At 37.9% G+C, this 115,971-nt stretch overlaps 2 protein-coding genes across 8 annotated transcripts; both read right to left on the reverse strand.

Moving 5' to 3' along the window:
- Window positions 1-803: 803 nt before the first annotated feature.
- SRP19 (signal recognition particle 19) lies at window positions 804-6,767 on the reverse strand. The gene is made up of 5 exons (XM_042823074.1): window positions 6,678-6,767; window positions 4,873-4,948; window positions 3,823-3,894; window positions 2,506-2,617; window positions 804-1,453 (listed from the first exon to the last, which is right to left on the reverse strand). The coding sequence occupies exons 1-5, from the start codon at window positions 6,716-6,718 to the stop codon at window positions 1,320-1,322; spliced, it is 435 nt and encodes a 144-aa protein (XP_042679008.1). The 5' UTR covers window positions 6,719-6,767; the 3' UTR covers window positions 804-1,319.
- A 6,268-nt stretch (window positions 6,768-13,035) lies between these two features.
- Window positions 13,036-106,616, reverse strand: APC (APC regulator of WNT signaling pathway). Of its 7 annotated transcripts, XM_042822805.1 has the most exons (18): window positions 106,558-106,616; window positions 73,533-73,685; window positions 73,193-73,234; window positions 58,044-58,128; window positions 56,021-56,222; window positions 49,821-49,929; window positions 46,757-46,870; window positions 41,585-41,668; window positions 37,856-37,960; window positions 34,034-34,156; window positions 31,094-31,472; window positions 29,996-30,091; window positions 29,063-29,202; window positions 28,182-28,259; window positions 26,858-26,974; window positions 25,626-25,840; window positions 19,259-25,122; window positions 18,783-18,905 (listed from the first exon to the last, which is right to left on the reverse strand). In XM_042822805.1, the coding sequence occupies exons 2-18, from the start codon at window positions 73,665-73,667 to the stop codon at window positions 18,877-18,879; spliced, it is 7,917 nt and encodes a 2,638-aa protein (XP_042678739.1). In that variant the 5' UTR covers window positions 73,668-73,685; window positions 106,558-106,616; the 3' UTR covers window positions 18,783-18,876. The 7 variants fall into 7 exon arrangements, with proteins under 7 accessions (XP_042678735.1, XP_042678732.1, XP_042678734.1 ...); XM_042822801.1 differs by having other exon boundaries at window positions 13,036-25,122; window positions 34,058-34,156; XM_042822798.1 differs by having other exon boundaries at window positions 13,036-25,122.
- Window positions 106,617-115,971: the final 9,355 nt, after the last annotated feature.

Here is a 115,971-nt window from a genome sequence, read left to right on the forward strand (position 1 = left end):
AAAAAAAAAAAAAAAAAAAAAAAAAAAAAAGGGTAAACTACCAGCTATTAAAGCATTTGAATAGAACAAAAAATGAAAAACATAAAATACCTCAAAATACAAGCATGACTAAGTTGAGCAAACATATCATCAATAATAACTTCATGAAATTTCATTACTTTAGACTAGTCAGATATCCAGATGAATTCTGAATGCTGCTTATCTGTAAAATATGAAAAGAAAAATCAGCTTACCTGCAGACAGATGAAAACAGAATATTGCAACATGAAAATTTTATCAGAATAATCTGATGACTTGTTACCAGTACTCATCTATGAAGCAGTGAAATAACTGTTCTCAAATACTAAGAAAGAGAGAAGCCCATGAGGGATTTTTTTTTTTAAACTTGAAAGAGGTAGCACTGTGTCTTTTTCATTCTCCTTACATTAAACTATCCCTCATTCAACTTGTTCAGTAATTTCTTCAGTTTCTTCTAGTGACAATTGTTCTGATCAATTAATCTCCAAATAACATCATATCCCTGCCTGCGGACTACATAAATATTTTAAGTTCCCAAACACTGCATGGCCTACACATCTGAAATAAAGCTAGAAAGTGTATTTCATGAACTCTCAAACGACAACCTGAAACAGGATAATACAGTATTCAAAGAAAAAAAAAGGAAAAAAGTTAAATTGTTCAGTTATCTTAAGCAGTTAAAATACAAATCCTACAGTATGCCTCTGACTTCTTGAAATAAGCTGCAGAGGAAAGGTTAAGAAAAAAAATAAAAGTCATCTTTTGACAAAAGGATTCAAGAAAAGTTTTTCAAAATTACTATGCCACCTTTATTAGTACATTGACAATCATAAAAGATGATTAGGAAGTAAAGTTTACAAAGTCATAATTTTACTGATTTGCGTTTTTTATTGGTGATACAGACCCTCCAGATTCAAGACAATCAGTCAACTAGCACAGATAAATGGTTAACCAACCTGAAAACTGTTTGTTTATCTAGTCTGCATAAGACTTTTTATTATTTTTAAAAAGCTGCATATTAATTTTGGAAAAAATGATTCTCCCATTTACTTATGTTGTTCCACTTTCAAAACTGGATGTTAGCTTCAGACTTGCAGAGTGTGTGTGACGGTAGGTTTATCGTTACACAGACACAAAGCAGTTACATGCATTCCAGCTCCAAAGGAAGCACGCAGTTCTATTTGTCTTGACCTGTTTATTTCATTCCTGTATCTTTCACCTCGAAGTTGCATTAAGTAATGTGTCCATCCATATCTGTTGTAGTACAGCCATTACATATTACACTTATTTCTGATGTGGAGTCATTTCTTTTTCTTCCCTTTACCTTTCTTGCCTCCTTCTCCTTGTTGAAGACTTTGATCACTACCTCCCATCTTTTGAGTTCTTGTTTTCAGTTTGGGAATGGTTTCTGCAGCGTACAGCATCACTGATTTACCTAAAAATACAGGGAGGGATCATTGCTGATGATTGCTGATGTTCTGTTAAGAACATCCGCACCATTTTCAAAGTTAAAAGCTTCATTTTCAGCTTTCTGTTACAATGAAAAAAAAAAAAAAAAAAAAAGCCAAGGAGTTATTTTTCATTTGCTGGATAGCTTAAAGTTCGGAAAAATACTTTTGCCTTTTTTTTTTTTTTTTTTTAAGTATTATTATTGAAGCACAGGAACAGCATCACAGCAGACCAGAACAGACATATCCCCTGACAACACTCAGTTACTCTCTTTCCTCAGGTCTTAATGGCCTAAAATACTGAGGACAGAATGACCACGCAAAAAGCTACAAGCACTGTTTACAAAGACCCCATCATCTTCCTACAGGAACATGGTTTGAATTTGTCTCCTGATTTGTCTCCAGATTCTTCAGCTACTCTCATATTGGTATTCTTCTTGTTCTTTCCCTTAGACATATCCTTCTTTGGATACTTGTTTGCTTCCCTATTATATACTGATTCCTTGACAAGAAAAAAGGAAAAGATGAACAGTTCATAATGAATGACAAGTAATTTTTACAGGGAGCTGCTCCAGGGCCTGCCCTTCATAACAATAAGCACAGCCTTTATAATAATAAATATGTGCTTCAATATGAAAATGCCAACATAAAACTGAACTGCAAACTCAGTGTTTTATTTTATCTGTTTGGTACCTGTACAAATGCCTAATGGATGCATACAGCCTACAAGTGGAATTTATCAATTTTAATATCAAGTATTCCATCGTGTCTGTCAAGACAACAGTAAGCTAAAACTGTATACTGAATATACCAATTATTGCTATCACACAACACTCTCCTAACTTCTTCTCAAATCAAGTACTGAAGAAAGAGCAGCATTTTTACAAACTCTGCTCACATAGACTTGATTTAGCTGACTTACAGAGGTAAAGAGATTTAATGCAATATTCTACAATTTTTGACAGTAAAATGAATTAATCAAGACAAAATGAAGTCTTTCTGGTTTAGTAACAGAGTTTCAGCAAGATATTCTACTTACGTGTTGGAAACTGAGGTAAACATGGATTGCCATCATCCTGTTTGAGCTGAATTCGTACTCTACCTCTGTACTGCACATCACGATTCCACTCTCTAGGATACATCTTATTTTTCTGTCATACAAAAGGAAAACTCATTTATGTATTAATTACTGGAACAATTTTCTGCAAAAACTGTCAAGGAGCATTTCATCTAAGTCACAGCATCATGGAATTCTTAGCAGATCCAAACAGCAACTGCAGCTCTCCATCAGCCTCATCCTCCAAACACTTTGCTACTGTAGTAGCTAGAGCCCAAAGCTCCACAGCGTTACATTTTCAGAAGCACTGCTGTAACTTGCTGTTCATTGCTGGTAGGTAACAATTCAGCGAGTAACCAGCTACAGGGACTGTTCTACATGCCCACCAGCCTGGAATGCACACGTAAGTTTCTGTCTCATCTCCATGGCCACAAACATTTCTGGACATGTAGAGACAATCTCTAGTTAAGTTGCAGTAGGTCACAGTCTGACATCCACAATTAATACTCACTGCCCTTATTTCTGCTACAGGCTGATTTCTGGTACTGGCTATTTCACAAGTGAGTGTGCACTGATAGGAAAGTATTTGTCTTTCAAAAAGCAAAGTGAATTTCTACAAGCTTTGGGATGCCAGTCACTTCTGAAAGAAAACATCTACAGTAAAGAACTGATAGAAAATTCCACAGTATTTTAAGTTATTAATCACTTCAGAAAACAAAGAGTGCTACAAACACAAGCTCATTCCATCAGGAGAAAATTAATCAAGAAACTGAAGACCAAGCAAGTATGGCAGTAAATAACCACTGCATACTGCAACTCTAGTTGAAACATAACTCCAAAGGACCATGAAGATTTTAAGCAACAAAATTCTGTTATTATCAGACACTAGTTCCAAAAGATAATACCTTTCAATACAAATGTGCTTTTTAAAATTTGCAGAGTTGCACCTTGCAAGATTTGCTTTTATTCTGACTGTTAGGAACTTTTAAGAAACTATGATAGTATTCTAAGAAGAGCAGTTAACAGAGTAATCTTTTTATAAGCATAAAAAGTGACACTGACTTAGAGATCCAAGCAATTCTTCCCTTGCATTCTGTTCTCAAACATTTCCTTCATCATTTTACTCAGTTAACACTCAAAGAAAGAAAATATCTTGGCTGTTAAAAAAGACTTCATTGCGATTTATTCTGCCGCAAGAAAAAATAAAATCATAGAAGCCGAGACACACACCCAGGTGTCTGTGTTTTTGTGGTTTCGGTTTGGCTGTCTGGGGGAGGGGAGGGGCCTGGTTTTTGTTACCTCTAATAGCACATTGAATCCAACTGCTGCACACACATCTTGGATTTCAGTAGATGTGGGATTTTCAACAGCCTGTTGAAACAACATGCTAAACATTAGTTAAACATTTTTGAGACAAGTTACCTATATAGAAATAGTGGCTTCTCTATATTGTAGAACTAGAAAAAGTGGATGGGAAAAGGAAAATACTTCAAATAGTGACAAATCCACTGCAAAAGTCACCTGGGAGCCCTTCTACAGTCCACAACACAAAAATAAGCAGACAAGGATATAGAGAAATCAGTGAAACAGAAAGCAGATGAGAGAATTATTTAGGACGGAGGAACAAAGAAGGTAACAGAATTGCCTAAGAAAAATAATTGAAATGGCATACAGTTACACAGAACTAAAAAAGATGGCTCAGTAAAGGACTGAAGGGAAATTTACAGCAACAAGTGCAGGAAACAGTGGAACTTTTTTTTTAGGCACAGGGCATCAGATCCATTCCACAGGTAGATCTTTCATTGGCAGTGTATAAGCTGTATAATTATTTTTACTTTTTAAACTACTATCAGGAAAACAGACAAAAAACTAACAGTGAGAAAAGCCCTTAACAAACTCAGCATTTGCTTGTTAAAAATATTATAAAGAGTGAGAATCAAAACTATTCTGGACAGACTGAAAGCAACAGAAACATCTGCATGCCATATACATTTTCAGTTCCATCTTTGACAGAGACCAGCAAAGGAGACAAAGCACAGAATATGGACATACTTAGGCAAGTCAGCCACCAAGCTCACAGTCATCAACTAATTATTCTTTCCTGCATCTCTTCCAAATTTGGCACATCAATTCTGTAGTAGATTGAACATGGCTGATTGTCATTACTTCAACATCTTGCCAAAGGTGCTGCTCAGATGAAAACAGAAACCCAGGGCTCTTCCATCAAACTAACTTGCCATGTGGGAATTTGGAAGATAACTTCGAAATTTAGTTTTATTTTCCAACTCTCTATAGAACTACTACAGAACAAAACAAAATATTCTTTTTTCCTGCCATCCTCAAACTTACTTTGTCTATAGGTATCCTTCTTCCTTCCGCTATTGTCTTCTTGTTGTTTAAATATGCTGGATAAATGCAGATAAATCTAAAAAAGAGAAAACAACCAGTTTAAGCTGTATAAATTCTTAAAATTGTTCACGTGTTCTCCTAGTAAAACAACAACAACAACAAAATGAGTATCACTGCCAAAGCACACAATCTTCCACAGCAGTTCAGAACAACCACTCATTTTCCCAATTTGGTAAGGTGTTACCAAATACAGTTATTCAGTACACAGCCTGACCGCTTGGCAGAAACCCCATTTGCATGACTGCACTCAAGAAGAGTGCACAGAGGACAGAGATACCGATTTGAGGGGAAAAAAAGAGGTGAAAAAAATTTTTCAAACCCAAACACTGAGAGAAGAAAGCATACTTCTTTGATTCAATTTCACCGAATCAAACATATTCTTTTCAGTGAAAAGAATGATTAAAAGTTTCCTTAAAATGAGGTAATACCTCTATTAGTGATTAAATACTTCATCATAGCAAGAAGTGCTTTTTTCTTGTGTATTTGAGTTTTTTTCTATCCATGTACAAGAAGAAGCTGGATTTCCTAAGTTACACAGCCTCTGAAAGAAAACATACTGAAAGGCTTGCTTAAGTTAAATTAGGAGTTTTCAAGATATTTAATCCCATCAAGCACATACAGGTACACAGAACCTCAATTATGCTTCCCATTAGAAAGAGAATAAAAAAAAAAGGCTGAGGTCTACAAGAAGGACTGCAATTATATGAGGAGTTATGGCAGTATAAGAAAATGGGGAAGAAGAGGTAAGCAAGTTATCTGGGGCAGTCTGAAGCCCACTTAGTTGGAGACAGACAAGGACCTCTGATCCTTTCTGCTCCAACCTCGTGGGCTGAGGGAAGAGAAGCACCGCACAGGCAAGAAAACTTGCGGATCACAATAAAAACTGCTTCATATGTGAAACTGAAGTGGAAGAAGAAAGAAAAGCAACAAAAGCAAACAGCAGGGGGAAGGCAGTTGCTCACCACCTCCCATGGGCAGACCAGTGCTCACACAGTTGCCAAAGAGAAGGTAGCTTACCTCCCTCTGATTACCCTCCCTTCACATCGCTGAGCACAGCATTTGGTGACTCTGGCTCTCTGCAAGCCAACTACCTGTATCTACATGGAACAGTTCTGCACAGGAAAACGTCAGTCTTGCAACTGGCATTCTCCAGCGTCAACACACTACACTGCCCACCAATTCTGTCCTCACTACCTTCTGCGAGCTTTAAAAATGACGTGCTGTTTTACAAGAGTGATAGCACAGTGCGGCACCGAGCCACAGAGACAAGAGAACGACACCTTTTAACAACTTCACTTCAACGGCACAAAATGAGCCTCGTTGACGTGGATCTCTGAGGAAGCAGGGGCGACGGCGCAGCTCCTTGCTTTCAGCAGGGCGCGAACGCCGCTGACCCGCGCCGCCGCTCGGGGCCGGCCCCGTTACATCCGCACAAACTGCGCGGAGCGGCCGTGCCACCTCAACACGTGGCCATGTTACGTCGCGCACAGAACGCCCCGAGAGAAAGGGCCCATCGAGTCCAGCTGCCGGCTCCACACACCACTACCCAAAATCCAAACCCACCGTCTGAAAGCGTTATCCAAACGCTGCTTCCACTTGAAGCCACCGTCCGGAAGCCTGTGCCACGGCCCGATCACCCTTCAGCCCCGCCCCACCCCGCCCCGCCAGCCCATCCCAGCACCACAGCCTCGCGCAGATACCGGCCGGTTGTGGCGGCCCATACATCGAGCCGCCCCTTGCCTCACCTCTCCTTGTCGGCCGGCGAAGCAGTAGCAGCCGCAGCCATTCTAACACCGCGGCCCTGACGGCCAGGCCGGCCCCCCTTCCCTCAACCCGGAAATCCCGCCCCCTCCTCCCACTTCCGGGGATTCGATTGGACAATGCCGCCATCTATAAAGCACAACGGCCTATCAGAAAGCGAGGCGTATCCGTCAGCGCCGGAAGTTTGAAGAGAGCCGGACCGTGCGTGGCAGCGGCATCCCGCAAGGGGCGGGGGGCAGTGCTGTGCTGCGCGTTGCCCTAGAGTTCCCTGCGGGGCCTCGGTTCTGTATCGGGGACGTTCTGTGCCGGGAGGTCAGAGTGTGACTTTCCGGCGCCTCGGGCCCGTGGCACAGCCCCGGGTCTGTTTGGCCCGTGCTCTCTCGGCGCTTACCCCGACGGGGTGCTCAGAGGGTGGCTGTAGGCCGGCCCCAGCGGTGTCCCTCAGGTTCACGGACGGCCCCGGGGCTTTGCGTCTCCTCCTGGAGATCTTTAGAACTGGTCACACTCGGGCTGCGCCTGCCGGAGGACGCGATGCCCCAGACGGCCTCCGGAAGTCCCCGCAACCTCAGCTGTGCTGTCGCTGCGAATCGCACGGGGCTGACTTCGTGTGCCGTTGCACTCGGCCGTGAATTTTCACGCAGCAGCTGTGTGCCAGGACACGCAAATAGGTGAAGGTGTTCCAATTCCCTGTTACATCGTTACTGAGTATCAGGGCATCCGGTTCTGCATGAAGTGCTGAAGAGGAGGATGCTGAGTCCCACTGCAGCATAGGTGTGCTTGCAGGGAAGATTTGTTCGTGATGTTACTTGTGATATGATTCCTGAAAACGGGAACAGCTGAGTTAAAACTTCAGAAAGAAGCCGGATGGCATTTGGCACCTTTTACTTGAGCTGTGTTACTTGTACTGTGTTACTTGAGCTGTTCAGTCCTCTGAATGATAGGCAAATTTATTGTCTTTCATCTTTGCTCTCGTGTCAGAAGTGAATATGCTGCACAAAGTACTGCAGAAAAGCAGTATTAGCAGTACAACTACGTGGTCTCTGCAGTAGCAGGTTTTGGAACTCTGCAGCTGTTCAGGAGCAAGGCAGGTCTACACAAGTATGACACAACATGCTCTGCGGTTCAAAGGTTACACAAGCAGAGGAGAGCCAAGTTACAAGAGAAGCTTTTGATCCATTGGTAGCTTAGTGCTAAGGATGAGCTGCTGGAGGGTGGTCTGATTGCCATCAAGATGGATAAAATGGAATGTAGCTGTCTAAGGTTATTATTGCAAGCAGTTATTTAGATAGCCATTTTCTGTTCTCATTTTGTTAGCTCTGGATTGATAATGGGTTCCCTATGTTCTTGCTTTGTACAGTCTTTGTTGTATACACATGCACACATGCATGTTACAGTTTAGATCTTCTATCTAAAGATCTAAACAGTTTAGATCTTTCTATCTAAAAAGTGTCAGTGCTACCAGGACCTTGAGAGCTGCTACACAGGATGTCAGCGCTTAATCCATCAAAGTGGCCACAGCTTGTTCTCTCAGCTGTTTTGTTTTGTTTTGTTTTCCTGGGGGGAAGGGGGAGGGAAGGGGAGCTGGCCTCCAGCATCTCTATCCCAAAGGTTTACACAAGAGATAAGTAATCATCAGTGTTTTTAACACCTTACACGCAAATTCCACGCTCCCATTACTTTATGTGCAATGTGAAGTGTGGACAGATGAGATTTCATTACATTCACAGAATCACAGAAACGCCAAGGTCAGAAAAGACCTACAAGATCATCCAGTCCAACCATCCGCCTGTCACCAATAGTTCTCACTAAACCATGTCCCTCAACACAAAATCCAAACGTTCCTTGAACAGGATCAGTTCTGGGACCTCACCAGTCAACAAGGAGTGCTGATAGATAATGGAAAGCGGCTCGGCTATCACCTCCGCCAGTTCCTTCAGCACTCTCGGGTGAATCTCATCTGGCTCCATGGACTTATGACAGTCCATTTAGAGTAGTAAGTCTCTGACTGCTACCTCCTGAATCGTGGGAGGTTTAGTCTGTTCCCCAGCCAAGACTTCCAGGTCAGAGAGCGGAGTACCCTGAGGACAACTGGTCTGACCTTTAAAGACAGACATAAAGAACACATTCAGAACCTCTGCCTTTTCCTTATCCTCAGTGGTCACATTCCCAGCCTCATCCAGTAAAGAAAGGAGATTCTCCTTAGTCCTCCTCTTACTGTTGATGTATTTGTAAAAGAGTTTCTTGTTCCTTTTTACCCCAGCGGCCAGGTTGAGTTCAAATTGGACTTTTGCCTTTCTCATTTTTTCTCTATACATCTTAATTTTTTTTTTCTCTGTGCAGACATGCATTACCTACTGCCTAATCTGTCATGAAACATGGTCATCACTGTAACACATTATCAGTCAGGCTTACTGCAGTTTGTTTTTGTCAAATAACTATACACACAACACTTTCAGGGACACACGTTTCAATACTTTAAAAATGTTTAGAGCTAAATCTCCATCTGCAGGATGATACTCTAGCAAAATTTAAAGAACTATTTAATTGTTTGAGGAAAAAAAAAAAAAAACTGAGTTGACTTCATTAAAAAAAAAAAATGCCTAGAACTTACAGAAGTTTTAAAAGTTACTTCTTCATCCTGTTTTTTCCCCCTTTTTCTTTCTGCAATATTTTAATTTCTATGTTACTTTTTAAAACAAATTGTGGTACATAATTTGACACCAGCTTGAGAAACACTGCTTTAACATTAAAGAAGGCACTGAATGTGGTTGCAATTTGTGAATGGCACAGTATTGCTACTGAACATTAACTTTGCTCTCAGTCAGCACACTTAGTTCAAGACAGTAATTTTGTGCATTTGCTTAATGCTGTTATATTTATCAGTTGCATGCAGCTTTTTAATACCAACATAGTGGGAGTAATGGCTTTTCTTCTAAAACAATGTTTAAATTTACCAAAACAAAGCAAACACTACGTAACCTATACTCTGGTAATAGCAAAAATGTTTATTTGAATCTTTTCCAGATGGAAAAGTCATGAAAAATCATTGGGATTTTCTGGAGTTATAGATTGTATCATATGGTGTATGTGACCGATCATGAGAGAGGTGAGTCTTTACTGTATATCCTATTATTACAAACCAACCTTATTTCTCGATGCATGATATTTTGATACTACCATTCCTAAAATGAAGCATTAGGTACAAACACGGCAATTTAATCATAGAATCATCATTATAGAATGGCTGTAGATGCCATTCAGTTGCTACATTTGTTCTTGGTTATAAGAAAAAACATTTCAGATTTGAGTTCTGTGCATTTCTTGCCTGAAGATTTCAGGGACAGAAGTAGGTCACAAAGCAGACTAGCTTAGACTCATTGCATCTGCTGTCCCTGATATCTGAAATTGAATGACAAAGCAAGGAGAACTTAAAGAGATTTTAAACACTAAAAAAAAAATAAGATGTAGTTGGTGGTGATGATAGGACTCATGTAAGTTTGTAGCAAAATTTCAAGACTGCAAACAATGTCTTTGCTTAGTTCCAGGGACCCTCGTCTCTGAAGCTGTGTAGACTCCTGAAGTTACTCCCTTTGTTGTATGTGCTCTAGAAAGGGAAGTGGCAGGGAGCAGTAACCATTGCATTGCATGCGTTCAGAAAATTCCCTCACTGCATATACTGTCAACAGCAAGTCGTGTACTTAGTCAGAGGCTGTTTTACTGTTAAGCACAGCTAGGGAAGAAAAATAAAATTAAAAGACCTCAAGAGCCCTATAAAATTAAGTAACAGAAGTTCAAAGTGGTTTTGATAGAGACAGTACATTTCACTTGGGGTAAATCCAAATGGTTTGCACAAAAGGGGCAGAACAAGCACAAGCAAATAGTTTGAGCTAAAACTGCTGTGTTTTACTGAAAATGTGTGGAGATGGCAGCTGATTCAGACATAGCTTACATGTTCAATTTTCTCTGACTACATGTTACCCTGCATAGTTATGCTAGAAATGTCTGTGTGATTGGGACTAGTGGATATCATTCAGAAGGCGTGTTTTCAGCTAAATTGGTGCAACAGATTTGTAGTGATCTGCAGAAAGTACAAAACAAAAAGGGGTTCAGAGTGAAATCTCAGTTGGTCCAACTGACACTGAAAGGAAGGAGCCAAGCTAAGAAGTTTTTATCTGCAATCCATGTAAGCAAAGATTCGAAAGTATACATAACAAAAAAATGGAAACGTGCTTCATGAAACACCACTTTAAAATACTGCGTATACCATTTACTTGAAATCCAGGGACTACTCTTAAGTTCCTTCTATGTTAGCAAGCCAAAATCTTGTCTTCTACCCTAGCATTTTGAGATGTACTACCCATGCTTATCCTGGAGCAACAACAGCTACAAAACTGTATTTTGTTATCAGCAGGAACACCAGTTTTGTTCATCTCAGTGGTAGAAGCACATGAACAGCTGATATCCTGTATATCATTAAAAAGCATAGCTATGCTCAAAATTTCCAAGTCCACACTAGGCTTGTTACAATTCAGCTGCCAAGAGCAGCTGACGTGGCATCAGATATTTGCCTAGAGACAGATCTCCTCAGCTGTACTCTGTTGAGAGCTCCAAGTTTTTTTGATTACATCACCAGAGCCCATCCCTTGATTTACATGGAGTAAATAAGTAAACACAGCAGACACTGCACACACAATTCCACTGAGGCACGCAGGTGACTTTCCGGCAACACATTGCCAATGGACTCTATCTATTTAGCTGGGAACAGCAGAACCAACAAAATACCAAGAGAAAAACAGTGATTTCTACACAGCTCTAATTCCCCAATAATTGCAGTCCTCAGTTTTACATCCTCTTACTCAGTGTCCTGCTCTCATCTTGTAGAACAACTGACAGCTACATAAAGTCAGTTCGTAGGACAAAAAGACACCATCAACCATCCACATATATATGACACAATAACACAGTATTTGCACTGAGCTCATAGATTTCACTTAAGCTAGGGGGTTTCTGTTAGTATGACTTCTAAATAAAATTAAACACTTGAGTGTCAAATAATCAGAAATGTAGGGACTGGAAGTGACCTCTGGAGAACATCTAGACCAACTCCAAATCTGATATGACTGTTTAACTGCACAATCATAGAAGGAACAGAAAGACACCAACCCCCTTTCATCATGCAATGGAATAAAAATAAATAAAAATCCCCCACATCCCATTTCCCTCCCAGAAATAAAAATGCCATGTTTCTAGACATTAATATTAGGCCTTTCTGTGATTCTGGGCAGCCTGCTTTAGTATTAAATGTGGAGGTTGGTGGCCCTACATGCAGCAGGGGGGTTGGAGATTCATGATCCCTGATGTCCCTTCCAACGCTGGCCATTCTGTGATTCTGTGATTCTGGGCTTAATCTTCTACCTTCCTGCCCTTCCTTACATCTGCCATCACAGACCTGAGTTAAAGGTCTAAGATTTCACAGGCAAACCCAAGTTCTGTTTATTGTATACGCAAGCTCCTTTTTCCTTTTTCCCTCACCATAAGCGATGTTATTTTGTACAGAATTGTTATGAAATGTAAGCACTCAAAATCCTGTAGTTTTCAAAATCTCTACTGACTTTAAGCTGCCTTTTCTACATTCTGACTATAAACTTCTCTTTCTGCATATAAATTAAGACCAATACGTGTATATTTCACTTCAAAAATAGGGTACCAACTAATCAGTCTAGAAATTAGAACTCACCTTCTGAAAGACAGAGTTACAAGTATTAGGAAAAAAAAAACCCAAAAAACAACAATGTAACTCGGCAATATAGCCTTTTTTTTCCTTAAATGCTTCCAGTTGTGTGTCAATCCTAGAGTAAACAGAAGAGTGCAGAATAAGCATATGTATGTAAGTTCATGTTTGTATGTGTGTGCTGGGAATCAGCAAATCTAGGTCCCCTAATAGTCTCCAGTCAGGGTTTAGATGCAGTAAGGAGGACTGAAATTAACTAAGCTGAAAGTCATAAATAGGCTTTCTTGTGAACTTCTGGTAAAATAAATGTTATGGAATTACACTGTGTGAGAAATAGATTTTGTGTAGTTTGTTTTGAAATGAAACATGGAAGAGAAGAGAGAGGCCTGTTGGTGAGATGTGCATCTCCCTAAGCTTTTATCCACTTTAAAATGTGACTACTACCAAAATAAAACTGCTTGGTTTCTTATACGGTTCTGACTGTTATGTGGTTCTGATATGCATTGTCATCATCTTAACAGCAACTTTCTTTTTAAATGAAAATGTATTTCCAGTACACCAGACACCTAAGATTTAGTTACAGCCAAGAAAAGAATTCCACTCTGACAAGGTGCAATCAGGAGGAAATTTTATATAACACCACCAGTAATAAGTTATGCATCGCAAGACTAAATTCAGAATTAGGATACCGTGAAGCAAAATACATCAGAATAATTGAAGAAATAATTAATTACAGAGATAAGAACAGTAATGCATCTCAGGCAGAAGCAAACAACAAAACTGAAGGAAAGATAATTGTGGGCTGAGTTCATCAAAGAGAAACAACATTCATAGGTGGGAAAAATGTATTTGGTATCAGAGGACAACAACTTATTTGCTTGCAGAGAGCCAGCTCAAGCTTTACACATTTAATTCCCACCAAGAAGTAGGGCCCAAGAGATGCTCAGTTTGTATGCATGTCTTGAGCTAATAACTTTGGATGGAAGTGCATTTCACTGAGTGAACAATTTCCCCCTACACCTTCATATCTTAATCGCAATTTCATGGCCATTCAAAAAAAAAGAATGCTTTCACCAACAACAAAATTAAATAATTTCCTTAACTCCTGGAAGTGGCAGAAATTTGTAAATACAAGAATCTCCAACTATATGGAAATCTCCTAAGGAACAGATGACTTGCAAAACGAGGCTAGGGAGGCATTACTCAGTCTCAGAATGGACAAACTGCACATCTGGTAAACTGAAAGTTGACAGCAGAAAACGCAGTTATTAAATACATACTTGGTATTGATCTGGCATCAAAAATTTACTGACACCTACATGACTGTTGTGAACTCTTAAGCTCTTCAGCACCACACCAAATCCCCTTGCACTTCCAATATGTAGCCAAATACAACACACAACCAACTTACATTCAGACTAAAAACTCAACCTTATCTACATCAACATTCTCTAAAACATGTTTACAGATAAAATCTGTTACTCTGCATATAGTAAACTATGAAGCAAGAATGACACTTCTATACGTGATTTAAAATAAAAAAAAGTGGGGACATCTCTTTTGGTGATACTTAAAAGTGCAAAGGAGATGGCTGTGGTAGCAGCGAGTGAACACATTTGCGTGATGAGGTTAATAAAGTCCTCAAAGGTCTAAGCATGGGAAGGAAGTCATGCTTCATATAAATGGACACCTCACTTTTGATTTGTCCAAATCACACATCCAGAACAAAGCTGTCACATAGGTGGATTGGGCTTTGCATGGTGTTACTGCAAGTAGGTGAAATTACGTTCAGGTCCAAGTCTACAAAGAAATGTTAGCAACATTTATGGTTCTGTGTACTATTTAATGGAAAGTGTGAAAAGACATTTGGGAGGCACCTAGCAACAAAAGACTGCAAGAGGATGTTAAAGTTCTCTTCAGCGTTCTTCTAGATCATCCCTATGGGTAATACTCTCTTCATTAGGGACAGGGTAATGTCTCTCCCCTTTTTGAGCCCCCTCTAGAAAACAGCTAACTACAGTAAATCATTCTATTGGAAGGATTTAATATTGCATTTAATATTGCAAATTTAAAAATTAGAATTTCACATATGGTAGAAAAAAATATTTCGTAGTTTGTGATGAAGAAAAAATTATTTTCTACAAACATCATACTTCTGATGTTAACTGTCAGAATTTCCAGGGTAAAGGACTTCCCTGGAACACAGCATGTTTAAAAAGCACTGTTAGGCCACTTAGCCAGAAATTTAAAATGAAGAAGAGTACAAAACTTTTATTTGCTTTTGCCATCTCAAGAAGGATTAACAGCTGTTCTTGAGCTTGGGTGTACTGGCTTACAATTGCAAGTGATGGTTTGATACAATCTCCTTCCATCAGCTCTAGCTGTTTTCTTCTTTTCTGCTTCCCTAGGCAGATTGTCTGATCTTGCACTGAGCAAATTCAGCATACTTAAGAGGCTTTAACCCAACTCCTTCCAACCAGTTCTGCTAGGTAAGAGCAGATCTGGACTACTGACGGGTCAGATGAGTGCTGTTGCTTACATTAATTGATGTTTATTGAAGAATAGCATAATTGATTACTTGCATTCAGAAGCCAACTCCCGCTTAAACAATATTCCAGTCTTGTCAGGAAATCATGGCAAGGCCATGGGCTTTCAATTTTCGAGCTACCAAATCTGACAGGTTTAAGAATTATCTATGAAGTTTCAAAGGAAAATATTCTGACAGAGAACTGTACGTGAAAAATACATATAGGTAAGTTCCCTTTTAAAGTTTGCAATATTTAGTCAGAAAAGCTTCCATAAAAATTACATTAACTGTGTTAATTACAATAACATTAACTATGGCATACAGCAAGAAACTAGAATAAACATTTTAAACATAAAAAACTGCAGAAAAGACATGTTCCCACTTTTCACATAAAGAACACAAAGCTTTATTAAACTAAATAAAGGACAACTGCAGGTCAGCATTCCAATCACTAAAGTTCTATCAAAATGTATATCCCCAAAAAACGGTAACATGAATCTTGGTTTCCTTAGCTCCTTGCTTTCCTTTGTTTTGCCTCAACACTGATGATGTTCTGGTTCATGCTGTGCCATGCTCATTATAATAAAACCAAGGAGCAAGAGAAAACTTTAGCAGCATAAACCAAATCTGGCAACCATTAATCTAGACATTGTTTAACAAAATACAAGACTAAATATACTTAATACAGCCATTTTCCATTTTTCTGATCTTATATTTCCAGGATTCATTTTTATAGTTAAGCGTAAAATCTACCTTTGTATCCTAATCACTAATATGAATCAAACATCATGTATGTCCTTAAATATTCTAGTAAGTCTCTTAATGGATACTAAGCATTTTAGATAAAGAATCAGAGAAATGCTTTGGTAAGGAATTTTAAAAGATCACTAAGCATCTCTCTGCACAAAGGCAATGTGAAATACACTGAAGTCCATCCCCTTATGTTTCCTAACCTTCTTCTTAAAACTTCTGTAATGGAAATTTAACAACTCCCATGGGAAGCATATTTTAGTGTTTCACTACCCTTATACTTGGAAAGTTTATCTCATCGGCCTTTGCTACAAACGTAGGTTAGTTATGAGGATATTAAGAGAAACTTCCCAATTAAAAAGAAGTACCTCCTAGACTATCTAAATAAGCCACTACAACTTTCAAATACATTCTGGTGTTTGATATGCATACAATTATTTATTTCACCTCATGTTTTCATGATCTTTAGATTACCTCAGTTACAAAACTGAAACTAGAACTTATCTATAAAGTTTACCTTTAAATTCTTAGATAAAGGAGATGCAAAGCTGGTATTAACTGACTATCCTGGGTAAAATGGTATACCTTCAGAATATTCTATTCTACGTTATCAGTTACAAAACATCACAAAAAAAAAAAAAAAGTATAACATACTTTGTAATAAAGATGGTCTTCTATTTTAAACGTAAGGATGGAGTATTCTACTCCAACAGAAAGTCCTGACTTCAAAACAAATCAGTCTGTCTCTATTTCATCTTGAAAAGTACAGTGAGGTTCATATTAAAAGTTTTGTGAAGATACCACGTGCAAAATATTATGAATGCTAACATGCTGTTTGTTAAGAGCTACACCAACCAGGTGGTGTGGAAATGTAGCATGTCTTGAAAAATTTGACAAGAGGCAAAGAATGAAACAAAATAAAATACCACTTGTTCAAAAAATCCGCATTTTTGGTATTGGCTTTGAATTTACTGCTGACAGTATCTCAATTCTGTTCGTAAACACTACAAGTCTTATTAGGAATTCAAGATAAAGTTGATTAATCTTAATAGCAGATGACGCACAAAAGCCACAGATGTGAAACACTGTAACAATGTTAAGCCTACCATAATGTTAAATTACTCTATTTCAGCGCTACTTAAAATTAGGGCATCTTGAATCCTGAATACCAACTATTTAGAATGCTAACTTAAGAACAGTCGAGCTGACACAGAACAAAACTGAAGCAATTTTGGGGTTTCTTCAATCATGCACAAATGGTTAATGTTCTATTATCTCATGTTTCTACTTTAAATGAAATCTTATTTAAATTCAATCTATTTATATATTTAAAGCACTAATCTATCTTTTCAGCATTATCCTAACACAAACCATATTTGCATCAAAAAGGCTTGAGGCAGCAAAGGTCCTGGTTTGCATACAAAATCATTTTTCCACTACAACAAACGTTCTGTGATGAAATTCTTGTGGTATTTTTCCCTTTATAATTTTTTAAAAAAATAAAATTGCATGAAGATTTCAAATAGAATTAAAATTTCATCTCACAGTAGTCACTATTTCACATTCTACATTATATCCCCAATTAAAAAAAAAAAAAAAGTTTCAATTTATAAATATCATTTTTATACATGTAATATTGTTTCGGTTTGCAGTGATGAAAGCAATTATCCCACTTGACTGCTTGCAATACCCTGCCTTTAGCCTTGTTATGCACCTGAGATGGGTGAAACTGTCTCCATTACAATTATATTACAGAAGACCTGAGGCCTGATCCTGCAACTGTTACAAACATCCTACAACAGCCATTTCAGTCACTAAGAATGAATATTGAGGGTGCAAGATTCTCCTGCATCAGGCCATAAGTGTAAGTGCATTATACATATTAAAAGGTGACATCTCAAAGTAAAATACTGTGTTTTTATGTAATGCAAAAGTAACACACACGATTTACATATAGTAATAATTTATTCTGAAATGTTCATTTTAGTCTCTGTTGAGACATCACCCATGTCTCATTAATAAAGAGCAGCCATCTCACCTCAAATACCAGAATATACAGCAAGTTACAGCATAGCAAAAATGAAGGAAAAAAAAAAAAATCTACCTACTTGGAGATGAAATCTAGTTCAGGTAAAATAATTTCGGTCAAGGTTTTACAGTTACACAGCTTTTCTTTTTTTTCTATATATTTTTTTCTTTTCCCCAGGGCATAAAGAAAGTGTAAATCGTTACACCATACCTATCTATGCACATTATGTGACCACAAATGTTATCGTTACTTCAGAAAATAACCGTCAGTTCCATTCATGCAGAAAAGCAAGCTGGGAATGCTTGTTCAGCAGAAACAATATTACTGTGAATTTCACAGCCACATGATTAATTACTGGGTTAGATGGACTCACAAATACTAAAACTGAGTATATTTTTTTTGCATAAATAATACCAGTTCTTCCCTGATGTAGTTTAGTCAGTCTGTAGTCTAGAAATGATTGATAAAGCAGTATGACTCCATCATCTCTATATGCAATGTTCAATGATTTCAAGACAAGCAATATTTAAAGGATTATGGGATGGGATGCTAATTAAATACATGTTAAACATACTGTACAAATATACTTGCATTAGCAATTTTATTTCAAACTGTCAATCACATTTTCCTCCAAAATATTACCAGTGAAGACAAAGTATACTATCAAATATGGCTTCCAGAACAAGGACTCTCTAACAAGAATCAAACCTATTTACAAAAACAAACAAACAAAAAAATCAATCCCCATCATTTGAAGTTTCATTTGAAATAAAACTTCTAAGTAGCTGCTGTGTTTAATACATCAGTTTTATTTTTTGATGTATTTAAACAGAAGTCACCAGGTAAGAGCCAGAATGACGTTTGGGACTCTGAGTTCCACTGGAGTCTGTATTTTCAGACTTTGAGTCACGTTTCTTTGTGCTGTTATTTACTGGTGTTGGTATCTGGGATGGCCGAGCTGAACTATTGTCCACACTACTCTTCCTACGGCTTGGATTGTAATTGAAAGGAGTTACTCTTGCTGCAACAGCACCAATCGGAGAGCTATGTTTGCTTGAACTACTGGAACTGAATGGTGTACGCTCGCTCACAGTACTTTCGTTGTTTTCTGGTGCAGGAACAGGATTGGTCTGCAGAGGTTTTGTTTCACTGCCTTTCTTGTCTGGACTGTCCATCTGAAAGAAAGAGTTCAGACGATTTTCTAAACCAATGGTACGAACAGGAACACTTCCATTCCCTGGATTTTGTTTTTCTTGAATCTCTTTAGAATCTTTGCCATTCACAACCCCCTTCTCTGAAACACTGTCAATAACAGGAGGAGTATTTCCAGTTGGGGACCTTCCAGATCGAGGATTATTAATTGGGCAGTCCTCAATCCTCACCCAAACATCCTCAGTCTTAGAGACAGCTGGTGCCATCTGATAAATTAGAGTTTTGGAATCAGAGCTACTTGTGGCACTCGAGGAAGGATGCTGAGGATCATTCATTATTTGGGGGATTTCATTTTCTTTTATTTTTCTCCAAGTACCTTTTGCTGGTGCTTGGCTTTCTTTACTTTGCTTCTGCCCAGAAAGAGAACTTCCATGTTGCTTTTCATCTTCACTTTTTGCCTTTTCGCTGGATTCTGAAGAAGCTGACAGAATTGAGGAAGAACTTCCAGTTCTTCTCCAAGTGCTTACACGAGGAAGTGATGAGGAATGCTTACTATGTTCACGTTTCCATGTTCCTGATCTGTTGATTGGCAATCTAGATGGACTCTCAGAATGAGAACGCGTTATATCATGACGTTTTGCTGGTCTCCCATCATATTCTACAGAAGGGCTCAGATTAGGGGGTAATTTTCGCCAGCCACTAGTTTGGGCAGTTGAATGAGTGGATAAAGACATATCAGGAAGTGAGGGACTTAAAACTGGAGTCTGTAGTTGGGATCTTGTGGGAGAATCTGGTCTGGAAGGAGACAGAGATTCAAATGAAGCAGACTCTTCCAATTTACGTCTTAGAGTTGGGCTTGGAGCTTCTTTAATAAAAGTTGACTGGCGAACAAGAACAGGCCTCTCAGACCTGTCAGATTCACTTCCGCTAGATTTTGCTGATGACATTCTGGATAAGTCAGTCTTTTTGTTTGATGCACCACTACCAAGAATTTGATTCAATCCTTTGGAAGCAGACTCACTTCTTGGAATGCTACTGGTATTCTTAGTTAAGGCAGTTTGCTTTGTAAGGTTTTGCTGGCTCATCTGCCTGCCTGGTGATGTATATGACATCCTACCTGAACTTGAAGATTTAGTTGAAGCAGTGCTAGGAGATGATGTTCTTGGCAACTGAGACAGTTTGTTGGGAGGACTTATACCATTTCTTCCTGGGGAAATTGAGTTTCTGCCTGGAGATTGCAGAGGCCTGCTCAATGGCTGCTGTTGAGGTCTAGAAGGAGTGGAGTCTCTAGATCCTGATCTAGAAGGTCCTTTACTTGATCCACTCTGGTTCAACCCTGACAGTTGCCTAGTTACAGGAGCTGGCTCAGGTTTTACTGATGACTTGACTCCTCTTGGGGAACTAGCTGAACTCTGGCCTTCACTGGGACTCTTGGAATTTGTGTTTTTGAATGGGGGGCCTTTTTTGGAAACAGGACTAGTACTTGAAGAACTATTTCGAACTCCCGGAATATGAATCATTGTCCTGCCACGTGAAATTGAAGGCACACTTGTTTGTTGTGGTTGCTTTAACTGACTTGAAACTTCTGAATTGGAGCGAGCTTTTCCTGTAATTATACTTTTATATACTCTTTTCCCTCCTTTGATTCCCTTACTTTCGGATTCTACTTTTTTAGATTCCAGTGTACTTTTCTCTCCTGGCTTAAGAATTCGTGGACCTTTATTACTAGTAAAAGGTTTCTCTTCTTGGTCCGGGGTAAGATGGAATGGTGATCCCAGAGAAATACCAGATTTTAGTGAAAGGATAGAATCAGAGTCTGATGAAGCTTGTCTAGATAGTGATGCAGCAGCTGCAGCTTGATGCAGGCTACTAACTATAGAATTTGCACCTTCCTGTATAGCTTTCCAATCAAAGTTCTCTGAATCGGGTGAAAAACCATGTTCTGAATCTGGCCTCTGTATCTCTCTCAAATCCAGTGTTAAATCTTCTGCCAGCATACCACCTATATTTCTGGAATTACTTTTTTCACTTTCACTCTTTATTCTTGATGGTTTTTTCTTTTTAGGCATGGCAGAACTAATGCATTCCTGCAAAAGATCATCTTCTGAGTCAATACTTAGAGAACTCAGAGAGCTATTTCTAGAGAAACATACTGGTGTGTCTTCAACATGAAATGATTTAGGTGCATAACCAGAAGTCTGTGGTCTGTTTGATTCTATCTGTGAATCAGGAGCCTCAGTTCGCTTTACTGGTTCTTCTTCTTTGTTGTTATTATTTTCTTGATCAATATCACTAAGGGAACTAAGAGATGAATTGCGAGAAAAACAAACAGGTGTGTTTTCGATAGCAAAATTCTGCATCTTCTCATCCGTAGCTGCCCCTCTGTCTGGAATATCTTTATTTGGCTGACAGAAAGTTTTAGACTGGCTTCTGCTTGTTGGGTGTTTTTGGCAAACTTGTGTCCTATTACTTGGTTGCTGACTTGAAGGCTGTTCCACGTTAGGGCAGTCTTTAGTTTCTATTTCCTTTGCTTCTTTTCCTTTTCTTAATTCTGCCTTTTCCCTTGAAAGGTCAACATCATCATCATCAAAATCCAAAGAACTTAAGGAATCATTGCGTGAAAAACAATACGGAGTTCCCTCAATAGGTGTGTAATGATGAGGGGAATCAAATGTAAAGCTTCCTCTTACACGCTCCTCATTATTTGAAAGTTTGTCATTAAAATCTCTAGAATTATTTTTAAGATTCTGTTTCTTTGTATCTCTGTTCTCTGGATAGCTTCTTTCATTACTAATTTGGCTTTTAGACTCTGTGCTTTTTCTTACACGTGCTCTATATTCACTATTTTGGGGAACAGGCTTTACTGGTGATGTTGGCTTCTTTTTCTCAATTTCTGATGGATTTTTGTTATTTAAAGATGTAGATGCTTGTTGGATTTGATCCATTATTTTCTTCACTCTAAAAGGTTTGTGACTTTTACCTTTTGGCATAGCTGAGTTAATGCACTCAGCCAGAATATCACCCTCTTCTGTTTTGTCATCATCCAGTCCTGGGCCACTCACACTTATGCTTTTTACTTTCTGAGCATCATCTGTACTTCTACCTTCTGTAGGAATAGTATCCCTCTTCTCAAATTCCCCTGACTCTGCCCCTGTACCCACACTGTCTACATTGGCCAACTCATTTGGTGGTGATTCTATTGTGAGATCACTCAAAGATGTAGCTGTTGAAAAATTTATTGGTGTACCCTCAACACAATATACTCGTGGCATATCATCTCCTGGTGTAAAACTCACATGCTTTTGGGATTGCAATCGGCTTTGGGAAGGCAGAAGTTTATAAACTGGCAGCTGGCTTGGCTTTCTGGCTACAGGAGGAGGTATTTTTGGAGCAGATGCTTGAGAAGGCTTTTTGGCTTTACGTGAAGACTTTGTAGGCATTGCAGAAATAATACATTCTTCCAGTATTTCTATATCATCATCATCAGAATCATCCAGAATGTCTTTTTCTGCTTCAGAAGGCTTCTCTGCTTTATCCTCTTGGTTATCCTTTGTATCATCTGACTGTTCAGGCTCTGCTTCATTTCCATGTTCATTTTCATGTACAGGAGGCATTATTCTTAACTCTACATCTTTCTGTATAAATGGCTCATCAAGACTCAGAGCACTCAGGCTAGAAGAGCAAGAAAACCCATCTGGTGTACTTTCTGTGGCAAAATGTAATAGCGTATCAGCCTCTGGCAGTACCTGAACTCTCTGAACTGCTGCATTTACAGCTGCTTGTCTAGGACCAGGCTCTCTCTTTTCTGCACTAGGTACTTTACCTTTAGCTACATCTCTTTTCACCTGAACTCCTTGAGCAGGGGGTGGTGTTTTACTTCTGCTTGGAGGCATTGTTTGTCCTGGGCTGTCTGGAAGATCACTTGGACTTATAATACCACTCACCATTCCACTGCAAGGCTCACTTTGAACCGAACTAGCAATTGAACGGCTTTCAAAACTATCCAGGGAACTTACAGAAGTACATCTACTGAACATGAGAGGAGTTTCCTGTACATAATGTTCCGGTGGGCTTTTAGGAGTCTGTGCACCACTCTTTGAGGGAGATTTGGCACCTGAAGAAAATTCAACAGCTTTATGTCTGGAGGAATCAGAAGGTGATAAACTGGAAGTTGGAAGTCTACTGGATTTTGTTCTGATATGTTGTGATGTTGATGTGATTTCACTTACTGCAGCTTCTGTAGATAGAGCCCCACTGTTTTCCTTCAGTTCTGCTATCTGTAGTGTATTATTAGTATCAGTCACACGTGTGGATTGATCACGCCCTATTTCATCTTCAGCTGATGACAAAGATGACAAAGAGCTACACCTTGAAAAACATATTGGTGTATCTTCCACACAATAAGTTTGTATAGTTTCCTGATTAATGGAAGGAGTCTTACAGGAGGCGGTCTTTTGAGCATGACTGCCTCTGCTCTGTGCAGAACTTGGATGAAGCTGATTCTGCCTCTTTGAACCTGCTGAAGGGGCTGATGTATTTCCACTGCTTGAGGAAATATGGTCAGTTTTAGTGCTCTGCACTGAAGAAGTCTTTGAAAAAGTAAAAGATGGCTTCTGAGAAGAGGGAGGAACTTCTGTTGAATACTTCAGACTATAATCAATGGGTTGATCAACATGATGTTCCTCTTCATTGTACTTTATACTGTAATTGGTTGGTCTGTCTTCTTCTTCATGCTGTTCCTCCTCAGAATAGCGTTCACTGTAGTTGGTTGGCTTATCATCATCATAATCATCGACCTGGCACAAGGACTGATTTACTTTCTGATTGATTCCAAGAGTTGACCCTACTCTGTTCTGATCTGAACCATTGGATCCTCTTGATCTAAATGAAGGAACACAGTCTTGTTGTCCAAAAGGTGATTGATATTTCATGTGTTTATCATCTCCACTTTCAGTGTACACAGGGTATGTTGTACTTTGGCTCCTTGACGGCCTTTGGTCATTTTGTTTCATTTCATCATCTATTATATGCTTAGGCCTTGCCCATCTTTCATTCTGAGAAGGACTCTGCCTTCCAGAATTTAACTGTTCATCTGAATATTTAAGACTATAGTTAATAGGAGTGTCTAGTTCTCCATCATTGTCATCCATGTGATTTGCACTATGTATCTTATGTGCCAAGTCAGCTGGATATTGCCCATAACTACAAAATTTACTTTCATCATCCTCAGAGTAAGATTCAATGGAAGGTTTCATTTGGCCTCTTTTACCATAGCCATCACTGCTGCTGACACTATTTAAGCTGTCATTTGATGCTCTCTTGTATTCCATTTTTGTGTAAGGCACAGGACATGGCCTGCTTGAATTCTCAGATTTTGGAAAGTATGTATTCGAGTGTGTATGGGCACTGGCTGCTCTCCTTGTGGTATTTCTGTCTTCTGTCAAACAGTGCATTTCAGAAGTGGAACTGGAACTTCTGTCGTCTTGTGGAATATGCATGCTTGTCACTTCTTCCATAACCTTGGCAATTTGAGCTGCAGCTGTAGAAATTTGCATTCCTATTCTCTTAGAGGAGTTTCCACTGTTCTCTGTAGCTGGATGATAGGCATTTAAACCTACTGCTCGATCTCTGTCAAGACTTCTGTCTTTCTCAGACAGACAATTTTCTATGTTTCCTCTACTAGAAGAAGAGGATCCAGGCAATACTGTAGAATTTAAATATGGAGAAAGTACAGTCATGTTACCAGCACTAAAACTCTCTGTTCTGCATACCCCATCATCATGACGATTAGAGTCCAAAACATACTCACTGTATATATTCTGCTTATGTCTCTGCTTATTACGGTGAGATGCTTTTGGGCTTAAATTATCAATATTGTCAAAAGTCTCTGATAAATGTTGTGCATCTAATTCTGCTTCCAGTGCCTTTTGTTTTCTAACATGAAGAGATGGTAAGCTTGATCCTGGAGACATAATGTTAGCATCCTTATACTTTGCTGGCCTGTTTGCCATGAGATTTCTTAGAGCTGCAGCACTGCCCATTGCTATCATTTTGTGTTTCGAGTGAATGAGATTTTTGAGCATGCTGACCGCTCCCATGTCCCAAAGTGCCTCCTGATCCTTTGCATTTCGTGCAGAAAGATTCCACAGGGTTCCACATGCGTTACTGACTATTGTCAAACTGTGTGACTTCAAGTGTTGTAACAAGGTTTGTAAGCAACTGTTCTCTCGCAAGATTTGCCTGATAATAAGTAATTGAAAACAAAAATCATTAAGTGACATTTGCAACAGATCAGAGACAAACAAACTAAAAACTTACTACACTGCAAGCAATTTAATCCTTTAAAAGGATAGTTACAATTATCCAGTGCAAATTTATCTTATTTTTTCTCTACTCCTGTGGAATCTATCTAAATGCTAATCAAATGCTACTATAAACACAAATTGTTACTCCCACCCTACCCTCTCGAAAATATTTCTCCTTCCAGATTGCTTCCTATGGCTGATAATGACTTACGAATCTTTTATTCCCATGAAAAGACTCTACTACTATTCATCATCTATAAGCAGCAGATATTTATCTGTTTGCTTATTTCTGTTACCTAAGTGGAATGCCTGCTAATTCGTTACAAATTATTGTATTTTATATTACTCTACCTGCATTCATATTAAGACTCAGCGTACAAACTGTGTTTTAAACATGCTTTTAGTATCACTACATTTTTTCAGAAGTAGCATACCCACCTGTGGTCCTCATTAGTAGCAATTAAGCTAGAAACATTTCTTAGTATTCCTCCTCCACTTTCTATGATGGCAAGTGTGTTTGTTTGGCTCCGGTACGTCAGTGTACCAACTAGAAATGCAAGAGCACCATCAACAGCACATATATCGGCTTTGTTCTCAGTACAGTGTGCTGACAGATTCCATAAGGCACTCAAGACACTTTTTAGGGTTGATTCCTAGGAAAATAACAAAGTGACAGGATTAGAAAAGTTTTTCAAGAATTGATCAAAAGACCTCAGAAATACTGACGTTAGCTACAAGGAGTTTGTCACAAATCTCTTTCTAATTCCCAATGATCCAAAGATGGACCAAGAATAAATCTGCATGAATATAGCCTATAGATTAGGAAAAAAAAAAAAAAAAAAAAAAAAGCCTCATTAATTCTAACATACATTTGCAAAGAAATAAAATTCATTAACAATGGAATTTGTTTTAGAATTTGTTTTTCCAGTTACCAGCACAATTTATTTTTGTTTGATTTTTGTTTGGACGAAATCTCACTTGTATGCTAATGCCTGATATTTTCTTTCTATTTTCCTATATCTTCCTCTCTTTATTTCTCTGGCTTTTCCTCACAGTACGAGTTACTTATGTTCCAATTTCTGTTTTCTGGGCTTATTAACTTATCAACCAAGGCATACAGCTGTGCAGGCAAACTTTTGTTTGCTTCCCTCCTTCCCTCAGCAATGGATTTATTGCTTGCCAGAAATTTTCTGAAGTATCAGCCACAGTACTTGCTAGCTGCCATAATGGTAAACTGGTTTGAAGATTAGCTAGCAGAGGACTTTGGAATAGAATATAATCTTGTCTGGATACCAAGAGTATATCTAGAAAATGACAGAAGTGGAAGTTATCTACTCACTAAAGTCAGAAGAGGTTTTATTGAATGGTAAAATTATAAGAAACAATGTAGCTGAAGATCAAAAACTGTCAACCATCAAAAAATAAAATTACAGAAATACCTTTAGTTTTGAGGTAACAGCATTATTTTATGATCTGATGTTTCATTAACTCAAAGCAATTCTATTTACCAATTCTAACAGAACTTTAGGTAACTTAAACTCTGAAGTTACTTGAAACATTCTAAACATTTGACATACTGCTTATGTCAAAAAAGACCACAATATATTTGTTTTGTGTAAATTAAATGTAATGCCTCAAAAATTTATCTCATAGGCATTTATACACAGTACCTTCTTAACTTCTAAAGCACATTCCATCAGTGCTTTCACACTCCCAACTTCTCGTAGTGTCTTTTTACTGTTTACATCTGCACGCCAGGACAAGTTCCTCAACACACTTGCAATGACCTGCAAAATATGAAAAAAAAAATGTTTTACTACATATGCTTACACACCTATCTGTATATTTCCTATATATATAAAAGCACATATAATGGTCTCAAGTTGTGTTGCAGGGGATTTAGACTGGACATCGGGAAGAATTTTTTCACAGGCAGGGCAGTCAAGCATTGGAATGGACTACGCAGGGAAGTGGTGGAGTCCCTGTCCTGACAGGTACCTAAGAGATGTGTGAAAGTGGCACTAAGGGATGTGGTTTAGTGATGATTATATAGTGTTACTTTGATTCTAAGATAATAGAATAGACAATATTGCTTACAATATTATATTAATTTCATATTTAATAATTTAAAACAAGCTTCATACAAACATACAGTTCTGTGTTCTCAAGTCTGTGTATCACGCTAGGCACTTACTACAGACTTTATTTCAGGATATTTTTCTCTACAAAGCAGGAGCCATTGGAAGAGACACTCAGGTGTCACACCACTTTGCCGAAACTCAGAAAGTTTCTCTAGGCACTGCTGTGGAGAACAGGTATGTATGTACTAAGAGAACATCCTTCTCTATGTATGTACTAAGAGAAGTCAAACGTACATTCTCTTTTGAAGTAAAGCTTCTTCTACTATTATTCTGCTATTATTTACTTTCTACTATTGCAGAAGGAATCTCAATATTGCACAAACCCTCAGTCCATTAGCATTGTCACTAGCAAACTAGAGAATCCAGGATTGTTTAAACTTGTCTTGAGATATGGACTTCCATCAACAGATCAGGGTCATAAAAGTTTTACAGCCCATGTGTTGGATATACTTTGATGAAAAAACAGTATGGCCAACAGGTGGGCATTTTACTACAAGAACTGTACTTCATAATTTGCAGAATGAATACAGGTGCTAAGTTTGTTGTGCAGATAAGACAACGCAAGAGCAACAATGAATGACGAAAAATCGGGCAACAATGAATGCAGCATATTTCAAAGAGAGAATCTAAGTGAGGAGAAAAAAACAAAGGCTGTCTGTGAACAGCACCCTTGTAACTTCATGACAAAGACAGAATTCCAGTACAAAAAGAAGTGACAGCAAGGCCAAATAGATAGAAGGAAAGTAAATACTAAGGAAAGAAATCAGAACCACTGTCTTTCAAATTACTGTAGTGAAATGGAAGTGCTGCAAATTAGTAGAAATAGACAAGAAGTATTTCGTCTCACTGTTACCTGCTGTAAGTCTTCACTTTCAGACTTCAGTTGGGCTACAAGAGCTCTCATGCAGCCCTTCATTGAACATAAAGTAGCCTGATAGGAATCAGAAGGAAATAGAAAAGATACAGTTTTATGACAATGTTAGATGGCTTACTGGTGCATAATACTTTGATATTTTAAGCTGATCATCTCTGAAGTTCAAAAAAGCTTAGTAATATTTGTTTGCAATAACAAGTATTTGGTCCACCACTACTGAAAACTAATTCAGTTTCTATTCTTGAAAATCCGAAGTGGCAGAATTGTGATAAATTTTATAATTTTTACAACAGGCCTAGGACCAGATCTGGAACATTACCAGTTAAGAAGCTTTCTTTACTATGCCTTGGATAATATAACGGACAATCACAACATTTATGATATCTAAAGAACAGCTTTTAAAGCATATATAAATTAGTGAAAAACTGTAAGGCTTACATTAGAAATTGCCTGTGACAAAGTACAATTAAAAATTCTTTACAAATGAATGATGTGTTAGAACTGTACTAGTTGTCAGCTGGGCAGAAAATGTGAGGGCTACTCCAGAAGCAATAGCTTCTTTTTTATTATGTTGGCTCAGACATTAGAGGAAGAAGTCAGTGGTGTGGCAGTAGAGGTTGAACATTCCCTCCAATATTCTGTTACACGTTGCTGATGTCTGACAGATGGCAGCAGAGGAACAGTCTGACAAAATGGGGTCTGATATGGCATTGTCTATGAAGCAAAACTACAGTTGTTTTTGTTTGAAATTTCTCCCTGGAGCCTAAATCCAATATCCTATCACAAAGATTTCTTTACCTGTCTGAGAGCTGCAATTCAAACACAGCTATCAACTGAAATTATTGTAAGTTTATTCTTACCTTGTTTGCTACATCTCCAAAAGTCAGGTTTGTCAGAGCCATTCCAGCATACCTCCTCAATGTGACACTATAATGATCATTTGTAAGCCCATACATTTCACAGTCCACTTGCAGCAGTTCAGCAATGGCTTGCAGACCTCCTTAGAAGCCAAGTAAACAAACAAAAAAAAGCCAACAAATTTAAATCCTGATATCAAGAATGCCGTAACATCTTAAACATCTGAAAAATGGAAGGCCCTGAAAATAAAATAAACTTGTAAACAGATGACTCTGTATCTCAAATTCCATGGTTTGTACAAGCTGAAAGTTTTGTTAACAAGATATTGAGATCTGGAGGAGAGGGAAACTGGGAACAGAAGTGTTTATGAAGAAGAAAAATACTTATCTTTTAATTTCAGCTAAAGTTGCAACTGATGATATCACACCAGTAACACAAAAGGTTATATAGTAAATCTGACAATTATCAATTAATCATTATTACTTAATGTTATTTTCTAAGGAAAAAGTACACAGAATATTTTCACATAGACATTGCAAAGGAAACCTCCATGCACAGAACTGACTGAGCATGGATAAAAAAATACAGGCTGCTGAACAGGAATCTACTTATAATACAGATACTTCAGAAAGTGGCTTCCACTGTAAAGACAGTGCTTCTAAAAGTCACGAGAACTTCCACGATAATAATATTCTTCCAATATTCAGAGTTAATGTCAAATAAAAGAGTAACTTGAAAGATAACCTGTCCACTGGGTGACGGACTAGTTAATGTAATCTGCATTAATCACTTTGAGGTCACAAATGAACGTATGATTTGCTTGAACCAATGGTAGAACAAAGTTACATATTCTCTGAAGTAATCCTTACAAGCAATGAATGTCAGCATTTCTAGCAAGCTTTTCAATGAAGTCAGATAAAAACATTTGGTCTTACCAAGCTCATTCATAGCATGCCTGTGTTCTTCATCAAATGAAAGTTTCATTAAAACACACACTGCAGGACAGATTTGATGATCAACTGGTGCAGGCACTGATCCAGAAATAAGTAGCAGTTAGTATTTTCTAAGTGTATAATTTGTCCAAATCATAAGATTTTCAAAAAGAATCAAAACTTAAAGAGAAATCAACAGCAATTTTGTTTGGATTTTGTTTTTTCCTTTTAACTCACAAATAGACAAATACTTATCAATATTGCTAACAAATGCGTATACATAAGATGCCTGAATATATCTATATACGACCAAGAAGACATACATGTACTAGAAATATAGTTGGTGCAGAAAAAAGAAGTTAGAGAGAATCAATGTATGCGTTACAGAATGTAACTTCTGGTAAAACAAACAAACAAACAAACAAACAGACAAAACACCAAAAAATAACAGTAACAACAACAAAAACCTTGTTAGTTTTGAGAAACAAAAAACTTACTGAAAATAAATCAGTAAGGTTAACTCTTCCAGCAGTATTAAATAAATAATCTAAAATGAATGTTTCTTCGGTTGTTAAGTCCTGAGAGAACTGCGACTACTGTGTTATTTTAATACTGAAATAGTTTCATGTACAGCATTAGAGATAATAATTCACATAATATTGCCTAGACTGAGACTTTTTAAAACTCTTCTAAATGAAATGTGTATCTCCTGAATACATCTGAATGAAGAACAATTCGGGATTATTTATTTATTTAGATAGACTGCATTATGCACTGACATGTAAAATAGCACTAAGTAGAAATTTACTGTTAATTCACAGATCATCAACGTAAAACACTGGGGTTATTACTCAGAATGCATCTGAAAGTCTTATAATTTAAAGAACAAGTTTATAAATAGAGTTTCATACCCATAATAGATGACACTTCCTAATGCTACCTCAACATAAAAAGCCTATCTATACATGCAGTCACACATACTATATATGCTGATAGCCAAATGTTTCACAAACCTTACGTACATTTACCAAGAAGCTAAAGTCAGCTGTATTCTTTATAAACTCGCTGTTTATCAAAATTTATAAAGCTGAAAGAACGTACTTGGGTTTTTATCTTGGTCCATGCCTTGTTCATGTGCTTCCTGCCATTCCCAACATGTTTCACAGTAAGCACGGATCTGCTCCAAAAGATGGAGCACGCGGATTTCCCGTCTGCCTCGCTTATCATCAGGCTGGGAGTGAATGATGTTATGCAGCGCTGCACTGGCTCTGGCACGGGCCTCCTTACTACCACGAGAGTTCCCTAACAAGACAGAGTCTTTATCGTTGCCATGTAAAAGCTGGATGAGAAGAGGAAGACATCCAGACTGACGCATAGCTATGCAGCTGTCTTGAGAGCTAGACATTGCTAGCAATGTTCTTGACATGTCATCTTTATCATGAGTACCAAGCATTGATAACAGTGAGTACACCATTTCCACCTGTAGGTCAAATGATTTCAAAAAACAGAGTTATATTTTAAAACTACATTGTAAAATAAGGTTAACTGAAATCTGAATGGTACACATGAGGAAAACAACCCACAACAAATAATTTAATGGTGTGAGAGCCTGTGCTATTTAGAAATAATTAAGTGCTATTACTACTTCACCATCTATTACCCTAATAAATCTCACTTCGTGGTTAAATAGCTAGAACAAGTTGGCGGTAACTGTAGGCAGCTGTTATTAGTCTGAAAGAATAATGGTGAAGACTTCTAACTTTCCATTGCGCAAAATGATTAAATAAACAATCATGAAAATATATTACTTTGAAAATGTGAAGTGTGTTTAAAATTAACTCTATCTTAAAAAAGTAAATTTTGTATGAATTGCACTTTCACGTAGAAATGCTCTTCAGTGAAAAATTATTTCTTATGTTAGCATTAAAAAAAGTATCAAGACAGGATAAGAGTGATTACATGAATTTCTGCTTTACAATGAAGTAAAATATCTTGCATCTGTATATCCTCAAGTTTTCACTTAAAACTGTTTCAAATTAACCAACTATTTTTTGTTGCAAGTGACTTACATATGGTTACTTACAGAAAAGCAAAACTGGAGAACTAAATTAAAACTTTCTTCAAGTTTACCAAAGTAAAATCAGAGAAGGAAACAAATGCTCATTTACTACATACTATCTGTGCACAAAGCAGTTATAGACTTAAATAAAGCCGTACAAACCAAACAGTACACATTTAACTCAAAACAACAAACTTTCACATTAAAAAACATGATTGATTCTTCAGGGATTCCTCTGTTGATCTGTGGTCAATGTATGGTTTGATTTGTCTTTCCCATTCTGTTTTCTTCATTAGTAGATTTACATTGAGAACTGCATTTGGTTCCTTCAGTGAGCTTTTAGTAGAATAACATAGTGTAGAAGATGGTAGAGATAATAACTCTAGAACTCCTGAACTCTATCTGAACTCCTACAGCCAAGAAAAACAGCAAAATTCAAAATCACAGCACAACATAAAGAAACTATCGAAGGGAATTGTGGGCATTTCTTTAGAATGTATTAACAAAGAAATTACACTCTGGAATTCTAAACCAAGTTTTCTACAAAAAGTCAGATTTTTGTACTTGCTAGTAGACGAATGAATGATTTTGTTTCTTCCCAAAAGATTCTAACGTATCTGGGATAAGTATAAATATGCAGTTATACAAAAATTATATGGCAGTGAATAGATTAAGCAGCAAATCTGCTAACGTGTGTCTCCTAAAATATCACAGGACTGCTGGAACAATGGAAGTCTTGATGTCTGTGAAACTGTATTGATCCCATGCAAAATCCACTGAGTCTTGGAGCCTATCTTCTAACAACCCAGTGTCCTGATTTGGAAATCCTTGGTCTGGAAAAGCTCATATGCAGTATTAAAACAAACTGCTTGAATTCATAAAAGACAGTGAATTTAATATGCTTTATGTATGCCTTTTGACAGGTATTTCAAGTGGCAGCTTTAATCCGCAGTAATTTAGATCTGAAAGATAATTCTTCTGTCAGAGAATAAAGCTGAAGAAGCCACCAAAATCTGACCTCTGAGTTGTGGCAAAGGCAGTTTATGGGAAAAAACATGAAATGTTTTTCTCTCTCTCCTTCCCTTTACACACACACTGCACATAAAGACATCTCTTTCTGCATCTGAAAATACACTGCTCCTATTTAGAATCTGTACCACATGTTCAAGTGTATCAGCACTAAGCTTTTCTTATCCTACAGTACACTAAGTTCAACCTATTTCTTTGCATGTATTTTTTTTTTACATCTTCCATGCATTCAGGGTTCTCCATCTGTCTACAGCTTCAGTAAACTCTAACATTTGCAGTGAAAACCTGTTAATAGACTAACCAAAATCACATCCATTTGTGGCATGCATAAAGTGCAAGACAGAAGTTCCAACATTATAGCAACATATTAAAGGCCCAAAATAATCAATACGATGTCAAGACAAATGGCTCATGGAAGACAGGGCTCAGTACCCTGCCCATACTATTGCTGAGTCCAGAGGCAATACAAGCTCCAGTGTTTCATGAACTGGTGTGCTACAAATCTGTGATTTTTTCCATCTCTTTTTCATGCTGCACATATACTTTTGAACACATTCTGTTGCAAATAGACACCACTGTGAATATTTTAAATAACTTCTTAAAATTTTTGGTCTGTTTAATTCCTTAACAATTGCTGTTTTGTGAATTTGGTCCCTGAAAAGTATTTCAAGAACTGATTTTAAAAGTTTCCGTTGTGGAATACAAATCAACATTGTGCAGTTTTTAAATACTCTAGGAACTTCCAGCAATTGCTTCTTCCATACTGTAGTAACTTTTAATTGTCAACAAGTTAAAAAAAAGTAATTCTGTGCATACATATCAAAGCTAGAAAAATATTGTTAAATTATATCTCCATAAAATTACTACATGTGAATAGATTATTCAGCTAATATTAGTACTACTGCCAGCAAACAATGAGGTTATTGTATTAGTAAAAATGTAGCATTAGCGACCTGTGGTTTGTAATCTTCGGTTACCTTGGTACCCAGATGACTTGTCAGTCTGCGAGGTACAGAGTAGTTATTACTAGAGCTCATAACACTGGCTGTCTCATGGTCCATTCGAGCAGCAGAACCCTACAAATTAAAACAATTCAATACAGTACAAAGTCTAACTGAATTAACAACTATTGTCTAATTGCATCCCATTTCAGCACTAGATCATGAAATCATAAAAATCAGTTATGAATTCTCAATATATTTTGGCTAAGTTAGGTCCTTGCCGCCTTGACACTGCATAGATGTCACTGTTAAGCTGGACTTCATTACAATTTCTCCCAAAACCCACTGTCAATGGGGTTCTATTTTCAATGGAATTCATGGAATCACAGAATGGCCTGGGTTGAAAAGGACCACAATGATCATCCAGTTCCAACCCCCTGGTGCAGGGTTGCCAACCAGCAGACCAGGCTGCCCAGAGCCACATCCACCCTGGCCCTGAATGCCTCCAGGAATGGGGCATCCACAGCCTCCTTGGGCAACCTGTTCCAGTACTTCACCATCCTCTGTGTAAAAAATTCCTCCTAATATCCAACCTAAACCTCCCCTGTCTCAGTTTAAAACCATTCCCCTTTGTCCTATCACTATCCACCCCTGTAAACAGCCGTTCCCCCTCCTGTTTATACGCTCCCTTCAAGTACTGGAAGGCCACAATGAGGTCTCCCCAAAGCCTTCTCTTCTCCAAGCTGAACAAGCCCAGTTCACTCAATCTTTCTCCACAGAGAGGTGCTCCAGCCCTCTGATCATCTTAGTTGCCCTCTTTTGGACTCATTCCAAGAGCTCTTTGTGTGCTGGGGGCCCCAGGCCTGGACGCAGTGCTGCAGATGGGGCCTCACAAGAGCTGAGTAGATGGGGACAATCACCTCCCTCTCCCTGCTGGCCACTCCTCTTTTAGTGCAGCCCAGAACACAGTTGGCCTTCTGGGCTGCAAGCACACTGCTGGCCCGTGTCCAGCTTCTCATCCACCACGAACCCCAAGTCCTCCTCCGCAGGGCTGCTCTCAAGGAGATCTTCGCCCAGTCTGTATGAACACCTGGGATTGCCCCAGCAATTCATTTATAATTCACTTATAATCTCTATTTTCATTGAAAAAAAGGAGGATTTTGCAACAAGCTGAATTAAGATTTTAATGAGTGAAAAAAGGTTGACTCTACATTTATGTCAGATTACATATTGCGTAAAACTGTATATACATCTCTATAATACAATCAGATAACCAAGAACTGACAAGATAAGAGATTCATCTGGACAAAGACTAACCATACTTAAATCTGTCTGTATCAAAAGCAAATTATAAATGGATTAAACTGTTTTATTTTTTAATAAAAAGCTATAAAATGATGATAAAATTTCCTGCAATTTTCCTGAAAATTATAATGAATAGCATGTCCCTACCTATGTTAGCAAGACCTCTTATTAGCATATTTGCCCTTTAAATCTATTATGTGTATTTACATTTTTTCTTTCTCACTGGTGTTATCTACTCACTCTTTATTTTTTGTCTTTGCTGTTGCTCTTTCTTTGTCTCTTCTTCCTACTTGTGAAGTTTCCTGATGCCACTCCTTCCTCATTCAGTTTGGGAAACTAAAATAAGTATCTGAGTAGCCAACACTTTAAGAGAATAGTGTTCTATTTACTTCACTTCTGTACAGGTGAAATTCATCTTCTATTGCAACTGAGAAGAATGCTTTACAAGATTTAAGTCTACTCAAGCGCAGATCTCTTCCCTGTACAGAAGGAATGTCATTTTCCCTCTAACATAAGGAAGAAAATTTTCTAAAAGTTCTCCACTTGTTCTGCATACTTAAGTGAATGTTACCCACCATGATGAAAACAGATGTTGATAAATATTTATTTGGAATCATGTTTGCTCTTTCAATGTTATATCTGCTCCACCCCTACATAAATTCCAAAAGTGGAGAAACCGTATTCTGTTTTTAAACACTAACTGTGAAGGAATCACAAAAGTTTCACAAGCATAAGAAATCATACATACAACCATGACATCTAAAAAGTCACGCAAAAAATAACAATTTTAAAGCATGTTTTAAAGTCATGTTTTAACATGACTGGATTGACAGAAAAAAAGTACCAAGCATTTTCTCTGCTTTGTGGTTATTCATGAAGTAGGCAATCTAGCTGATTTCCTTCATAAAGCTTGAAAAATAAAGGAAAGCAAAAATTTAACTTTAATGCCAAGACAGTATAATGGAAGACAGTTGGAAGAAGGTACAGAAAAGCACAACTGAATCCTGAAAAATCCTAGCTTCAATTGGTAGTATTTCAAGTGACACTGATTATATGATTACAAAATAATTAGATCTAAATAATTTGGTTGCGTTCTACTTGTAGTGACTGCTCAACAGAACAAAGTATATTGAGCTGGTTTATCAGAAATAAACATTATGCACAACCCATTAAGCCTCCTCTCTCTGGACTTGTACTGGAAGTAAATAATCCCCAGATGTCTTAGAATACAGATTCAGATTCTGTATCTATCATCCTCCAGAAGGAAAGGATATATGTTTTAAACATTTTTATGAAGCAAAGTTAAAAATTGCTAAAAACACAGGAGCTCAAAAGAAGAATGAATGAATCCTCCACTTGAAAAAGTCTGCCAGAATATGACAATCCATTCTTCCTTCCTTCCCTGTGAAGTGTTTGTTCCCCAAAATAACTCCAGATTCACACAATACAGATTGATGATGCACCCACAGTGCATCAATTATTTAAATACATTATGCTTTCAACCTTCAAGCTGTGCTGAACTATTTATTTTCTCCAAACAATAACACTGTCCTAAGATTGAGAGTCAAAGTCCCAAGCAATTGTTCAGAGATGGGTGACAGAAGTTAATTCCAAATGGTTATCAAATATATTTCAATATGCTTAACGTTTAATCAGATGAAATATTCTAGCCAAGGCAAAATTTATACTGTTTCTGGTAAATCTTCTTGTACAGAATACTCTCAGAAGGATTTAAGTAATTCTATTTCTCTAAAGTAGCAAAAATATTTTGCAAATGAATTCAACTATTAAACTTCAAGGGCAAAGTCTGAAAATCCAAATTACTATTGGGAATGTGTCACCTACAGTTAGAAATTATGAAGTGAATGAACATTACTGCATGGTAAATAAATATTTTTATCCACAGAAGGAAGCCATACATTTTGATGTTTCTTTTAAAAATATAAAAAGAATTTAACACAACCCTCCAAATAATTCTTGACATGTATTTCACTAATAAAAGGAACAGCAGTGACTGACCATTGAGAAGCATTTAAATAACTCTTCAGCACGCTTTCAGATTATTTCATGAATACTACTGCTTCAAAGCATTATCTAAAATAGTATTAAAGAACCACTAATGATCAGCTTGCCATTTAATTCTTCTATTTAAAATGACTGATGCTATAATGATCGCTTCTGATGTAAAAATTGAACCATTTCTCATAATTAAATCATACTGCTATTGTTAAATTTCAACTACAATAAAATAACATTCTCTGTAGTCACTTTTGTTACATTTTTTCTTAGCATTAGGTGAATTAATTATTTTAACCAAAGAAAACCATTTCCTGTATTACGAAACGCTTATATTTCACCTCATAAAAAACATTTCCTTCCACCAAATACAATGAATTACTTAATTCTAGATGCAATGAAGAAATTCATAAATCTTTTTAAAATATGCAGGCATGCAAACACTGTACAGTATATAAAAACACGTAACTGTGTATTTCCAGAATACATCAATAAACAGAACAATCAATTTACCTGACCAGTATTGCTAGTTGACATAGTGATTTCTGGTGCTCCTTGACCTTCGCTCTGCCTCTCTGTATCATGGGAACCTGCATCATGCTTGCCTTGAGGTGCTCTCTGTCAACGTAACAGTTTATGAAATCATATAGAGAAATTTAATATGCAACCGTTCAATGCCCTCTAGACTGTGAATCAACAATGCTGCATCTTCACAAAATCGCAAGACAGTATTTTGTATTTCATGTCACTTTGCTTCAATAATTAACAGCTGAGACTGTCTTAGAAAAACTGAAAGATAAAAGTAAAGCATGTCCTCTGAGGATTACAGCCCTGCAAGACAAAGGATTTGCAGTGAGACACGGAAACACCATTTTCCATCAGCTGTGCTCATGTTGCTATCAGAAATGTAACAGAATTGGAGCAAACAGCTGTCTTCCCTGCACTGTCACGTGATCCATGCATATACCAGAGACCACAGCGAGCACAGTTAAATTAAGCTTACACTGTAAGACAAACAATTTCTGCCTGAAAAGAAGGTCAACCTAAATTTTAACAGCAAACACTGCAGGAATAACTAGCTTGATACCAATGAAATTTATATAAATCTCCCACCAAGATGTATCAGCAAATCAACACCAAAATCAGGCCTTTAAATACAGTTCCTTTAAGAAGGAAATAGAATTAATTGAGCTTTGTTCAGTATGTGAAATATCCAACATCACCCACTAGCATGCTTAATGTGTTCTGGCTTTTCAAAACGGCACATAAGCCTGCCCTTACTGAAGTCTGGAGTTGAAAAGGTATTGCCTTACCTCAGAAACAAGATTCTTTTTATAAAATTAGTTTTGACAAATTTTATAAAATTTGCTTAGACGCTACTACCATACATATATCCCTTTCATTTGTTTAAATAAAATTTCTTACGTTCAGTTACTACAGCGTCCTAAAATGTTTTTGGGCAGTATAGTCTGCAGTCTGCCATGCTTTATGGAAACATCTCTTTAATTTTTAGCTAAAACGTACTTTTCTTAAATGTACACACATTAAAATTTTTTCAATTACCTAAAAAATGTTAGCTTCCTTAGGCATGTGATGATCAAACACAGTATCACCAGTATGCCCCCTGAATTTGTTCACATAGACACTAGTGTATGAAACCCAGAAAATATTTAACACTAAACGATATCAGAAACCGTAATTACAGTTCTGTACCATAAAAACAGTATTGTACTGTAAAAACAGTCATTAACTAACTAAATGTTTAAGACAAACATTAAAAAATGACATATACTTCCAATGAACTGATGGAAGAAGACTCATCAAAGAACACAAGGAAATTACATAACAAAACTGAAAATAATGACTGGTAATATTTTTCTTAAACTGTGTATTTAGTTATGGAAAATAAGTAGCCCATAAAGGAAAACTCACAATTTTGGAAACAGTGTTCCTGTTGTTTTAACCAAATTTTTCATTTAAAAAGTCAACAACTTTGCCAGTATACACAAAATTTTATGGCTATTTACGGTCACATAATGACTAAAGACATTTCAGTTCCTGATGCAAGAGTAAGAGCTCAATCAAGATCAGGCCTTGCTGTAAAATATACAGAGTACAGCGTATGACGACTATCTCTCTCACAGTATTTTCAATCTTGAGTGAAGTGTAAGGGTGAGTTTGACATAAAATTTGCACCCGAACTTCCTCTGTAAGTAAGGACAGAATTTTCCAGTCACTAGATAACAATAATTTTCAATCTCATGAATAAAGCAGTATTCAGTGTTCACAGAGGTCAAAAGCAGAAGTGTTCATTAGCAAGGCACAGGGTTACCCTAGGGAATAGTATTATTCTTCCAACAATAGCCCTGAATTAGGGGCACACTTTCTTTGAGAGCTGATGGTAGAGAGTTTATCAAAAAGCTTTGATGCACCTAGAGCACAAACAGGGAGACATTTCAATCTTTCCAACTTCAAGCAGAAGTCCCCTCAGTATTCTCTGTTTCTCTCTTCTCATTGATCTAAGTTGTTTACCACATGCTATTTATTAAAGAGGTGGCATCTCATTCCCCCTAAAAGACCTCAAGAATATGCCAGTATAAAAAGTAATCAATATAACATCCAATTTCATTCATAATTGTAAGATCATTCTTAACATTAGAAGCACAGCTGATCATATTTTAAATGCAGTGTGCACTCACAGCATGCACAGAGATACACACCCATGTTACTGTCACATGATTCAACTACGGGACTGAACGTCAAATCCGCAAATTCACACCAAAGATTTTTTACCTCTTTAGCTACAGAAGACTGGCATAGTGGAGTTAACAGTAACATGGGTAGGAGATAGCAGATATTTACTGAAAAATAATTCCTTCATATAAACATCTATCAAATGAAAGTATTATATTACATATATGTATTATATAAAAAGTGTATGCACATGTACAAACATGGATGATTAAAATAAATTCTGTATAGACACGGCATTACTGTAAGTCAAATAATATTAATCTCTGACAGACTAGGGCTCGTATATTAAGAACAGTACAACCCTAATAGCATAGCATAATATAATATGATTCTGTAATACATCTACAAGCACGTAAGTATATATTACACACATATATTTTGCATATATATATATATGCAATACAGTATATAATGCAGACAGTGCAGCAAGGATAATGTAACCACTGCAAGTATGCTGCCTCTGTGCATTACTTTTTACTGAAGATAGAACTGGTGGGTGAAAATATTTAAACCAATCACATCAACAAAGAATCAAAGAATGTATACAACAGCAGATCCTGTAATCTCTACACATGGTGGAGAATTACACAACAGTTACAGAATGAATAGTGCACAGACCCACAGTGTTAAATAGAACTTATTCTGGAACATGATTTTTGCGCTTACAGCCATCTGTCATTTCTGAATTCAGGCATCACACTACAAAAGTAATTATAAGCTTTGAAGTTATAAAGCATGCTTGTTTGCTTTTGTAGTAGCAAAATGATTAAATATGTGCCTATTTTACCAAGATGGGAGTAATCTCTAGATCTTGTCTCTATGCTTTCAATGTTTCTCAAGTCAACAACTATCACATCACATAATTTTGCAGTATGTACTAGCAGAAGAAAGGAAAAATCTCTGTATTTCAAGACATTTGCAAGTACAAAAGGACTAGATCATTTTTGCTAAAATAGCCAATCAAATACTTAAATACCTTCTAATTGTGAGTTGTAGTAGCCTCCTGTGTATTTATTAGGACTAAAGACTTTACTACACACTGAAGAATTTTTTTCAAAATATTCAATGACTATTATTTTCTGAACACGGAAAACTAATTTTTTCTTCTCTCTCAAACGATAAGCAAGCCCTGAAATTGTTTATCCGAAATTCCTCTTCAGAAAGGTATGCACAACTGATCGTTTTATTACTTGATGAAACCAAGCCACAGCCTTTATAACACACTGCATTTTTGTCTTTTAACTGAAAATGCTAGTAGAACTTTTAACTGACTTATCATTAGTGATTAATACTCAATAATAGCATGAAGAGTAATTCCAGTATTTCTTCCTCAGTTCATAGATGAGAGAACAAGTAACTGACTATGCAAATTGACTAGTTCAGTAACTGTGAAATAACTAGTTTCTGCAAATAATCCTACCCACCAGCTTATTAAAATGATTTTTTTTTAAACAGATACATACCAGAAACAAAAGAAAGCTCACTAACCTCTGCTTCTGCTGCTTGTGATTGCAGGAGCTGTCGTATACGAAGAATATCCTTCTCTATCTGCTGAATTCTTGCCACCCTCACCTGAAAGGAATGGTTTTATTCAAAAACACCTTTTACTTACTCTGTATAATGACAACATGGAAAGTTTATTGCAAATACGGCTAACTACAACAGCTTATACAAACAGAACTACTTCATTCACGCTGTAGTTCAAGTGTTCTTCACAAGAAAACACAGGCATGATTGCAACACTGAAAATACAGTGGTTAGTTAGGTCTCTAACAAAGCTAATACTTTTTAGCAAATTATTTCACTGCACTCTCCACATAGAAATTTGAAAGAATTTATAATGACCAAGCATCTTCAAAGTAGATAATACTGAATGACTTCTATTACGTTCAGTGATTACGACGATTTGGGTGCTCTGTTTACGTGAACAGTCTCTGAATATTTTCTGCCCCTACAAATCTCAAGGAATTTACAAGGCAAGTTTTAAAGCTACATAGTGCTTCTTTGGTCTGTCTGGGTTTACACAGACATTTCTGAATCAATCTGGCTTTCTTTATAGGAAGCTGTATTGCTACTCATTTCTCAGTGCAATCATTCTGTGGTTCATAAATGGAATGTTGAAAAACCAAATTTTACAGGATGCACATACAAGCTGTATTGTGAAGCACAGGATGAATTATGATTCTCTGAAACAGCAAGTGAATAAAGTAAGACTTAAATAATTGTGTGCGCTTGATAATATACAGTCGTTGACTCCAAAAGTGGGCAGAGAATAATTAGCCCAGTAACATCAGGATATGAACAGAAAACTGAACTGATTAAATACTGTTGTTTTATCTGATGGATAGATTAATAAAATCCTGATTGTTGTACCTAAATAATGGGTTCAGTGTTATAGCAAAAAAAAAAGAAAGGTTTTGTGCATCTAGTGGATGCTGAAAGGATCGTTATAACCAACCTTATTTAACATCTTTACAACCTGAAAATGAAAATAAGATGAACTTTTTAAAAAGATGTTTCCACCAAAAGATACCCATGGAATAGAAACACAATGTAATCTCAACATCTTAGAAATAAAGCATATAAATACAAAGTGGAGTGAATTCCTGAAACATACATCATCATAACCTGTGGGAAAAGCATCATGAACACCAACACTTATCAGAGGTGCACACCTACAAACAGAGAAGCAAAATTTTGAAAGCAGTACATAAAGAAGCTCCACAAGAGTTAAACAGATCACTCATTCGACAAAAAGGTATTACTGGAAATAACTGTACACTGGTGAAGTGATGACTGACAATATGCCATACGTCTGTAATTCAGAAGAATCCTACAGAGCTGCTGGAGTGAGTCCAGAGGAGGCCAAAAAGATTATCAGAGAGTTGGAACACCACACCTGTGAAGATGGGCTGAGGGCTTGTTTAGCCTGGAGAAGGGAAGGCTTTGGGGAGACCTCACTGTGGTTTTCCAGTATTTACAGTATTTATTAGGAGGGAGACAAGTTTCTTACTTGATGCGATAGCAATAGGACAAAGGGGAATGATTTTAAACTACAGAGTGGAGATTTAGGTTAGAAGGCAAGGTGAAGTTTTTCACTGAGAGGGTGGTTTGGCATTGGCACCAGCTGCCCAGAGAAGCTGTGGATGCCCCATTTCTGGAGATGTTCAAAGCCAGGCTCAGTTGGGCCTGAGCAGACTGATCTGGTGGGGAGCAACCATGCCCACGGCAGTGGGATTGAATTAGGTATTTTTAAAAAGGGATTATTAAGGTCCCTTCCAACCAACTCATTCTATAATTCTGTGACACAACACTTCTCTGTCTCTGAGAATGACTTTGGAGTTTCCCTTAAATTTCCCTTAAACTGAGTCTCCTTCTATGTCATCAGCAATTAATTGCATAAAGTACATCAAGGGAATCTGAATATGTATACACACACATCTGAGCATGGGAAAATATTTTTCAGCAGATGAAAAATATCCAATATTGCTATCTGTCAACTATCACTGACAAAGTTTTCAAAAGAGAAAAGATCTGAATCCACATTTACCACAATTTACTTGAAAAATGTAAACATTAGACAACTCTTTTTAATTGATAATTTGTGTTAAAGGGGACTTTAGAAGTACCATCAATCAGAAGCATGCTTTGCATCAAACACTGAACAAGCACAAAAAAGAAAATACTACTGTAAACAAAACTTTAAGAAATTTAATGTAATTTGTTCAGTAGTGAAACTGAAAACAAGCCTGAAGTCAGTATATCACTTAAGGAAGACAAATTATACTTCTTCGTATGTAAACACAACATATCAAAGCACCTCAGGATACTTATCAGTAGCAGTATATGGGCCTTAATTTGATGAAGATGGTAAGGGGAAGGCAAAAAAAATTCAAGAGAACATTCATTTTATTGCATAACTTACAAGAGTCCTCACAGTAGTAAGTCAAACAAGCTTGAAGATGAAAGACAAGATGAAAGAGGGTTCTAAATTTTGAGAAGAATCATTATTTAGTACTCTGCATCTCTGCACTGCATTCATGCACTGTCATGTTTACATTTTTAACCATACCATTGGATTATTAAGGCATCTGGGTGTCTAGGAATGAATTTTCAAGTGCCTGAATACACTCAGAAAATTGTTTAAATTTTAGAAGCTATGTAAGTAACATCATTTATCTCTATTCATAATATATTCCTACTCATTCTGTAATATTTATTTATCACTCTTATCAAAAGAATATTGTCGGATAAAGCACATTAACATTTAAAGATACAAATTACTTAGAAACCACTGCTCCAGTAGCACTTTCTAAAAAACATTTCTTCATTTTCTGAAAAATAAGGTCTCATATTTTCTTTTAAAACACTTTGCTTTCATAAAGGTTATACAACTAAGTATACGTGTTAAAATATTAACACTTAGAGATTAAATTTAAAACCTTTTAAAAATCTATCTTTTTCTCTCAAATGAGAAATATCATGTTATTAACATCAGGTAAGTGCTGGTGTAGACAGTTAAACAAGCTAAAAGAAAGTCCTCTCTTGCATCTTTCTGTGTTACCACTGGTCATGTGGTCATATACAATCCTCAAAAGGAGTAACAAAAAATGACTGCTGTGAGCTGACTTGTGTCAGAGGGAAAAATTCAGAGGAATCAATAACAAATGAGAGGGAGAGAAGATCATCATTTTAAGGTCCTCCAGAAAAAAAGGCTAGTACGTGAATTAACTGGCAATAGAAGCTACCAGCTCTCACACAGAATAAATCTCTGGGAATCTTAATGCAGAGAACTCTGCAGTGCTACCTTTTATATACGTCGTTTCCTTCCCTCAACTCAGATTTTGCATTGTATTCTGTATAACAAACAATTACAGCAGAAGGAAAATGCAGAACAGTAAAGAAGTTGGAAAACCAGCAAGTTCATGGCACATTTGAACATCATAGTTCAAATATACATAATACAGAATTTGCTTTTATGTGTCTGCACTCCAGAGTACATCTGAACAGCTCTGGCACCTATCCTTCGTATAATGAAACCAAGGGGAATTACCAGTCAAAGCCCACAAGAAGAAAACATGGATATAGTCACTGCTTATTTTATCATCTTTACATAATTAAAGTAGATGTCATTTTTCTTTTTTTTTTTTTTAAAGTAAACATGTTATAAAGAACAAAACATCTGTGATAAACCCACAGGGAAACACTAACTCAGAAAACATACAAAGATTTCAACATCCTCTTGATAGGATTTTTTCCCTCCTGAAATTCAGGAAGAACAAGTAGGGAAGCAGCTGCCTAAGGGAAATCTTACTTTCAGAGTGAGAGAACTACAGTCAAATAATTTGTTCTAACAATTTCAATTATACTGTCTGCATAAATAACTTGGCCAGTAGCATAGTGCCTGTATCCATTTTGCTTACTTTACTTTATTCTACATTAACCCGTTAGTAACAAAACTCTGAAGTTTGATGACACGCTGCTAGGTTATGCAACAGAGATAACCAGACATACTCAGGCTGAGCCTGTTCTGCCTTCACTCACAACCAATCGACAGAAGTTGCACAGCTGCATTCACACAGGACACTACTGTAGCTGCTAAACATTGATAGCACAGCCATACTGCTTCCAGATCAGAATAGGTTATTATCCAACCAGACTAGAACAGGGAAGAATGAACTTGGTTCTGTCTTGAGTACATCAGATGAACAGATCCTTACACATCCATTATGGATATACCTGACAGCATATTAGCTGTTTTATTTTATATTAGCACTATTACGGGACATGTATTTTGCAAAAAAATAAAGCCACATAGTTTTTCTGTGAAGTTTAACTCAATGTAGAAAACACTATAAACTCTGACTACAAACAGAACTAGAAATGCTCCATATGTAGCAAAATTTCTGTTCATGTAAACCTGGAGAAAATAGCATCTATTTATTGAAAAGATTTGTTCTTCAAAACATAAAACCAGATTATTTTACCTACTTATTACTTAACATCCATGGAAACAAGCAGTAATAAGTAGCTCAAATAAACAGCCATGGGAGAATAGTTTTTACAACCAGCGAGTAACTGATTATCCTACTTACAGGTTTCACAGTTACGTTTTGGGTAATACTTCCAAATGTGGCTAATATGATTTGCTTACAAAACTGTGCGTGTACTCATCATGAATGCAAAACAACTCTTGGTGAGAGTAAACAACTTCAAGTTACGCATATGAATTGAGGTATGGCCTCTGGTTAAGAAAACCTACCAGATCCTCACTGGATTTTATTCTGAACATAAAGAGGTCTCTGACGAGCATCTTGAGAACTCACTAAGAACTGCAACTGCTTCCATCATACCAGGTTTTGATACACTAGTTTTAGAAAACCAAGGTCAAATACCCGACTAGTGCTAGGTTTTTGTGGCCCTCTTTTTAATGTTTTAATAAAAATATATTTTTAAAAACAACTTTTGTTGTTTTTACATTAACTATATTATATATTTTATACACACCCCAATTTGTCTTTCTCAGTGCAGTCCAGGCAAGCCAAAAGGACACATGCTCTAAGCTATCACTGTGCTTACAAACTGTTTGAAGATACAACTATCAATAACTTGATAAAATCACAGAAAAACCTTTTCTGTTCTTTCTAATAAAAACTATACCTGTGCTCGCTTCTCCATATCCTGACAAGTACCCAATTGCTCTTCCATTGCAGCTCTGATTTGCCTTGCCTCATACTCCAGCTGCCTTCTGGTCATATCTGTTTGCAAGGAGAACTGAAATCGAATTACAGAGAAGGCATTTTAGTATCAAATTTATGTAAATGATGAATGTCTTTGAACAAAAGTGGAACTGTTTTTCCACAGCAAAATTCATAAACAAACAGATTATGAATAGTAGATTAGTAAAATATGGTTATGTTATTAAAAAGAAGAACACAAATTGTGTTTCAAACAACAAGCTACCTGCAAGTTTTGTCAAATGACTACATGCAATCTATAAAAATTGAGACATTATTACTCATTACAAGCCTGGAATATTTGGTTACTAACATACATCTGCATGTCAGTAAAACTGTTACACATTCCAGGAAAATCAGTATTTTTGAAAATATCCAGAGGTACAAAACTGATATTACGATACTATGGCCTCATTCTTACTTTTGTTATCTACCCTATTTTTCAATATCCAGTGAAAAAAACCCTAAATGTTCAATTTATAACAACCACATAACTGAAAGGCACTCCAACTAGTTTATGATTTTTATGTAGGTTTAAAACAACAGGTCTGCGCAACCAGTAAAAAAAAAAAAAAGCAAGAAAATCAAATTAAGTGCTAATTTTAAAGATGACAAAAAACAGGAAAAGAGGTGGCAGGAATTGCTATAGGACACCTGGTCCCACTTTCTGTCAAAAGCAGGGTCTTCAAGTTAGGTATCCAGGCTTAAGTCAAGCCAAGTTTTTAATACTTCCAGCAAGACTGGTTTCACCACTTCTACAAGCAACCAATTCCAATAGTCAGCTGTCCTCATAATAAAATCTTTTTTTCTTATATTCACACAGAATTTCCCATGAATAACTTGTGCCCTCTTGTTCTGTCACCACACATCCTTGTGAAGAGTACCTCTGTATTCTTGACAGCTACTTTTTAAGCATGAGAAGACATAATTAGACCTCTAGGTCCTTCTCTAGGCCCAACAAGGTGATTGCTTCAGCTGAAAGTTCAATTATGACCCGCATGTACATATGTCATATATTTATTTGAACGTGTCAGAAACAGAGAAAGATCCAGTAAACATGTCTGTACATGAAATGAACTAGTTAATATTTTCTGAAACACACCAATACCTTTCTGACAAGATGAATGTAAATTTACTGAACTTTTCAGAGGTCAGCAGTTCTGAAACTACATAGCAACAAGGGAGTGACAAGTAAAACAAAATGAATTCTATGGAGGATTAAAGTTCTTTCACTTAAAGATCAGTGAAAGTTGCCTTTCTGATGAGGACAGAACAAATTCTTTCAAAAAGGAGTAGTGATGAGCATCACATCTATTCTTAGTATATGGAGACACCTCTGTAACAGGAAGATACTAGAACAGAGCGCAAGTGAAAAACAATGACTGCACGAATGAGATAAACAAAACTGGAAGGCAGAAACTTTTGCATAATCTGTGTAGCACTATGTAATCAATAATTACTGACAGAAAACAGAAATGCTTCTCTGATCTAAAACTTCCTCTGGTACGGAAAAAGGAAATATCCAATCTAGTATATTCTACTAGCTATTTTTCCACCAATAATATGTAAAAATCATATGAAAGTAGAATTTATAAACCATTTTGATTTTGGGAAAGGAGCTTTTAAGAATGTCAGAAGGAAGCTTTCAGCTACTGACATACAGAAAGAAAGGTAAAGATTGAAGCACAATCATATAGCTCCATTACGGCAGCTGCACAGAAATGAGAAGGTTGTGGATTTCAGAGTGCATTTCATAGACAAAGCTATGGACTAAACTGAAGAAAAATCTGAAACACGATGAAAATTTTTCAAAGATTAAAGCTTTAATTATTCTTAGAAAATTTAAATAGAACTGCTGCACCTTTACATTGCTTCTAGAAGCCTACACTACACTGTTTTTGGATGATTATTCAGCTTGCAAGTAAGTCTTCAAGAGCAGTTCTCAGAAAATACTTCAATATTGATCACAGAGAAAGTCAAAACAGTCAAACATCTACAAATACATAAAACGCTACTAAAAAGACACCAAAAAAATACGGTCTGCACAGTGTAGAGACATTCACAATTCTATCCATTGCTGATGGATAAGCAGTAATGAATAAATTGCAACGAAACAGATTTTATGTAGATATTAAGACATCCTAGTAAAAAGTGTTAATTTAATTGATTACCTGTTGAAATTGAGAGATTTGTATCTTAAAACCTACAATACATTTACTGTGACACAGATACAACTGACAATGCCTTTGAGATCTTTTTCATGCTTTCTCTTACTCTGGTTTTCTGATTAAATTGGCCACAGTTGAATGTTATAAATGCTGATGTCCAGCTACTTCACTCCAGTTACTAAAGTGCTTCCATATTCTACTTCCATTTCCAGGAGGTGGAGTAATGCCTAATCAGATTTGACTCTGTCAAGATAGGCAACCAAACTGTACATGCAATTAATGCACTGCAAATAGATCCAAGTTTCTGAGGTCTAACAACCAGAAAACGTCAATTATCTTGGAAATCAGATATCTTCATCTATATGAATATTCATTCGTATCAGAGATCTTCATTATTCAAGATTTGACTACAAATTATTTGGAGATGCTAAGGCAAAAGATTGGAGCAAGAGTATTTACACACATTATAGCACCACTTGTCGTTTTAAAAGAAGAGCTCTTACATAAATTGTGTCTTAGGCTAATATTACTCTCAAAATTAAAACACTCTATTAAATAACAAAAAATTACAGAAAAAAAAGATCTCTGGAGGATACAGCTAACTGATGTGATTTATTTGTCATAATAACTTTCTGGTTTCCCTTTCTAGTGCTGGCATTCATAGTGGTAGGTATGAATTTTAAAATGAATTAGATGTGAAAACATTATTTAGACCAAGTAAGCTTTACATACTAGTTTAAAATGCTTTAAATGAAAATGACGTTAGAGAGAATTACCAAGTTCATAAGATATACAAAGCAGCATACTACAGTTACTCACATTTTCAGTAAGGGGGAGACTATCAATCCTTTTAGTAAGGTTCTGAAGCTGGGCATAATACCAGTCCTTTTCTTTCTCTTCCTTCTCAAGTTCCGCAAGCAAAAGAGATCTATTGAAAACAAGCAAGAAATGTCTCATCAACAAATATGAATGCAGAAATGAGCACTGATACAAACAAAAAAGGTTAAGAAACAAGGTTTGACGGAGAAAGCACTAACCAGGAGTTTAAGAAGGTTCCCTGGCCCCAAATAAAAACAAATTGCTATGCTGTGCTGAGGAAGACATTTTAATTTCATGTGCACCAGGCCCACAGTTATAGGCAAATATCGATATTTCTTCTATTATCACTTAGAAATCTACAGTTCAGCAGCACTTAGTGAAAGTTATGCAAAGTTACTAGTCACATGCTAACTCAAATCCTGCTTCTTTTAGACAATAAGCTTTTGTACGTTACACTGAAATACAGCTGCTATTTAAAAAAAGTATTGGAAATTTTACAAGTGAATACATCTCAATATCATTTTACTAAATAAGATTATTGTTACATCCATTGTAGTATCTCCTCATTAACTCTGTCACCCGTAAAAACAAAAAACACCAAGGTAAAGCATGCAATATCAAGTTGTTTCTCTGGTTATTAAAACAACTTAAAAGAGCATTTTCTACAAAATATTACAGTCAGGGTACATTTGTAGCCATTTAGAACATTTCAAACGGGTATTATAAGCATACTGTAGACCTGAACAATCAGGAGAAAGATAAGAAGTTGACTATGTGTGGAGTACCAAACAAAAAGTTTTACCTACTATTTTATCCATCCTTCATAAACTATACCAGTATAGTTCTAAAAGTTATCAATATGGTTACACATTATTTATTCTCATATCACTTTTCAAAACACGTAACATTTTCAGTCTTAGTCTGTATTACTCAGTATTACTGGCAAGCATTACTTCCTCTCCCTTAACTTTTACACCTGCCTCTCCTTAGTATTAGCTGTGGTCTGAACAAGAGCCATATGAACTTCTACAAAACACAAAAAAATTGTTATGGATAATTACTCTAAGTTTTTAAGGAACAAAGAGTGTACACAGCAGTTTTCCCTCAATTACTCTATTAATGCATCCAAAGCGCAACTTGGAAAGATGATAATCAAACCTCCTCATGAAAGAACACGCAGTAAAGATAATTTAAAAGTATGTATTTTAAAGAATCTGCTTGACTGACCTTCTTAAAAAATGCTTAAAACTATTTTGATAACATTAATACTCCCAAAAGCAAGTATGTGCCCTAAGGAATTCCTCAAGTCTTTTAGACAGATTGAATTAAATGTGAGTAGATTATGCTTTGAGAACGGCTGAGAAAGACATTCTTTTGGCCTTCCACTGCTCATTCTCTAACACACAGGACCTGCCCTGCCTGATCTCTGTGCACCTCTTTTCCTTGGTGCAAATATACTGTTGGGTGTTCAAGCACTAGTTGTGTCCTATCTGATAAATCAATTTTGCAGAAGTATAATTAATGCAATTCTTATTAAAAATATTTTTATTTCCACAAATGTTTTCTAACAGCCTGATCAGATTATTCCCACCTGCTGCTGTATCAAGACCACATAAAGACTTACAAATTAACTAGTTTTGCCTCTGGATTCAAAGACCTGCTTGTAGGAAAAATTACTTTCAGCTAAGTGAACATTGATTTTCTCCTGCAAAATGCAGGGTATTCAGTTCATGAGTGAGACTCATTTCGTTCAATCTGTTTTGACATGTATAATGGATGCTAGAAGCAAGAAATGAACTTAGGAACCAAAAAACAATTCAAGACCTGGGGGCAACTCTTTAAATTCAATAGCATCAATTTTTGCTTCTGAGCAATGCTTTATTTGGGCCTACTAGTTTGCTATTATTGCTCCAGGAGAATTTAGATTTTAATGACATCTTTAAGGTCTCTAAGTCCAATGTCTGAAGGAGTGCAGACTGCACTTCAAATTCCTTAAAAATAAGCAGTATGTCTCTGTAGATGTGTTTGATGAGTTGCTCCATTCATTTATGTTCCTATCAGAGGTTCCATCAACCAGAAGTAGAGCTCCTTCTGCAACCTTCCAGAATTTCATGAGGTTAATTAAGAGAGAGCAGAGTTACTACATCTTTGTGCACTCCAAAACCGCTTCTTTCAGCACTGTCATGATAACAGAGAATATTCTGTCTATCATACGCTGTTAGAATCAGTAAAAATGCAACAAGGCAAAAATAGTAAACTTTTGAAACATCACAGTTTTTATGAGTTAACAGAAAGATTCTAATTTGAACCACTTTTTTAATGGGGAAATATTTAGAAAAAAGTTTGTAATGACTTTTTCTGAATTGACAAAAAATAAACGAAGCTGAGTCAAAAGGTTCCTTCTTTTATAGATCTTTTCTGGATGTTTATGTCAATGTTATTGCACGTCAAGAGAGAGAAGAGCAACAAAATATGTGTTATGCTACTTGCATTACATAATTAATACTTTCACTTCCATTGGTAGTTGATACAACAACAAAATCTTGAAAACCAAACACTTTCTAAGAGATGCTGTAAAGACATAGTTAAGTCATACAGTTAGCCATGAAGAGATAAGAAAAGAGTCACAAGATGAGAAAATGCTAAAAATCAACAAATTAAGAAAAAAAAATACAACAAACTGGAATAAAACAAGAAGAATAATCAAAGAATACACACATTTTCATAAAAAAATCAGCACAGCCCCATCACCTCTAGTATTATGTCACAGAGATGACAAAGGTGAGATTATCTAAATTATAAAAGATAAACCATAACGTAAGATAACTGTAGTTCTTAAAATATAGAATCATAGAACCATAGAATCACCAAGGTTGGAAAAGACCTAAAAGATCATCCAGTCCCACCGTTCACCTATTCCCAATAGCTCCCACTAAACCATGTCCCTCAACACAACATCCAGTCTTTCCTTGAACACCCCCAGGCTCGGTGACTCCACCACCTCCCTGGGCAGTCCATTCCAGTGCCTGACCACCCTTTCTGAAAAGTAATACTTCCTCATGTCCAGCCTGAATCTCCCCTGCCGTAGCTTGAAACCATTCCCTCTGGTCCTATCACTGATGACACGAGAGAAGAGGCCGACCCCCAGCTCACTACAACCTCCCTTCAGGAAGTTATGGAGAGCAATGAGGTCTCCCCTGAGCCTCCTCTTCTCCAGGCTGAACATTCCCAGCTCCTTCAGCCTCTCCTCATATGGCCTGTGTTCCAGACCCCTCACCAGCTTTGTTGCCCTCCTTTGAACACGTTCCAGGGCCTCAATATCTTTCTTGCAGTGAGGGGCCCAAAACTGGACACAGTACTCGAGGTGCGGCCTCACCAGTGCTGAATATAGGGGAACAATCACCTCTCTGCTCCTGCTTGCAACACTGTTTCTGATGCAAGCCAGGATGCCATTGGCCTTCTTGGCCACCTGGGCACACTGTCGGCTCATGTTCAGCCGAGCATCAATCAATACCCCCAGGTCCATTTCCTCTACGCAGTCCTCCAGCCACACCGCCCCAAGCCTGTAGCGTCGCCTGGGGATGAGAACCTGCACCATAGCCTGAAAAAGTGTCTGACCAACAACACCTGAAAATAGCCAGAGAGAAAGCAGGAGAGATTTATTAAGCAGTATATTCTAAGTTGGTAGCCTAAAACATTTTGGACCGGGCTCCAAGCAAACTGTTCAAGCTTTACATGTTTCTACTCATTGCAGGGGAACTGGTCTGCATGACCAGCCCAAGATTCTTCCAACTCAAATAATTCTATGATTCTAAAAATACATATCTCCCATTTCCTGCATCTACTGAGTTTAAAAATGGAGGAGAATTGAGTAAGTGGGAAACATGCAAAACATTTCTCATACCAGTTGGTTAATTTTTTCCTTCTCAGAAGATCATTTTTCTTGTTCCTTATTTGTTTACATTTTCAAACATCTAGAGAATTTCTTTATTGATAAGCACCTCGTGATTTTGCCCAATTCATGTACAATTAATACATGATGTGGTCCTTCCCAGACGCTGCTGCCCACAAGCAAAACATATTTTTCAGGGTGTTAAAATACTGAATGAAAATGTTCTTATGCTGCAGGATTCCAAAAAATGTTAGTTTTTAAATTTTTCTAATGTTCTGACATCTGTGAAGTTCCACAAACTCTTAGAATACCTATTCAAATGCAAAAAACAAACAAACAAACAAACAAAAAACTACCAGCAAGTAATCCATGTTGAAACATCAGAACTTAGCAACAAACACACAAGGCACAGCAAAGTAAGTGGTTAATTCCTTTCCGAATTCATACTGCTTTGAAATGCATAGCCCTATATTCTCCACTCTAAATTCTGATTTTTCTGATTACCCGGGGCTCAGGTCAACACCTCAAGCATTTGCAGATGTCCTGCAAAACAGCATGAAGAGCTGGGCAGTAGTGATTATTATTTCAGTAATAAATTAAGCCAGATGTTATCTGGTCATGCCTCTACAGAAGATCATCTTCTCAGCAGCACAAATCTTTACTGCCATGGTTGCAACAGTAACAGTGTCAGAACTTTACTGAAATTAAAATAACCCTTTCCCTCCCTTTTCTCCAGCATTATTTGAAGAAAAAAAAAAAAAATAAGACCAGATCACTCTGGACTTTATTTCTAAACAAAAATGTCCAAAGAACAATCACTTTAGAATCATTTTTTAGAATAATTTACTAATTGTAGTAAAAGATTACATTGTAAACCAGATGTATTGCAGTAACCAACCTGAACTCCAGTTGCTCTAAATTAATGGTCCTTCTCTGAATGACCTGGAGTCCAATGACTTCTATTTTAACTGAGAGCCCCAACTACACTTAAAAGATTTAAGTACCACATATAGTAAAAAACAGCACTGGAAATAACAAAAACTTGTACTATATTTTGTTAAGGTGGATCATGAACTACTGCCAGGTTCTCAGTTTGGATAAGAAATAGGAGTGCCCTGTCCTTGTGAAATACGACACACAGAGAGCTCTACAAGCAATACTTTAGAGACTAGGATAAAAGCCTCTAAGAATGGAAAAACTTAAGAGGGAAAAGCCATGAGTTCAAATGGCAGATACACTAGATTCTTTAAGACTGAAGTAAGCAAGTGGGAAGAGATTCCTGGATTCCTATATTTTTCTATATGGCTTTTCAGGAGTCTGCATTTTGAAGAGGAAACAAACATGACCATTGAGTAAAATCTGAGATAAACAGAAGTGCTGCTAGAGAAGACTCACTATGGATCCATGGGAAATTACTTTCATTTCATTTCATTACTTTCATTTCGAGAGGGACCTAAAAATAGTATTTAAAGCACAAAAGCTTTCCTCAACACCAGGAAAGGCCATTTAAAGTGGGAGCTCAAGGCTGCTGCTCCTTCCCAGCAAAATTTTTGTGTTACAGTACCAAACAGGTTTTTTTTTTTTGCTTGTTAAAACTACTAAGCTTAAAGTATAGCGTTGCTGATTGTTTTTCAGCCCCACAGAATTACACCCTATCAATCAGCAGCTTGCAATGACCAAATCTTTAGAAAACCCAAAAAGTACACCTCTAAAAACATGTGGGATTTCAGACAGATTCATTTTTAGGTATGAGGATGTCTTCAATGGAGACAGCTACCTATCTCTTACATTTCCTTCAAAAGTGATTGATAACATACTACAGCTCTACATTATGCCTGTGCACTTCTTATTAAGTGGTTTAAATAACTGACCAACTAGCCATGGTTGTCGTAATAATTTGCAAAACATAGAAAGAAACTGCACCATTACATTGTCAGTTTTAACGTACCAACTTACCAATAATGGTGAGGAGATACAAATGGGTATGAGATGCCATGACAGTTCAACGTTTGTAAAATGCTAATCATCTGATCAACGTAAATTAACCTTCAGCCAATGAACAGTAACCACAGCATGCAAGAAGCAGAAAGCGTTTTATGTGTTTTAAGACTTTCTTTTTTCATCTAAATACAATACAAACTCCTGGTTTCCTTACTTGTTACAGTAAATATACATTTACGATCACAAATCTTACAGCTAAATATATAATATTATAATATACATATTATGTATATATAATATGCCACTAAATTTATCCTACTGAAATTAAAAGTAAGCACATACTGGATGAAGAGATAAAAAAATATACCTCTCTTTTTCTAGCTCTTCTAAATAACCAGTGCTTTCTCTGCTTCCATTCATAAATCCTCTTCTTGGAAATGATCCCATGGGAACAGGACTGCACTCTCCTGAACGGCTTGACACAGACCCTTCCCGGCTCCCATATGAGCGCACAGACACCTTTGGCCTTAATTTCACTCCAGGAAAGCTGGTACTCTCCAGGTTCAGTTCTGGGTAACAGAAAGCAAATATTTTCAGAGATGAAGTTCAGCAGCACATTTGAAACATCTTTCATGTATAAATCCACGTTTCTTCAATGGAAGCATTCTGAACATTTTGCATTGGGAACTAGAAAAGAACAAGGCAAACAAATCAAGTCTTGACTGTACATTTAAGAGAATAGTAGTCCCTGAGTAGATGGCAAAACTACAGTTTTGCCCATTAGAAACAGTGTCCCTGCACAGTTTGCTTATCTTTTTCCCAGAGGAATTTAGAAACGGGTAGAGTTTAGTAAGAATGTCATTAAAAATGCGATATGAATTGCTCTTGTAGCCTACTTCCTAAAGTCTCTTTCTCAGGGATCTTGCAGATGATTCATTATCATGTAGATGATGACAAGCCTGTTCACCACAAGGCCGTTAAATGTAGCCTTCCTCTATGATACTTATGGTTCAGTTGTAAGGATAACAGGTATACACAGATTTGAATTTGCTCTGGAAGTATTATATGGGATGGTGCACACTCCATCACACTCTCGAGGGAAGAGGGAATCAACTTTCAGCATGACAGACACAGTTTCAGTAGTGTGACACAGGGAGGAAAGGGCATGCAAGAAAGTTCAGAAAAATCTGTGATTCAATCTGTCTTTAATTTAAACAATTTGTTTTTGTTTGTTTGTTGTTTTTTTTTTCCTACAGAGAACTGAATGAAGTGGAAGTTTTATCCAATTTATTCATACGTAAGAGGTACTAGATACACAAAAGGGAAGAGACACCATCCAGGGGGACCTGGACAGGCTTGAGTGGTTGGCCTGTGCCAACCTCATGAAGTTCAGCAAGGCCAAGTGAAAGGTCCCGCATCTGGGTCAGGGCAGTCCCAAGCACAGATACAGGTTGGGCAGAGAATGGCATGACAGCAGCCCTGAGAAGAAGAATTTGGGAGAGTCAGCTGATGAAGGATTCAATATGAGTCTGCAATGCGTGGTTGTAGACCATGAGGCAAATCATATCCTAGGTTGAATCAAGAGAAGCGTGACCAGCAGCTCAAGGAAGGTGATTCTACCCCTCTACTCTGATCTCCTGAGACCCACCTTGAGGACTGCATCCAGTTGTGTTGGGACACCAACACAAGTAGGATTTTGATCTGTTGGAGCAGGTCTGGAGGAGGTGGAGTATCTCCCCTATGGGGAAAGACTGAGAGAGCTGGGGCTCTTCAGCCTGGAGAAGGCACTCGGGGAACCATACAAAGGCCTTCCAGTATCTGAAGGGGCCTACAGGAAAGCTGGAGAGGGACTTTTTAGAAGGGGGAAATGGCTTTATAAACTGCAACAAAGTAGATTTAGACTAGGTGTTAGTAAGAAATTCTTTACTATGATAGTGGTGAGACACTGGAACGGATTTTCCAGAGTCTGAGGATGCCTCTTCCTTGGAGGTGTTCCAGGACAGGCTGGACGGGGCTTTGAGGAACCCAGTCGAGTCAGAGGTGCCCCTGCTGGGCAAGGGGATTGGAATTAGACAATCTTAAAGGTCCCTTCCAACCCAAACCATTCTGTGATTCTGTAAGCCCTGAAGTAACAGTAGCAAAAGCACAAAAGCAACTCAGAAACATCACCTTTTGAAAACATGCCTTTTTAAAATGCATTTTAAAATGCTCAGCAAAAAACAACAGACAGTGAGACTATGCCAAACCACCAAAGGCAGCACTGGAAAGAAGATGGAACTAAGCTAGAAAATACTATCTTGAAAAAAGAAAGAAAGAAAAAAAAAGAAAAAAGAGAAAGAAAAAAACCTAAGAAACAAGTGAACCTACTTGAAACATAATTTTAAATTTACCTTTAAGTCGTTCCAGTATGTCAATTTGTCCAGATGATGCCATTGCCTCATCCTCAATACTTCCCTGTAGCTGTTTCAGCACCTCCTGGAAGGAATTAAGAGATCCTTAGAGTAATAAAGCACAAAGTGAATACACATAACCGGCAATCATGTGCAGACTTATGCAACAGCTACTGAGACACTGGTATAAATTTTATTTCATGTGAGCAGTGAATATAACTTTAATTTCTGTCAAGTAGATCTGCAGTATTTCTCCAAACTACGTCACGATGTAAAGAACAGCCTGTCTGGTAGTGCATCTATCAGCACATTTAAAAGTCTTTCTCAAAGTGAGTATTTATCTCTAATTTACAGATGAAGAAATAAGAACACAGAGAAATCAGTCAAATTTATTCACTTGTGTATCTAAAGTTAGCCCTGTAAAAATAAAATTCAGTTACCTAACTAAAAGTTACTACAGTATTTTGAATACCACATTTTTTAAACCCCCAAGATATCAGTAGAAGAACTTGACAGCAGCATAAGCCAGCAGGGATAGTCATCACTGTTCTTATTAATATTATTACTACCAGTACTACCATCATCAGATCTAAGGAAAACAATTAGGTTTTCCTCATGGTGTTACTTCCTTTGGTTTACTTCAGAGACTCCTTTATGCAGCTGAAACTTTGAAGACAGAAACATCCTTGTATGTTATTGAAAATACATAGAATTATACTGTTGAAAGAACATATTTCTAATACACAAAAAGCTTCCAACTAAATGATTACTGCACTAAATGATTATTGCACTAAAGGGGTTCTGTAAGCCCCTGGGTCCCTAATGTTCAGTGACCTAAATTCAGGTACAAAATTAAATGCAAGATAGTGAATGACTGCTGCATAACACAACGATGGATACATTGATAGCAAAAATAAACTGAAAAGACTGGTGATAAAGCAAAAAGCCCTTACTGAAATTACTTTTCTTTACCCTCTATTATGACATAGAAAACATTTTAAGATGCAGTAATAGTCAGGAAATAAAAATTCTGAATAAATGGAAGGTACTGCTTACTTTTCACACACAAGATTCTACACTTAGAGTTATATTTCTCCTGCTCATGCCTGAAAGCTAAAGAATTTTAAATATCTTTAAATATCTCCATATCACTGTTATGCTCTTTTTAGAATGCAGCACATCAACACCAGTATTAACCATTCCTGCAACTTGTACAGAAGCTACCTTTTAAGGGCATTTTACTCTCTTCAAAATCAACAAAAAGAGCAACTACAAGAAGTCAAGAGAGTCTCTATTTTGAAGAGGCATAATGTTGTGCTTTTCCTTACTCAAACCATTGTTCTTCATTTAAAAAGGAGGGAGGGAGGAAGGAAGGCAAAGGATTTTGAGTAACATACTGTAAGTGATTCTGCAAATGTAATCTCCAAAAACTAGCCTCTGAAATTATTACAACTGTCATTTAAATAAAACCTATCCATACTGGAGAATTATATGAATGCTTCTGGAAATGGAGATTCAAACCTCCCATCATTTAAAAAGGTTTCTGTCTCCATAGTTCAGAGACTGCAAAGAAACAAAAGTTTTCTGAGGGTGGGGAAGGGGGATGGTGCTGCTCCATTAATATACTCTGGAGTTTACAACTAATTCATAGCTAATTAAATAAAAAAGATCAGATGGGTCAACAGGTAACTCGAAAGTTACTGGTAAGTGCCTTAACAGCACAAGGTACCCAGATAGGTAGCAAAGCAAACAAAATTGCTTAAGGGCTGCAGAAAAACTCAAACTACTACTGGAAAAAAAGAAAAGAAACAGAGAGAAGCAATGCTAATAATGCCAGATTTCAAATTCCAATGAGTTAAAATTTAGCAGTGTATTTAATTTTGGAGAACTGTATTTGTATTTGTATTTGTAAATATTTTAAAAGATGGTATCTGTACAAAAACGCTTTGGTTATCTACACTTCTCTCTGGCACGAAGACGAGCATTTACAAAAATTCAGTCAAATCAGATAGCTTTGGCCTCTGTTTGGTTTCTAGCTTCCAACCTTTTTCCATCCCTTTCAGATAGAATAAGCTTTATTATTCATATTCACTTTTCATAAGGTTTTATGTATTCAGAGAATGCCCAAATGACTGCAAATCATGATAAATTTAAGTCCAAGGGCAGTTCCAAAGGTAATGCCTCCTGTTTTATTATATTGGTCCACAGTATCAGAAACAGATGTTGGTGGTATGGCATTAGATACTGAACTTTCCAGTCAATATCCCGCTCCCTGGTGCTGCCGTGTGACAGGTGGCAGCAGAAGGGCAGCCTGACAAAATGGCGTCTGACATAGAAGAAAAGCAAAGATGCACCGCTGAAATCCCTCATGAGGAAGAAATGGCACCCACTGACGTTCTTCAATGCTCGGTGAATGTTCATAGAGACCAAACATTGAGAGCATAGTGAGGGGTGGCTGGTGTGTTTCAAGCAGTGGAAACAGGGACAAGAAAGATGAGTCATGTTCTGGACAGCAATGCACAGCTGTCATATCATTAAATGAAGAGCTTCTGTTCTTTGTTGGTGAAAATACAAAGCTAATGTTGGTGACCATACAAAACCACCATGTTGTAACTGATTATTTGCTCTATGAAGCAGCGTGACTGTACTCTTTGTATACGTAGTAGTTCCCATGGAAATAAAAAAAAAGCATTACTTTCACTGTGACCTGCATGTATGAAAACACTGGGAGCAAGAGGCCAGAGACATTCATAGGTCAGTATCAGCTGGAAGACTTAGCAAAGATGTTTTGGAATTTATTAGGTCTTTCAAAAGTAAACACGAGTCTAAGTTTTAATGTTTACCATGACTGCCTCTGTATCACTAACACTTGAGGACAAAAACAAGCTTAACTGCAAAAACATGGGCAGTGTTTACAATTTCAGACAGTAACTGAACATTTGTCTGTGTTCTGCACCACACAGAACAGGGATAGTGCACAGTGAATTACTAAATATTATTTTTAATCAAATCATCAGTGTTTTTAAATGAGAATATTTCTGACAGTAATAATATTTTTAATATACTATACTGAAAACTTACCATACAATTGGACTTTAAAGTGAAAGTGACTTTTCGTGTTCAACCCAGTATTGCACACAGTTTCAATTAGTGTTATCAAATGGCAGAAAAAAAGATAACACACTGAAAGCAAAACCATCACCCAAATTCAAAAATACTAGATATCATAGCAGTAGTGGTGAAATCAAAGTACTATTTTCCACAGATTTATACGTATTCAAGGTCTAACACGACCCTTCATAGCTGAACTTATTGTCTGAGTGAGCATTATGAAAAGATCCTTTAGTTCTGAACAGTCTGGTGATTTACACTGTTTCTTAATCAAGCCTGGTGGGAGCCTTTCTAATTGGCTGAAGTCTCAGGCAATTGCTCTGGTTGCTTGACCCTATAACCAAGTCTAAATGATCACAATGATGACAGTACTGCTGACTGAGGCGAAACAAGCTCGTTTTTTAACCTTTTAGAAAGAATAAAGCATTTGTTGTGTGAAATGATGCTCATTTTCATTTCAAATAATGCCACTTACTGAAAGACAATTATTTACATGATGCCACTGTGCTTAAGAGCTGTCAGTTGCTGTAACTACACATTGAAGTCTATCAAGATTTTAGTGCAAGTCTGCTGTCAGACCAAGTAAAGTATCCTACTCTGTGTTCAGAAAGAATACTGCCTGAGGTAAGTCAGTAACTATAAAATATCACCAGCTCAATTTCACAGAAATTTTAGAAAAAGCTTTTTTCAGTTTTCCAACCAATCTGGATTCTGGAAGAATTGCAAATGCTATGCTTAATCAAAAACATAACAGAGAATGACAAATCTAACTCAATACCATACCACTGCAGGTTCTTCGCTGCCTGACTAAACCTACATTTTAAAGGTCTGAAATTCATAAGAAACTAAGTCACTCTCATAACATTTCCCCTTATTTCAGTGCATTTTCAGTTTGCATGAACATAAAAAAGTTATTTGCAAATGTCTAACTGCATTACATGTGCAGGAACTGAAAAAAATTTCCACAGAATTGTTATTTGATTCAATTTGTAAAAACCTGTAAAGTTTAAGGGAGTTTCTTTCACTCCCATATTAGAATTTATAACATGATCAACAAATGGTAATCAATATTTTCAAATTTACCATTACTTTTAGAGGATGTTTCTATATATTTTCCCATTCCCTGCATATCAAATGTACAGTTGGTACAGTATTTTCCTTCCCTGTGGCATGATTTTGCTGTGGCAGTTTCCTTTAAGTACTTTAAGGCTGTTGTCACTTCTGACTCTTCACTCCTATGAAAACCAGGGAAGCGTGGGATACAAAACAAAAAAAATTCTCCACAAGAAAAATCCAGCCTTAGGATAAGGCAATTACTTTAAGAAGGAACAGAAAAGCTTACATTAGGAAAAATAAACAATAAAAGGTGTATAATATACGTATTATATATATTATATATATATGTATAATATATGTATTTCCTATGCTAAGCATGAACAACATTATCCCTTGAAATACTTGGTAAGTTTAGTCGCTTACAGGTTTGAAAGGGAAATACTGAGATAAAATGGAAAACAAAATTTTGAAAAGAAAATAAGGTATACACTAATACAGCATGAGGTACAGAACCTCAGAATTTAGCACCTATTCCACAGATATTTATTCAGGCAAGGAATGTTTCTGCTGAATACGGGGTTCTACTCTATACTTCTTCAACAACGCAGCTGCAGTTACAATAGTATCTCCATAATATGAAATAAAAATCTTTAGAAATTTAGCCTTAAATGAGGCATTATCAACATCAATGTAAGATAACAGGAGGCAAAAATACAGTAACTAGTACTTTGTTGACGTGCACCTAGGAATTAATCAGAAGTCTTTCTAAGTGAGACTATTCGCGGCTCACTGCATTTTCATAATAGACAAACATACTATTACCATCTACACTGTAAGATGGTTCCTACAGTTACATGAAGCAAGTATGCTTTAATATTTTTATTTAATACAAATAATTAAAAAAATTACTATAAAGCAACATTTATTAGATTTACATTTTTAATAATGCAAGACTTGAAGCAAGAAGTAGAAAGTTAGTACAGCTAGTCAAAGAACAAAATAAGTGTAATCAGTTTCTGTTCATTTTTATGATGCTTGTTGTGCGGAATGGGGTAAATATGAAGCTTACAAAAAAAGGGTTTCACTAACTGTAAAAGTATATACATACCTCTAAGCATGTGCAAATACCCACAGAGCCAACCATCTGGACATGACTATTAAAAAGTTAGATCCCATGCTATTTTGTTTCCCCACTTCTCCCTTACTAAATATGTATAAAGTGAAATGTACGTATATGAACAACTGCACTTCTACAGAGATTGCTAACTTGCAGTGAATTTCAAAATTCCATATTATTTTAGAATACAGAACATAATTCAGTTACAGTGAATGCAAAATACTCTTTATTGTTGAATTAGAATACTTTCGACAAATATAATAGAGTTTTGAGCTCTGTTTAGGATGCCACAGTGCCAAGAGAGAGCTGTACCTCTGAATTTGCATTAAATTACATCCCAGTATCTTCAACTTACTGCCTATTGTGTCTGGCTGTGATGTTTTCAGTGATGCATACTACCGACTCAGAAGGACGACAGCTTAACAAGGGGATACAGTCTGTCAGCTAGAAAACTCAGCTGACAGAGAAGGACATAAATGTACTTTGTTTTTAACACAGTAGATTGAAAATCTATTTTTTTAAAAAAACATTTTTGATGAAAATATATCTTTTTCCTGCAGAATGCATTTCTGTCAAAAAGTAATTTTCACGAGAAATTTCTGACTCTAAATATCTCTTCATACATGAAAATCTGTGTTTAAAGAATTCATTTGCAGAGGCGAGTTCAAAAACACTTAATTTAATAGAACAGTATATTTACATCCTTAGTTTCAGCATGAAGCATGCTAACTTCAGTAGTCTTTTTTTTTTTTAGTGTGTAAAATCGTATCAAACTGTGTACAAGCCAGCTGACAGAGTGGCACTGCCTACCTTTGCTTTTAAGGGCACAAACTCAAGTAAGTCTTACATCTTTTTCTGTGTGATATTTTTTTATAGAAAGTAAAAACAAACTACTTTATAAATTACCATGCTTTTATAGTTTGTTTCACTATCAAAATTTGTTCATGTTACAGGCAAAGAGCAGACTGAAGAGTCAGATTCTTTGCGCCATTCCCACCTCTGAAAAATAATACACACAAGAATTAACAGAAGTTCCTTCAGTCTATGCTTTTGATTCATTAATTGCCTCCTAACAAGTCCTTTTCAAAATCAAGAAATTTACAACACAAGCTGCTCTTGTTCAGTGCTTGAGCCATTCTGCAAAACTTTCAGTTTCTTCTATATTTATCTTTATTGTCTACAGTAATTTGTTTCTGCTGAGCCACAAAAAAATTCAGTGAATTATCAAAGAAATCCAAACAAAGCCTTCTGTGTGCTAAATGGAACACGTATAAAACTAAACTTTTAAAAATGAAAGTCAGGAGAATCGCTCTTTTAAGTCAACAGAGGACACAGTACCACACAAACAACTCATAAGAGCCAAAATTACCACATACAAAAAGCTTTAACTTTGGTCACATCAGCCAAAATGCTGAAGAAAATCACTAGCAAAATGAAGTTGATTTATTATGAGTTGGCTGGAAGATACATGCAAACAGTGCCAAGGCAAAGACAGATTCAATGTAGGCACTACTTTCTGAGGAACACTATTTGCATGGCAACAAATAAATGAAGAGCATGCTAGAAGATCATTATCTGGTGACACACAGGCTAGTTAAGGAGGGAAAATTTATGTTTAACTGCTATTAGTAGCAAGTGAAAAATAAGGCTTTTTGTTGTTGTTCTCATCTGTATCCGAGGTAAAAAAGGGTCCTTCTCCAAAAAGCTCTAAGACACATATACAAACAGAATTAGGACAACAGAAAGAAATCAAAACGCTGAATAAAAAAAAATAGAATCAAAAGATATTGTAAGAAACGGAAATATTTCGAGAGTCTCACAGAAGTAATACAAGATGATCATAACTTGTAACTGCTTTGTAAATTTTAATAAAGCTATTAGACTATACTGCGGAAAAAAAAGAAAATAAAATCTCCACACCTACCAATTTTTATTATGACAAGTTTATCCCAGTGCCACCTCATACAGAACTTAGAAAGTTAAATTACCATACATTATTGTCCCAACTAACATAATGTTAGAAGTGCACATTTTCACATGCACACACACACAGTAGCAAATATAAATATTTTCCATGAAATAACGCACTAGGGACTGTGCTACCATCAAGTTTTTCAGAGCTTTGCAAGTGACCTGCTTAGACCTTCTAATTAATACTTCCTACCGTGCTCCCAATCTGGACTGAAAATTTTTCAAACACATAGGTGAAGCTAAGCCATAAATCAAGAGAATAAGCAAACCAAATCAAAAATATTAACCACTCGAATGAAAAAAAAAAAAAAAGAAAAAGTGACTCGAAAAGACACATCAGTTATTCTTGAGTCTCGGTACAACTCTCCCACTTCTCATGGTATCTTGCAGGGCAGATGTGAACAGGAGCACACACTGTACACTGCCACCTTGCTCTGAGAAACGACTTTCCATCACCAACCTGGCAGACCTCTTTGTTGCCTACTCTCCATGACAGCCCCTTAGGCTCTCTTCTTTAGCTATGACTCCCAGGCTTCTTTTTACCCCCTCCAATCCTCCATCCCATCCAGAGCTACTGAAGGCCCCTCCTTCTTCATAAAGTTCAGGAGCTCTAGAAGGGAGGCGAGTTTTCTCCTCCGAGGCTCTGCTCCAACCTGTCTTAAGAGAGCAGGACACTGTTAGGGAAAAAACCAACAAACAAACTAGAAGCAAAAACGCAAACACTGTCCTTTGACGTCAAGTCAGACCAAATGCCAGTCCATGCCATCACCCTATCTTAGTGGAAACTCAGAATTATGTTAAAAATAATCATAAAATTCTCCATTTAACTTATATATAGCTCTTTCCAGCTTCTATCTGTTAATATCTTGAAAATTCATCTCTGGTGGTGCTAACTCCCAGACAATTCTTTCAGCAGCCAAATGAGCTGACTTTTATCTTCCAGATATTTCTTCACTCTGCCATTTCTGAAATTTTTCTTTTCATTTTTAACCATACTGAAAAACTTTTATGTCTCTCCCCACACAAAGTAAGTTACAAACTAAGATGAACAAAACAGGTCACAGCAGACATCTCACTAGGTCACTGCTGGCTATCTTTAAAAAAAAAACAAAAACACAAAAGACCATTTACTCTACTAATTATTTTTCAATCTTTAACTCAACTGCTAGTGAAAGACCTTTTCAAATCAGTTTAGGTTCTTCTCTGATAAAGGGACATTACTAAACTCATTTTGGAAGCAAAACTCATTAGGACTGTCAACTCAATGAACCTTCATAGAATTTAGGTCTGTAAGCCACATTTTAACAAAGTAATATTAATCCTTTGTCCAAAAGTAGTCTACTCTTTACTCTGTTTTCTAACAACACAGTCATTAAAAGCATCAGTCTTGTGGGTCTGTACATCAGCACTTTTTCTGAAGACGCCTTCTTAAAAAGTGAGATCAAATCTGCCATGGTGCCACGGCTATTTTATACATATAATATAAATCTTATTATAACAAGAACTAAATAAGTAAGGGACCTTGAGGGAAGGTTATATACACAAAAATTTGATAAGCAACATCACAGCAAAAGTAAGAAAAAGATAACTATTTTCATTTTCAATTCTACAGCTTGAAAGTGCATCATTATAATTATCCTTAATGGGTAAAAAAGAAAGGAAGACAGATGCATGTGAACATGCTGAGGAAGAATCCCAGAGGCTATCCCAAGCAACAAAGTTGGCACAGTGCTGATAAAACAGGAAAGCAAATTTGACAGAGAAGATATACTTGATGAATTGCTGCGAGAACCTACCATAAAGGAGCTTTATGAATAAACAAAAAACGACTAGCTGACAAATCAATGAAGACTGAAGACAGATGGGAAATCATACGGATGACTATGGTTTTAAGCACCTTGATCTCATCAGTGCTCTGAGAAATTACTTCTCCTACTACTTAGGTTGTAATCCACCCTTTACTGAAGCCAAAGGGGTCATACCTCAAATCTTCCCAAATATGGAAGAAAAGAGGATGGAACAGGAACAACCTTACAACTGACAATTTAGAAATTTCATATTCAAATTATTTCAGAACATTTGGGTGAGTAGGCACTTTTTTCTGACATTTCATTACTTCTGTTTTTAACTTTGTGCTGAAGTTATTGCTGTTAACAGTTTTGACACAGGATCCCTGTGAAGTTCTTCGTATAACAGCTAGCTGTTGCTGAGCTCCATACGTACAATTACTACAGACATTACTACATTGTTTTTACTTTGCTCAGCAACTACAACCTCAATACGTTAACTGCAGGTAGCTCCAAAAGTAAGGCCTCCTACTTATTTCCATGGAAACTACAACAGAGACACCTCTACTGCTCTGCCACCAACATTGCAGACCAGGAGACATTATTTGCCAAGCAACCTTCATACGACCTCACCTCTTTGTGAATGCCACTTGGAAATTAGATTTACATTGATAGCACTGGAAACAATACTAATATTCAAATTTGTAACGGTATCCACAAAGCAATGCCTAACTTACTAAAATGTAAGATTCAAATACAAACATTTCACAGTTACACCGATTTGCTTACTACGTGCAGTCTATTCACTAGCAAGCATTCCTGATGAAATCTATCTTTTCTCATGCATTTTTCTCTTCTGTGTACTGACTACTCTGCTTCTGTATCTCCGCATCATTCTTCAACATATTTTATCTCTGCATGACTTGCTAAAATATTCTAGTGTTTGTTCTAATGAACTATTCTAAACCTTTTCTCCAAAAGTGCAAGAAAAAAGAGAAAAGGCCAGATGAAGCTACGAAAACTCCCCTCTTTGGAAAATGATGGGAGAATTCTGCTTATTTGGTACAGTAAGTATTTCCAGCAAAATGTATAATCTCAGGTATTTTAGAGGAAAAACTGTTAATAGATAACTCAAGATGGGATTACAAACATGGGTATCTTCTACGTATGTGTCCATCATATGCCAGAGAAAGTTAATATACAAATAGATGCACAGTATATACATATATACTCTCACAAATCCAGCACAACAGAAAGAAGATAAAAGACAAGCACCATGCCACTCGTACCTGCATACACACAAACACACACACACACATACATGTAAAAATATCACATAACAAAATTTGCTGGCTGTGTTTTTCAGGGGGTTCTGTCAGGCTTCAAATACAACAGACTTAAATTTCTAATTTCCAATGACATACTTCATCATGATACACTGAAACAGATTCCTTTGCCAGATATAAAAATCTCTATTGGTATCTTCTGTGCTTTACAATGACAATCCTTAACGCTGATGATGAGAGACAACTGTGTAGAAAAAAAGCAGATTTTTTAGGTTAAGTAACAAAAAATGATAGCTAAGCAAAGGCCTGTCTGACCTTTAAATGAGAAACAAGTTAAAAGAAAATGCAATCACCTGCTTACCTTATCAGACAGACACTTGATAAAAGTCACGCAAGACTAAAGGGAGACACAGAAATATCTGCAATCTTACGTCACTGCAAGCGTAAACTTTTTAAAAAAGAATATGATTCAGTAACTGGCACACTGGATTATAAAAGATCAGCATTTGCTGTTGTTTAAACTCCTAAGACATACAGATCCCAAAATCCTGATCACCTGGGCTGGGCTCAACAAAGAACTCATGTCGAAAAAGTGTAACAGCGTGCTGAAACAGTGCAAGAAAGTTTGCTAGTGAAACACTCCGAACCCAGATCATCCCTTTTTATAAACAAACTTACACTAATAAGCTTCAAGTTGGAAGCAGTACACTTTTAAGATGCCCTGTTGTTCATTAAACCATCAAGCTATGCAATTCTCTTAAGTTGCCATCTTGATAGTCTCCTGTTTGTGCTAAGGATCTGTCTATTCCTTTAAATAGCCGTAACAAGATACAATAGCAAGTTTAACTTTCAGAGAAAATAAAATGAAAATCAATTATATTTTATTATAATATGTGTCTTTGATTTGTATGTCTTTAAAAATGGAGGTCTTTTTCTGACAGAAGACTTTACATGTATGGGCAAGAAGTAGTAGAGCAACGGAGTGCCTTTTTTGAAATTAACTTGCTAGTTCACTTGTTCCAAAATTTGTCTGTAGTCTTTGTTATATGTGGTTATGCTTACTAACTGCACTCACACACTCAAACTGCTCTACACTTACAGGCCAACAGCTACTTAAAATAGGCCACCAAACAGAGTATTTGTTTACTCAGAGAGAATGTTTTACCATACAGAACTGCTGTAGTTCTCATCGGAGAGTAAGCCTACAGTAACAACTGAATTTCCCAAGCTAGTCATAATACTCTGAGGGATTTCTTCTGTTTGAACAGTTAATCTCTAAGACAACACAAATTAAAAAACAAAGCATATACTGTTTTGTTAGTAACTTTGGCATGCTTGATAACATCTTCACCTTTCCTTACCCCTCACCTCCTTTTCTGGTCAACAAAAAGACAATTTGCCCTTTTAATTATGAAAATTAGCTTTAAAAATGAAGCATTCAAACACTGTTCCTATATAGGTCAGTAGTAGTTTACAATAAATGCATCTGCAAGATGAGCTCATGTTAAGCTTTTAATTCCAGTATGATTATCTACATTTCTGAAAAAGGAGATTATAAAAATGAGGCACACTTGCACAGTATTTAACACTACTACTTACAGAATCAACTCCTTTAAAATTATTCAATATGAGAAATGCCATTCTCACTTATTGGTTTCCACAACTGATTAAAGAACATAAAGCAGAACAAAGCAAAGCTATTAAGTGTCCAAATAGTCACTACGAGATAATCCTACCGAGCCAAAATGAAATGGTGTAAGAATAGCAACATTGCTGTACATAACATCACAGAAGCACATCTAGTTTACCTTATTATCACTTGCCTTCTTCCTCTAATATATGGCACTTGGCAGGAGAAGCTGCTAGAGACCTACATGTTATCCTGAAGGATTTGTGTTTCTAACTATTTGGACTTTCAACTATTTATATGGTAGCCAAGGGATTTTTAATCTACACTTCTCTGGTACTTCTACTTACTTTTTTCTTTTAATTATTCCTAATTACAACACTGGAACCATACAAACCATGGAGCAAGCAGTTTCTTTCAGCAGAACAAAGCAAACAAGTTATTTTTCAGAAAACTAAAATAATCTCCTGACCTAACAGAATCCTGCAATTACTCTCAAACTTTTTCACCTACGGGCTCCAGTGCCCACTGTGATTCCCATAACATTCTTCAAATTCAACAAAAGTTAAGGCAATGTTTCTTAGTCTTTTCAAATACAATTAAAACAAACAAGAGAAAGAAACTGCTTCATGTCCAAGCACCCACGACAGATAGAACTCATCATCATTTTTCAATGGGGATTGTTTAGACTGACCTGATTCTTTTTCTTCTGTGCTCTATCTCAATTTAAAGAAATGACCTAAGTTTAATACTTGAGTTGAATGGAGTTTAGGATAAGTTCCTTATATCCAGGACAGCATTCAAGGAGAGAAAAAAATGAGGTATCTACTTGGAATACATGTATACACACATTTCTGTAGAGTGCAGTGTAACCATGTTCAGTTTGCTGGTCTGCCGCATTTGTAGTAAAGGCATAAAGCCGTTCCACATCCCAAAATAATGCCCTAAAAACCAGCTGATACAGATAGCCTCTTTCTCTAGGTCTCTGAGAACTTAATTATTGACACAAAAAGAAAACAAAACATGTTTTTCCCTTTTACAAACTCTTTCTTCACTTCCTTATTTCAGACTGCGATGACAGGCAAAGAAACTGACTGATTTGCTATATTACCTCAACATTGGCAATATAACCAAACTGTTATAGCTCTCAGATAAAATTAAACACACAAAAAACTGTTTTTCTCAGTTGTTAATGCCAAACACAGTTTCAAGTAGTTTATGTGTGAAGGACTATTATATCACTTCAGTTTAGGTTGTGCAGCCATTTGGATTTTACATGTCAATGCAAAGATTATATGTCACTGAAAAAAAACCAAAACCCTACCTCTTTTAAATACTGGTTCAAACCAAATACATGAATACATTGGTCAATCTACACGTTAAATCAAGTACATTTACTTTTTGTTACATTAATCAGATTATTTGTAATAAAATAATGACTAGCCATAAAGTAACAAGAACTTTATTATATGAAAATGGGAAAGCACTGACACACAAATATTGCTCAATATTCACAAAAAAACTACGATACATAGTAGCATGAGAGCTGCTCTATAAATAATGCCAACTGTTTTATTGCACTGTTGGTGGAAGAGCAGTAGAGGTTGAACCTTCCCAAAAAATACTCAGTTACACTTTGCTGTCATGTGACAGATGGCAGCAGAGAGGCTGTTTGATGCAATGGCGTCTGACAAGACAGTGCAGATGAAACAAAGGTGTGTCACACTGAATTCCTCCTTGCAGAAAAAAATGGCACCCACTTACATTATCAATGCTTGCTGAACGTTTATGGAGACCAAACAGTGGATGATGCGTTCAGCAGTGGTAACAGCAGCAGTGAATCACCTCTGTTGAGTGCAGCATGCAGGCTCTTGTTCACTGCTGGGAAAAATGCACAGCTAATGGTAGTGACTGTTTTGAAAAGTAGAGATTTGTATCTGGGAATTTGCTCCATCAAAAAGCATTGCTCTGTGTATTTGTGCTCTCTGTATTTGTGTATTTGTGCTCCGTGTATTTGTTGTACTTTTCATGGAAATAAATAGGAGGGCATTACTTTCAGAGTGACCAACACATATGCAGATATTCACAGAATCACCAAACAGCCTGGGTTGAAAAGGACCTCAAAGATCATCTAGTTTCAAGCCCCCCTGCCAAGGCAGGGTCACCAACCACCAGACCAGGCTGCCCAGAGCCACATCCAGCCTGGCCTCCAGAGATGGGGCATCCACAACCTCCATGGGCAACCTGGTCCACTGCATCACCATCCTCCGAGTAAAAAATTCCTCCTAATATCTAACCTAAATCTCTTCTTAGTTTAAAACCATTCCCCCTTATCCTACCAATATCAATCCACATAACCAGTAGTAACCCCTCCGGTTTATATTTTCCTTCAAGTACTGCAAAGCCACAAGATGATCTCCCTCGAGCCTTTGCTTCTCCAAGCTAAACAATCCCAGTTCCCTCAACCTTTGTTTACAGAGAGGTGCTCCAGCCCTCTGATCATCTTAGTGGCCTATCTCTGGACTCATTCCAAGAGCTCTGTGTCTTTCTAGCACTGGGAACCCCAGTACTCCAGATGCAGCATTCCAGATGGAATACTGAGTAGAGCTGAGTAGAGGGGGACAACCACCTCCCTCTCCCTGCTGGCCACTCCTCTTTTAATGCAGCCCAGAACACAGTTGGCCTTCTGGGCTGCAAGTGCACACTGCTGGCTCATGTCCAGCTTCTCATCCACCAAGACCCCCAAGTTCTTCCGCACAGGGCTGCCCTCAAGTAGATCTTCCCCCAGTCCATATACATACCTGGGATTATATTCCAATGATACCAGCTTATGTATCAGTTCTGCTGACTGCTAGCAAAAAGCAGGATTTGTCAGCTCAGGAAGAGCAGCTAGAATGCTTGTGAAATTCTGCCTTGTTAAGTGCCACTATCACACAGATGCAGTTACTTCCATATCTTCCAAAAGATTAAAATCCGTATTAATTCCATCTGAGTCTAAGTGCTACCTGTTGGATAGGTGGCTTTGAAAGCCTACACACAGTCCTTAAATATTAGATGGGCAGATTAGGGTGAAATTATGAAGTCTGAGTTTATGCCTTGGGAGAGGCTGGAGACTTGTGGTTTTACTTTAAAATGAATTTTTTTTTGAGCGTAAGTACTGTAACTGTAAGAAAACAAAAAAACATTAAACTTACCCTAAAATAATGAAAATCTTCAGTCTCTCCCATGTCTTCATGCTGGGAAGTAGAGCAGTGCAAAAATGGTGGTGCTTATCATGACAAACCAGAAAAAACGCTACGAAAACTGGATGGTGTTTCTAAAAACAGTTTTAAAATACTTTCATTTCCAAATTAAAAAAAAACAAACGTACACTTTACCAACTAAATCTGATTAGTACAGTTTTCTTTTATACAGCCTATAAGAGAATTTTTGTAGGACTCCAGAAGCATAGAGAACTTGTACAATGACCAGTTCACTGCAAGACAGTTAACTCCAAAAGGCAGCAACAAATGATGAACGCAGAACTTGCAATACCTTCATGTTAGATGCCTCCGTTTCCAGTTTGGTTAGGTGATTTGAGTTGTCCTCTAGCTCTTGCCGAAGGTTGGAGTTCTCCATCTTTAATGCCTCAACTTGCTTTAACAACTGATCATAAGAAGCTGCGGCCATCCTGGGCTACCCTTAGACCTGAAAAATAAGAGAAAATACTAAATGTAAACTTTTTTGGAAAACAACAACAAAAAAAATCCATTCCTAACCACAGAACTATCTCATTCCCATTTACCACCCAATTTTTTAAGCATTTAACTTACATCCATAAAATCAAACTACTACTGTGAGTCCAAAGGCTTTTTCCTGTGGCCTTCGGTTTGATAGATACGATTAAGCCTATGAAAGAAGTTCACCAATGACTGCACAAGGTATTAGGGAAAGGCAAACTACATGAAGGAAAATCATGCACTATCATCCTTACTATTAGCACTTCAATTCTAACAATGAGAAGAGATGATAAATCATATTTAGACATCTCTGCATAGTTATCATGCACTGTGAAACATAAGATGCTACAAGATGCTGCCTATAGATTTTATGAAATGAAAACCGCAGATGCCCCAAATTCCTCAGAATACCACATATTAATGTAGACTTAAATAATAAAGAATTTTAACAGAAAAAAAGAATAAATGCATCAGTTATCAAATGTTTTATTAAATAACAACAACAACAACAACAAATTCCAAGGCAAAAAGATTAAAGCATATATTCATGTAATTCTAACACAAGATGCTGTCGTATTGTACTGCAGAAGAAACAGATGACAGATTATTAAGACACACTATTACAAATACAAAGAGCAAGTGCTATATATAGGTCATAAAACAGAAAAAAGTCCTGCTTTTATAGTGATCGCAGTAATACATTTTACACACATTTTTAGTAATGCTTTTCAAATTAAAAAAAAACAATTCAAAAAAACCTTTGTCTAACAAACAGCTAGAACATAGCTAGCCACTTTTAAAGCTCTTTACAGTACAAATTTTTTCTTTTTCATCAGTCATTCCAACAGAACAAAGGAAGCCCACCACTTCATGTAAGCACAAGCTACCCTTCCAATATCACAGAAAGAATTTCTCAAGTACAGGAACTGTAACTCAGAAGAGAAAAATACAAGAACTTCACTGAAGAATTTTTTTTCTATAACACTCTGGAAGGACGAAACAAATGAAAGCCTCTACTCAGTAGTCTTCCTACATCTCTGGAATATCGTGCAAATACAGATAGCAAGCCATCTTGAAAACTGCATTAACAGGAGAGCATTTTCTGTGTATACTCACATTAAACCTTTGACCTTGCTGCTTGTGTAACTCCTTGTGTAATCAAATTTGCTCTTCCGGATGAATCTTAATTGAATTATCAAGTCAACGAAAAGATAGGTAAAATTATGTTAGATTATTTGATTTTGTTCTCCAGGATAACTTCTGAATGTTACACTTAATCTTTTTGAATTTAAACTCAATGAAACAGAAGGAACAATATATACCACTGGAGTCAGGAAGAAAAGTTAACACAAGCAGTTGCAAATGATATGACTGGTTTATTTATTTCTCAGTAAAAAAGTCATGACTTAAACATCTGTCATCATCACAGAGAGGTCAAGGAAAAGGCTCACCATTTATGGAACTGTGATTTCCATGATGCCATTAAACAGTTGAAAACATAATTCCAAATACACTTATTTATATAATTTTATATTATTTATATACATGTATTCGTAATTTGGTCATGCTTTATGGACGTGTCTCATTCAGAGCAGTGAAGGCAATCTGAAACATTATTCCACAAATCCTATGCTTTCACTGCAAGACAGATTCACTTAATGGTAAGCAGACTTAAAAACATAAAACTCCAGACTGTTTCCAATCCACTTAGTGCACGCAAGTATAGTTTCCATTCTTTGCAATAAAAACATTTAAAGTTTAACTTCTTTTCAGAACATAAGCTACATGGGTAATTCAGCACAAACACAACAAAAGACACCTTGAAAACATTTTCAATTCTAACAGTTATAAACAAGTATTGCATTATAATAAAGAACCACTTCGGCTGAATTGTTAAGGTTTGAAAAGACCCTTTAGATCCACACAAACCATCCACTTAACTACCAACTCCACCATAGAATCTACTGTTTTTAACTCAAGTTTACCATGTTTACTCATTTACATCTGCAGCTGCAGCATTCCATGTCTTTGGCATAGACATTTGTTCTAGTTAAAGTAACTATTTCTTATTAATTCATTATTAGTATGGAAGTACAAGCTGCATCTCTGTACAAGTACCAAGTATATAAAAAATACTTGGTTCTTCCAATTTCTCTACTCAGAGGAATTCTAGCCACATTAACAAGATGTGTAAATGCAAAGAAGAATGTGAAGAAAGATGAATGAAGGAATGAACTCCAAAGACAGCAGCTGAACAGCTCTGGCAATTTAAAGGAAAAATCAGCTTAAATATGGAGCAGTATAAAGAGGGTGAGATGAAGTAAAGTACAATCTACGGTTATATAATAACTATATAAATAACTAGATCTGACACTGCAAGCTAAAACCTTGTCACTTGGAAGCACTGACTGGTCACTCTGGGTCCTCCTCCGTCAGACAGGGTTTGCAGCCACATAACCCATCTTTCACAGCAAATACCACATCACCAGTGCTAAGTAAAGCACAGAATAATTTTCACTTGGCTAACAGCCTGAACTTGCACCAACGCGCACACACACAAAAGCATTCAAGACGCCTGGGGCCAGAATCAGCTGGATGAAGAATAAATAACTCTCTACTCCAAGCACGAAGCCATCGCATCGGGAAGTGGAAGGAATAATTCTGTACTCCAATGTCAATTTCCCACTTTATTTAGCCCAAAGGAGAACACATGACATGGTGAAATCAACATATCTTTGGGAAGTTCACTATCATGCCTCATGTGCCAAAACCGTTTACTCTTTGCAGAGAGGTAAAGATTTAAATGGAAGAATGGAGACAACCCATTTTTCTAGACAGTCACTTCATATATACCTTGATATATGAAGCACCTAAAATCTCGTTTCTTAGTTCCCTTACCCACATTCTCAGCGTTAAGAGGCTTCTTCAATCTCTTATCAAACTAAAGAATTTCATTCTGTACTGAATTAGCAGTCTGTATGAATATGTGCACTAAAGAATTTCAAGCTAGATATAACATCTTCACACACTACGACAAAAATTAACTAGGAGCCTAAATACATATGTAATAGTATGTCAGTATTTAAGACATACATTTTTCCACATGGGGGAAAAAAAACCAAAACATACAGAAGTTTAGAATCAGGAATTTACATAGCTTTTTTTTACTCAAATTCCAAGCAGACAAAATATCCAGTATCTTCTGAAAATGTACTTTTTTACTGATCAGAGCAATTTTTTTCTTCTTTGAAATCAGTAAGCACATACACTCAGAATCCCTGGAGGTTCTACTTAAGAACCCTAAGCTCAGCAATTTGTGAAACATTAATTTTCTACGAAAATATTTCAGACTCCTATTACTGTTTTTTTCATCCATAAAAGCTGTAATTATTACCAGAGCATACAATTTCACAATGTAACCTCTGTAAAACAACTTGTCTTAGCCTCTTCAGAAGAGGCTAAAAAATAATCTGAAACATAATACCCTACCATGTGCTCTTCTAACAACATAGACAAAGAACTACTGCTGTCTGTATGTAAGGCTAGACAGCACTCTTTTACTATAATTTACTTGTTTCAGTACTAAAAAAAAACCAGTTATTATTTTCACACATACTCTAACTGCATGAGGATGATATATAGATACATACACGCATTATATATGTATAAACACACTACGTGTGTGGATAGGGGGGGAGTGTTGTGGGTTTTTTTGCTAGCAGGTAGGTTGTATAGCTACCTCAAACAACAAAATCAGTAAAAAAGCAAAATTACTTTCTTTAACAAGGCCAGTCCAAAGAACACTGATGTTAGGTAGGGCTGCAGTACATTTTGCTGACTTTGGATTATGAACTTTGTTGAAAATAGTAAATAGTTCAAATCTCTAACAGCTCAGTATAATTAACGTTCTACTGCCACCACTACTGATAAGCAGATGTGCTCCTGTACTCTGCAGAACTTCCATATTGTATTCATCTTCTCAATATAAGAATTTGTAATCACTGTATCTACAGTTCATAATTATCTACATTATAATTTAGTAATGCAGGAAAAGACTGTCTGATCTCTTGCTGTATATGCAAATATCACCCAACTGTCCTGAGCCCAGGGACTTGTTCCTATTATTCTCTCCCATTTTTTTTTTTTTTTTCTGCAGTTCATCCCCACGATTAATGGACAGTGGTTTTTTCAATGGCATATTACACTGAGTTCAGAAAGAAACAGCATCAAAAACCCAGCATAGCGTCATTTAAGCACGTTTGAGATACTTCCAATTTGTTAAGCTTAAATGTATTCCAAAACAGATTTTTTGAAGCATCAAGTCTAAGAGTCCTTAAGACTTGGAAGGGACTAGCACTAACGCTGGCATGCCTGCAACAGTGCCTACCCCCAGCTGTCTGCCCTTCCCATTTACACAAGCTTCCCACCCGAGCAACAGAGGAGGGGTCAGCTGCTCATGCAGCAGCTGCTAAACCACTGCAGATTACAGCATGACTACCAAGGTAATCTAAAATAGGTGTTGGGTTAATTTAACATGCTGGGTCCTTAACCACAATGGTTCAGCAGCTGTTACACAGCTCTTCTGGAAAAAGAGTGGTAAGGTTGACAGACAGGAGCATAAATCCAGTACAGCTGTTCTACAGTAAACCAGCCCTCCCTCTTCCTAATCTCAGCGTTAAGCTTACCATTTTTACAGTTATCTTTATTAATATACTTAAGAGAATAAAGTGAGGGGCTTGGGGCCTTTCTTTATAGGAACATATCAAACTGGTATGTTGACTTGCAGTAATTAAATTTTTGTAGTCTAAATCCTTTAGTAGGTTTCCCAATACGGTTTACGCATAAATACTCTTCTGCTTGTCCTTGTTCAGATCTGGCACAGTATCAGCACTCTAGGTGCTGTGTTAAGGATTTATTGCTGAGTATCAGCAGACCAGAGACTGTCTTATGCAGTTCTGTTTGGGGCAAGACTTCCAGATCTGCTACTTTAAAAACTCTTCACAGGCATCAATATTCTTCTTCATACTCGCTAAATAAAACTCCATCAGCCTCAGGTCATTAAAGCCCATTATCTTGATTCTTTCACTTACACAAAAACTGTATTTCTGTTTTATGCAGCATCACATTAGACAACATATATTTACTCGTGAAAGACCTGTACTTTATAAAAATGACCCTCATGGCCAACATATTTATGTTCTTAGACCTCTACCTACACTGAAGAACAAATCTTTAAACTTCAGTAGCTTCACTAGCAGAAGTTACTGCATTATTTTGTTCCTCACTTCAGCCACGTGCACAGACAAATGTAATAAGGAAACAGAAAACACTTCAAGGCTTTGGGTGTGGTTAGCCAGAATAAGAAATTACTTGGAACAGAACTAGAACTGCCCGTGTTCAGAACACCAGATCTTTCATCTTCTGTTCATGTTATTTTTCATTCTGCATTTGCTTGCTTAGGCCATCAGGGAAGATGCAACAAGGAATAGAAATTGATTATCATGGAAAACTGTTCTTCAGTTGTTAAAAAGCTTGCTTCAGGAGCAAGGATTATGGTATCAAAAAGTGATTTTCAAATTAGGTAACATGACCCCTTTTAACAGCTTTGAAACACTTAAAATAATAAACTGACAAAAAATAATAACCCCTAGACAAGGTGCACTGAATTACTGGGCATTTTTCGGCCATAGAGAAGACAGAAGAGCTAGATGAAAAGCCATTCTCAGACATCCTACTACAATGTGTGAGAGTTAATCCCTTTAAAAGGAAGCCATGCTCAACTTTCCCTCACCTGTACTGAGAGGATTTTCTTCTCAGTTCTATCCACTTCTGCATGACAGTCATCTTTGTGGACAGTGGAACAAAGCACAGAAGTGTTAATATACCTGACCTTCTTAAAATCCTTTTGACTAGGGAACAAGGTAAAGGGAGTTTTTCTGCGGTATCTTTCTTTCTGTTCTGTTCTCTGAATAAATTTGTAATTTGAAGAGTTCTCCATTCATTGTTCCATTCTTCGGAGAATGCTCCTCAAATTCACTAACATGGTTAAATACACTACGAATTCTACAGCCCATCACATCTTCAAAGATTACAGGAGCTTCATACATCACAGCACTCAACCTACAGCACCTTCAAATCCAGGTAGCGCAGAATGCTTCATATACTGTCATTCTTTACAGCTCACACTCTTGGCCTGTACTCATGAATCACTGCAAGCAGAAGCATCATCTGTTCCTCCAACCAAAATATAGCTTGGCTGATGAAGGTGCCAAAATAAGCAGTGGTCTGCATTCTTTGCATTCTTCAAAAGACCATGACAAGGAGAAGAATGAAGATGGTGGTTTAATCTGAAATCAAGACTTGCCTTCCTTTGTCATAGGTGAATTTTCACGGCTGTCACATTTGTTATATGTATGTTTAATAGGAATGACTCCAGATTTAGTTTTTTCACCAAAAATTACAATCTAACATTCATACTGGTGCAAACAAAGAGAGTCACAGAATGGCTTAGGTTGGAAGGGAGCTGTAGGATCATCAAGTTCCAACCCCCTTAGACACCTCCCTTAGACCAGGTTGCTCAAAGCCTCACCCAACCTGGCCTCAAATGCTTCCAGGAAGGGGGCATCCAAAATCTCACTAGGCAACATACTCTGGTGTCTCACACCATCCTCACAGCAAAGAACTTCCTTCTACTATCTAGTCTAAATCTTCCAGTCTAAAACCATCTCCGCTTAGGAAATCCACAACTCATTCATTTCAGGCTGTGAACAGTCAAGTCCAGCTTTCATTACATTCTCAAGACAAAAAGGAAACAACAAAAAACCTACTTCTGCCTTTAGAATTCTGAGTTGGGAACCTTAGCTGGTTAGTCATGCTGCATTCAGAATACGACAAAATACGAAACATGATTTGCATTTAAATACTATGTTGAACACAAAGCAGTCCAGACATTGTTTGAATCATAACTTGTGCTGGACTAGGGATGATTCACAATCCCGTACACTTATTCTTCAGCATGACCACTTTTGCTATTCATAGCTATTGGTGTATGTTCTCACTGCAAATGACCCAGTGCAGCTTAGCTTTTATTTCTCATCATCTTTCAAGGATTAAATTCAGAAAGTTTAAGCCATTAAGAAGTCTGAAAAAGGCCTTTTTTTCCTCTTGTTTTAATTTAAACACAAAGCATTAATAAAATAAAGCCATTTTATTAAAGAAGAAAAAAAGTATTATTTTATATTAAGGAAATACAGAAGCTTTTCATCACATTGAGTCATCTACCAAGGTAATCTTCAGGGTTCACTTAAGTGTTTGCAGGGAACAGAAGACCACTTCTCTTGCAGGAACATACTATCATATGTACACACAGATCCTGCATGAATTTTGGAAAAAACAACCAGCGGAGTCTTCCAGAAGTCTTCAATGACACTAATTTACTTTCTGCCATTTACTACTGTTATCGCTACACCTTGTTTTAAATAAGATTTTGCTACACTGATGAGAAAAGTAATTACATTTCATCAACATGTTTTGCTAACTAAGCTAAAACAGAAATCCAACATAAGAGTTTGTAGAGCCAAGAAACCCATAAATATGGGCATTTCCAACAAATGCTGTATACTGTGAGAACATGCGTATCAGAAGATGTAACACAGTACTCTGTACAAGGGTCTACACTAGAGGAATGGAGGGATGATGCTAAAGAAAGTCTGCAGTCATGAATCATTCAAAATGTTATACTTCTGTTCAAGCTGCCATTTTTAAAAGTATGACAATTCACAGGAAGTATTTCACTTCTTACACAAAACAATACACACGCTTTCCTTTTTTTTAAGGTTTACAGATGTAAGGAGAGAAGCATCACCATAATAGGGGTCATAATCATGACTATGCTTTGTCATCTTCTTTTCAGAAAAAAAAAATGTGGTGGAACCACCTATGCACCTATTCAATCTTCTACTTATGCTGCTAAAATGAACCTTTAAAATGTTACAGGAAGGACATCACCAATTTACCTCTTCATCCCTAACTACTTAAACTGGTAAGTTTATCAACTAGTATATTAAAATTGAACATAATCCATATCTTACTGACAGGCAGGAAGGCCACGATTCTGAAATTAGACTGTGGTCTAGGTAGGGAATGTCTTAAGAGGATATTTTCATACGAAAAAGTTAACATTTGACATCATCAAACCTTTCTGGGGCTTCATTCAATTGAACTAAGAAGCCTGCAAAACCCTTACACATGCAGAAGAGCCTGACTGCAGGAAACTACTTTCAGTGCATATCCTTATATGTATTTTTAAAGAGCTGTAACTGATAAACTACGTGGAAATTTTCTAATCACATTAGCAATAAGAGAAAAAAAGAACTAAATAATAGGAACGTAACTAAAAATCATAGTAGGAAAAACACTAAGGAACACTTTCAAGAAAACAAACATCACATGCAGGAAGAGTATTTGAAAACCAAGATTAATCCATATTGTACTATTCATATATGTACAGTAATACATTGACAATAGTCCTACACAAGCTGAGAAGCTGTATGTTTCCTGCTACGCCTTAAAAAGGCATCCATCAGTGCGTGACTATCCAGATCGAGTGAGTCAAAATGGGCTGTGCTGATTCCCTGAAGAACATTCTGTCAAATGAAGGATGCTCCTTACAGCCAGAAGCCAGGAGTCCTACGTGTAGGTCAAGAAAAAGGATGTTCAATCTTCATTACAACAATAAATACGATAAAATAATGTGGCCACATATGCATCCTCTAAGAACCATCACGAATTTTTGTAGAAGGAGCGCTCTGCTGGCAGTGACCTAATTACCGGAATAAAAGCTGCACCTCTGACAAAGAGAAAGAAAGGACCCACCGCTTCATACATTATTTATTAAGATTTCCCTCGGCATTCGGGTTAAATCTCGGACCCAAGCATCTCTTTGTGATGTTAAACCAACGTGCAAGAAGTCAGCGGCTTTGGCTCCCCGCGGCTCAGCCTCCCGCCGCCCGGCTCCCCGTGCAGCGTCCGTTCGGCACCGACAAAGCGGGGCCGCAACCGCCGCCCCCCGAAGGGAGCCACCCCGAGGCCTCGCCGCGGAGCGCAGCGGCTTTGTGCCGGTGGTGGGGCCGGCCCGGCCGGCAGCCGCCCGTCTCCCCGGATGCTGCCCGTCCCCCTTTCCTGCGGCACCGGCCCTTTCTCTCTGCCCTGTTTTTCTCGCCACAAAAGCCGCTTTCTCCTCCCCGCCCGCGGCTTCCACCGCCTTGTCACAGCCACGAAGGGGCGCAGCCGCGAAGGGGCGCAGCCTGGAGCCGCCCAGCACCGCCCGCACTCACCCCATGTCCGCGGCCGCCGCGCCTCCATCCCGCCGCCAGCGCCCGGCCCGGCCGCTCCGCCCGCGCCCAGCTGCTGCGCCAGCGCCGCGGCCGCTACGGCCCCGCCGGTCACGTGCTGCCCGGCGCGGCGGCGCGGCCAATGGCGGGGAGCGCTCCGAGGATGTGCCCGCCCCCCACCGCCTCCGCGGGGAACAGCTGCGCCCCCGCCCCGACCGCCGCCCAACCGCCGCCAACAGGGCCGGAGCGCGAGGCCGACGGCGGACAGCGCGGCCTCTGCGGATTCACGGCAAGGGCACCTTCCCGCGTCAGGCCCGGCCCCGCCGCAGCGGTGCGCGGCACCGCGTTCGTTAGCGCCGCGCCGTGGTGCCGGGCGGGCGCACCGCGCGCTCGGCTGCAGATGCGCCGCTCGCCGCAGGCAGCCCGCGGAAAGGCAGCCTCTGCGGCGACCGCTGGCCCTTCTCCCAGCACAGGGCACCGCATGGCCCGCAGTGCTGCCTTACGTAGCAGGTAGCAGCTCGTACCGGAGCCGGGGCCAACGCACCGCTGCTGGTTGGAGAGGCACCGCACGCACAGCTTCTAAGGCTGCCTCGGATTTCCGTGTGGCTCAGTAAAACACCGTTTTCGTGTGCTTTCCTGGTACAGAGCTGTGGTTACACGGTAATTTATCAGCAGACCAAATACACACACACTGAACTTGTACCAAATTACTACAAGAACCAGTTCAATGATGAATGTTAGGGAAAAAACCAACAACAACAGCACACAAAAGAGAACCCAACAAATCAACTTTTGAAATGATGTTAGAGCTTCCTGCCAGAACTGATCTCTCCTTCCCAGGAGAGGCAGGTAAGGAAGTACTGACGGAGAAGACAATGCCCTCCCTGCCCAACAGCAGAGGCAGCAATAACTGCCATATCTCAGGTCTTTGAATTCATAGTCCTTCATTTCAAAAACATTATACAGATAACAGGTAATAAAAAGGATGCTCATTAAAAAAAATGCAGCTCAGTGTAAAAGATGGCTTTGTGGGGAAAAAATGCATTAAAGCCTTTTAATCCTCTAGAAGATGTGCTCTCGAGTGAATCTATCATCAGCATACTCCACAACAAACAGCGCCTAACACACCACTCTGGGAAAACTGCAACTGTTTCTTAACTGGAGATGATCAATGCCCTTCTTCTCTATGGCATTCCACATAAATTATGGGGTTCTTTATTTTAGCAGGTAGACATAAGAGTAGATTAGCTCATCAAAAACACACATCCTCACAGCCTGAGGAAACTTCATTCTTACCATAACTGCTTTTATTTGTATGAAAGTAGCAGGCTTACGATACCTCACAGTTGGGACCGAGCAAAATTAAAGCACTAAATTCCTGTGTATGAATGTAAGCAATTGCATCAGATACCTAAGCACCAGAATTTCCACTTCAACTGTAATTCCACACATTTTTCCAAATACAGAAGACAATACTCCTCTTTCAGGAAAGATGCTCTGTATCGGGTAACCTTTTGATTGCAGAAGCAGAATAATGCTGTCTCATGTGCTGGCTTCAACATGGCATCACACAAAATCCTCTGACTTCAGAGTGCCTAACTACAGACATTCTGACTGGTGATAAAGCATTTTAAACAAAGCTAACAGGACAGCATTCAAGGGAGTTTCAGGCTATGTGATTTTTGTTACCATTGTTACAAAGCTCCAATTAATTACAGCAGTAGTTGACATCCTGTTAGTTTTTCATCTCTTGATCAGTTTCTTCTTAGACTTGGATATACTAAGAGACTGAATTAATAATCCGTCTGTAACAAATAATCATATTACTTTTAACAGGTTCAAGCTTATAACCTACCCAGGCGTTTTATCTAGAGTCAACTTGCCATGATACATTTACCTCGGTACTTCTTCAGAAAAACTGAACAAGATGTTCCCAGTTGTTGTTATGTGGCTCTAACTATCCTAAAATCATTCAGGTCAGAGTAAGCAATACACTTAAATGTACGCATCTCAACACTTACCAGTAGATGAGATGCTGCAATACAAGCAACAACTCACATACCAACAAGGTTCATCAAGAAATGGTTTTAAATAATGTTTGTAAATTTCAAGTTGCAGTTTATAACTAATTTCAGTGTGCAAATACCAAAGAATGATGCCAGAGAATAAATAGTTCTCAATGCTTTCAGGTAAAACGCATACTCCAACCTAAAAACTAAGTTTGAGAAGTAGTAAGTGACTTTTTTCTAAAGTCCAAAATGTGAATATTGAAGATCAAAGGCCACAGTGGAATACACTCATTTACACATATAATACTGCGTTTTCTGCAACTTTGAAAAACTGTGGTTCTTGTTAGTGCTGGTGCTGGTTAGACTGGTACTCCTCTGTCACTCAAGTCTGAGTGTACTCTGTGCTGAAGAGAAACATCAGACTCACTGCTCAGAAGCATGGAGTTCTGTATTTACTCTGGAAAAAGTGGAGCTTAAGCAGAAGCCCTAATACATTCTGCCAACACGACAGCTGAGTAGGAGACAAAACTTTCCCTTCCTTCCTTATAATGATGTCTATTCTTTTCTGATTCATTTGAAAATGACGTCTTATATTTTATTTCCTGTGCACTTGTCTCTGATGCAAAATCCAACATTAAATGAAATTCATCTTAGTATACAGCAATAATAAAATAATCTTCCTCATACTGTGTATTGCAGCTGTGCAAAAAACCAATATGCAGCTAGTAAATAGGACTGTGATACACACTCCATTCCACTTCAAAACTGATTTTTAATGTACAGTATTGGCATCTAATAGAACAGACACCAATAAAACAGTGTTTTATTTAGAAAGGTCAGGCTCTCAGAGGAAAAAAAAAAAGCTCTGAAAAGAATTGTACAGGGGAAAGTCTTGCTTGGACTTAGAAAATAGCTAATCAAAATAAACCATGAGGCATAAAGAACATATTTTTCTCATTCTCTTGAAGATACCAGTGCGATAAACCAAGACGCATCAAGCAATACATGCTCAGTATAACTTCAAAGCCAGTGAAAAGAACAAAATCTCTGCATTGTAAGCTATTAAATACCACAGACACAAAGTTTTAGTGTCAAAAAATCATCACCCAGTTTCCTCAGCTCATAATGCAATTCTTCATATTATTTTCAACTGGGTCCCTGCACTACACCTAGAAGAGCAAACAGCCAGGCAGGAGTTGTGCTCCTGAAGATCAATCAGCAATCTTTTCATAGAATATTTGATGTAATCTGTACACTACTTTCAAATTAACCACATATATATAAATCCAGTTTGAGACCAAGAATAATTTTAGCTATAAACTCAAACTTTTTTTAAAACTTCCTTATCATCCAAATCTACTGATACCAAACAGAAGCTCTGAACAGATTGAGACCCACATGTTTTTAAAAACATAAAAGACATTCTCCCAAACATATACTTGCTTCATAAAAATCAAGACTACTGTAACAAAAAATGCAATAAATCTTCTGGTTTTAGACAGTTTAACCATAAATGGTCCTGCTATTATCTCTTTCTTATTGGTATCTCTCTCATGCACAGTGTTATTTCAGAGGCTCAGCACAGCGAGCAGGTGGGATAATGAGCTAAACTCTCTCTCTCCCCCTGTTGCCAGGCACTGTAGTTATTATTCACAAATGTGAAACGCAGCATCACCAGTCTAAGAGATATCATCTTCAGAACTTCATTACTTATGGAAGTTTTACACATTGATTTAGATCAGTTTGCAACTTTAGTAAGGCAGCATAAGCAGACTTTATTAACAAAGTACACTGAAAACACTTTACATCTGTTTAACATACTCAAATTTCACCTTAATACAGAACTTGATAAACTATTACAGCAGCTGCTATAACCAAAGATTGCCTCCTTTAAATTTAGTTCAAAAATCACTGGAGCATAACATGCTCTTTGCTTTTCACCGCCCTGGAAATTGTGAAGGTGCTTTCACTTCTCACTGCTACACTAAAAGTGAGCACTGTTCCCTCTGAACCTTGTTCTTATCACACGACTAAGACCAGGCATAGCTTCTATGTACACACAGTTCTGATCCTCATAATATGCCCTATCAGCATTAATTATTTCTTGATGGTGTAGTGCTATCTTCCTACTTTGCCCATCATGTTCCTTTGAGAAACACTGTATGTTATTTCCCCATACCAAATGACTTCAGACAATCAGAAAAAAAAGGTTTTGTTAGGATCAAGAAACTGTAGTATCATCTTTCTCATTAACATGCAGAAAAGAATAGAGAAAAAAACTGTTCCTAATGCATCATTCAGGCCATCTGCACTCAACTTTTCTGACATTGGTCCTATAGAAATAAGCACAGAATTTCTGACCTGAATATAGAGAATCAGACAGTAAGTTGTTCTTGTACAATTTTGTTACGCTAATGTACTAAAATTTCACTAAGGCAGTGCTATTTAAGTGCTAAGCTTAAAAAGATTCTTCCATAAAGATCTGTCTTGCACAGGGTCATTTAACAACCTGAAAGTCACATAACATAGCATAAGTTGAATGAGAAAAGTAGGGAAATGTATTCTACTTAATAAACTCATAAATAAGTGAGATTTACAGAAAGCTATCACCTGTTCCTTACATCCGTTATTAGGTAATGCTCCCTATTGTTTGCCAGTTCCTCAATTTGTTTGGAAATACTGTACTCTGGAGACATTTCCCACTCATGCTTTTTTCCTTCTCAGTATTTTTTTCCATCTGCATGCAGGTTTCTTGTTGCAAATTAAAATAAATAAAGATTTAAGGAGAAAGACAGCTTCATTTTGGTCACGAGTTAGATCCAGCAAGGTGTCATAGGTCAATCTGTAATATTACAGATGAAGGACAGGTTGAGCAGAGCATGGCTTGAGAACAGTCCTGAGAAGGATTTGGGAGTGTCAGTTGATGAAAGACTTCATGTGAGCCTGCAGTGTTCACTTGCAGGCCATACCATATCCTGGGTTGCATGCATAAGAGAAGCATGACCAGCAGGTCAAGGGAAGTGATTCTGCCCCTCTACTCTGATCTCCTGAGATTCCACTCGGAGCACTGCATCCAGTTCCGGAGCCCACAACACAAGAAGGACACCAAGCTGCCATAGCAGGGCCAGAGAAGAGGCACAAAGATGATCACAGAGCTGGAAAACCTGCCTATGAGGACAGGCTAAGAGAGATGGAGCTCTCCTCAGAAGAGAAGGCTCTGGGAAGAACCTTACAGCAGCCTTCCAGTACCTGAAGGTGATTAATCAGATACTCTAAACACAGTACAAGAACAATAATGGAAGAGGTTTATATAGCAAATGATAACAAAGCAAACTTGACCATCCACAAACATTCCCCTATCTGAGGTATAAAAGGTCCATTAAAAAGTGTGGCCAGCAAGTGAAGAGAGGTGATCCTCCCTCTCTTAATTTGTCACGGTGAGGCAACATTTATGTCCAGCTCCGGGCTCCCCAGTTCAAAAAAGACAGGAGACTGCAGCAGAGGGCAGCAAAAATGATAAAGGGCCTGGAGAATTTCCCACATGAGGAAAGTAACCTGGGTTTGTTCAGCCTGAGGAAAAGATGACTGAGAAGGGATCTGACAAATGTTTATACCTCTTGGTGGTGTGTAGTGACGGGACAAGAAGTAATGGACTAAGAGTTGAGCATCAGTACCACCGTACAAACATGTAGAAAAACAACTTTACAGGAAGGCTGATGGAGCTGGAACACATTGCCCAGAGAAGTTGTGGAGTCATCTTCTATAGAAATACATAAGACCTGTCTGGATGTCTACCTCTGCAACATACTGTAGGGTACCTGTTTCAGTAGGGGAGTTAGACTCTAATCTCCTGAGGTCCCTTCCAACCCCATTCTGTGATTCTGTGATAAGGAACCCCATCCCCCACTAGCTTAGTGTTTCATTTACTATGGTTTTCTAATCTTCTAATTAAGAATGCCACAGTATCCCTGTATTGCATTTCTTCTGCTGCAGCTCTTTTCAAGCATGTAAAATAGCGTACTGTATTTGTGTTGTAATTACCATTTTTTATTCCAGCCATACCTTGAGGTTTTTTTTCTTTCTTAGCACGATGCATGTTACTTTTCCAGCCTTTCCTCTGTGTTTTTTTAGGCTCTTTCAACAGTAAAAAAGCACAACACTTAATAGATCTCACTTCTAATTTACCTCAGAGTACAAGTCTTCACTAGAATTTTCTCTGTTCAAATATCATCAAAATGAGTTATGTAACCTGGGCCTGAACTCAAAGGCACCAGGAGTAAATCATATCAATATTCTACTTTATCTCAGATGAAAGGCAACACAGATGTTCAATACATACCTACATCAGCTCACACACCCTCAAACATGCTGCAGATATCTTCATTTTATCCAATACTGATGATCTGCATTATTTTACAAACATTTTTGTATATGTACAAATACGGCAGTCCTTTACAAAGAGCTGTTTTTGTAACAAAACAAATGCAACAAATCAAAACTGATGGTGTTTATTCAGTCCACTAAAAGGCTGGGCTGTCGCAAAAATTTGGAAAAGTTTGAAAGAAAGTTCCTTGGTTTTCAGGCGCTTTTTTTTTTGTCACAAGCTAGGAAATTATCATTTGTCTGTAATATGTTCAGAAAGTAAGTTCACATTACTCAGGAAAACTTGAGTTGACTTTCAAGTTTGGTTTATTCTAGCTCACTGATTCATGTATGCGCCCATCTGATGATTCCAAATCCTCAGCAAGCTAAATATTTACTCAATTTTTTACTAAATTTCACTAAATTTTTACTCAATCTGTAGTGCTGAATATATTCTGTAAGAGTCCACGTCTAATGTACCTGTAAGATTCTCTAGAGAAAATGTTTCACGATAAAAATCTGCTCCCTAGGGAACATCCTTCTTATTTTTCCTTTCTTCCCTAACTGGTCTCTAGAACAGAAAAAGATTACATGTTTACAGAAAGATCAAGAATTTTATATTTCCCTCTGCTTCGTGGGGAGTGCCAGGCTCTGGATCTGTCTCATCTTCACTAGAGTGACCTCATGCGAAGAAAACACTTCATTTTAGCCTACTCTGTTCTTAGCTGTAGCTCAGCTTTTGACTGATTTACATTCTTACCCATGGCTGCATAGTCACGAGCTGCTCAGAAACTGATTCAGAGTCAGACCCTGTAGAAGAGGCTGAGTAGACACACAGAACAGCTACGGTGGCCAGAATTACATGACAGAGCAACATTTTTTACATTTAGCATCAGCCATAAGAAGACAGCATTCACATCTGCAAATGACAAACAGACGAATACATATGCAAATGAATAATCAGATTCAGTCCCTTAGTACACTGAGGATGACAAGAGGTCACTATGAGAAACAGAATGCTACATGGTCATTTGAGCTTTATGGGCAGCTTGTGAGCATCCCAGAACTTCATACCATTCTGACAAATGGAAGCTCTGTCATGTTGTTGGAATATTTACTTTTTTCTTCACAGTCATCTTTTTCAGTCTTTCCTTTGTTTGGTTTGAACCAGATGTTCTTAATGCAAGAGCTGATTTCTTGTAAGCATTCTGACATTTCAGCAGCAATAAATCAGTTAAAAATCTATTTAGCTGAAGGCCATCAACATGCGCTATTCCCAGGATATTGAAAAGGAGAAAAGGTCAACTTTTGTGGAATCCTATAAGCAAAGACCTTTTACAAAGGTACGCTAACCATCACGTTCCATGTTTGCAGAGACAAAAAAGTTCTAGCTATTAACTTCACTATGGGTAGCTACAGGAAAAATTCTTAAAGACTGCTGTATTAAGAAAATACTGTGTCAAGGTCTAGAAACACCACCAAGATCTTCCTCAGTCATAGCTTTTAATTACAATCTTTTAAACTCTTGCATTTGAGTCCCAAAGGCTCTTCAATGACAACTATATAAAAATCAATCTAAAACCTGTCCACTACAAAATAAATTGTTGACAAAGAATCTGAGCATACATACATTTTCCTTAAAAAGCTAAAACAAATCCATGTTCTAGAACACAACAAAGTAACGAAAAGCTCACAACATAACCACAAAATGGCACAATTGCTAAGTAAGATTTAGTTGTATGGTTTATAGAGTGCAGCTTAATCAATTAGCAAGAAGCTGGTTTTTTTTACTTTTGTATATTGGAAATATTTGTAAGTCTGTCAGGAAGTTTAAGGGGTCCAGTAGCCAGAAGTAAGATAAACTGGAACTGAATTTCCCAATACCTGTGTAATAAACAAAATCACAGAAGCTCAATAGGAGCTTATAAAGATGAAACTAAGTGTTTAAGTCCACAAGGTGAAACAAGGCATTTATTTAAGAAATACTGCTTTTTAAGATACTGTATGTTTTATACAGACATCATACCCATCAGTACAGACTCACAATTGGCTTTAAATTGATTTAGTACCTCAAGAATGTAATTCCTTGCAATGTGTATACAATCAATGTGTTGCAATAATTACAGTCAAGTCTTAGAGTATAAGCATTAAGCTGACTGCTTGTTAAAATCTGGAAAGGAAATCCTCCAGCTTAGGTTTTTTTTTTCCCCCCATAGGACCAGAACTTACTACCACTGGTTAAACTCTGTGAATACAGAGATAAGGCTCATGGGAAGCAGCACTCCTACAGAATGGACATGATCCTATGTAGTGCAAAGCATCCCAGAGACAATTGGCTAGCACACAATTTTCTTGCTCATACCCATATTAATTAAGTGTAATGACTTACGTAAGATTTTTGGGTTAGGGTTTGTCTGTTTGTTTGTTTTTCTTTTGGAAGTGTTACTCCTCAGCTTAATTATTACAATAAAAAAAAGCTTCCTTTGGTAGCTTGGGTTTCAAGCCCTTAGGGAACTGGTTGTGACACAATCCTTTAGGCACTGGTGGCATACTAAACATCTTTTTCTTCTCTTGTGCATAGCTTAGTGGATGTTTTCAAAACTGAAATCCACCACTTCATTTCAAAATGAGGGTTTATGGTGGTGTGAGAGGAGGAGAGACTATGAGTTGTTCAGTTTATCTTTCAGAGTTCAAGACTTCATTCCTGTAACACCAGCAAGGTTGAAAAACAGACTTTTCAAACCTATATTTTGGGGGATTCTTTATGTAAAATCCAAGAGGTCTGATACCTTAGGACACTTTCTCCTGATAATAAAGGTTTAGTTTGCTTAACAGTCAGAAATGAACAAAAATTCAAGGTGGGATGTATGACTCAGTCTACTCAAATTCTATCAATTCAGACAGACCATGTATTTGATCAGTATGCTTATTTCCAGTTCAGGAGAAAAAAAAATAACTGAACACTCATTAAACCTCTGGGCATACTGCTTCCAGAAGCAAGATTCATACATTTAACTAGTGCCAAATGTTCTGTACTTTCACAACTCACAAAAAGCTAGCTTTTCTATAGCCCATTCTTGATCTTGGAAACCAATGTGCTACCTCAGAGAAAAAAAAAAAAAAAAAAAAAAAAAAAGTTAAAACGGGAAAAGACCCAATTAAAAATTTAATGCTGCCCAAGTTACTTCATAAGAGTACTGGGAAAAAAAAAAAAAATCAAGGGAAGAAAAGAGCTGATGGGTGTCTGAGCACACATTTGAATGCTAGCTTCCCTTTTCCAGCTTGGACCCAGGACCACCACCTACTCATTGTAGACAGTCAAGATAATGAAACTGCATGCATTCAATCTTAGAACACACGATGTAATTGCACAATTGAAGTGTATAATATTGCAACTCCCTTGAAAGTCTCAGGCCAAAGTACCATATTGACTACAGCTACATTTCCTATTTCAGATTCCAAGCCCTATAGATATGTAAAGGAAAAGCTTTAAACAATCACAACTAATATTAAGTTCTCTCTATTGCTAAGTATACTAGAAGAACACTCCTTTTTTCCCCGAGCATATGCTCCCAGCATTTTGATCTTGAATAAAGAAAAAGTATCTTCAAAGATTCCAAGCAAGTCAGCTAGAACATTAATCTCAAACAACTGAGATTCAAGGAAAACCACAATCAATAATTAGAACTTTCTCCTCCAAATGGTTTGCTTAGTTGACTTACACAGAACAGCTAACAAAGAGCAATAACTACTCTAACACAGCATCCTCAACTAGAATTTATATCATTTTAATGTTAGAAATCAAACCATTTCAGTTTAAATTCACCTCAGAATGAATATTCCTGATTGAACTTTAGCAACCATAAGATGTGTTATCTTACGGAAGTAAAAATTTCAAATAAAACATTACCATTGGGATCAAGAAAGCCAAGGCACAGGCAGAACTGAACTTGGTAAGGGACGTGAAAAACAATAGGAAAACTTTCTACAGGTATATTGGCCAGAAGAGACAGGCCAAAGTGAGTGTACCTCCTTTGGTAAACTGAAACTGACTTCAACGAACGAAGACAAGGCTGAGGTACTGAATGAGTTCTCTGCCTTGGTCTTCACTGGCAGCTAGGACTGTAGTACTTCTCACGTCCCTGGGCCCTGCCTCTATGTGGAGACCAGGAGAGTAAATCCCCCCGCACTGTGTCGGCAGAGCAAGTCCGAGACCGCCTCATGAGGCTGAATGTGTACAAGTCTATGGGGCCAGATGGCGTGCATCCCAGGGTCCTGAAGGAGCTGGCTGAGGTGGTTGCTGAGCCGCTCTCCATCATATTTGAAAAGTCGTGGCTGTCAGGTGAGGTCCCAGATGACTGGAGGAAGGATCATGTCACCCCCATTTATAAGAAAGGGAGCAAGGAGGACTGGGAGAACTACAGGCTGGTGAGACTCACCTCTGTGCCTGGAAAGACCATGGAACAAATCCTCCTGGACGACATACTTGATGACATGAGAAATAGGTGTGTGATCCATGAACAGCCAGCACGGCTTCACCAGGGAAGGTCATGCTTAACCAATCTGGTGGCCTTCTATGATGGAGTGACAGCATCGGTGGACAAGGGAAAGGCGACCGATGTCATTTAGCTGGACTTGAGCAAGGCCTTTGACATGGTCCCCACCACACCCTTATCTCCAAATTGGAGGGATGTGGATTTGATGGGTGGATAAGAAACTCGATGGATAAGAAACTGGTTGAAAGGCCAAAGACAGAGGGTGGTGATCAATGGCTCTATGTCTAGGTGGAGGCTGGTTACGAGAGGCATTTCACAGGGATCCATCTTGGGACCAGTGCTCTTTAACATCTTTATCGATGACTTCAGAATCAAGTGCTCCCTCAGCAAGTTTGCTGATGACACCAAGCTGAGTGGTGCAGTTGTCATAGTGGAAGGAAGGGATGCCATTCAGAGGGACCTCAACAGGCTAGAAAGGTGGGCCTGGGTGAATCTGATGAGGTTCAACACAGCAAAGTGCAAGGTTTTACACTTGGGCCAGAGGAATCCTAGGCATCCACACAGACTGGAAGGAGCAGTCCTTGAGAGCAGCCCCACAGAGGAGGACCTTGGGGTCTTGATGGATGAAAAGCTTAACATGAGCCAGCAGTGTGCTCTTGCAGCTCAGAAGGCAAACGGTATCCTGGGCTCCATCAGAAGAGGGGTGACCAGCAGGGACAGGGAGGTGATTGTCCCTCTCTACTCTGCTCTTATGAGACCCCACCTGGAGTACTGTGTGCAGGTCTGGAGCCCCAGATACAAGAAAGACAGGGAGCTCTTGGAGAGGATCCAGAGGAGAGCCACAAAGATGATCAGGGGATTGGAGCACCTCCCCTATGAAGACAGGCTGAGGGAGCCGGGCTTGTTCAGTCTGGAGAAGAGAAGGTGACCTCAGTGCAGCCTTTCAGTACCCAAAGGGAGCCTACAAACAGGAGGGGAATCAACTCTTTGAAAGGGTTGATAAATGTAGGATAAGGGGAAATGTTTTTGAGGGAGGGAAGATTTGAGTTGGATGTCAGGGAGAAGTTCTTTACTGTAAGAGTGGTGAGGTGCTGGAACAGGCTGCTCAGAGAAGTTGTGGATGCCCCATCCCTGGAGGTGTTCAAGGCCAGATTGGATGGGGCCCTGGGCAGCCTGGTCTAGTATTAAATGTGGAGGCTGGTGGCCCTGCATGTGGCAGGGGGGTTGGAGATTCATAATCCTTGAGGCCCCCTTCCAACCCTGGCCATTTTGTGAATTTGTGATGGCAAATTTTGTGCTGAGATCCCAAGAATTTTAATCACTTTTAAGTAGAACAGAAGGGGTTTATTTCTCAAGCTAATTGCTCCAGGGGGCAGAATAAAGAAATCTTCACAGTAGATATTTGTTCTGACAAGGATGACACAACAGGAAAGATTGGATGTCATTGACAAAATCTCTTCTGTCACATGAACAAAGTCCTTCTGCAGTAAGAAATGTCAGGAACTGAAATATTCTGAAGACTATGGATGAATTGTACATCTTTCTCACTTCCTACCTTATTTCCCAGAATTTTTACTCCATCTCGTGTCCAAACACGATATATAAAGTAATATAAAAAAATGTAACATAACATTAATTGCATTATATTCATTCATCATGTGAGCAAACATGTATGTGATTAAAGTCACCTGGATGAATGATGTGATTGGAATGCCTAGACTCACTACATAGAAGGTTACACCTACGCTTCAGTCACAAACTAAAGCATGACTACAACGATCAAGTTAAAGCACTTCCACAAAAGGTTGTAGAGTATGAGCTCACTAAAAGACAAGTGAGCTACAAATCTCTGGCAGATACTGTCATGTTCTTTTATTTACACTGCATCTCTCTAAGAGCCAATGTTTTCACGAAGCTCACTGTTAGCATTTGCCAACCTTACTTTTCAGCTTACGTACCCAGTAACAATCTAAAGGCTGGGAGCAATGTTGTTGCTTCAGACAGGAATTATGCCTTTATGGACATGAGGTTTGTCTAACATTGGTTGATTCAGACATTCTTGCAAAATAATTGTAAAATAATTTGGAACGTGCAGAGCAGAAGCAAGAATGATAAAAAGCACTATCCATGTATGTTTATTGTACCACTGGTAATAAACATGAATTGAATAAAATTCTTCAAGCAGTGAAGGTATAGACTAACTGGCTGCACGGACAATTGCCTGTCTTTGAAAAGAACTCCAACATTTGCAAGTACAAGTCAGAAAAGTCTGAAGCAGTGAAAACCTCAGTTTCACTGAACAAAGAACAAACTTCTTTCTACGCTATCTACTCTCAGAGCAGTTGACTTTAAAGGCAAGAATATAATAGTGGAAAGTTAATGCAAAGCTAGTCACGATAACTAGCATGCCAAAGGCAGATGCTTTTCCAATATTCTTTTGAAAAGTGAGGTAGAACATTCTAAAATGGCCAAGTAATCTTAAAAATAATCAGCATAGCAAATTACCACCACATTTTGCTGTCAACTAGTTTCAAGTCTTCCCTGATGCACACACACTAGACTGCCACATGGACTGTTCACTACCTTTGTATCACTGAAGTCCCTGTTTCATTAGTAACGAAAAGATCTGGACATCTTGCTTACAATAAAATTGAGAGAGACTTGGAATAGTATGCACTTTTTCATGCAAATAAAGCAATACACAAATCCACTGGTTTTAGAGGAAGACAAGGTCTCTTTCTCTATTCAGTTCATTCTTTTCAGCTTCTAGCACTTGAAACATTTTTTGGAAAAGGCTTTATGAATCAAGTCTAGTTCTCAAGGTCTTAACAAAGACATTTAGACATTTAATTAACAAGCCATCACTTAGACTGGCATCTAAATCTTTTGTCAGAGACCTAATTCCATGCCAATTCAAACATCCTATTAGTCTTACATTAACCAACTGGAATTCTCATAATACTCTGGCTACTGGAGAGCACTCACATATTAGGACAATAACAAGCGAAATCTAACTGAATGCAAGCACAGATCTACAGTGCACACAGTAAATTTTCAAGGTTATTCTAATATCCTAAAATAATATAATAGCCACACTTATTTATGAGCCAGTACTCAAGCATATTCTGCATCTCCTGGTGACCAGGAAGCAATCAGAATGACACCCACGTGAAAACAAGATTTAAATTAGAACTGTTTCACTGATTCCAAACTGAGTTCCAGATCTTCAAAGTTTCTGGAGCTGAACAAAATTTAGAGACTTACACAACTGAATTTAGTACCACTATCCTATTCTGGCATTACCATCCTGAGTCATATTCAGAACATGGAATTTAAACTGATGAACATACATGACAATACATACAAAGAAATAAGCTATATTTGGAACCAAAGAATAAAATGCAATAGCTGATGTCCTTTTGAGCTTATATTTCTAATTAAGACCTATGGTTTCCACAAATCACAACAGCAAAATCCAAAATGTACAAAAATGTTAAAGCAAAGGGCAGGAACTCCTGCTTCTTATTGTTCTATTTGTGGAAACTAATTTCACATATATTTGAATCACCACTCTTCTTGATTGGACTAGAACTAGAGTTCTATACAATGAAGGGGTTGTATTTGAACAGCTTGGATACCGTGGAACAAAATCCCAACATATCAATTCTACTGAAAGAGGAGAGAATCTGAAGACTGCTAAAAAAAGCCAATTCAGTTTTGTGTTAAAAGCAAGATCATGGAAGGAATATGGTCATTCTGTTAGCCTCAGAACCTCACATACCACAGCACTGCCTACTGACACTGCGTTTTTGGCAATAACAGGTGCCAGTTGGTGCCAGTAATTTGGTCAGTACAAGTGTTCTCACTCCAAATCTGTAGAGGAGGCTATTGATGCCAGAAGTAAGTTCTAACAATCAGCATTTGTTTTCTTTTCTGCAGTCTAGATTTTCATATATTGCACTTGCCGACAGCCAACAGTTAAACCAAATCCATTTCACAAGCAAGTCTCTCATGATTAATACAAATTAAGATGACTTAACATGATGAGTCCTTGGGTTTGCAAATTCTGTGGGAAATAGTTTAGAAAGAGCAGAGATTTTGAGCACAGAACTTTCTGAGCAGCAGATAAGAAACTGAAAAAAAATCTCAGTGAGAATGCAAGCATTTAACTCCAGAAACTCCATTATTCTAGGCATTCACATGTTTCCTTTGTGGAGTGCTTAATTCAAATACCTAAACCTGTTTGTTCCTCACATTTAAAAACAAAGAACTACAGAAAGTTTAAAACAACATTAGCCTTGTACCTAATATAGTAACAAACAACCACATCTACTTAGCCCTTCGACTTACATGCTTTGTGCATCATAAAAGGAAATTTTCTATTTTAGACTCTATTTTAGACATAAGTTAAGAGAATTCCTCCCCAAAGCTAGCAGTAAGCTCAAAGAGGATTACAAAAGAACTAAAAACACTTCTTACTAGGAATGGTTGATAACTTTTCTTTCTCATGAAAAATGAAGTGCCTATCTAGTTGATGCCTTCACTGAATAGCTTGAAGATTAAATAGACAACACATTCACTAACGTAAGTAGACTGCAACATGATACAACAAAGATTAAATCATACACTACATCATATACAGAATATATATTTTTACAGATATGCAACAATACTGTGAAGATCACCAACTTCATCCAGTCTTTACAAACCATTAAGACTTCTGATAATATTTCAAGGCTTTGGAACTAGAACTTAGCATTTAATTGCATGTAAGAAAAAACAAAGGAATCATAGAATCACTCAGGTTGGAAAAGACCTTAAAGATCGAGTCCAACCACAACCTAACCATACTACCCTAACTCTAACAATACACTGTTAAATCATGTCCCTGAGCACCACATCCAGATGGTTTTTAAGCACATCCAGGGATGGTGACTCAACCTCCCTGGGGAGCCTATTCCACTGCTTAACAACCCTTTCTGTAAAGAAGTGCTTCCTGATATCCAACTTAAATTTACCCTGGTGCAACTTGAGGCCATTTCCCCTTGTCCTATCACCGAGAAGAGACCAACCCTGCTCTCACTGCAATCACCCTTGTGGTATTTGAAGAGACCAGTAAGGTTCCTCTCAGCCTCCTTTTCCCCAGACTAAACAACCTCAGTTGGCTGTCTCATCTTACATAACTTAATTCCAGTGAGTAAATATCAACATGGTAAATTTATTTCCCAGGATATTCTTCACATGTTCTCAAACACATCCAAAGAAGTGTGTAACTATACACTAAGGCATCCTAGAATTTGCATGTATCTTGTCACTAGTTTATATACAAAACAAACAGTTGATTTTGTATTTGATTTACAGACTGAGGTAAAAACGTTATTCATTCCCTCACAGAGAACCTGTTTACACTCAGAAAGAGCCATTACATTATGTAGGCCTAATACAACAGCATGTACTACTGCTCCTCAAGCTGTGCAGTTTGTTCTTCAGGTCTATGCTGAGAAGTAGTAGTAACTAAAGCTTACCCTGACTCCCTCCTCACATAAAAGCACTGAAATACAGGTACAGTTGTATACTCACCTGAGTTTTTCAGTGTGCTTGTCCTGCAGCACACTCCTCCTAAGTGTCTCTTAGCTACAAGACGTAACTGCTCTCACCATCAACAGTTCTCCCTATAATCTCCTTCATATACAGGCATAATTGGCATAAATATATAAATAAATTAAATTAAATTCTCATAAATTCTCAGCCTTGAGAAAAGACGACTGAGAGGGGACCTGATCCAGGTTTTTGAATATCTAAGGTGTGGGGGCCATAGTTGTGAGGCCAGACTCTTTTCAGTGGTGAGTGGAGACAGGACAAGGGGAAACGGACATAAGCTGCAGCACAGGAAGTTCTGCACAAATGTGCGCAAGAACTTCTTTACAGTGAGGTGACGGAGCACTGGAACAGGCTGCCCAGGGAGGTGGTGGAGTCTCCTTCTCTGGAGATGTTCAAGACCTGCCTGGATGCCTACCTGTGCGACCTGCTGTAGGGAACCTGCTTTGGCAGGGGGTTGGACTCGATGATCTCTGGAGCTCCCTTCCAACCCCTACAATTCTGTGATTCTGTGAAATAACATTTCTCGCAAACCGCACGAACTTGACAAATCTGTTCTGAGGATAGAGCTGCAAGATAAGACATGGTGATCAAGAACTTTGCACCCACAACACTGCTTTCACAGCTACTTATAAAAAAATAGGAGAACCATCATCGCAATTGTTGAATTATGAAGAAAAAAAATGTTCTAAGAGAGAAAGCCAACGGTCATTACATAGTGTTCATAACAAACTGTTAGTTGTAGAAAGCCCAGCTCAGCAACAGTAAAAAATAGTCTCTGCTTACTACATGCTGTACTGCACTTCGTTGTTTTTTTTTTGCTTGTTTGGTTTTTTTTTTTTTTGGTTTTTTTTTTTTTTAAATACCCCTTGACTTCCAGGAAATAATTCCAACACAAACCCAAGCCGAGTTTCATGCAATGTGGAGACACTACTAGCAATAATTCCATTGTGGTAACATTTTGTTTCCATCAGAATAATGTTTCTGCAAGGATAATAAAAGTAGCAATGTGGACTCAGAACAATGCTGCTTGATTTACCCAAGTAGTGTGCGTTCAGGTTCACCGTATTTTTGCCAAACAAAATGTAAATCAAATACAAGTCTGATGAGGCATTATAACTAAAGCTATAAGAACTCTTAATATTACGCACAGCAATTTTCACTACCATGTTTGAACCCATTTGCCATATTATTATTCACACTAAAACTTTTCCATATTCCCACAAAACAAGAAAGTGTTACCATACAAGAAATCAAGTGCCAAGAGACAAAATACGGAACAGGAATTCACTTCAGTGCATACAGTGACAGCTGTAAGTCTTATTCTGACACGCTTACTTAGACATTCAAGTAATTTTATTAGACAGAAGTCACCGCACTATGAAACAGGAAGCCTGCCATATAAATGCAAACTCCAGTGAAAACTGTAAACAAAGCAAGCCAGAGAGGCTTGGGGGCAATTTTCTCATTTTTCAACTGAATTTCAATTTAAATAATAAAAAGCAGAAGTTCTTACTCAAAAAAAAAAAAAAAAAAAAAAGCTGCAAAACACGACCAAGTCATAAAACAATATATAACTTCCAGCTGAAGCTAGATGTGAAAGAATGAGTAAGAATAGGCAGGAGTAAGAAATACAGTTGAGCTTCTGTATAAATTTTATGTATGCTAACTTGAAATCTTTCTGTATACAGATATGCATATTTGGTATACAAACACCTTTCATATATAACATGCAGTACTATTCCTAAATGGTCATAGCTCAAAAAAGTTTAGCTGAAGCCCTTTAAGCGGAAGAACAGCAGCAAAATGGGATCTCCATGGCAAGTGTTTTAGAGAAGAGGAAAAGCTCATGTGATCCTGAAAACCTTTTTCAGTTAATAAAAGGAGAGCTAAGTCACACAATTTATCCTTTCATGATTTCTTTGCACTCTTGTTACACAACAATGGGAAGTCCTAGTTTTCTTCCAGTTCTCCCAACATGCCAGTTAGTACAAAAAGGCCAATCTATTAACAGGCAAATTCAGTCTTGCAAAACTCAGCACCCTGCAGAATCTATTTAAAGCAACCAACACTTGAAGCATAAACTGCATAAATAAGCATTTTATTTACATCAAACTTCCAGAAAAAGTGTGCAACTTTCAAGAAAAAAATTAACCTCACAAACTTAGTCTAAGAGGTGCTTTACCGTGCCACAGGTGTTCTACCACAGATTATGAATAAAAACTTCCCACTTTCAGAAGAAATCACAGTACTAAAACGGATATCACTACCCATCTAACACAAGCCTAAATTATTTTTATTCTGAATTACAAAGTCTACCCAAGTAAGGTCTCTTTTTCCAGAGGTTAATGTTCTATCAATTGGTGATTCAAGTGCATCCGAGAAAAACATCACTACATTTCATACTTCCCAAAATGCTATCTGTGCTCAGAATTTTTATTTATTTCACCATCTCCATAAATAGAACTACTTTCTGCTCTAACAGAACTAATTGAAAAGATACCCTCATTTAATTTTACTTCTCACCTTCTGAAAATCCAAATGGAGATTATAAGGCAAAACATAAGCCTCTCCATTTTCAAGAACGTTCATGCTTTTAAAATTTCTCATTTCCAACAGCTTATATTTAAATAATAAAAAACAAAATGAAAATATTCATTGAACCCTACTAATCTCTGGTGATCAATTCAAATTGTTACATACGAGCCTGGTGATCATGGCAAGCAAGCAGTAGAACAGAAGCACGTGGAGATAATGAAACCTAACCTTATTTTTCTTCAATTGAAAAATATATCCCCACTAAACATCAGAGGTCTATATATTCTGTGAGTATTTACTGCCTTATAACTTCATTCTCCAGTTACACCTGATACAAAAGTTGCATGCTTTTAATTAAAACTGAATGACAGTGACTCAGCAAGCAAAATTCAACAATAGCACAAAAGCTATTTTAACACAGCCTTAACAAACAAAAGTTATAGTCAGAACTGAAGTTAATCAGAATCAAAACTCTAAGAGAATTAAGTGTTAGATCATTAAAAGAGGAGTATGTGAAGCAGGTTTCAAAGCTATGAGCATCTTTACTTTAGTACAACTGACAGTCAGTGGATGGTGAAAATAACCTCAGTTTGATCAGCAAATTACTAGAAGATCTATTCGAAAATTAGCTACAACTACTGGATTCCATTTCCAAGCTGAGTACTTGCATACTCACTTTCATGTTGCATTTTCATACTTACAATGGAGATTTCATTGAAAGCTAAACTCATAAAATAATCCTAGGATAGACCTTTCTCCTTCTCTCATCATTCCAACAACCTCAGTGAAACATGAAAGGTTAGTAGTGTATATTGCTTTTACCGAGTTGTTTACCTACATAATTTCACTACACTCATCCATTGCTTACTCATCATACAAATAACTGAAAAGGATACTGTGAAAACACAATGATACAAAGAAAAAAGGCATTTCTTTCTATTGTCCAAGATAATAATTCAAAAAATATAAGCCCTAACCACAACAAAAAACTGAATCTCACATTAAGTTTCAGATGGGGTGAGTGAAGAGAAAATTAATGGACTTCCACTGCATAATGCTATGGAATAACTCCTGCAGTTTAGTCTGCCAGTTGAAATTATGAGATTCATACTACCCTATGCTTTCACATGCCACTCCTGATATTTCAGAATTTCCTGTCATAAAATATTTCTAAAAGTAATTCCTCATTACTCAACAGCCTGAAAGTTAGCTGCTGTAGAACAGTACAAACTAGCTTGATTTACTTAATTTTCAGTCTAGTCAAGATCAAGTTAGTCAAATCAAAGCTTTTCCTCTCTTGTTCAATTATAGGATTAAGTTTTATTACTCTGTGTTTAAACATTACACAACTCTTTACATAAAATATTATCTGGATAATAATAAAGTTCTAGCAATATTTACAAAAAATATATCCACACATACATATAAATATTTTTCAAAAGTCATGAGGTACCATAAACACAAAATGTAGATGCTTGCTAACAGCAAATAATTTAACAATAATATTGAGTAAAACTGAGTATCTAAAGCTTTGCACACTCTGTGGCACAGCACACTGTTGATGGCATTGCAGTTTGATAATCTAAGAAACAGCAATTGTGACACTAGTTACTTGACAAATATTTTGTGCAACAGAGGCTCTGAGTATACCGAAGCATGCATTTCATTGCATTTCTTAAGACACATTTTTATTCTCAATAGTATCTACTACTGCAATATTTAGAAATAAAATCATCAAGTATATTAGCATTTTAATTTCCAGAGTTCTGGCTTGTTTCTTTCATTATAACATTAAGTATAAAAGCTTTTACCAAATAACCCATTTATGATTCCTTCTGAAATGTAATGCATTCAAGGACCTCAAGTATTCACTACTGCAAAGTTCTTTTTTCCATGGCAGAACTATCCTATAATCTTCGTCATAAATATAATAGGAAAAGAAATATATCAAGAAACTTGAAACCATGATATCAAGCAAACGTGGGCATGCCAAAAGGCCAAAAAAGTCAGGATTCTGAACTTCAGAAAAGCAAAATTCCATCTGTTAAAGGAATTACGGGATGACATCCCCTGAGACGCTGTCCTTAGAGACAAAATAACAAAGCAGAACTGGCAGCTCTTAAAGAACATCTTTCTGAGCAAAAGCTCTCCATCTCCCAGGCATAAGAAATTGAGTAGGGGAGGCAGGAAACTGTCATGGCTGAGGAAAGACCAGCTGGTCAAATTGAAGGAACAGAAGTAGTGGAAGAAGGGATGATTGACCTGGGCATGAAAAAAAGAAAGGGATTCTACAGATACATTGATTAATGAAGGCTAAGGGGATTGTAATCCTCTGACAAACAAGAAGGGAGAAATGGCAACAAGAGTCATGGAGAAGGCTTGTGGAGTACCTCAGTTCTTTAGCTCAGTCTTCACTGTCAGTCACATATTTCACACATCTCCAGACACTGAACATCAACAGTTAGAGGAGGAAAGAAAACCTACCCCCCTGTAACAGAAGTTTGAGGACACCCAATGAGACTGAATGTGTACAAGCCTATGGCACAGACTATGCGTGTCCCAGAGTCCTGAAGGAGCCAGATGACATTGCCAAATCACTCTTCATGATAGGCGAAAAGCAACAGCTGTCAGGTAAAGCCCTTGGTGACTTAAAAAAAAAAAAAAAAAAGAAAGGAGAAACACTTGTTTCTACTTCCAAGAAGGGGATAAAGGAAAACCCAGGCTTGCTCAGTCTGAGGAGGAGAAGGTTCTGGAGAGACCTCACCATGGCTTAGCAGTACTTTAGTGAAGTTTATAAACAAGAGATAGGCTTTTTTTACGTGTTCTGATAGCGATAGGGCAAGGGTAGGGGAGTTTAGATAAGATGTTAGGAGAAAATTATTCACTCAAAGGGTGGTGAAGCACTGGCACAGGCTAGCCAGAAAAGCTGTGTATGCCCCATCCCTGGAGGCATTCAAGACCAGGCTGGGCGGAGCACCGGTCAGCCTGACCTAGTGGGAAGCAACCGCGCCTGTGGCAGGGGATTGTAACTGGGTGTTCTTGAAGGTGCCTTCCAGTCCAAGACATTCTGTGACTCTTTGATCTCCTGGCATTTACTGTAGATGACTAATGATTCTTATGTGCTCAGGACTGGCATGCATACAAATTCCTTCAAACTCATTTTAAAAATACAAGATCACAGCACCTGAATAGGAAAAGTTCTGCTTTGCTTTCAATTAATTATCTAATTTTACTTGACTCTTGCAAAAACCACTTGAGAAAAAGCTTTCAAACTAGTGCTTCTCCACTGGAGCAGAGAAAAAAAAGAATCTCTTATTCACATAGTAGCTGGAAGAAGTATTTATGTGAAATCAGCTTCTATAAAGCTTTAGTTTTTGAGAAGTTATGTTTCCAGGACAGCTTTACCAAAACGTTTGTCTTCCCTGTTTACAGGCCACTACTAACACACTGTTCATTATTAAGGGTGACAGGACAGCAGCAAACAAATCATTACACAGTTGAGTAAATTTGCATCTCTACTTCTTTTACCCTGCAGTTACACTGTGAGGCTGACATTTGCTCAAATCTGAAATGTTCTCTCTACATTTGAAAACTTCTGAAACTACAAACCTCAGTTGAGGTTGGAATGACTTCAATAACTATGGTTTAGTCATACCTGTACAGATCCAACCCTCACCTGCAAGTCTCTTAACATCTTGTTAAAAAACCCTGACACACAGAATCAAAGACTGGCTTGGGATGGAAGAGACAATGAAGCCCATCCACATAACAACCTCATCCCATGGCAGGGCTGCCTCTCAACAGATCAGGCTGCACAGGGCCTCATCTAAGCCAGCTCTGAAAGCCTCGAGGGGTGGGACATCTCCAGCTTCTCTAGGCAATCTATTCCAGTGCCTCACCATTCTTTAAGTCAAAGACTTCCTCCTAAAATCTAATCAATTCAGTTTAAAGCCTTCATTCCTTGTCCTCTCTCCATCTAAAAAGTCAGTCTTCATCCTATTTGCAAGCTTCCCTCCAGTACTGGAAGGCCACATGAGCCTCCCTGGAGCCTCCTCTTTTTAGTCAAATACTGACCTAACAGCTAGAGGAAGGTTTTTGCAGGTTAAGGACTTCAAATCTTTTCAAGGAAGAGAGCTCATGGACTCTTCCTCAGAACTAGTCAGCGGGCCCCGCTACTACTGCCTTCCTATTCCAGCAGCACTTCAGTTAGCAAGTCTCCGAATACTTTGGGGACAGAGGTTTGGGCTCAAAACCAAGAAGTAAACTCACATCACGCAACACTACCGCCACTAACGGCTCCGTCGTGTGACCAACAACTCACGACCGGGGGCGAGAGGGACGACATCTAAGGGAGGCAGTCCCTGTGCGGAGCGGGGACGGCCCGGCTGGGCCACAGGGCAAACTGCAGGAGGGGAACAAGACCACGCACCTGGGGACGAACCCAGAAGGGCTCTGCGTGAGAAGTGGGGAGAGCTGCGGCCCGGGGAAGCGGGCACGGTACTCACCTGTCTGCCTCGCTCCGCCCGCCCGGCAGCGCCGCCGCGGTTCCTCGACGCCTCCGCCGCGGACCCACGAAGCGGACCCCCAGGGCGGCCCGAAGCGGCGGCCGAAGGGTGCGCATACGCGGCGCGGGCTCGGCGACCGCTCCCCTCCTCACCGGCCAGGGCCGGTCCCTGCCCCGTCTCCCCAGCTCCACATTCCTTCGGCGACCTACGGGAGACCCCCGCCTCCTTCCCGAGCGCCGCGCGGTCCCGGCCCCCACAAAGCGGCCGCCTCCCTCGGGCGCGCCTAGGCCGCGGCACCGGGACCCTCTGCCCGCCGCCCCAGCTCTCAGCCGCCCGTTTCACTCGCTTCCCGAGACCGGACTCCTCGCCGCCATCTCGCCCGGGGGGAGAAAGGACCGCGCAGGCTCAGACGACGAAATCCCAGCTGCGGCGACGACGCGCATGCGCGGAGGCGGGAGAGCATCCGCCCCCGCCGGACGGCGCGCACCTGCCGGGGGGCGGGGTTGAGGGCCGCGTCCTGTCCTGTCCTCGTGTGGTGAGCGGGGGTTGGGACGTGCCGTGCCGAAGTCGATGGTGCGCTGGGAGCCTGAGGCAGTCTTTGCGTAGCGACAGAAGTCGGTCCTGAAAAGCGGTTGGCTCGGCTACAGAAAATAGCGACAGGTGTAGGAGATTTGGATTAGGAGTGTTTCTCACCCTGCAGAAAGTGATCATATACGTGTGCAGTGAGGTAGCACCAAAGAACATCATGAGTTGGGAGAGATCCACAAGAATCATATAGTCCAGCTTGTGGCTGCGCACAAAACCTCTGAAAATTGAAACCCTGTGACTGAGGACTGTTCAGCCACTCCCTGAACTCCAGCACTTGGGGTCTTGGCCGATGCCCTGGGGAGCTGATCTATGGCATTGCCATCCCCGAGCTCCTCTCTAAGACTTTTGTCATGAAGCAGTTTCATTGGGTTCATTACCACTTTTCTTTGACGTGTAAAAGGACCCTTTTTTCCTGACGGTTTGAGCGTCCTTTGCAAAGCAGTCCTCAAATTCTTCCTTAGCCTTCCTTATTCCTGCTTAGATCTGATACAGAATGTTTCATAGCTTTCTGTTCTCACTGGGCCTGGACAAGCTCTGTGCCTTCGTTAGGATCAAAGGAATTTCCTTGCCAAGCACGCTCACATTCCTCCTTCACAGTCTGCCACAACATACTGTCAACTTGCTATGAATTGCTATGAATGTTAACCAAATAGTTCCAAAATCTAATACATTCTGATAAACAGATGAATCTGTGTGGTTTATGTTTTAATGTTATGTTTAGTAATGAAAACTTCCTACTATTTCAGTATCATTTTTAGTTCTAGCAATTTCCGTCTCTACTGTGTTCTATTTCAACAGCCTCAAATTTGTATCCTACAAACCATGACCACGAGTATGAATGAAAATGAATGACAGTGAAAATTAGTTTGATGAACTAATCTTTGCTCTGAATGTTTTGTTCTCCCTGATCATGTGCTGTGTCGCTAGCTACGGCTTTTTGAAAGACAATAGCTCCTGCTAAACGTTTCTGTAAATTCAGTTCCCTTTACTTTCCCTGATGTTACTTAAAAGTTGAAGGATGGGACTCATGGGTTAATATTCTAAGGAATTTGGAATAACTCAACAAATGCCCAACTATGCAATAGTCCGAATAAAAACAGTTTTGAATCTCTCTGTAAAGCACATATTAACCTTTCTTTTCATAATAAGAGAGAAACTTTTGAAAGATGTTGAATCCAGTGTATGAGGCTGCCTTCAAATAAGTTAAGTTTTTGTATTAGGTAGAGAGTTCTAACAATATTAGTTGAAACTAATATTGAAATGAAAATAATGAGTGCATCTCATTCAAGAATACTGACAACTGACAAGAAAGATGTGAGGTTACTTCTATTATTTATTTTCTTGTTCAGTATTTATTCGACTGCCTCTGTTGAAGAATTCGTAATGAAGAAATCACAAACAAGCTGAACACAAGTAAGTTTTATAAAATAAAACAACAGCAGCAGTTGTATGTCATTTACAATCTCTTGGTTCCTTGAGATCCTGCAGGTAAATAAGCTCACTGTATGTATTTTACTATTAGCTACTCCTTGGCAGTATTTTTGTGAATTGCTGAAATCAGGACTTTTTTCTATTTTTCCTGATCCTCCAGGAAAAAACAAGGAAGAGTTTCTGTCCTGCTAGCATGAGCCTGAGTAACTCAGATTCACTGGCAACATTCCAAGCACCAGCCAGCTGCAGCACTTTTGCACTTACAGCTCCTCCCTGGCCCCCTTGGCTAAGCACCTGCTGGATTGCTAGTAAAGAAATAAACTTTGCTTTATGCACCATCTGCCTCCATGAAAGGGAGTGCAAGTGACTCTATCAAATTCCAGAATTAATCTGCTTCGTACAGGATTAATAAACACTAGCAAAGTGAAAAAAAACAACAACTAGTTATGATTCTCGTGAGATCTGGCTGTAGCTGCTTTAAATGGTTCCATAAGGAAGCATACACTATCAGAAATCAGCAGGAATTTGCCCTAGCTGTGACCTCTCCTTTCCCTCCCATCCCTCCCTGTGCAGCCGCCTTTGTCCTTTCTGGAAGTAAACACAGGATTTGCCTGTGTGCTTGCTGCTGGGTATTCAACTGAAAAAAAAATTTAAATCATATACCATAGTAACATAATAACAAACTAGAACACGTTTCTTAACGTAACTTTTGAAATAATCTGCTTTCTCATCTTTTTAGCTTGCTAGCCAGCCATTTTTCTAAAGACTATCCTGTTTGTGGTTTTCTTTTTTCAGAGCACTTTGATTTAATGACCAGTCTAGTATTCCACTGCATTGTTTATAACATACATAGTAGGTCAACTTCTGCCCCAAATCAGCAAACAAGACAGCATCTCAGGAAGACCTAAAGAGCATAATGAGACAGTGTAGTAGCCCTACACCGAAAAGTGTAGTAGCACTAGTTAGTTAGCTTGATGAATTAATGAGATAATTATGCAGGAAGTAACATTCTGAAATGGTATACCCTATTCTAAGGGAAATTTACTCAGTAAGTGAAGGTCTCTCTGTTGCTCCATATCTTCAGTTATTTTTTGAAAGAAGGAATGTTATCACATGTGCTTTTCCAGGCTTGACTCTACAGCTCATTGTGAAAAGTTTTTCTGTTGGTGTAAATTTGAAGCAAATGCATGGAAAATAAATTGTTTTTTATGATAACTATAAGCAAAATCATGCTCTTCTCACTATGAAAAGGAAATAATTTCTCGCAGTTCACATTTTGCTGCTCTGTGGATTCAGCTGGCATCTTCAGGAGCTATTTTGGCAGTATTTACCTTTCAAAATGAAGGCCAACCTACAGGGCCTTCATCAAGTAAAACTTGAGCGAGAGCCAGTCAGGCAATTATTTTACAGATCTTTCTTTGTTCAAGGATTGCCATTGTAAAAGCAAATGAACCTTAACAGTTAGAACTGCCTTTTAAAGTTATTATTATTATTTTAAATATTTTGTTTGAGTACTTTATAATCCAGTTTTAAAATGTCACTGATAGTACATTTAGTCATGTGCTGCACAACAGTATCTAGTTAGCTACATGAACAGAAAGAAATAAGAAAGCAAAAAGCCACAATACTTTATGTCCAGGACTCCAAAGTATAAAAAATGGACAAACAAACAACAACAACAAAAAGGGGCTTTTCAGGGAAAATTGCCTGGATAAATAATTAATGAAAAATAAGCCTGGACATTCTGTAACCTAGGGTTAGGTTAGGTTATTTTTTTTAAATATGATTTTTCTTTTCGTTAAATATTGATCCATCACATAGAGCAGTGAGATATTCTAAGAACTGCTGATAGTTTGTCTGGTTGACATTAAGGTTCATACATTTAAAGCAAGGGAAAAAAGAACAGACTAGACACTAGCGTTAGAATTGAAATCCCATATTAAAATTACAGAATTAAAAACAGAAACATCCACTTAAACCCAAACATTTTAGTATCATAGCATTAATTTTAACCTGTCAGTATGAAGGAAAGTGATAGCACACTATAGTTTCCTGTGCTAGAAGTGAAGTGGGAAGGAATATGAAAGATAGGGGTACTTGAATATTTGTGAAAAATGGCTTTGAGTTTACTTCAGAAAATGAGTCACAGAGTTAAGCTCAAGTCCAGACAGCAGAAGGAGGTCTGGGCTTGCACACTAAATCTTCACCTTTCTAAGATACCTTTTTTTTTTTTAATTTTTTATTTTTTAAGTCAGCTGTTTGCATACTTAAAAATTGTTATTAACCTGAAAAGGGAGAAAGGGAAGAGAGCTCATAAAGATCAAATTCAGTTCATGCGCTTGAGCTGTTAAAATCTATAAGCCTAGCAAATTTTGAAGTAGCACTTGCTTTACAATAAGAGGAGGAAGCAACTATAATAGCGAAAGGAAGCTCTGCGGAGTTTTAGTTAAAGCTATCTAAATTGCCATAGCTACCAAAGTTCAGGGTACAAACAACAGAATTTTGAGGGAAATTAGGATATAATCTTCACATCTCAAATGTGAGCAATAGAACAATTACATGTGGTTTACACAATCATGAGCATATTAAAAATTTACGTCTGGCAGCCATCAGCATGCTGACATTTCAGCACAGAACAAATAGTAGTGTTAACTGCTTTGCACAGTAGAGACTAAAATTAAATTCATAAAATATAAATATATAAAATACATTCATAAAATATAAATTTGCTGATGTGTTATTTGATAAACAAGAAAAAAATATAGCCAGGTTAAAATCCTTCTCTATTTTTTGAAATACAGAGGAAGCTTATTGCTGCAAGTAGGAATAACAGGCTGAATTTCAAATGAGTCCTGGGCCTAGTGGAAACAACACTGTTTCAAAACAAATTCTTATGCATATTTTCAAAGAAAGCAAATTTTTTGTTGTATTCCACCAATTTTCTTGTTTTCTGATATGACTTGAAAAAATTTTATCATAGAAGCAACTCTACTCACACTTTTCTTCTCTTGGCTGTTAACTAGAAAAAATGAAATAACACTGATTGTATCTTTGTGGTGTTTTCATGGTGGAAAAATTTTAGGAACTGTAAGAGGGAAATGAAACATCACATGCAAGTGTTTTCCATAATATGACATTGTATGTTGAAATCTTCGTATTTAATTTAATCATGTTTGTTTTCCATTACATACTATAATAAGTCAATTTTAAGCCTTAATTTCTGTGAAATTTGAGCATGTGTAGCAAAAACTTTTTTTTTTTTTTTGGTAGGAGATAGTTTTGGATGCCCTGTGTAAGATTCATATCAGGCATCTGAAGTTGCACTGCCTGGAGCAATTCACAGAATCATAAAGTCACAGAATCATCTAGGTTGGAAAAGATCTTCACGGTCATCAGGTCCAACCATCAACCTGACCTGCTGAATCTCATCACTAAGCCATATCCTTTAATGCTCCATCTACACATTTCTTGAATGCAGCTTTGCCACTTCTTTGGGCAGCCCATTCCAGTGCTTGACTCTTTGTACTCTCAGTGAAGACATTCTTTCTAATGTTCATTCTAAACCTCCCCTAAATGCAGCTTGACACTGTTATCTCATGTCCTATCATTTTTCATCTCAGAAAAGAGGCTGGCACTCTCCTCTCTAACTTATTTCATCTAACTTATTTTAGATACTTGATATAAATTGCCCTCTTAGAGTTACTGTTTCTCTCCACTGATTGTAAGTTATAACCTACCTCTAACTTTTATGTCTAGCTTTTATGTTCTTAAATAAAAAGGTATGAATGTTGTCTCATATACAGATACATGATAAAATACAATATAATATTACAAAAAAAATTTGATGTAAATAATGTAAAAAATAAGTAAAAGGACTTTTAGCAAATTATGTAAGTCTTGAAACAAAGAGACGATTTGATGTAAAGGATATACATTTTGATATTTTATTTTTTTCTATGAATATCCTCCACCTCTGTAGCCTAACTTACCAGATTTAGTGATATGTAACTCTGTTAAACTAATGTGTCAATATCAGCCACATCAACTGCTGGATTTATGACAGTCTCTTCTCTAGGCATGCCTTCTTCTTGGAAGTCCATCACTGCTGTTAGTATTTTCTCATGTAAACTTCAAGATAAGCATGGTCTCTTTCTATCCTGAAAATATTCTGAAAAAATATTTGAAAGTTGCCTAAATTAAAACCTCATGAATGTAGCTACCTGATTGACACAAGTGGTAAATTTTGGGAGTAAAAATGTGTAACCCAGTGGTCGAGATGATTCCTCATAAGTTTGGTGAAAGCTTGGTTTTGTGCAGTAGCAAAACTTTCATTTACATCATTCATTTGCTGAAGTTCAGATAATAATCAGTAATCTACAGTGAACGTTTACCTGGGAGTTAAGTATTTGGAAGCTGAGCATTTGCTTTACCTTTGATTTGACCATAGCATTTTTTGAAACTCAGAAAGAAAACTCTGCATTTGGCATAGCAGCGATATTCTTGGTCCAACAAGGCACTCTAAGCATGGGTTGCTTTGTGGTGCCAAGGGAGACCACAGACCAGCCAGGTCTGTCCCACCACACACAGCAGGGAATGGGGCAGGCTAGGGACAGACCCTAGTCTGGGGTGTCCAGCCCCAGCCCAGGGACTGAAATGGGCCCTCAGCTGCACCAACTTAAGATATGGGCCTGAGCCTCAGCCAAGAGAGGGTGGTTGTTCTGCTGGATGTAGAGCCAGCCTGGATCGTGCAGGCATTAGAAACAGAGAAACAGTGGAAATTTAGGGGAGGAAAAAAAAAAGAAAAAAATACTATTTTCCAGTACGCCACATCCAAAAATTTGTGACTGCACTTATGCGATGAGCCATATTATTTACAAGCCATCGTAAATCTTGTGGAATAGAAGCCAGCTAAGTTAGCAGTCTCCTAAGGAAAAATAAGTAAAAAAGATAGACAGTAGATATCTCTATTATTCAAGTAATCAACATGGGAAAGTCCTCAGAAAGGGCAATAATAAGCATCTGTAGCTTTCAGGATTACCAAATATTCTTATACTCTGAAGACAAAGTATTTCAGCTCAGCTAAGGAAGAAATAGTGTGTCATACTTTTTCCGGGATGAACTGTACTCATTTTGCTAGCCATCCTAATATAGAACGTGAACCAAGTATTTGATATCAAACTATGTACCTCTTTGAGTTTCACTTTTGAGACAGAGGTACAACAACTGTAGAGGTAGTGTAGATGATACACAGTGATAAAGTTTTGAAGTCAAGATAGACTGAATCAGCAGGACCTTTCTAATGCACACGTTTCTAATTCACTCAAAGAATTACAGTAGGCTCATGTATAAACAGAAGTCATGCAATAATCCTACTGATTTTTCCCTTGTTTACAGCTTTCATTCATTCTTCTGTTAATTTCACTTCTTAAGTCTTCCAGCAACTACTCAAAGCAGCAGTCAGGTTGCTATGCAGTTCCTCTTCTGCATCTCGTTTGTAAGCTTTTTAAAAGTCAGCGTCACCGTGACCACTTTTCAGTCTTCTGATAATTAAGTCTCATTGAAAAGAAACTGCACAACTAGTCACTCAACAGTACTCATCTGTTTCTTTAGAGCCTTTTGATGAATATTATTTTGTTTTTCTTCTTCAAATCAAATAGAATCATGAAGGGCCTCAATGTCTTTCTTGGAAGGACGGGCCCCAGACTGAGCATAGTAACCAAGGGAAGGCCTCACCAGCGCTACCTAGGGAGAGACTACCACCGCCCTGTTCCGTCTGGCTACACTGTTTCTGATGCATGCCAGAGTACCATTGGCCTTCTTTGCCCACTGGGCGCACTGCTGGCTCATGTTCAGCTGGTTGTCAGCTCACACCCTCAGATCCTTTTCCACCGCACAGCTTTTCAGACACTCTGCCCCAAGCCTGTAGTGCTCCATGGGTTTGTTGTTACCAGAGTGCAGGTCTTGCATGATTAACCTCAGCCCATTGATTGAGCCTATCCAGATCCTTCTGAAGAACCTTCCTGCCTTCAGGCAGAAGAATCACAGAATCACAGAATTGTAGGGGTTGGAAGGGACCTCCAGAGATCATCGAGTCCAAGAATGAATGAGTCCAAGAAGAATGCTTCCTCCCAACTTGATGTCATCTGTAAACTTGCAGAGAGTGCACTCAATCCCCTTGTCCAGATCGTAAGTAAATATAATAAACAGGACAGGCCCTCTACTGACCTCTGGGGAACTTTATTCATTACTAGTTGCCAGCTGGATTTAGCTCATTCACCACCACTGTCTGGGTCAGGTCACCCAGCCTGGTTTTTACCCAGCAACGATTACACCAATCTAAGTCATGAGTTGCCAGCTTCTCCGGGAGACTGCTGTGAGAGACAGCGTTGATGTCTTTACTGCGTCTAGGTAGATCATGTCTACAGCCATTTCCTCATCCACTAGGTAGGATACTGATCATAGGAGATCAGGCTTGTCAAGCAGGACTGCCTTTCATGAGCCCACACTGGCTAGGTGCAGTTTCCTGTTTGTGTACATGTACATCACACTCAAGGTGATCTGCTCCATGACCTTCCCTGATGCTAAGGTCAGATTGATAGATCTGTAGTTCCCTGGATCCTCCTTCTCACCTTTCTTGAAGAAGCGCATCACACTGGCAAGTCCCCAGTGGTCTGACACCTCCTCATTTGATCAGGACTGCTGTTAAATGATGGAAAGTGGCTTATTCAGCACTTATGTCAGCTTCTTCAGTGACTTTGGTGGATTCCATCCAACCCTATGGACTTGTGATAATCTTAGGTGGAGTAGCAGGTCACTATTTCTTCCTGAATTATTGGGGTTTATTCTGCTACCTATCCCTTTCTTCAGCCTCAGGGGGATGAGTACCCCAAGGATAACTGATATGACTATTAAAGACAGAAGTGAAGAAGGTATTGAGTACTTCAGCCTCTTCTTCATCCCTACCATGTTTTGCTAGCATGTGCACTTAAGGTCTGTTCTAGAACACTTTATGTGTAAGGAAAGGTTTACATTTCCCTCTCTTTTTTCTTGTTTGTAATTCAATAAAATTGATTTCTCACAGACAAATTCAAACATATGTTGATGTTTCCAGTAAGTTACGGTAAAGGTACAAATGAATCATATAGCGTATTGAGAAATGCTCTTGTGGTAAAACAAAGATATTGCCAAGCTGATGAAAACACTGATAATTTAAAAAAAAAAAAAAAAAAAAAGGATTGGCTACCTATTTGAAACTATTATTTACTTTCCATTTGTCATCAAACTATTTTAAGAATTATAATTTAGGGGATTTTAAACCTATAAATATGAAAATACAGAAATTTCCTTATATCCAAAAATATTGCTGTTAGAGGGAAGGGATGGGAAGGGATGGGA

This window comes from Centrocercus urophasianus, unplaced genomic scaffold, assembly GCF_019232065.1.
Source record: "Centrocercus urophasianus isolate 14NV4802_14NV808 unplaced genomic scaffold, USGS_Curo_1.0 seq_21, whole genome shotgun sequence".
Classification (NCBI taxonomy): Eukaryota; Metazoa; Chordata; class Aves; order Galliformes; family Phasianidae; genus Centrocercus; species Centrocercus urophasianus.

Coding starts and splice junctions, on each gene's coding strand:
- SRP19 (XM_042823074.1), bottom strand. CDS start 6,718: ATGGCTGCGGCTGCTACTGCTTCGCCGGCCGACAAGGAGAG. Junction 4,949..6,677: donor TCGCCGGCCGACAAGGAGAG/GTGAGGCAAGGG, acceptor TCTCTTTTTTAG/ATTTATCTGCATTTATCCAG. Junction 2,618..3,822: donor GATTCAATGTGCTATTAGAG/GTAACAAAAACC, acceptor TTTGTATGACAG/AAAAATAAGATGTATCCTAG.
- APC (XM_042822798.1), bottom strand. CDS start 73,667: ATGGCCGCAGCTTCTTATGATCAGTTGTTAAAGCAAGTTGAGGCATTA. Junction 56,223..58,043: donor CATACTGGAACGACTTAAAG/GTAAATTTAAAA, acceptor TCTGTTACCCAG/AACTGAACCTGGAGAGTACC. Junction 26,975..28,181: donor AAAGTGAAGACTTACAGCAG/GTAACAGTGAGA, acceptor CATATTTTGCAG/GTCATTGCAAGTGTGTTGAG.